The 139750-nt window shown below is 55.5% G+C and overlaps 8 protein-coding genes and 2 long non-coding RNA genes across 10 annotated transcripts; 6 read left to right on the plus strand and 4 right to left on the minus strand.

Annotated features, from left to right (window-relative positions):
- The first annotated feature begins 5844 nt into the window (after positions 1-5844).
- LOC119089879 (scaffold attachment factor B1) lies at positions 5845-14473 on the plus strand. The gene is made up of 10 exons (XM_037212686.1): positions 5845-5986; positions 7342-7414; positions 9300-9637; positions 10274-10348; positions 10675-10705; positions 11912-12428; positions 13062-13105; positions 13653-13897; positions 14214-14400; positions 14457-14473. The coding sequence occupies exons 1-10, from the start codon at positions 5852-5854 to the stop codon at positions 14471-14473; spliced, it is 1662 nt and encodes a 553-aa protein (XP_037068581.1). The 5' UTR covers positions 5845-5851.
- Positions 14474-14574: 101 nt separating this feature from the next.
- LOC119089443 (bcl-2-associated transcription factor 1) lies at positions 14575-17261 on the plus strand. Its single transcript, XM_037212144.1, has 4 exons — positions 14575-14791; positions 15036-15496; positions 15865-16057; positions 16414-17261. Exons 2-4 carry the CDS (start codon positions 15172-15174, stop codon positions 16598-16600), a joined length of 705 nt encoding a protein of 234 aa, XP_037068039.1. The 5' UTR covers positions 14575-14791; positions 15036-15171; the 3' UTR covers positions 16601-17261.
- Positions 17262-19609: 2348 nt separating this feature from the next.
- LOC119089880 (uncharacterized) lies at positions 19610-31780 on the plus strand. The gene is made up of 12 exons (XM_037212687.1): positions 19610-19695; positions 20254-20423; positions 23355-23456; positions 23892-23997; positions 24955-25078; positions 26980-27136; positions 27592-27626; positions 28696-28832; positions 29394-29554; positions 29952-30039; positions 31136-31257; positions 31694-31780. Exons 2-12 carry the CDS (start codon positions 20262-20264, stop codon positions 31778-31780), a joined length of 1281 nt encoding a protein of 426 aa, XP_037068582.1. The 5' UTR covers positions 19610-19695; positions 20254-20261.
- Positions 31781-34280: 2500 nt separating this feature from the next.
- Positions 34281-40469, minus strand: LOC119090628 (protein DEK). The gene is made up of 8 exons (XM_037213469.1): positions 40367-40469; positions 39898-40064; positions 39193-39347; positions 38617-38743; positions 37894-38082; positions 37052-37252; positions 36340-36492; positions 34281-34816 (listed from the first exon to the last, which is right to left on the minus strand). The coding sequence occupies exons 2-8, from the start codon at positions 39910-39912 to the stop codon at positions 34805-34807; spliced, it is 852 nt and encodes a 283-aa protein (XP_037069364.1). The 5' UTR covers positions 39913-40064; positions 40367-40469; the 3' UTR covers positions 34281-34804.
- A 4105-nt stretch (positions 40470-44574) lies between these two features.
- On the plus strand, positions 44575-49387 carry CIAPIN1 (cytokine induced apoptosis inhibitor 1). The gene is made up of 6 exons (XM_037212582.1): positions 44575-44724; positions 45178-45336; positions 46665-46903; positions 47722-47893; positions 48270-48385; positions 48733-49387. Exons 2-6 carry the CDS (start codon positions 45183-45185, stop codon positions 48844-48846), a joined length of 795 nt encoding a protein of 264 aa, XP_037068477.1. The 5' UTR covers positions 44575-44724; positions 45178-45182; the 3' UTR covers positions 48847-49387.
- Positions 49388-50484: 1097 nt separating this feature from the next.
- LOC119089881 (uncharacterized) lies at positions 50485-89883 on the minus strand. Its single transcript, XM_037212688.1, has 8 exons — positions 89668-89883; positions 84347-84490; positions 83145-83221; positions 65296-65425; positions 54080-54196; positions 51891-52067; positions 51080-51361; positions 50485-50525 (listed from the first exon to the last, which is right to left on the minus strand). Exons 1-8 carry the CDS (start codon positions 89744-89746, stop codon positions 50485-50487), a joined length of 1047 nt encoding a protein of 348 aa, XP_037068583.1. The 5' UTR covers positions 89747-89883.
- A 2198-nt stretch (positions 89884-92081) lies between these two features.
- Positions 92082-96982, minus strand: LOC119090499 (ganglioside-induced differentiation-associated protein 1). Its single transcript, XM_037213317.1, has 5 exons — positions 96712-96982; positions 95375-95567; positions 94839-95018; positions 94361-94579; positions 92082-93778 (listed from the first exon to the last, which is right to left on the minus strand). The coding sequence occupies exons 1-5, from the start codon at positions 96775-96777 to the stop codon at positions 93477-93479; spliced, it is 960 nt and encodes a 319-aa protein (XP_037069212.1). The 5' UTR covers positions 96778-96982; the 3' UTR covers positions 92082-93476.
- A 195-nt stretch (positions 96983-97177) lies between these two features.
- Positions 97178-99255, plus strand: LOC119090546 (uncharacterized). The gene is made up of 3 exons (XR_005093256.1): positions 97178-97234; positions 98126-98178; positions 99113-99255. It is a non-coding gene; the product is annotated as an uncharacterized LOC119090546 (long non-coding RNA).
- A 3228-nt stretch (positions 99256-102483) lies between these two features.
- LOC119090547 (uncharacterized) lies at positions 102484-104091 on the plus strand. Its single transcript, XR_005093257.1, has 3 exons — positions 102484-102590; positions 103574-103687; positions 104052-104091. It is a non-coding gene; the product is annotated as an uncharacterized LOC119090547 (long non-coding RNA).
- Positions 104092-125452: 21361 nt separating this feature from the next.
- LOC119089882 (nyctalopin-like) lies at positions 125453-129621 on the minus strand (the record flags this gene model as incomplete). Its single annotated transcript, XM_037212689.1, is given in 9 exon segments — positions 125453-125468; positions 125729-125840; positions 126418-126600; positions 126859-127475; positions 127674-127782; positions 128080-128179; positions 128181-128231; positions 128233-128397; positions 128806-129621. Coding segments are annotated over 8 exon segments (2124 nt in total), but the record flags the coding sequence as incomplete, so codon positions are not given.
- Positions 129622-139750: the final 10129 nt, after the last annotated feature.

Below are 139750 nucleotides of genomic sequence, written 5' to 3' on the forward strand. Positions count from 1 at the left end.
GCCAGCAAGCCGCATGCGTTACAACATGTAGACCAAATACGCTCGTCTGCGCTATTTCGTAATGCGTTGTGATTACGGCATGACAAATTGTTTGCTCTTTTATCAGTATGTGTTCGTTTTGCAACCACTGCCGTCTTGAGGACAATAAGTCGTTGAAATCATGTCATTCAGTTATTGACAGTAAATCATTTAATGACCTACTGTCGATACATTGTACTACTAATACAACGTATTTCATACACGGGTGGTCGAACCCGAATCAATTCCTTGTTAACAGACCCCCAATGTTTTGCATTACAAACGACAAATATACTTTCCCACCACTCCATACAGCGTTCAGGCTGGTCGACTTATGCCGGAAGCCCTCGAGTAGCTATTTACACCAATCACATAGTTTTCAACGATATTCAAAAACGTATTTGTCGCTCTCATTCCAAATCGCGTCCACATACGCGGCCGAAAGTACGCTGAAATGGAAACGAAGCTGCTTTGTGCCAGCTGAGTGGCTCAAGCCTATATCCATCGCATAGAGGTGAAACAACCCTAATGCTACCGAATAGGATACAACTAACCCCACTCTCCACTGCGGCTTCTAAGGGAAGGGGGCTCTACACCCGCCGGTAGATTTTCCATCCCGTTTTTCGTTCGCTTTGAATTAGATGTGCGGATGGGGCGAGTTTACTCCAGGAGGGAATGTCAAAGATGCGTCCTGGAAACGACCATGACCACCACGAACCCTCTTGAGAAGTTGAAGTACTACAAGTGAGTCAGTCCGACTACAAGTGAGTCAGTCCGAGTCAGTCCACTAGGGTGATACATTTAATAGACAGTTTGCCCCTCTGACGTAATAGAAACCTTCCATGACGCAATGAAATGATGACGCATTACGGGGTATGTTAACTAAAAAGGGAAATTTTGGTTGTCTATAGCAGTCTTTTGGACTTGAAAGCATACCAACAGTTACACATCACCTCATTTCATTGTAACTGATGCTTGCCCTAGTATTTTCAAATGTGGAGCATTCTCTTTGGTGAAAGATACGAATGCCACTTCCAGGGAAGGAGTCCAGATGTGCTATTTGTTTCTGGTCATTGCTGCTTGCATTGGGTCCTCCGTCTGGGGGCCATCTGAGAACGCCGCAGTCACCTGAGATAGAGTTGCTGGAAATGGCCGTTCAGGGGCGGCGGCGCGTCACTTACACGCCAGTATCATGCGCGTGAGTGAGAGGAGCACGTGGCGGGCTCACCGGCCGGGCGGCGGTCCGCTGAGCTGCCCCTGCATGGATCCGGACTGGAATGGCAGGCGTGTATCGTTAGGTGAGTGCTCCGCATAACCGGTATCACTGTTAGAAGCATGTCGACATCTGTTAATACTGGCCTGTATTTTCCGGAAATTCTAAAGGTGCATTAACAGCCACGGGCAACTAGTCTTACCTGTGCTGCCAGCTTGTCACTGTCTGCAATACCGCGAATTTAAAGGACGCGTCATTTGGTCATCAGGGGACAACGTTGACACCTGGTGGGTTAAATGACATGAATGCCGCGGTTTACGAAATCACGCAAAGAAGAGATGTCTATGGTAGATGAGTCGGACTTCTAAATATCTTTGCGCATGATGGATTCCGTTACAAAACCGCATGATTCAAGTCAGTTTTGTGGTCAGTGTGGCCTATGTCGTACATAAGTTCATTAGCTTTTTGTGTTCAATTTTAACTTTGCAAACGGTTTGATGATTAAATGAAGTTTCCCACATTTGTATGGGATTTCCTATTGAAATAACCATCTTGAAGATCATTCGGTGCAGTTCACCCCCTGCCCTTCCTAAGACCTAACACCCTCTAGTTTTTTAGTAGCACGCCCGCGAAGATGCGCTGACAATTTCGGGAGAGACTATTTCAAGTTCACCCGGGTGTCCATGACGCCTTAATAACGTCATTCAAATGCTGCCATTTCATTGGCCATGGGGCGATCAATTTCAAGAAAAATGTAATCGTTGAGTCATTCATATATGGCCTTCGCGAGTACGATTTCCAAATATAGCGGTCATCAATTGGCTCGCAATGAGAATTGTGCAAAGGACGACGACGTAATCAAACAATGACTTTATGAGGAGCGTACTTATCAAACAGAAAGTGAAGTTGACTAGAGTAATCTTTTCAACTTAGAAGTAAGCCTATAGTTGTGAGTAAGTTTATTCCATAATATCTGATGCATGCCTCGCTATTTTAAAATCTGGAACATTCCTTTTTATGAGTGAATAAGCTCAGAATGAAAATAAAGAGATTAATATTTCTGCTTTCATTCGGAGCCGTCATTCTAATCTCCGTCAAGTACCATAAAGATGTCACCGGAAATATCTGGTGAGGCCTTCCAAAATGCTGGTGTAAAAGACAAAATAACGCATTGATATCCTCAGACAGGGGCTCACACAACATGGCGGGTAAACTGTTTTAGGATAACGATATATACTGGACTATGGTACTACTTTTAGGGGCGTTATGAATTAAAATTTCGCCATTGAAACCAATAAGCAAAGAGCAAAAAACTGCACAAATTTAGGTAACACTTTACGGCACATGCGAACAAACAAAGCTGCCCCATAATAACCGTTTAGGAAAAGGGAGCTGAGTATTTGTTGTTTTGCGTTGTTGACATGGGCGACTCGTCACGCGCAATTGCCGGCTTTGACGGTGTGAGAGAAACGTCGTGTGTGGTCCTGAGTTTCAGCGAACGCCAGTGAGCAAAGGCTGAAGGTGGGTGGGTCGCGGATTTCATTGTCGGTAATATACGGCTCCTATTCATTGTCTGCGCCTTAGATGGGATAAATGTGAGCAGAGCGGTCCGTTGAAAGGGCCTTTGGCTTTGAACGGGAACGGACAGACGAATTGCGACTCAACCTTGGTTGGAAACTGTGCTAACATTCTTGGAACGTTCGATGCTGCCTGGATTTTAAGAAAAGTGATACATCGAGTGATAAAAGTGCTCAATCTTAAAGACGAATGAATGGTGTAATGCTCACATTTCTATGCGTCACGTTACCGTATGTCCAGTGGTTTGACAGTAGTATGCTGAGATTGGGTTCTGGAGATGCTTAGTACGAATTCCTAGGCGGGCGGGCGTTCTGCCCGACTGACGACGAACGGTCTGCTGGCAACTGACCAAACCGGTTCAGCGAGGTTCGAACGGCCGAGTCGAGGTACCGTCCCACACTTGCACCCCGCGTTCATGTCTGGCAGAAAGGTGGCAGGCAAAATTATTCAGTAAAGTGAACTGGCTTGCCATCAGTGGCCTGCTCAGAAAATGCGTCACACGCTTTGTTGATCAAGTTTTATGAACACAAAAAGCATACCGCTAAGCATTTGAAGCGGCTGCTGAAAAATGGGGTTCTACAGTAGCGTGGATCTCCGAGAAAGCAAGGGTACAGCCATGGGCGTTACTTTTCTGCTCTCGGACGATGGCTTGAGTCCCACGATGCTGACGTGAGTCTCAAAACCAAATAAACCGAACCCAGATAAAAAATCGTTGCATCACATTTTCGGAATCTATGAGACGTCTATGGAGAAACATTACTAAGATACTAAGGCCCAACCGCCGCCCTGTGCTCGTCCTCGAGAAGCCTTAGCGTGGGAACGTTTCGAAGGGAGAGGAGGGGCAGAGATGGCGGTTATTGTCCGCTCGTAATTCACATAGTACATGTTGCAAGTAAATTCCCCAGTTGCCATGCTAGATACATGTCTACATCGTTTTTCCACTGCACAATTTTACCTCCTTACTCAACCATGCCATTCGGCAAATAAGACTGTACAGCTATGTGAAATGATTTTCCCATTAAAACCATGCTTTCCTTGGGGAGGCGAAACGCCATGAGCGGATAGGCATTTCGGATCATTGAGGGGGGAGGGAACAGCATCTACCTCCACATGGTAGATACCAAAATACGAACTGGACACATGCTGTGAATGTGCTGGACACATGCTTCAGAACTGTGAATGCAAATGGATGGCCCATGATGCGCTAGAGGTTCCATGCGCCCAGATTTCGCCGGCTGCTTTTCAAGATATGAGATTTGTTGCAGCATTTTAGGCCGAAACAAATTCGGAAGCTCCAAATATTAACTGCCAAAAACAAGGTGACCAGAAACCATAAAACTGGAGTTTCTACTGCAAAAAATCACAGAAAGCAAAAGCGTCTTTCATGTATTTCTTATCTGGGCCCTGTTTCCGTCCCCCATCGGCGGCCTGTGCCCTGGCGCGGCTGTGCCTGCATGAACGACTGGAAACTGACCGTATGACTGCCTTGCGTGTGTATGAATCAGCATTATTACTTATTATGTGTAAAAATATATTGTACATCCGCAAGAGTGTCTGTTTCCGAATTATCTTTTCTTACACAACACTGCAGCAAAAAGTAGGTTTTCAGGGATCCGCGTGCCTAAAGAATGAATTGGTCTAACGGACATTGATTAGCCACGCATTCAACGTACCTGACTAGCTTTGCTTTTGTATGTAGGCGACGGTGCAACCAGGGCCTTGTCACGAGGATGGCAGAGAGTTGATATAAGCCTCTTGATGATACCCTCCCCCCTCCTCCCAAAAATATAGCTTCTCCACAAGAAATCATAATATTCATTGAGCTGTTAATAAGGGTAATTGTTAAGAAGAGCATGGTTTTCTCTGTTTTATTGTTAATTCTATTTTGTAGCCAGCACAGAAACAGAAGCCACAAACTAACCGAAGATCATCCTGTTTGCATTTTAAAGTCCATACACTGCAGAAATCAAGCGTGGAACGACTGCATGGAATAAATCACCAGCGCTCTCTTCTTTACAGTGGTTCAGCAGACTCTCTCTAGAAACTATAACTCAGAAGCTCTGGCAGATTATCATGTGTTTTTCCGAGATATTGAGAACTCACTGAACGTAGATCGTAATCGAAATGAGTTCCCAAGTTTGCATTGACATAGCTATCCCACGTTCGCATTAAAATATTAAATCGTCAGTCAGAAACGGCTTCTGATAAAAAAAAAATGTGCCTGGCTTTGCGCATGCGCGCTCGCAAATCTTAGCAACAACAGTCTCGACGCCTAGCGTTGCAGTCTCCATCGGGCGCGCTACGCCGGCCTTCCGGCTGACGCTAAGCGATGGTCAATTGGCAGAAGATAAGGATGACGCATCTGCAAGAAGATGGGTGTTGAGCTGGGTAAATTGGCATGCATATATAAGGTAGCATAAAAGTAAGCTAAACGCACCATCAATCTGAAAAGGGGCTGGCAGTTAACATTACCGCCCTCTGACTTTGGAAAGTGGGGGTAAAGCCTCCCTGCCTTTCCTGTTCTTACACCCATGTCAAGAGATGAGCTCTTCGAGATGAGCATAACTCGAAATACTGTCAATACAATCATTGTAAACACCGCATCGCCATTTCATCAGTGCGTCGTTATGAACTGCAGATCGCTAACTCAAAATAATGAAGAAAATAAGAACTTTACCAATTGAACGAAAAAAACAGGAACTGGAAACTTTTTTCTTACATCAAGTCAAAACTAGAACCACAGATTAAAGTGGACTCTGAACTCCTGAACTGAATCGTACTCCTGAACTCCATGCGGAAATGCGTGAGGGAAATAGGATAATTAAGGTTGATGGGTTGTCTCTTGGATGAAAACGCAAAATCCCATAAATGAAATCACTTATGTGATGATTTTTATATTACGAACTGCGTTAGTTGCGTCTAGTGCCGGTACGAAGAATGTTAGCTGTGTTTTACCTTAACCCTTTATATGCAGTGTTTTAGTACGTAACGTACAGCTCAATACTACCGACCCCGAAAAACGGATTGACGTGTACGGCCAAGATGGCGTCGGTGGAGGGCGACGCCGGAGCCAAGAAATTGGACAAATTAAGAGTGGTAGACATCAAATCTGAGCTTAGCAAAAGGGATTTAGATGTGAAAGGTGTCAAATCAGTTCTGGTCGACAGACTTAAGAAGGTAAAAGATGTGGGCCGCGGAACTCGTCAGTAATGCTGTGCGGTTCGTCAGACCGTTTCAATTGATGTTTTTAGGCCGGTATGAAGTATTCTGGCGATGATATAACCTTAGTTTTGTTTATTTAAGACAACTTCACAGCTATCGATAGTCTTTCAACTTGCGTAGGGGTGTAAAATGACTGAATTACATTCCACATCGGTGGTTTTCAGTTCGTTGTAGGCACAAATGGCGCTCATCTTCTGTGTCATGACAATGTAACGTGCTGCGGTGATGTATTTTCGGCTCAATACTGGATGTTCCGCAGTCATGTATTCATCATATTCACTTCATTTGTAGTAATCAACAGTGTGGTAAAAATTTGTGGTGCAGCAGCTTCACTCTGTTAAAGGTCGTCATTACTTATTTGCGCCCATCTCAAGCATCTGCCTATATACTGGTCTGTAAAACGCTTCTTCTTTGTCAGTTGACTGCCAAACCTTGGTGTGCAGAATCTGGTGCACATGGGTTTTAAATACAGTCCAGTTTTAGAGTTACTTGTTATGGTCACCACATGACTAGGGTAGTTAATCTGCCTGAAAGCACAAATCATTAGTTTTTGTTCAGGCCCTGGGATGGTCTCTTTAATTGGGAAAGCTGAGATTCATTGGTTTTCCTTTTAGGCCTGATCCTTTTAAATAGCAAGATTGGATGGTGCATTTGGATGATTGCCACCATATCCATGTGAAAGCACAGAGTCTCAGAAGTTCTTTGGCCATATTGGTTATGGGATATGTATTTAGTTTTACTTATGTGATGATAATATGAAAAATAGGAAAGTCTGTGAGAGCCAGATGGGTGCTTTGCATAAGGATCCTAGCCTTCACTCGCTTGATGTGTTCAGATGTATTGGGGTTAAATGAGGCTGATTGTTAATGAAAGTTGATTTTGCTGACCATTATGTTTAAAGCAGACAGTTTCCAGCTTGTGCAATTTAAATAAAGCAAATATTTGAACTATATTTTATCATTATAATATGATACCCATATTATATGGGTCTGCATGAGAGTTGTTCAGGGTAGTTTTATGAAGTGCTACCAGCATTATGGTTGTAAAACATGTTTTGGCCTTAGCAGGTGCATATCATTTAAAGTTAATATTTTTACTTTATCATTTTTAGATTATGTTTAAAGGTGAATATTGGTATTTGTACTTCCATGCTTAAGGGCATTAAGTAAATAACTCATCCAAGGCATTGCAGAATAGTTGTTTCACTTCAATGTCTGAACATTCTCAGCATCTGCAGGTTTGGTAAATGTTGTGAGGCATATGCGCATTGATGCCTTGCTGTATACGCTTATGGTGTTTTCTGTTTTCAGGCTTTGCAAGATGAAGGAATCAATCCAGATGAATATTCTTTCAACATTGATGAAAAGACATCACGGAAGTCTAGTACGTATATTCGCTTTGTGCCTGCATACCTCCTCTGATTGTGGGGGTCATTTTGTCATTACATGAACTGCTCTCATTTATTATGGTTAGTGGGGTATTTGGGTGTGCAGACTGCAGTTTTCAGATGCACTCATGAGTCCTTTATTCTTCCAAAGCCATCACAGGGTTCGGAAAACTCACATGTGGTGTGATGTCGTGATCTGCATCATTTACTAAGTACTGCCAGTCCTCATTTACAACTCTGTCATATTTTATGTCTGGATATGTAATTCTAAAATATGGTGTAAAGAAGCTCAACATCAACTGATACCTTCCATCTGTTGATGGAACATCAATGGTCTACTGTGTAATCATGCACATTACAGAACCTGCTGGCTGGTGGAGTTAAATAGGATGTTATTACACTGTGCATGAATGATTGTTTTGTGAACTTTGTGGCTCATGATATTTGTTAAATGCCACTTTGTTTTATATAATCATGTCATTGTGTTGGAAGCCAGGCCACCTATTTTGATGGCTTAAGGTATTCATGTGCTTACACTCCTCTGCGAATCTGCTATGCTCTTTTGTTTATGTTCCTTGTTTTAGGAGGATTGTGTTGCCTTTCTGGTTGAAATAATATTTTGCACCTGAAAAGCTTAGACACATCTGATTTAAGCCACATTGCAAGGCTTTTCAAGCTTTTTCAATAGCATAGCTTTCCTGCCCAAAACATTTAGACTGATTCTGTTTCAGGCTATAAGCATTACCACATTACCATTTCAGCCTAAGATGCATGGTGTGGAGCAGCACACTGTGGTAACTTAATAGCCTGGCACATTCATAGCCCATTGTCTTTGTCATAGCTTCTAGAAGTGGTACACCTGTTACATGTAGGATCACATTAAAAAGTTAACAGGTAGCTGTATAATGCATGATGAGGGTCAGTAATCAGTGGATTTTTTTGGAAGTAGCATCATGGCCATCAAAGACAAAAACAAGGTTCTGAGCTGAAAATGCAAGGCTATAGCATACTATGATTTTCACAAATTATCTGCACAAATGCATTACAATTGATCCAAAAACAAAAGTTGAAAGACTGCAGGGTAGTTCCTTAGTAGTAGTAGTTCCAGGGTAGGGCAGGGCTGTAGTTATTGTGGTGCTTTGATGATGCTATCAGATGTTGTATACTTGTGGCCAAGTGGAGAGAAGACAGAGGCACAGGGTTTGATCCCCTGCAGTACCCACCCTTCCTGCCAGGGTGGGATGCAGGCAATACCATATAGCCTCAGCAGCTGAGTGTAGGTAAAGCCCCAATAGCATGCTACACACTAAATGGTTGGCATGCCGTCGGCTGTATGGGTATTGGAATCTGCCCAACATGTAGGCTTAACAGGCACTGTACTTGTGCCCCATTGTTTATAATGTGGCAAGAGATCAATATAAAATGAAACAAGCTAAAAAAAATCAAGCTGAAGCTCTGAAAATAGTGTATTTTTTACTGCATAGATGCATGTTCATGAAGACATTTTGCAAGAACAATCTGGAGAATGTGCAGTCTAGTTTAAGTTTAGTACCCCATACATGTGTCTGGCTGTCAGTAATGATGGATCTTTTGGCCTCATGCAACAAGCTCTGCTTATTGTGGACACTGGTCCCTAGGATTCATCACATCACAAAGGCTTAGGTTAAATATTAAAGGAAGCATTCACGTCAGGTTTACAAAAGTGTAGGCATGTTTACTGTGTGAATAAACTGGCATACCCATTCCAGTGTGACAGTGATGGCTGCCTGATATGTGATCAGTTAAAAACAACCATCTCATGTTCAGGCATTCCCTGTGGGGTGTGGCTGGTCTTAATACCGATTTCTTGCATCAGGCCTAAACAAATCCCTTCTGTTGCAGGGGGCAAATCAGAAGACAATGCTGAAGGAGAAGAAGCAGAAGACAAGTGCATGGATACCAGCCAGGAGATAGGTGATGAGTCCGAGAGTGCGGCGGCCGCCGAGCAGCAGGAGGAGATGGACACCGACGCCGAGCCGCCGGCAGCGCAGCCAGCCGATGTAGCCGCTGCCGATCAGCCGGCAGCTGCGGCTGCCGCCGATCAGCCAGCTGCAGAGCTGGAGAAGCCGGCAGAGGCAGCTGCTGCTGACCGGCCAAATGCAGGAGCAGAGCAGTCGGCAGAGCCGGGGCCGGAGCCGGCCGAAGCCAAGGCTGATGCTGCTAATGCGACCACAAAGGAGGTATGTACCAGGACATTGGCTACGACGCTGCTTTGGTGTCCGGGTTGTATGCTACATGTCTCTGTGGTGTTTGGTCCCAAATGGTATGTTCCTGGCATTTCTCATGTCTCAACCCATGTAGATTATGTGCAAGAGTTTCCACCAGTTGTATTATGGTATGTGTGAAGTTTCCCTTCATTTGATACTGCTGGTCAAGTCAGCTGGTGTGCCATGTGCGCAGGACTGGATGCATGGTGTGGCAGAGCTTCTCTGATAATCAGATGTTCCCGGATAGTCAATGTCACGTTGTTACTGTGTGTTGGTACCCCCACCCATTGCCGTGGTATCTAGGTGAATATACCTCGGAGCTACCGCTCCTGGCTGGCTTCTGTGGAATCCCAGTTCAGTCACTGAACCACACTGTGTGGTATGTAATAATTAATGTGTTTTTGCAAGTTCACTGCATCAGTATAAGCTGACATTTCTGGAAATGAGCTTCCATGCACACAAGCGTCAGGTAAGTTCTATGTTAAATTTGCGGTAGTCGTTTGGGAGGGTTGCATATTTTTCAGTTCTCTTGTTGGCTTGCAGGACATTCTTGGTCTCAAACTACCAGTTGATTGTGATGCCAAATAATATTTGTGTTGTGTGTTTCAGGAGACTGATGAACAAGAGGGAGATTCACTGAATATAACCCTGGATGAAGATGACCAGAATCTTTTCAAAGACCAGGTGATTTCCGTTTCAAGTCGTATCTAAAACAGCGAGGTTATTTGTCGCGATTTATAGGATCTCCCTCCGAGTTTGGAGTTAGCACTTTTCTATCATGAAAGTATGTTGCACTTGCCTGTAACAATGTGTGGGTGGTACCATTTTGTGTTATCCCGATCCCGTTCCATAAATTATTCCTTCAAGCACAGTATTTTGGGGAGTTATAAGGGTGCCAAATTCATTTATCTGTGTGTGTGCGGTCCTCAGGTCTGAGAAGCTGAATGTTCATCTTATTTGCCATGCATTTGCCTTCTTTTTTTGCTGACATTGTGTTCCCTCATTCTCAGGATGACAATGGTGCCGGCTTTGTTGGCAAAGGTACGTTTGCTCCTACACATTGTTTGGGTTGTGTGTTATCTTTGGGCAATGTGCTCCAATTTGGCAGCATTTGGATTTATTGTCTGATATGTGCCAACAGTGGATGCATGTCTGGCAGCAGCCGACCCATGTATGTGACGTCGCGGTCTAACATTCGTGGAATTTGCGGAAATATGGCGAAGAATTTACGCACTAGGCTCTCACTGGTCGTCGTACGGACGTCCTGGCGGACTTCATTTCTCTGAGGCGTTTGTTCGGAATCGAGGATTTTCCTGCGTGGCCGAACTCCACATTTACATCACGAATTTGGATTGCGAGGAAGTAGCGACGCATTCCACGAAATGGATCTCCCCCGCCCGTGATCGTTCATCGAAACCACCTCGAGTACAGTCGTGGCAGTTTTCGCGTATGCGGCCAACCGTATTTCGCTAGCGGCCGCGGAACGGCGGCGAGCCGAGGGAGCAGCGAGCGCGGGAGTGGTACCGCGCCCGCCTCCGATCGGCGCCGCCCCGCGCGTCTGTGGTGTCACCGGCCGCCGCCCAGCCGGCCGCCAGTGCCGTAGCCCCCCGGCCGGACCAGAAGGGTCGCCCCCAGCGAGGCCAGAAGGGCCGCCCCGGCCGCGTCTGGGACCGCCGCAAGCCGGAGCTAGCAGGGCGGCCCGACGTGCGGCTCTTGAGTGAGTCAGAGAGCTGCAGCAGACCGGACCAGTCAGTCGTCTGCGCCAATGCAGGGAAGCTGGCTGAGACAGGCAAAGTGAAACTGAAAAAGAAAAGTCGTCGAATCGAGTTGTTCAGCGTTCGAGTTCGTGCGTCGTCTTCATTCGTAACATGCCATCAGTAGAAAGAATCCATCTCAGAAATGTTGAAGACGAACACAATCTGAAACGTGACAAGATTACTGGCAAAACGACCACCCAACCGTTGCACGTTGCGTCGTCGAATTGCAGCGTGTGTTGCACTGCAAGTGTGCCGATGGGCGCCACCGGCTGGCGGGGTCAGCTCTGTCAGAGAGCGTTGCCTGTGTTGGGAGCGTGGCCAGGGGCCGCCACTGGCGGGGGGCTGGACGGCGCAGGCTGGCGGGGAGCCGCCGCGCTGGGCGGCCGGTCCGCGTGGCGCCACAGGCGGGCGGGCGGCCGGCGCAGCGGCGCAGCGGCGCCGGAGCCGGAGCCGGCGCGGTGCCAGTACGGGCTGTGTCGTGTGTTCACAGTGGCGGGAGACGCCTCGTCGCCGCCGCGACCCGAGTCGGTGCCCGTGCTGCGTCCGTTCACCGTACAGGACACCATACAGATGGCCACCGTCTCGGCCAGGCGGAGGAAGGCTGATGACACCTCTATGATTGTTAATATAGATGCCATGAGCGAGCGAACAGATCCTGACCTGGTGGTCAACGGCACCGGCGACGTCGACGCATCGACCGGCAAGTCGGAAGCCAAGTCGACGGGCGCCGCGGCCACCGCCTCCCCCAACTCCTCCGCCTCGACCGCCGCCGCCTCGACCGCCGCCGCCAGCGCCGCCGACGCCGGCCAGAGCAGCGAGCCCGGCGCCGCCGCTGCCGCCGCACCCGCCTCCGCCGACGCCGCCGGCGCCGCCACGGACGACGGCGCCGACGCCAAGAAGGACGACCAGACGGGCGACGACGCACCCGCCGACGGCGAGAAGGCGTCGGACGAGGCCAAGCCGACGACGGCGGAGGGCGGCGAGGGCAAAACAGAAGACGGAGACAGGTTGGTGGTCCGGCTCTGATCGGCAAGTACCCGTGTCTGGCCGCTGTGTGTCCGATGGCTGTGTCTCGTGTTGTGCAGTGGACGGGGTGCACGGCGCGCTCGCGGAGAGGGACAGGCGGGGCACCTCGGCACGCCCCGGCCTCGCGCACAGCCAATGCTGACCGGTGCTCCTGACTCGTGCGTGTGTGTGTGCGTGCGTGTGTCGCTCTCTCGTCTCGTGGGTGTGCCCTGTATGACAGTCCTAGACCGGCCGTCCGAACGATAGTGTATAGTGCGCCGCCCGACGCGGGCGCTGGCCCCCTCCCTCGTCGCCCAGAAGTCGTCAGAGCCGCGCTCGTGGAGGCGACGCTGTCGACCGCAGCTGCCGCCGCGGAATCTGCGCGCCCGCCGCGACGGGCCGGCCCGGCGCCGTCCAGCCTGAGCTCGAAGACGGCGGTGCTTCAGCCGTCTGAACGCGGCCGTACGCAGCCGGCGCGCGCCTCCATCGTCTGCCGCCGACGCGGCACCGCCCAGCCCGGCGACCTGTCGGGGCGGGCTAGCCATGACTGAGCGGACTGTGACGATGTGCGGCCACCCACGGGGCGAGGGAACCGACGCGCCGGTCGCCGTCTGACGCATTGTCCACTTTTGCAGCAAGCCGGCCGGCGACGCGGAGAAGAAGGCTGCCGACGATAAAGGTGAGCGAGGAACCGACCCGCACAGCCAGCTGTGGCTGTGACAGCTGACTGACAGCCGATCCGTCACAGGTCACTGTGACGGCTGACGGTGGCAGCCGATCCGCACAGCTGGCTGTCAGGGATGACGGTGACAGCCGATCCGTCACAGCTATCTGTGACGGCTGACGGTGACAGCTGATCGTGACAGCTGGCTGTAACGGCTGACGGTGACTGCGGTGACAGCCGATCGTGACAGCTGGGCGTGCCTGGTGATGAGTTTGTGCGGGGTTTGTGCCTGCTAGAAGGTGTATGGCTGAGTAGTCGTTTATGTGAGGGTGTCGGTCGGCGTCTGTAGGCCGCCTTGAAATCCCAAGATTTTTCGCTGGCTGTTGACGTAGTTGTTGCATTGAAAGGACGTAACTGTCGTGCTAGTAACGCCACAGCCCAGCTGTTTGTCGTGAGATAACGTCAGGGATAATCACACATCTGTGGCAAATTCCATTATTTCATTGAAGGCAAACTGCCCAAACAATCTGCGACCCATGACGTTCGGTTTTCTCGTCATCAGAGAAAAACAAGGCGAACCGTAACCTGTGGGTGAGTGGCCTGTCGTCCATGACGCGGGCCACCGACCTGAAGACGGCCTTCTCCAAGTACGGCAAGGTGATCGGCGCCAAGATCGTGACGAACGCGCGCACGCCCGGCGCCCGCTGCTACGGTTACATCACGATGGCCACCACCGAGGACGCCACAAAGTGTATCGGCAACCTGCACAAGACGGAGCTGCACGGCCGGATCATCAGCGTCGAGCGCGTCAGTGTCCCCCACCCCCTCCACCCTCTCCGGCACGCGCGCGGTGCGCGGCGGCGCCAGGCTCTGGGTGTGGGTCCACATGAAACTGCCGGAACTAAGGGAGTGCGGCACGCGGTGCCATTTGATATTGAGCAGCAACGGAGCGGCCGAGACTCGTGTTTCACGGTGTAATACAAACCGAATATGTTCCAATGGACATCGATCTGACCGTGGGGGTTATCCGCGAACTGATCTTCCCGCCCACGTTCTGCCCCACTGACGACCGCCGTCGGCCGAGCGGCCGAGCGGTCTGACCGACCTTTGTCGGTGCCCGCAGGCCAAGAGCGACAGCAGCGTGCCGGACCGGCGGGCCGGGGACGAGCGGGACGACCGGCACCGCGACCACCGGCGTACCGACTACCGGCGCCGCTCGGACGACACACGCCGCCGTGATGAGCGGCCGCGTCGCGAACCGGCGCCGCGTCGCGACGACGCCCGGCCCGCCGCCGAGCCGGCCGCCGACGGCAAGCCGGCCGCTGAGGCGGCCGCGGCGCCGCCGGCCGAGGCGGCCGGCGCCGAGCCGGGCGCGTCCGCTAAGGAGTCGGGCGGCAGCGGCGGCGGCAGCACCGGCGGCCGCGGTCAGGAGCGCTCCGAGCGGCCCGGCAGCCGGCGGCGCGAACCCGAGCCGGCCGGCGAGCGGCGCCGGCCGCCGCCGGACCGGCGTGAGGCCGCCTCGTTCCGCGGCCGCCCGCGTGGCGTGCTCACATTCCAGCAGATCAAGGAGGAGCGCGAGCGGCAGCGGCGCCGCGAGCAGGAGCGCGAGGAGCGCGAGGCCGAGCGGCGTCGGCGTGAGGAGATCGCGCGCGCCCGCGAGCAGGATCGCCGCAACCGAGACGAGGCGTTGAAGCTGGAGAGGTGAGCGCGCCGCGATGCTCGCATAGCGGTCTGGGTCGGCGGCTCGGGTTACTTCGGTCGATGCAGTCATGCTGATGGTAACTGGTTAGTGAACTATTCATGATACTAAAGTATTTTGATGCGCGCGTTCAAACGAGCTGAGGGTGTCTGGGTATGAGCCCAATCTGCTGTCGTTGGGTGATGACGTCACTGGTATCGGCTGGGCGCCACTCAGCACGTCTGACGTTCGGCGCTTCATCGGCAGGGAGCGCGAGCGGTTGCGGCTGGAGCGCGAGCGGATCGAGCGCGACAAGGCCGAACTGCTGCGGCTCGAGCGCGAGCGGCAGCGCGCCGAGCGCGAGAAGCTGGAGCGCGAGCGCGAGGAGCTGCGCCGCGCCGCCATGCGCATCCAGGACGCCAAGCGCAGCATCAAGCGGCCGGCCGAGGAGCCGGCGTACCCGGAGCGCAAGCGCGCGGCGCCGGCCGTGGCGCCGGCCAGCGCCGTGCGCACCAGCAGCTCGCACTACGACGACCGGCGGTACCCGGCGTCGAGCCGCGACTCGGTGCGCAGCGCGGCCAGCAGCAGCGGGCGCGACTACGGCCGCGGCGAGGACCGGCGCGTCAGCGAGCGCTCCGAGCGGTACGAGGCGGCGCCGCGGCGCGATGAATACCGGCGCGAGTACCGCGAGCCCGGCCGCTCCTCCCGCGACGTGTACGACTCAAAAGGTGAGGCCGTGGGGCGCAGGCTCGCTATCCACACCGCCGTCCCGGGTGAGCCCTGAGACACGCTGCGTGCGCTGGCATAATATTGCGTGCTCTTTACGTTGAGATAGCGTTGCGTGGTCTACACGCTGGCAAAACATTGCGTGCTCTTGACGCTGGGATAAGACTGTGAGCTCTATATGCTGTGATGACGCGCACAGGACTAGAATAACTCTGGTCATTGGTGTCGGCAAGGTCAGTGGTTCTCCGCGTCCGTTTTGTATGTAGGGCTGGTCCGGGATGGGTGCTCTGTCGTGTGAGGCGTAGCTCCGCCGTGCTGTAGCGGTCGGCTGGTCCGGGCTCCGACTGACCGGGGCGCGCTGTGTCGGCAGGCGGCGGGTCCGGTCGACAATACACGGACCGCTCAGGCGGCACCTGGCACAGTGGCGGCTCCTCGCGGCCCTTGGGAAACGGACAGGCGGCCCCTCAGAGAGACCATCAGGCTTGGGGGGCCGCTATGGACCGCAAAACGGACTCGAGCCAGCAGTGGGGGCGCGGCGGCGCTTCTAGCGAGTCGTCCTCAAGGTTGGTCGGAGCCGGGGCCGGTGCTGTGTGGCGGTCATGCATGGGTGGTGTGGCAGTTTGGAGGCTAGGCGAGAGGCGTCAGAGTGCGGTTCGGTATTTGACTGTTGCGACGATGTCGACCCCGTGTTGCGTGCCACTCTCGAGTAACTTGGATGTGTAGCTGAATGTAGGCTCTTCCCCGACAATATGAAGAAGTGTTATTTCCAGAAAATATCCAGCATATGTGCAGTGGGGGGGGGGGGGGGGCTCCAAAGCTCTGCACCTCATTCACGTCGAATGTGTTTTGTTTTGTTGAGTTTGTCGTCATGAGTGTCGTTAGCCAGCCGGGGCGGCTGACGACCGTGTGGTGCGCGCAGGTGGGGCAGCAGCGGCGTGATGCGCCAGCCGGCCGTCAGCAGCCTACCGGCGGGCGGCCTCAGCGGCTTCCTCAGTCCCGCCGCGCTCGGCGTCGGCGGCCTCATGAGCCCCGGCGTATTCGGCTCCGTGCCGCCCGAGCGCTTCGACGCCTACAAGATGCACAGCAGTCTGCCTCGCCGCTACTGAGCGCCGCCGCATTAGAGGAGCCCACGCCAGCCGTGGCGACGGCGGCACGGCCGGCGGAGGGCGTCCCTAACGGGCGACCGGCGGCACGTCTGTAACATTTCATTGTCGGCCGCGCGTGCGGCACATCGCCAGGAGCCGTGTAGTACTATCCCGCCGAGCCCTGGCGACCGGCGCCGGGCAGTGTGAGTGGGACGTGCACCGGCCCTGGGACGTCAGTGCAAGGTGTAGTCCGGCTGGCGGCAGCGCGCAAGCTCGGCTCCTCCGTTGGGAGAGTGGTTTAAGCCGTGGACCCTGTCTGTGTGCTCCTGGGATGTCAGTGTGTGTTGTTCGTTACGGCGCGAGATCATAATCGCTTCAATACACGTTTTGGATCCACTCGATGCCAGCACGCAGTATCAGTGAGATGAGCTTCGGCCGGACCCAACCCCGGCACGGCATGTAATGAGGCTCGAATTCGGCGGATATGCGGCATAGGTGAAAGGGTGAATAAACTGCGTCATATATCGAACATTTGGACACACAGATGTCCTGCTCAGAAGCGCGTGTGAACCTGCTATGAGTGTTATCCTCGGTCTCGCTAAGGTATCTTCGCTCTCGTCCAGGTGGGGCGGACATCCCCGGTATCGAAGTTGAATTCGAAATAAAAGGAATAGATTAGTCAGAATTGTGTTTACAGGACCATTGAGTTTTACGAATGGTTCATGAACTGGTTCACATCGCAATGGAACATCCCGTGCTCTGATATGCAAGTGAATGTGACTGGGATCGTTGCAGGGTGAGACTCGGACATTGGTGTAACGTAAAACGGCTCGTTTGATTATTCATCGTATGAATTGGGCTCATCAAAGTCCAACACTAAATAGTCATCTTGGGACACGGAGTGCTCGAAGATGCGCTATGTCGTCCCGGGAGAGAAAGGAGATCATCCGAATGATGCGGGGCGAGAACTAGGACGCGTTGGAGGGGGAGGCAGGTACAAATTCATTCAGTAGGCTGTTACCCTGATGCTTCGCGTTTAGCGGCCGCTTTTGAACGATTAGGCATTTGTTCACTGGTTGCACCGTTAAAAAGCATTTGTCTTGTGGTGAGCTTACTTTGCTACAAAAAAAAAACGCTGCACAGGATCATTCCTGCGCGTTATGCAGAATATGCGGAAGGATGGCACACGGGGGAAAATTTACTGCGTACCTATTTCGTTTAATATTTGTGCAAAATTACCCAATTGGTACTATAACGCTTTTGATACTATTTTACCTCAATTTGAGGTCATTTCACCCAGTGTGTACCGTTGATCGCGGAAGGGGTGTTACAAGATCTGAGAAAATGCTCTGAGTATCTTTGCACTACTTTCGTTTACATCTCATTATTTTCAGTCACTCCGAAGCAGATACGAATAGTCAGTATTCAGTCGGGGTTAATCCAGTCCCCCTCCAGAACCTGGTCTTAAGCCTCAACTTTGAGCGGAGAGAAATACGCTTGTCGACGTACTTTAGGTATTTTTCGTCATAGTTCAAAATTCAGGAATACACAAAATGCATAAGCTATGAAAAATAAATGGGGCCGAGGGCTGCAGACCCCGCACCGGGCGACTCATTTCGGGACACTACACGGCATAAACTAAGTATGCACATATATTACTAACGAGTATGTTATCGTCCCCTCTTACGTGGGCGCATCAGTAGTAAAGGACATTGATCACCGCCAACGCGGTCAGCCGGAGCCGGCCGCCGCAAGTCACCCTCAGCCAAACAAACTTTCCCCAGCGTTCCGCACACATATCGATCATATTTCCTACGGAACCTTATTTATCCGCATCTACCCGGATTGACCAGGCCAGGTCAAGCATACTTAATGGCCACGACCTACCGAACCGACGTCACCGACCCAGCACGACGTAGTGGGCCGGCTCCAGACTCGGCTGCACACCGTCGGCCATCTAGACGCCGCAACACCATCGTCCGAGAGCTGACGGGGCGGCTGTCATAGCGCCGACCGCCGACCGAGAAGTCGTGGTCACGTGGCGCGCGACAGTCGTCGTCACGTCTCTGAGGCCATCCGACTCCTCAGTCAATCTGACCCGACTGACCTGCACCTGACCCCGGCGGATGACGGCGACGGCACAGCGGTCATGGCGCCCACCGCCGGACGGACAGTCAGGGGGTCACGTGCCATATGACGATCGCGTCATCAGCAGCACTTGTAGAACACATGTGAAGACCAGTACCGAGGTCGAATAGGGCGACAATGCGCGTGAGAAGTGTGCGGCGCAGCCGCGCTGTCCTGCGGGGTAGTCACAGATGAGGTTCCCGTCTGCGTAGATCGGGAATATAGTTGCATTTGTCACGCTTAGAGCACCGTAGTTTCCGATTTTGGTCACGTTATGTCTCGATCTAACCAACCAATTGTTGCGTCTCTTGTTTTACTCAATTTTTGCTGCGTTTACCCCTGTCATGTAGCTATATTTCGCAAATCCAATCGCAAGTACTTTATCCGTGTTATCAACAATTATTCTCAGTCGCTCGGACATTCAACCGGGCTGTGAGCTGCCCCGGAAAAAGAAACTTACACGTGGTGAATTAATGACAAAATGATCACGGTTAATGACACCAACCGCACCACCCCAAATATAACGCGCCAAAGACATCTTATAATTGGTGCAAGCACAACGCTTCAGCTTTGCCAGTTGTATCAGATCATAGTATCATGATGCATCAGAGTTAGTACAAAGCCAGCCTAACATGGCACGAAGAAGTCTGCTTCCACCACAATGCAGGTGAAAATAGTAAGATGGCGGTGCGATACACAAAATGTTCAGACAGAACAAAAACTCCACAAATTACCACGGAGGATAAAAATCGCTTTAAAAAAACAATTTAGTGGAAGATAAAACTTATTTAATACACCAGAAATTACTCCTAATTGCGTAAAGATGCTACAGATATGGCGCATCAGTTTCAGTTCGCAGTTAAAGCGAACACAGCAAACGCCAATCAGAGACACGACAGATTTGGCGAGTGGTGTGGATATGGGACGAGCGGGTGTTCCCCTGGGCGGTTTGGGCTGCGGGTCAGGACTGATAGGGCGTCGTTAGACGGGTAGGTTAAAGCGAGCAATATGTGAATGGAAGAACAGGTCAAATTCTGGGACGATCTCTTTAGTTTAACGACTCGGGTGGATAGTGGTCATGGTTAAATGCTGAACTGTATTTCTTTTTGTTTTCATATTTTGGCCATATGCTAGGGCTAGTGAAGGCTGCCCTCATTTTTTAAGTTTAATCTAAGCTCCAAAGTCAACAATATACAAAAATCATAGTAAGAGGTCTGCATTGATTGTGGTGCTGTGCTTAAAATTGGCTATGGATGTGTATGCAAAACTGTTAAACTTGCCTGTTGTGCAAGCCTTTCCACACATGCATGAAAAATGTTATGCTTATCATTCTTAGGCTGATGTTTTCCAAAACTGACTTTGCTCCACCTGAATGTCACACAGGTTCCAAATATTTGATAATATGTCAAGTTTTGACCTTCATTTAGAGTTGACATGACTTTTAATAATGGTATTCAAGGAGTTGTGTTGAGCAGCTGACCCTCACTCTCTGACTCATTTCCAGGCTGAAGCATCTCACAATCACCACAGTGTTGCTGCTTTTTCAGGGTTGGAAATGGCACAGATGCCACTGCCAGTGCAATCACTGAGAGAGTTGTGCCAGATATGCATCTCAGCCATGATCCCAGTGCATACCTGCATTGTGGGGAAAAGTCTGCTGCAATATCTCTCACCATCTGATATGTTAGAAGTTGTTGACAGATTCATGACACTCCATGTAAGTATTGCCTTTCCACAGACAACCAGACAGTGGAGGTGTGAGGCTTCCACAGGCTCTTGTAGGCAAGGTCATTCTACGACATCAACTGGTGTTTGACACCAGCATCTTTTGAATAAACATTATGCCAATTTTGGGAGGCTTGGGGCCTATGTGGTTCCTCAGAGCTGACATTGAATGATAGATAGCTGTTCCTATTCTTCGGGCTGTTTGATTTGTTTTATATGGCTGCATGTTTTAGATAGATCATAACAATGGCATCAGGCATGTAATTTTAAGCACTTTAACAGGTCACATTGCTTGACTGCCTTTCCTTGGACTATATCTTGTGGACTTTTTATTGAGATCTAATCCAAACCTTTTTCAATGCATGGGTTTCTGGGATCAGAGCTCCCTCTAAGCTTTGCTTGTTGAGTAAGCCCTGATTACTTCTACCTGAAAGTGCAATTCCAGGTCAGCAAAAGAATTTGTTGGTGAAAGCTGAAAGTGCCACAAGGCTTGGCATGGTCCATCATGCCCTCTGATATCACCTGACCTTGAGCCCAGCAGCTACCATGGGCCACAGGCCCATGGCAGCTGCTGTATCTATCAATAGCAAAAAGTGAGCACCTAAGATGACCCAAATCCACCCTTCCATGGGTCAGTGGATCACAGGACAGGTTTGACACCATGGATGGGCAGATTGCATGGCAGCTATCCTAACTAACTGAGCTATCAGCACAGGCAAGAACAATGCTTGCACTGGTGTAGTTGCTCACAAATAAGTTGCATTTGTGCATACTTGCCATTACATCACCAATAGACAGCAAAATAGACACTTGGAATGGTGTAGTGACTTGTTGCAGGGAAGGCATTTTCACATATGGTATCCCACAATGGCAAAAGTTATTCTGCAACCCCCCAGTTTGACACCTGTGTCAGAATACTTGTGCTGCTGTGTTGCAGCCTGTCATGGCCAGAGGCAGTGATGGCTCACCTGCCAGTCAGCTCAATGGCATGGCATGGCATGGTATACATGCCATTTGCACTGACTATACTGTCAGGCAAATGAGTCAATGAGCTATGAGCCATTCTTGGCCATGGCAGCCTGAACAGTTCCCCCTGAATGAACAGTATGGCTGTCGGGTGGGGCCATACATACAAGGAAACTGATGCTGTGCATGGAGCATGGGTGTTAGTAGTGTAGTGGTTAACACGTCTGTGTTAACCACTGCACGTCTGGGAAACCAGAGGTACGGCGTTCGATTCCCCGTGGTGCCCGCCCTTCCTGCCAGGGTGAGAGGCAGGCGACGCCATATAGCCTCAGCAGCTGAGTGCATCATAAAGCCCCAATGACAATGACAATGACAGTGTATGGAGCATATCCACTCCTGTTGACAAGCACTGGCTGCTGTATGTGCCCGACCATCGGCGAGCCCTCGCGCTCCACACACCGCACCGGAGCGCACGGCGCATCTACGGGTGCGTTCCTCAATGAGCACGCCTGAGGCCATCGCTAGGGAAATCGTTGAGGCTACGTAGCCGCGGAGGCTGGATGCGAGGTTAAATATCCCGATATGGATATTATGGACGCCGTTCAGGGATGCAGTAGCCAGTATACAGCTCTGAGCTATATGTCGGCGCGTTGTGCGCAAATTTGTACGGTATTTAGTCTTCATACCACATGATTTGTCACGCGGGATGACGACCATGGTGAAGAGGTTTCAGGTCGGTAGCATGATTCCACGCGGATCCTGATTCTTACTGATGCTGTCCGGCAACGTCAGGTTACACACCGACACATTCGGAGTCCGTCGTTACTCTGCCAGGCTGGATTTTGATCCTGCCTAGATCCCGCGGCACACAGACTGGCGGATCCTTCCTCTCGCTGGAGCTGCCATCGTAATTCAGTGTTTGATCCCAATTCACGCCATGGAAGATTTCTTGACAGTCGCCACAGGCTGCTTTCTGGGCCGTTCCGCGTTCAAGAACCAGGAACCAGCTCCCAGGGAGATGTGTGGAACCACATGCCTGAATGCCGCTGCCGTATGCTCTAGTTTGGGCCGGACTTTACATGGACCGACATGTCCGGGAAGCCAGTCCAACGACACCGTCCTGAAACGCAGCAGTGCCAGCGCGTGCACCCACTGGTCCGGTGATTCTCCGTGGCAGCGGTCCAGAGCATGCGTGCGGCGCGCGATCTGACCGGTCCGGTCGCGGCACAGAAAGGCCGATGCAGGACGCTGAGTTGTGGCAGTACACACGCGGTCGCCTGCCGGCATATGCCGGTCTAATGGGAGCACGGCTCCCGGGACCGGCAGACGCGCTGGCGTGGGGGGGTGTTCGAGGCATTGTGTGGTGATCTCCGGGCGCGCTGGCCGGTGTGGAGTCTGATCCGGACAGTGACGCGAGACTGCTGTATGCGTGCACAGATCCGTTACCGTGGCTCACTCAGACAACACGGTAGGCAAGGCGCATGAGCATTTGCGCATAGCACCCTAGTATACAGCTCGGAGCCGTGTATGGCTCCATTACATCCCTGAGCGGCGTCCACAACACACATATCGGGTTATTTAACGCCGCATCCAGCCTCTGCGGCTATGAAGCCTCAGCATTTTCCCTGGCGTGGCCTCAGGCGACGGCGCGCGGCACCCTTCGGACGCGCCGTGTGCTCTGGTGCGGTGCTTGGAGCGTGTGTGCTCGCCTAATTATGCACCAGTTCAGCACGAATTTAAGGACGGATGTTGTCGCTTACGTACGAGTTAAAGACCGACGAAGATCGGCGTGCGACGTCACCTGACAAACATGCTATCAGATAGCATAAGGGCACCCTTATCTCAGAGACGTGTGGTGCGTGCTGGTTTCTATGTTCTGAGTTGTGGTGCAACAAATAAACCCGTACTTAACCGGACATTCGTACAAATAGATTTGTAACCAGCATATGCGCTCCAGGGACGTCAGGTGAATGTGAATCCGTACGAGCTTCTGCTGCCCACGCCGTCCGTTCTGCTGCAGATGCCTCATCTACGGGTCAAGCTGCACAAAATTTGTGGGGTAAGTTTTGCAGAGCTGCGGCCGGTGTGTTCGTTGTCTTTCCAATGCAAGATAGCAATGATCTGTGATTCACGTAAACGTATGGACATGCACGAGGAGAGCTCAAGGGTTGCAGGATTTTTGAGATGACGACAGGCGAGAAGCACCACATCTGATGCTGCGGTGCATTAGGTTCGCAAAAAATTCAAGCTCTATGATGTGTTTGGTTTTATTACCCTGGCTTCGCCGTCATGTGCATGGATCCTATCATAAACTGTAACATTACCACATCATAGTCGCATCAAATCGTATCAAAGTCGTAACATTACCATATCATATGTCGTCATGAGCTGAATGAATGGCCTGCTGAGATCCAGCACGTCATTGTCTCCCCCACGTGGTCACTTCTTCAGAGGACTACATATCCTGAACATGTTGCCTGTTTTGGGCCAACAGCGTGCATCACGAGCCAAGGCCTCCAAGAGCGCCAGGGATCTGGTGCTGAACAGTATCCCTCCAAATGACTCAGCGCAGCTGGGCGTCTCAGGACTTCTCGATCTGGGTGAATGCCATTTTCTTTTTTTAGTCATTTTGTTGATGTTATTTGACGGCTGGTCGGGCGTCGTGATGTGTGACACTGCGCCACGCACGACGGGACATCGTACGGCCTCGTATAGTCGAGGCACAACAGCACGATTCGAATTTCACCGAAGGCTTCTGGGAATGCTGGCCAAATTCAGCAATGAACCCTGATGTTATCTTAGAAGCAAGGAGAGACGACATGCCTCGGGCTGGTAACTGGTAGCAGCATTAAGGTCCCACAGGGCTCTCGGCCCCTCACGTGTCAGACCGTCACCTCGCACTGATACAGCCGGCGCGGGTGTCGGGGCCGGGCTGGAGCAGCCAGCTGTGTCCGGCTCAGACTGAGGTCCCGGCGCTCTGCACTCCACGGCTGCCTGGCTGCACCACCACACCGGCTGCATGTCAGGTCACTGCACTCCACGGCTCCCGGGGTACACCACCGCACTGGCTGCATGTCGGCCACTGCATGTGAGGACTGCACCACCGCACCGGCTGCACGCCAGGTCACTGCACTCCGCGGCTCCCGGGGTACACCACCGCACTGGCCGCATGTCGGCCACTGCATGTGAGGACTGCACCACCGCACCGGCTGCACGCCAGGGCACTGCACTCCACCGCTCCCGGGGTACACCACCGCACTGGCTGCATGTCGGCCACTGCATGTGAGGACTGCACCACCGCACCGGCTGCACGCCAGGTCACTGCACTCCACGGCTCCCGGGGTACACCACCGCACTGGCCGCACATCAAGCCACTGCACGTCAGGTCACTGCGTGTCATGTCACTGCACATCCGAAGCATCTGTCAGCATGCTGACCTTGGAGGCCAGCTGGCTGAGGCATTTTTTCTGCTCTCTGCGAACGTGCTCCACTCTGGCGTCTTCGCCTGCTCCTTAGCTGCCGGAAGCCTGACATTGTGCAATGCATGTCGTTTTCAGGAGCGTTCCTCTGCGAGACGGGCTGGTACGACGATGGGACGGACATTCTGAGAAGCATCAGCAGCATTGTTAGAGCGGACACTTCTCCCCAGCACTCCATCATTGCCCTGGACTGTGCCCAGAGGTATGCCAGCTTACTGCTCACACGTCCCAATCTTGCTTGCCTGCTCCTTTATTTCGCACCCAGCTTTGTACCCTATTCTTTTGGAATCAGTGGCTTTTCACTCTCACAGACTTCGTTTGAAACGTACGCATCGGTGCTTCGCTGGAAACTTTATAAGCCCGGCTGCAGTATTCGTCAGTCGTACTTCTCGCGGCATCGCCGGGCGCTGTGGAACGCTGACATTGTTGGGCGCCAGCGTGTCTTTCGGCATGAGCGGCACAGCTGAACGCGCCGGCCGCCTCAGGGCCGGCCAACTGACGGGGCCGCGGCTGCGCCCACCGTCTGTTGTCAACCGACCAATCTCAGGTCGCCTTGTGTGGCTCCTGTGACTGCTGACCGCTCTCTGTACGGCTCCTGTGACTGCTGGCCGCTCTCTGTACGGCTCCTGTGACGGCTGACCGCTCTCTGTACGGCTCCTGTGACTGCTGACCGCTCTCTGTACGGCTCCTGTGACTGCTGACCGCCCTCTGTACGGCTCCTGTGACGGCTGACCGCTCTCTGCACGGCTCCTGTGACGGCTGACCGCTCTCTGTACGGCTCCTGTGACGGCTGACCGCCCTCTGTACGGCTCCTGTGACTGCTAACCGCTCTCTGTACGGCTCCTGTGACTGCTGACCGCCCTCTGTACGGCTCCTGTGAAGGCTGACCGCTCTCTGCACGGCTCCTGTGACGGCTGACCGCTCTCTGTACGGCTCCTGTGACTGCTAACCGCCCTCTGTACGGCTCCTGTGACTGCTGACCGCTCTCTGTACGGCTCCTGTGAAGGCTGACCGCTCTCTGCACGGCTCCTGTGACGGCTGACCGCCCTCTGTACGGCTCCCGTGACTGCTGACCGCTCTCTGTACGGCTCCTGTGACGGCTGACCGCCCTCTGTACGGCTCCTGTGACTGCTAACCGCTCTCTGTACGGCTCCTTTGACTGCTGACCGCCCTCTGTACGGCTCCTGTGAAGGCTGACCGCTCTCTGCACGGCTTCTGTGACGGCTGACCGCTCTCTGTACGGCTCCTGTGACTGCTAACCGCCCTCTGTACGGCTCCTGTGACTGCTGACCGCTCTCTGTACGGCTCCTGTGAAGGCTGACCGCTCTCTGCACGGCTCCTGTGACGGCTGACCGCCCTCTGTACGGCTCCCGTGACTGCTGACCGCTCTCTGTATGGCTCCTGTGACTGCTGACCGCCCTCTGTACGGCTCCTGTGACGGCTGACCGCCCTCTGTACGGCTCCTGTGACGGCTGACCGCCCTCTGTACGGCTCCTGTGACTGCTAACCGCCCTCTGTACGGCTCCCGTGACGGCTGACCGCCCTCTGTACGGCTCCCGTGACGGCTGACCGCTCTCTGTACGGCTCCTGTGACTGCTGACCGCCCTCTGTACGGCTCCTGTGACGGCTGACCGCCCTCTGTACGGCTCCTGTGACGGCTGACCGCTCTCTGTACGGCTCCTGTGACGGCTGACCGCCCTCTGTACGGCTCCTGTGACTGCTAACCGCTCTCTGTACGGCTCCTTTGACTGCTGACCGCTCTCTGTACGGCTCCCGTGACGGCTGACCGCCCTCTGTACGGCTCCCGTGACGGCTGACCGCTCTCTGTACGGCTCCTGTGACTGCTGACCGCCCTCTGTACGGCTCCTGTGAAGGCTGACCGCTCTCTGTACGGCTCCTGTGACTGCTGACCGCCCTCTGTACGGCTCCCGTGACGGCTGACCGCCCTCTGTACGGCTCCCGTGACGGCTGACCGCCCTCTGTACGGCTCCCGTGACGGCTCCCGTGACGGCTGACCGCCCTCTGTACGGCTCCTGTGACGGCCGACCTCTGACTGGCCGAGCAGTCTTTGACGCCGCGTGCGCGGCCGGGCGGTGACGGCAGGTGTCTGAACGCGGCGCTGGCCTGCGGCCGGGTGGAGACCTCGCGCCGGTTGGCGGACCACGTGCAGCGCCTGATGGTGGGTCAGCACGGCGCGCTCGCCGCCTCCGCCCTGCTGGCCCTGGCGCGCTTCAACATTCTGATCGAGTCTTGGTCGGAGGTACGCGCCGGACACGAGACAGCAATGCTCATTTTTTTATGCAGCTGTTCTGGTATGCTGTCTCACCCGTGGGCTGTGTGACCTTAGCTGGTTTTCTTATTTCTGTTTTCTGTCGGACATGCGTGATCCGTTTGACCTTTATGTGACCTCTGCCGTCTGTCTGATCTATTCCGTTTGTCTGACTTCTGCCGTTCGTTTAAACTCTGCCGGCTGTTTGACCCCCGCCGTCCGCCTGACCTCTGTGATCTGTCTGATCTCCGCCGTCTGTCTGACCTCTGTGGTCTATATGCCGTCTGCGGTCCGTCTGACCTGTGCCGTCCGTCTGACCTCTGCCGTCCGTGCGACCTCTGCCGTCTGTCTGAGCTGTGTGAGCTGTCTGACCTCTGCTGTCTGTCTGACCTCTGCCGTCCGTCTGACCTGTGCCGTCCGTCTGACCTGTTCCGCCGGCCCGGCAGGCGACGCGGCTGCTGTGCGCGGCCGCCGACGTGCTGCTGTCGGGCCGGCCGGCGGCTGACGTGTCGGTCGAGCTGCTGCGGCTCACTGTGGAGCTGCTGCTGGCCCGGCGGCGCACCACCGGGCTGGCCGAGCTGGCGCGCCAGGCGGCCGCGCTGCCCTGCTGGCTGTGGGGCGAGCGGCACCCGCAGACGCTGGCCGCCCTCCAGCTGCTGGCCGAGCTCACCATGACTGTCGGGCTGGGCTCGGCCGCCGTCGAACTGTCCGCGGTAGGTCCGCCAGCCCACCAGCTCCATACCCGCCGCTCGGTCTCGGTCTCGCAATGCCCACTCTGTTGTCTCTCTTAGTCTGTGCTCTCTTAGTCTGTGCTCTCTTAGTCTGTGCTCTCTTAGTCTATGCTCTCTTAGTCTGTGCCTAGTTGGGTCCTCCCGGGAGTGCCCACTAAGGTTTCACCTGGTTTCGTTGCGGTAAAGTGTGACGCCGGAGCACTGTCACGGTTCATCGCACGAGATCGGGCGTCACGTCGGGTCTTCTTTCCGGGGTGCGCCTCTAACGCTCGTGGTGCGCTGGGTCGGCGGCGCAGCTGGTCGCCAAGCTCGCGGAGGAGGTGTTCGGCGCCGGCAGTCTGTGCAGCCAGCGCGCCCTGCTCGACCTGGTGGTGGCCCGCAGCCGGCTGCCGCTGGAGCAGCACAGCCAGCACCACCTGCCGTCAGTGCGCGCCGCCGTCCGTCGCCGCTCGGGCACGCGCCTTCAGCGCCGCGCGGGCCGCCCCTCTGGGAGGCTGTGACGTCAGATGTGCCACGTGCGACTGGCTCTTGCAAGGGCGTTCAGCGTGATGCAAATAAGGGGAGGGGGAGTTATCGGACAAAACTGGGATAAACACTTCGGAATTCCTCGTGGTTCCAAAAAGATTGCTGAGCGCGTTGCTGTGCGCAGCGGCTGTTACCAGCCCCCTGGTAGCGATTGCACCCTAGATGGTGCCAAAGTGGACAGATAAATGTATTGAGTTCTGCTCTGTTATATGTATATTCTCTGTAAAGTAATGATGCTGGAAGATGACGCCTCGGTTTCGCCGCGCCCTTGCCATTACGCGCTGGTCTCTGCAGTCCGTCGGCGGCGGCTCTGGACGACCTGCAGCCGGATCCTGAGAGCAGCTGGTACCTGGACAAGATGATCGTGGAGTGCCTCTGGATGGACGAGAAGATCCCCTCGCTGCTGGAGACGCGGAACGGCCGCGGGCACGGTACGCGGCCAAACGCGCTCGTCGGACCGGGGCTGCGGCACACGGTCGTGGTGCTGACTGAACCCTCAGCGCCTGGGACAAGCTGATGCCTTGTGTAGAGGGGTGGGCGTGGGCTGTCGTTGGGCGGTTTTTAAGGAAAGAGCACTTGAGAAAATGTGACACAATGTGATGATTGGCTGCTCTCCAGGTGCGTGCGTGTGCGGTGAGACCGGCGCTCCCTCTCCGACCAGGCAATCCGTCTGGATGTGCCCATTAACAGCTCGTGCGTGGGTAGCGTTCTTGACGGTGATGATTTAGGCTTAAGGGCGCGCCGCCTGCGCTGCTCATACGGCACCCAAAGACGAGGACCGACTGGAGGTGATGTGGCTGGATGTCATCTCATGTCATGTCATGTGTGTGTATGTGTTTCAGCCCAGGTGACTGGATGTCATCTCATGTAGTGTCATGTGTGTGTACGTGTTCCAGCCCAGGTGTGAGGTCATGTCATGTCATGCCACTATATGTGTGTTCCGGCCCAGGTGTGAGGCTATGTCATGTCACGCCACTATATGCGTGTTCCAGCCCAGGTGCTGAGCCGCCGGATAGTGCATGTGCTGGACTTGGCGGCCGTCCGCTGTGAGGACATGTTCGGCGGTCACAGTCTGCGGCTGTCGCGCATCCTGACCGAGCAGGCCCGGCAGTACTTCAGCTCGGCGCTGGACGGCCTGCTCGACCTCGACGAGGTGGGGGATACGGTTATGAGGCGCCCTCTGCCGGTCACAGGCCGCCCGCTCCGTCAGGGACTAGCTGGCTCCAGTCCCCGACCACGGCGCCGGAGCAGACCGTGGCAGACTTGAGGCTGGGGGAACCACTGAGTCCGTCTAGGTGAGGGCTGTAGGGCGCCTGGGACCGGGCATTGAGCGGGCCTGTTGGAGACCCGGACCGGGAGGGCATCGGGCGAACGTGCCACCTGGCGTTCCCGCAGCTGATCGCCAGCCGCCCGGTCTGTGTGGTGAACTGGCGTCGTCGTCCGCGCAGGACGCGTGCAACGAGGTCTCTGAGCAGAAGCTGCGCCGGGCCGAGGCCATCCAGAGCCGGCACCAGCTGCCGCCGGACCACCGCGACCTGCTGGTCACGCAGATCACGCGCGGCTGCCTGTACGCCTACTCGTCGCTGCGGCTGCTGTTTCAGGCCGAGGCCATCTTCCGAAGCGCGCTCAAGATCTGCTGTGAGTAACACCGCCGCCGCCTCCGCCGCCGCCGCCGCCCGGTCATTGGACACCCGCAGAGATAGAGCCGCTGCCGCCGGACGCCGCGTGTGTTCGGCGATGCGATGGCTCTGTCTAGGCAAGAGTTGATGGGTGATCATGCTCGGACTGTGGTCTGCAAATGACCTTGTGTTTTACCATGGTTTATGGAAAGGTTGTTTTGTGCAGGAAAGGTATGAAGTGGCCTGCCCAGGGACAAGTGACATTTTCGCCGATACAAGCTATAATCTTCTTTGGCATATGTTTAGGACTTGTACCAATTATGCAAAACTGATCGGCGTGTGGTGCAGTTAACACTAATGGCCGCAAAAGAGGCCTACCGGTCAGCTACTTGGTACCGTTTGCGTAAAGCTCTGTGTATATGTGCTGCCATTTTGTTAGATTTTGGCCCGATTAGATGCGTTTTCAGAAGTCAACCACGACGAGCCTGTCCCAGTTTCTGAAGAAAGATCCGTGAACAATCAAACGACGAATTATCTCTCCGTAGGTCTTGAAACAATGCAGTCATATGACGTGAATATCTGGGTCCGCCATTGCGCCAGTCTAAGCCCACGCCGCGTGCTGAAGCTAGCCGGGCCGATTCGGAATATTGCATCACGATCTGGGGAGAAATGCCTGATTATCTGTCCGATTTCGGCCGGTCACATGAATCGGAGCTGGCTGCGGTACTCTTTCTCTCTCGCAGTAATTTGGCTGCAGTAGAGACAAAACTTCTGACAATTTACATCTGTCCTTACGAAAAATTATGAGACAGATGCGTAAGACGGTGTTATTTTACTAAGACAGAGAGCACTACTAAGTAAGACGGGGTGGTGCTTCTTGCCCACGAAGGCAGATAATTACTATACCCGTGGTTATTGTTCGACATGAGTTTGCGGCCGTGGCTGGCGGCCATTTTTGTTGGCCGTCGGGCAGTGAGTGCCGCGTTACTGGCCGGGACGAGCCTGAGTGCGTGGTCAGTGGCGTGGTACTGAGAGTCTGCTACCAACCCTCTAACCTACTACGCTGTCCCGGCCGGCGCGTGTCGCCTGGTGACCGACCGGCCCCCGCCCGGCAGACCACAGCGGTCAGCGCCAGCACCTGGACCTGGTGGAGCACTGTCTGCGCGGCCTCTCCTCCATCTACGCGCAGCACGAGGACGTTGCGCGGTCGCACAGCACGGCCGAGCTGCTGGAAACCGTGACGGCCCAGCGACGCCGCCTGCTGAGCCAGCCGTTGCCCGCCGGCGGGCTGCGCGCGCTGCTGCCGGCGGTGCCGCGCCCTGACCGCCAGCTGGTGGCGCAGGCGGCGGCCGTGCTGCGCGCGCAGCCGGCTGGACCGTCCGGCCCGCCCGCACGCTGAGGCCTGCTGGCGACGGCACCCCCTCCGACCGCACGCGGCCGGCGCCACTTGCGACCGCGCAGACTGCGCCTCACGAGGCCCTGTGGCAGAGGCCCCCCCCGCTACGAGTGGTTGAAATGCGCGAGGCTCTTGCGCCCGTGTGAACTTTGCTGATGGCTGACATGGCCGGGACTGGACCGACCAGTGATCAACTGGGGCCTTCTACAGGCTCTTCCGGCTGGTATTGCCGATCTTGTGATTGGCCGCCGTCCGCCGCCTCCGCGCTGTCCCCCAGGTGATCTCGCGCCTCGGTGTGTGCAGGTCAAGTGCCAGCCTCGTGGCTGTACCTGGGGCTGGGTACGTGATTGTGATGATGCTGTGATTGTGGCGCCGCGTACGGCCCGCCCCCACACTGCCTACCTCGCTCGTACGGTGCCATGCGAGAGACGTCTGACGCCGGTAAGCTTGCGGGCGTGTTTTTCAAGGGTATGTAGAAGTAGTGAAGATGCTGCTTTAACAACGCTCGAGCGTGCCGTTTGGGCAGAGCCGAGGCTGTAGGTCAGGCGCAGGTGTGGGTCGGTGGACCAGCAAATATCAAGTTGTCGCGGCTGGGTGAGGCACAAGCCCGTGGGTTGCCAAAGTGTGGAGCAGTCACCGCACCGCTCACAGAAGAGACGCGGCGTGGCATTGACCTGAACTGAAATGGGATTGGTCCTCATGCTGTATCAGAGCTTCAAGGTCTTAATCATGTGACCAAAGTAACGCTAGCCTCGCGCACAGAGGCGGGCTCGTTTTTCTATTGTGCACATGCGACCATTCGCACTTCAGATGTGTGGTTTCATGGATTCGTACGCATCGTATTAAGTGTGCCATATTGTCAACCGCTGTCAGAGGTGCTTTTCGAAATGCTTAAGTATAAATATTTGAGGAGGGAGCGTCTGTCTGTCCGTCTGTCTGTCTTCTTTTGCTATTTGGTTCACGTGCAGGTCAAACGACTGACCGCTTAGAGGTGTACATTTGACACGGTGCATGCGACGTGCCATAGTGAGTTTGGCGCCGGTACGGTCAACGGGTGGGGCGTGGTATACTGTTTGCGTAGCCCACTGGGTCTGCATGGCCGGTACGAAAAAGCGCCCCGTGTCGTGTCGAAGGCGGCAAGCGGGCGTTCGAAGCCGTGGGCGCATCTCGGCTACCACGGGACGGAGCGACTCGAAATCATGCTGCGAGCCACGTGTCACGTGCCCAGCAGCTATCAGGACGGCCTTGCCCGTTTCTCACGTTTTCTCCGAGGTAATGACCGATGCAGTGCCTTTAATTTGCACTCAGTACGAGTTTGTTCGACGCGAGGATGTGCCAGTGATCGTGCAAACCGGGAATGTCAGCATTTTCAAAACGGTGCCGAATGCAACGCGCTGTCGCCTGAACCCCACCAGGATCGTGTTAAAATTTACATCACCGCATGCACGGATTCATCGGCTGTACTTACCACCCATTCAATGATCATTCCGTGCATTATTGCGCTGAAACATCCAACTTCACGTGCACTGTTACAATTTCGCATTTCCGCTGCGCCAAAAAGCCACCAATCGATTGCCCAGTCGCCGCCACCTCTTGCACTGGCCGCCGCTTAATATTTCCGGTGGGTGGGAAAACGCTAGTACTGTGACCGCCTACACTCACACGTGTATGGAGCCAGCGGCAGCTTGGTATTAATAATCAGCGCGGTGTCGATTCAGCAGTAATCGGCGACCTGCTCCAATGTTCACGAAACTTACGCCGAAGAAAGCTAAAATGTGATGAAGACACACGGAAAGACTCTTTGTAAGGCATCAAGCTGTCTGACCTCCAGGGTTCATAAGGGGCCAACCGGTACGTGGCGACAAACATGACGCGTGTTATTCCCCATACGATAGGGAATGTTTCGCAGATTCAAGAAGGGCTCACAAAAAAGTCCTAAGCCTAATAGATCGAGATATTCCAGAAGATATATAAGATACACGTGTAGAGATAGCCTCGCGTGATACCAGATGAAGCAGGGTAACCCAATGTGCTGAAAACAGCATTAACCTGTTGTATTTCAATGTGCACAAGATTTGAATAAGTTTCAAGGTGGAAAAAGTTGAGTGCCCGAACTGTAGTGCGTGTCATGTCAGGTCACGTCATGACCTCCCGCAACCAGCTAAGACATATTTCCAGAATGGAAATATGATGCTGAACTAAATGGACCCATTTGTCTGATCGGGTGAGGCCTAGTTCATGAGATAAGCAAATAGGTGCCTAGAAATAATAATTTTCTGTAGTAATGCACTACTTTCCGTCGGCTTTAACCTGGGATGAAACGACTTGAAAAATTCCGGTCGCCTTGGCTTTCTTTGTAACAACAAAAAACGCTACAAATGTAGATCAACTCAGGTAAAGGAGTCATTGCTCGGCTGTTCACGGGATATCAAAACCTTCGACCTCTAGACGCCACCGCGCGCCAGAGCGATTTTCGCTGCGCACAGATAAACCGCGTGACGGATACTAAGCAGGGCAACGTAATGCGCTGAAACCGATATGCTTCTGAAACCGAAATGCCGATGTCGTATGTTTTAATTGAATGTGTTAACAAACTGAATGAAGTCGCCGAAAGTTAGAAAGAAATGAACATTTGGGTTGCTGCGTAATAGAACTGGTCCCCGCAATGCTGAGTTGGAAGTCATGCAGACACGGCATTGCTCTGTGTTCGTCCGACTCACGCCTGCTAAATGACTGATCACAGGGAGCAGTTTGATAAATGGAGGTCGACGGATTGACAACTGCGTTCAGCTGCGTACCAGCGGTTGGCAATTGCTCCACTGCTGCACAGAAAACTACAGCGACGTCATCAGGAAAAAAACGTGTGAACGATGGATTTATCCATGCTTTATTTTCCGCCCCGACAATTAACGCGTGACGGCTGTGGGTGCCTCTGTTGTGCTGGTGGTCGCGAGGCCGCCACAAGACACGCCCGGCTCGGCACGTGGCTAGTGCGCCACCCCGCCTCCATGGGACACGGTCAGATTGTACTGAGATCCGAACACGTCACCAGCACCCCGCCGCCAACCAGCGCACGGCACTCAGCGTCACCAGTGACGTCACAAGGGTGACGCGCGCCGGCGCCCGGCAAACGCTACAAGCGAAAAAAGCCATTGCTCGCGACGCGAGACAAAACACGGTTAACTCAGGTCATTGAAATGCATGTAAAAGCAGACAGCGAGTTAATACGCGATGGACAAAACGTCGATATTCACAAATGGTGGGTGGCGGAGGGGCGTGTCAGCGCGCCGGCCGTGCGACGTCCGCGCGCGCGGCGGCGGCCCTCCGTGCGATGGCGGGTGATGATGACAGGGGGCGCGCGGACCGTCCGCTGGCGCCGGCGCGCCCATCACGATATCAGCTGGAACAGAGTGCGCCGCGGTCTCAGGCGAGGGCCACCACCGGGCGCGCCGGCCGCGACGGAGCGGCGCCGCCCCGAGGGGCCGACGCCACACGTCCACACAGCCGGACCCGGAGACGGATTCAGCTGGAGAATCACACCCCCGGCGCGACTAACTTTCCGCTCCCGCCTCACTCTCCCTTCTTCAATCTCTCGCTATGAAATGTTGAATAGGTATACACAATCTAAGCGCCACATATTTCAGCTCTTTACATCTCGCTCAAAGCTGTGAAGAGGCCTATCAGAAAAAAAGATAATATCAACTGAACAGCATACGTTGAGTGCACTCCCCGTATTTTTTTTTTTTCAAGTGCTGAAGTGCGTCATCACTTCACATAAACAGCCTGAAGTGCGTCATCACTTTACCCGGCGCATGGCACCGGCGCACCGAGTCGCATCCAGCCAATCAGCGCGCGGCCAGCGGTCTTCGGCAGCCGACCGCTGGCGGCGTCCACACTCCTGCACAGGTCACGTGATACGCCAACGTATGAGACCAATACAATCAGGTACTGTCGCTCGCTTGCAACCCATCTGCACAGTGCGTCCCGTCCGCCCGTATGCCGTGTTCATGCTCAATAACGGTAAGGCGGTGACGCGTGTTTGGGAGCACAATCTAGTTATCTCACTGTTCTGTACCCCACATAAATTTGACGCAATCCTTTCCATGCATTGATACATAACTCTCATGCTATTTTTTGGCCGTAGTGTTACTTACGGCAGAACATTATTAGGTCTGGATTCGGCGGCCAGCTTCCTGCCGCCAGCAGTCGGCCGACATCGTGCTTATCAGAAGTCTTCGGCGATTGCGATGGCAGTTTAATTTGAGCACGCAGCTGTAATGACTTTCTGCGCGATCTTGTTTCGTTATAAAATTATTCTAATATATAATCAGCTTCAGAAAAGTGAGGTATGTTCCCAGACTAAGCAGTGCAGATAATTGAAAGCAGTCATGAACTTAAAATAATCACACAATTCTTTCCAATTCGTTTTATCCCAGCTGCCACCCTGGAATCCGTGCACAACATGAATTTGAGAACCCTCTCCCTCGCGCACCCTAAACGGACGCTCATTTCCTGCGCTTCCCTCTATTCAGTTTCATTGAGCGGATAACGCGGAGCGTGTTGTGCCGGCGTGCCGCCCCGCTATGACCCCCGCAGAGGGCGTTCCGGCCCGTTATGAGCCCCGCAGAGGCCGTGCCGCCCAGTTATGAGCCTTGCAGAGGGTGTGCCAGCCCGTAATAAGCCTTGCAAAGGGCATGCCAGCCCGTTATGAGCCCTGCAGAGGGCGTGCCGACCCTTTGTGACTCTTGCAGAAGGCGTGCCGGCCCGTTATAACCCCTGCACAGGGCGTTCCGGCCATTATGAGCTCTGCAGAGGGCGTTCCGGCCCGTCATGAGCCATGCAGAGGGCGTGCCAGTCCGTTATGACCCCTGCAGAGGGCATTCCAGCCGTTAATAGCCCTGTGCGGAACGTGACAGCGCTCACCGATTTGACCGTGGCCTTGATGAAGTCCTTGCGAGCAGTGAGGTCGTGCTGCGGGTACTTGGCGTACACCTTCGTCAGGATGTTCTTCATGGTGACCTCCTCCAGGTTGGCGCCATGCAGCAGTTTGCTCACCAGCGTCCTGATCTCGCCGTTCTATCCACGGCGGACATGACAAACCGTCAGCGACCATTCTGTGCGAGTTCTCACCACGGGACAGCCGGGTGAACTAGTGCCTGCTAGCCGCCGTTTTGGTACCATATCCCATAATGGAACAACCACACTGTGTTGGAAAGATGGACACCTATTTACGCAAGCTGTTAGATGACACTATCTTGAAACATGTTTGACCTTGACCAGACCTTACGAACATAGCTCACACGTTTCCAAAATCGGCATAATTCTATTGAATGCGTTAGCTCGGGCAGGACAGCAAAACCCGAGCATGCTCTGCGGCAACACACGACGCAGGACACCAAGCAGATCAACATCGTCCATCCCGCTGGGAACACGCCCGCCCCAGTGGGACCCGAGCGCGCGCGGCGGTGAGCCCCCAAACTCGCGGCGCGTGGCAGCAGACAGCACGCGGAGGCCGGCGGCCCCGATAATCCGCGCGCCTGCTCGGAGGGCCGGCACGCGGCGCGCTGGCCACGGCACTCCTCGCCTCCCTCTTCCCCCTCCCCCCCCCCCCCCCCCCCCTCCCCCGGCGACTGACCGTGGGCGGCTTGCCGGCCTTGGGCTTCTTCTGGAGCGGCTCGTCGTCTTCGCTGGAGGAGCCGGCCGGCTCGGCCCCGGCTTCCTGAGCCTTCCGCTTCTTGGGCGTCTTCTTCACGCCCGCCTTGACCGCAGCCTTCTTAGCCGGCGTGCTCTTCGCCGGGGCCTTCTTCGGCGACGGTTCCTTCTTCTTCTTTATAACCTACAGTGCACCAATGATGGGACAAATGTCATTAAAGTTCGCACCAAACGCCTTTCATGCGCTTGGCACCCGGCGATTCCCAAGCCCAAACATAACAACCAGGAACGGCCGACTGAACCATGAGCGGCGTTTTGCAATCAACTCACACTTACAATGGCCATCACAATCGATCGTCAAGCCCAACATACATGACGTTCATTTGCTACGTAGGGGAATCGTGCAGCCTGTCCAGTGCACCATGTTGGCCACACAACCGCAACCCTGAGCAGGAGGCTAAACATGCATTTGCAAAACGGCGCCATATTAAAGTCATGTATTTTGCTTAACCTACTTGTAAATTTTACAATTATGTTTTGATTGTACTTACCTTGTTTAACTTGTGGCCTAAGCCTGAGGATAATTGATATGGATGGAGCTATTTCTAGACATTCTTGCTGCTTTTAATGCTAACGACCAGAGACATCATCGATGAATGTAGGCCCAAATTAAGAACCTGCTTGAAAGCATCGATTCAGAGCGGGCTGTGTGGTGTTTGATCAACGGAGCCCATAATATCGCCTGTTCCGAGACACACCAGTCCCTGCGCGACGCGTCACTAGCTGACGGAGCCTCTCCCCCGGCCCCCACTCTCAGCAGCCTACCTTCTTCGGCTCCTCAGCATCGCCAGCACCGCCGACGTCGTCGTCGTCGTCGTCGTCATCCGAACCGCTCTCGCTGCCGCTGCCCACGTCATCGCCGGCCTCGTCACCCTCCGCGGCCTTCTTCTTGCGCGGCTTTTTGACGCCGGGGCCGGCCTTGCCCTTGGACTTCCGCTTCCGCTTCTTCTTGACCTGGGGATGACGCCCGGCGGGACGGTCAGCGGCCGGCGCCAGACGGCCTGCCAGTCCGCAGCCTGCTGCCCGGCGAGTGACCCGCCATCGACCGCACGTGTCGCGTAGGGAGCCACGCAACTGACCGACGCGCGTCAGAGCCATGTGGCTCAATGCCATCTGTTAGACGCCTGCACTGCAGCGTGGCGACAGGTCGTCGGCCGGGGGGAGACGGCCGCAGGCTGCCGAGGTTCAGCGGGGACGGCCCCCGTCGCCGCCTGTCCACGCGTCAGCCAACCGCCGCTCCGACACCAACACAATGCTGGACACGACGCATCCCCTTCAGAACGGACATAACACCATTCCGGCCGATGCCACGTGTTGCCTTCAGTTGGCAGTCCTTTGACAGATGTCCTGCCCGGTCGGAATCTGCTGCCAGCCGTCGGCAGTCCCGTGACAGACGCCCTGCTCGGCTGGGGTCTGCCAGCAGCCTGCCAGCCGTCGGCAGTCCTGTGACAGACGCCCCACCCGGCCCGGCCGTTGCTCGGTCCCTACCTCGCGTCCGGACGGCTTGGGGTCACAGAGGAAGCGCAAGATGGCCAGCGCCAGCTCCTCGCGCGTGCCACTCTTGCGGTCCAGGTCGAGGATGCGGCTGAGGGAGCGCAGCACGTCCAGCCGGTACCTGCGGCCGCGGCAGCGGTGTCAGCGCGAGCTCCTGCTCCCACTGCTGCTGGCCAGTGGACAGCACTGCCGCTCACCGTCCGGCGACGAACACACTCCAGTGGCGTTATGGGCACAGTCACACTCGTGACGTTACGGCCACCCTCTTATGACGTCACGGACACAGCCACACTCGTGACGTCACGGACGCAGCCAAGATCTTGTGACATCAAGGACACAACCACACTCCACTGAGGTCAGGCTCGACATTATCATGGTCAATGAGAATGATTCACACAATACACATGCGATTCCTCACGGTGCGCACTCGGAACATACAGAAAACTGCCGAAACAGACAAGCGGCCGCCATGTCGCAGAGCACACGCAGCGCGAGCCCATCGGAGCGCCGCCTCCGCGGCGCCACGGGTCGGCCCGGGCCAGGCCGGCGCCCGCCGGCGGTCGTGCTCACTTCTCCAGGTTCTCCCGCTTCTTAACGAAGCTGGGCGAGTCGGCGGCGAACGCGAAGCCGCGGAACAGACGCAGGTTGCGGCGGAACTCGTAAGGCCGTCCGGGCCGCGAGAAGATGATCTGGTGCAGCACGCGCACGTCGTCCGGTCGGCCCGTCTGCCGGCGGCGGAGGGGAGCGGTCAGCCGCAGTGTGCCGCAGAGCAGCGCCGGCGGCGACGGGCGGTGTGAGGCGGCCGGCGCCACGTGCGGAGAGCAGGGCATTGGCACATCATCAGCCCGCATCGCCGCGGGCGACGCTTCCGTATAGGATGCTCGGTTAGGGCACTGCAACAGCAACGTGTGTCTATGGTCGTCATTCTGACCCAACCCAACGCGATCTAGTCCCATCCATCCGATTAAATATAATCCAATACAATCTAATCTTATCTGATCCGACCCAACCCGATCCGATCCGATCCGATCCGATCCGACCCGACTCGACTCGACTCGACTCGACCCGACCCGACCCGACCCGACTCGACTCGACTCGACTCGACTCGACTCGACTCGACTCGACTCGACTCGACCCCACTCGACTCGACTCGACCTGACCTGACCTGACCTGACCTGACCTGACCTAACCTGACCCGATCCGACCCGATCGCCCTGACCTCAGTCGGTGTCTAGCGGGATACAACCTGCCTACACCCACCCGACCTCTACCCACCGCAATGTTGTGCATGATGACGGGGCAGTCGCTGAGCGGCGTGCCGCGCCCCTCCTCCAGCACGTGCGCGCCGCGCTTGGACTCCTCGCGGCTCTGCTGCACGAACCGCTGCACCGCCTTGCGCTCCCGGCGGCCGCTGGTCTGGGCGGGCCGCTCCAGCAGCGGCACTGTGGCCGCCCACACACAGCTCAGCATATACAAAGGCACATACACGCTGGCATACTGACATGGGCAAAACACTACATCACCATAAAATTAGTACCAACAAGTGGGCAATCGCTTCAATAACACAAAAAATGACGCAACGCTTCAAAAAACAACACTTTTCCCTTAGACGTTAGGGAAATAGTTGTTAAGCTGTCAACACCAAAACAGAAACCAGTTATAGAGCCTGTGCTAGGACATGAAGTACAAAGCTGTCAGTCGTGCACACGTCCCGCAGCTCCACGCGATGCGCAAAGCCACCCACCAGTCTCCTTCCCGCCGTCCTCGTCCCCAGCCTCATCCTCAGAGGGCTCAGAGGCGTCCTCCTCCAGCTGCTGCTGCTGCGGCTGCGGCTGCGGTGGCGGCGGCGGCGGCGACGCCGGCGGCTCTGGCCTGGGCTCGGCCCGGACGGCGGCGGCGCCGGCCGGACCATCATCACCGGGGCTGAGCGGCGCCGACTCGGCCGACTCGGCCGGCTCGGCGGCCGCCGGCGCCTCCTGCGGACAGGCGGCACACATCATCAGCACGGCTGCAGCCATACAAAGCACATAAGTACACATCTTCCTACACTGTGGCAAGAATATCCTCACATGGCAAAGCATGGTGCACTGGTTTACAGCAAAAATATTGTAGAACTGTCACACCGGGGTGAAGGCCATCAGAAATGTGCGTGGAAGGAGAGCCTGGCATAAACTTTCACATGTTTTTGGCATGGATGAACAATGAGTTTGTGGCTATAAAGGAGGAACTCCACTTTTCCAAGAAAAAGAATGAGCAGTCCACTGACCCTTGATTTGCATCATTATGTCCATAATCAGTCTACCAGTCTCAGCCCCTCCTTTCCCTGGACTGCTTGCCGCATAAATGGATGGCATAATCACAAACTTTAATGTGAGCTCACAACTTAGTTCTACCATAAGTTTGATCAGGTACATATAAGCATGAATGATATGAAGTGCAGTTCTTAAAATAACTAAAAATTGAACTATTGGATATCTACTAAGCTCTTATGAGAAGGGATGCACCCTGACACCAATTCTTGACATCTACGAAAATGATAATGGATAGCAATTACTTGTGATACTATATAAACATGTACTGGCATTCTGTAGAAAGTAAGATACTAACCAAAACTCTATCTGTTTCTCTCATGAAGCACTAGCAATCATGGAAGTAGTCTGTAGTCGTGCTAATCATTTTTGCTTAAAATGGCTAGCAATTTTTAGGCACTGCCTGCCACAGCCAGATGTTACTGAAAATGGTGCTTAAGTGCAAATTGCAGCTGCAATGACTGGTCACACTTTCTGGGCAGGGGGTGGGGGCATTTTCTTTCTGGGCTCTGAGCAGAGGGGCACTCAAAAATCACTCAGACATGAAAAGTGACATTCAATGCCTCCAATTGCACAGCCATGCAAAAGGAGTTACATGACCTACAGCAGCCCTAACTCCTAAGTGGGGAAAATTTTGAAGAGGTGGGCTGAAAGAAGAATATTGGCAATGTCATAAATAACAGTGGCAGCTGTTTTAGTTTCCGAGCTGCTGATGGTTGCGAGGAGCTCCTTTGCCAGCATGAACAAAACCACTCTTCCACCTGCACTCTTCCACTCCTCTTTCCTTCACTCCACTACAGATGCTGATGGGGCAATATGCTCACTATGTTCCAAATGCTTCATGCTCATATTTTCTAATAATTTGGCCAGAACCATGCTGTGGAAATAGCACAACCACAGCAACAGAGCTTCACATGTAGATACCCATTTGGCTACCAGGTTGTGAGTGATTGAAATAAGTTGCCAATTGAGGACAGTCTACAAAACATTGCAAAATTCAACAAGATCTTGCTGGGATGGGGCTGGGTCAAGAAACAACATTTGGGGCAGCTTTTAAAAGGCTGAGGCAGGAATTTCAACTCGGGTAGCTTGAAACATTTTGCGGCAGCTCATAGTACTTGGCACTCAATACAGGACTGAGGTGTGGGTCAAGCAGAAACACAAAACACACTATAGTGCATCAAATGCATGATGCAGAGTGAGCTCAATGACCAAATGAATCATATTGGTCTCAACTGTATCACAGCATTTGAACTGCTTCCATATCAACACCTGGTGTAGCATGCAGCTGCTCATACAACTCTTCTAGTTGTGACCTACTAGTTAAATGCAATGCAAGACATAATCAGTGCAATGCAAAATAGTATAATGTAAGTTCGGTGTGCTTGTGAACCATTGCAGAAAAAGCAGCTAATTATCAAAATGACCAAGAAAACCTCAGAAACCATTACAAATCAATGGAACAGCCCTTGCACCAGGCAGAGAAGCTGGCTGCTGTATTTGGGGCAGGATCAGACCCGACCTATATAACTTGCAGTTGTCAGTCTTGTCATGTCATACTTGTCAGATCTGAGGTAGTCTCTGAATCCATATATGCTCAATTCAAGGGCAGGCTAAAGATGTCCACTGTGCATTTTTGATATATGAATGAGATCCTATTAAGTGTTTCCATAACAGGCCATGCAACCTCAAAACTGATAACTCTGAGGTGAGTATGTAGAAAACAGTAAAAATGTACCTCAGCCAATTTGCATGAGGGATTGATGGAGGAACCCTTTACAAAAAAAGCTAAGCTTAAACAAACTTTTTAAATAGAAAAATCAATTTCCCTACTAGCTCATCTTGCCCCATCAGCCTGGGTTTGCCCTTTTAAACATCACTTGCTTCAGCCTATGTATTACTGCAGCAAGCAGGAAAAATGTAGCATTTACTTGTGAAAATAGCACTATGCAGCCAGTCCACAAAACATGAGTACAGAAAAATCTGGCATGCACTGGTGTAAATGCTACTTAGCTGCCCATCCACAAAAATCACTACATCAGGTGCTTACATAATGGCAGTGTCCAGAGCCTGGTGCATGTTCACTCTGATTTCACACCAGGTCAAAATTTGCTGAATTGTCAAGTTTTTTTAAAAAATGCATCAGGGTATCTTTGCTTGAACTTACCTTATCAAAATTATAACTCCTTGGGACAATGGCTAACTACATACTCAAATTTGTGTGAAAGTAGCCAAACTTGGTGAGCTTTGATACAGTATGCATGCACACTGAAATTGTTGCTACAATGAAGGTGGCTGGTATGAATATTTTAGTGGCCTGGTTCAGCAATTTTGCACTTCAGTGTTGTGCAAAGAGGAAATGTATTCAATTGCACAGCAGCATCACAGTTTTCAATGCACATCTAAGTTCATAGCAAGTCTTCTTTACAACTTTCATTAAAAGTGTCCAACTTGGAGCATCCTGACCTGCCATACTAAAGTTAAGACAGCTATTTGGTGTTGACTTTGCTAGGAACTGACAGTACAACTCCTCCCCATTTCCATGAACAAGTTTCAATACTGTTTTGACCAAGCTTGGGCAGTGCAATCAAATACAGCATTTGCCACAAATTTACCACCCCAATGGCAACAAGCAGAACTCAATAAGTCATGTTTGGGCATTCAGACTATGTTTTGGCCACCTAGAATAAATTTTACATGCTCCACAAAAAACGGAAACTTATTATGGTAACAGTACCGGTTGGAGTTCTCTGCCGCACCAACTGCCAAGGACGTTTCAAGCCAGGATGCCTTTAATAGATATCCCGCGGAATGGGACAACAGCATGGCAGGGACTCGTATGCAGGACCGATAGATCCAGAGCCGAACCCTTACCACTGCATCGCCCCCACTATAACGCTTTGTTGGTAGTACCGAACTGTTAACTAAATTTACCGCCGATCCTCCAAATGGCCATCGCCATTCGCAAAACGTGGTCTCACCGGAGCCGGTACGTCTTTGTCTGCGTTCATTTTAACTTCACGGATTCAACTGATCCCTAACACAGCGCATCAGTAAACAGCCATGTCTATAGCCACAGCATGTAAATATAACCAGTATTATAAAACGGGAAACCGTATCACTTCTCCCGCTCCCGAGAATCGTTCGTTGGGCGCGAAAACTGCCCAAGGTCGATGCGAATACATTGTGTGTGAAGCGTATGATGGAGGCACGAGAGCAAGAAATTCATTGATAAATAACTATAAGGCAATGAAACAAAAATGCATATAAATATATACAAAACCCTTCTTTGAAACTTAACCATACACATTCCTACTGAATATTAAGGTACGAGGTCAGCACCAACGCGTCAACTTCTCCGTGGCTTTTGGAGACGTTCCCCATGACGACCGTTTTCCAGACATTTCTTTTAGGTAATGCAATGCGTGCTTGAGGATGAAGTAGCTATTAAAGCTCTTAAAGTGGAAATGGAGATTATCTAAAGTTTTCTGATATTTTTCCATACGAATGACCTAATGTAAGCTTTAAGTCTGTTTCCTTCTCTCCACTGCTCGCACTACCTTAAACCCAACGTATTCAGCTGACTAGAGCGTCACCGGTTTCAGTTACTCGCGCCGTATTCGTCTTGTCCTGATCGTGCGTACGTTTTCTATCGGGGCCTTACAAGAGCAAGGTGTGAGTGGCACAGGTGTTTTGATCACTCTTTTAACGCTGAGAGGCACTGTGTACGGTTAGTGTGGAGGCTAGAGATCAAGACAGAGTATAAGGACACATCAAGGCCCGAAGTACACAGGTGAGATGTATTGGCGTTGGTTACTAGCTCATTACCAGTTCAGATCGCCCGGAACAAGTAAAGACGCCACATCATCCTTTTTTCATACCCATCTGCGCAAAGGTTGAGGTGCACGTACATCGTGACGTAACTTTCAAAATCGATCGGAAAACTTTCATAATTGAGTTCTCTCATGTCGTGAAAGGAGCTCCTGTAAATGACACACTGATTCTGAAAACATAGTTGTGTAATTAAATAAGCCATCATCATCTAACTTGGTGATGGTTAGGGTTTGAGGGGCTCTCAGACAACTAAGGTAATTCTGCTCTTACTCTTTGAATGATGCCCATCACTTCATTAGTGAATGATGGAAAAGTTCCTTTGTGCCAATCAGTCACTTAATGTCCACAGCTTGCATAACGGTATTTCAGATTCACATATATCAGGCCTAACACTTTTATGACCTTGTTACAGGCAGCATGGAGTCATTGGTGGAATCTGGCAACAGAGTGCTCCTTGTGTGGTCTGGCCAGATTGACCCAGAAGAAATGAAACAGCTGGCTGAGAAGCTACAAGGAGCAGTTGGGCCATCTGGGAAGGTTGTTGTTGAGAATGCTGAAAGGCTTGCAATGGGTGAGTAGACCTGATGGCTTACATTGACTAAATGAAATAAATCAAATGTATTAAGATATAGAGGTACTGGTCATGATTTGACTTAACAAGGTAACTTTGCTCCTACTGTTTGAATGATGAGCATCACTTGACTACCCACAAGCTTGATATGTGAGGGTGATTGCTTACATTGTCTTTACCATCTGTACCTGGTCTTTCTCAGGATGTGATATCTTATTTTCCAAAGATATTTCATAATTAAGACAAAACAACATGTGCATATGCCACACATTGACTACCTTGGCATAAAAGCATTATGCATGGGCACAGTGATGTCATGCATAATGCTTTTAACCAGGCTGATACGAATGAGCTGAGTGTTTAATGCATGTAAGACCACCTTCACTTGGGAGAAATTCCAACAACAAATGGCATCATTCACATAATTGGGCCAGCCTGACCATAGGGTTGTACATTTTTCTGGGGTTTAACATATATGTAATGTAACATTTTACCCCAGCCACCCACAGCATGTTTACCACAGAATTCGGTGATGTTGGTTTTCTTGGGAATATATGAGATGGGAGGGGATTTGTCTCATGCTGAGCTGGCAGACCAGGCCCATCAATGATCATAGGCATCTTTTGCAGCTCTCATATACTGTGAGCTTAGTTGGGGGTAAGATTGTTATTATTTCATTTTGAAAGATAAGATGACTCAACATCACTGTTTTCTTGTTACCATTGGGACAAGTGTGTTATGCCTGAAAGACGTTTTCCATAGACCGCTAATCCAACAGGTGGCCTAGATTCCAAAAAATGCTGAGGTACATTTCAGGGCTCTGGAATGTACTATCAGACATGTTTTTGATTTAGTTATTTGGATGAATTAAAGCATGCATGCCAAATCAGCACACAGATTACAGTGGTGTTTATGATCATGACACCTGTCATGCTATGAGCAATATAGAAAATGAGGGTGCCAATTTCATTGGGTAGGGGATATGTGGTTGTCTACTCCATGAAACTTTGTTAAGTTTTGGCACCATCTAAATGTGAAAATTTTTAGTTGTTAGCATTTTGTTGTCTCTACACCAAGCAAGGTGTCTCCCAGGCTCAAAATGTTGTTGTGGAATACATTTACATTTCTGCATTTGTAAAGCAGGAGTAGATAATGTCAAGGTTTTCAGTTGTTATTTATCAGTGGCATTTTCATATGAACTTATGGTATTCTAGAATACAGTGTCAGCAGTTTCTTCAATGTTTTCTGCAGTGTCATGCATTTCTTTGTTTGATGATGTGGATACAGGCCAGAATGGTGGTTCGACTGCTAACGATTGACGCCTCCAGCCGGCCACGCACACTCGAGCTTCGACGCGGCTCTGTCGGGCGTGGTGGGCGAGCCGACGCTGCACGGCGCCGTGCTGCTGGGCCAGCTGCTGGAGCTGCTGCGGCCCGGCGGGCGGCTGCACGCGCGCGACTCGCGCCGGGAGCAGGCCGCCAGGCAACTGACGCTGGCCGGCTTCACGGCCAGCGCCAGCTGTGCCGAGCTCGGCGGATACGTCACCGCCCGCAAGCCCGACTTTGAGGTGAGCAGAGCCTGGCGGCTGGAGCGCGCCGAGCAGGACTCGCTGCTCCGTAGGGACTAAGGACGTGGCAGGCCGCGGTGAACTTGCTTGGCGTACTCTGGATGAGCACCAGCAGTGGTCAAAGGTTAAAGGATTTCCTGTTTATTTGGTTTGTTTATTGTTTTATGCTTGCTTTATAGTTTTATCTTTTTCAAAGCTGGTAAGAGGAAAATTTTCGGCCTTGGGTGTGCTGGCTCTGCTTCTTTTCACGTTTGTTCCAGTTTGCTAACTAACGTGCGCATCTATTGTTAAAACCAGGGCTTCCAATCTGCGTCCTCATAAAGGCTGTGTCTCCTTGTGTAGGTGTGTTTAAAATGTACCTTTCCTTTTGGCAGCAAACACCCTGATAGCTGTGCGTTGCTCTTCTACGAACATTGGGGCCAGTATCTGGTCTCGCTGGTTTCGGTTCCGTTCGTTCTGCCCCTCGATGGTGTCTTGCCGTTCCGTGTTTCCTCCCAAATGGACCCATGTTCTCACCCTCGCCGGTCCGTGTTGCCTCCCACTGGCCAGTGTTCCGTCTCTCGGGATACCGAGGTTCGTCCCCAACGGTCCGTGTTGCCTCCCACTGATCAGTGTTCCGTCTTTCATGAGCCTGGGGTCCGTCTCTCACCGGTCGGTGTTGCCTCCCACCGGCCAATGTGCCGTCTCTCACAAGCCCGGGTCTCGTCCCTCACTGGCCCGGGTCTCGTCCCTCATTGGTCCGGGTCCCGTCGCTCACCGGTCTGGGTCCCGTCTCGTCGGGCCCAGCCCCGTTTCTCACCGGGCCCCGTCCTTTCCAGGTGGGCTCGTCGGCACCGCTGAAGCTGCCGGTGGCCGCACCGTCTGCCGCCGCGGCCGCCGTCTGGACCCTGTCTGGCCAGGACGCGCTGGACGACGACCTGGACCTAGTAGACGAGGACGAGCTGCTGGACGAGGAGGACCGGCAGCGGCCCGACCCCGCCTCGCTGCGTGGTACGCCCCCCTCCCCTCCCCCTCTCCGACTTCGCACCTGCCGTGTTCCTCACAGTTCCGTCGTCTATCCTTCCTCGACCCTTGCAATCTTTTTTTACATTCTGCTGGCGCCTATCATCTAATGCCAACTGATAAATTCTGTAAATTTTTCCAAATCTGCCTTTGTCTCTTAAGTTAATGCTCTGAAATTAGCCATGCGTTTTCAGCGTAATGGGACCAACCGTGCCGATCCTTCGACTTGAGGACACAATGTATGCATCGCTATTTTGTAAAAGACCCGTACTGTAGACGCCTACCGTTTGGAGGGACTCTTGCTACACGTGCATGCCGATGTCTTCGACCGTGACCGTAACACGCGCGACGCCGCCACTGCCAGTGTGCGGCACTACCGGCAAGAGGAAGGCCTGCAAGGACTGCTCGTGCGGCCTGGCCGAGGAGCTGAGCGCGGGGAAACAGCCGGCCACCAAGTCGGTCACGTCCTCCTGCGGCAGCGTGAGTGTGCGGGCTCGGCCGGCCAGCGCGTCCCGACCCGTCCCCGTCCTGTTCATGATTGAAGGGTGCGGCGTTGCAGTGTTTGCGCGCGTATGTTTTGCAAAAGTTCGTCCCCAGATTTGTACCTCAGGATGTGTATCGTATGAGAGCCCCTCTGTACATGACGCCCTGCCCTCAGTGCACTGCCCTGCACTGCCGCTTGGTGGACAACTGTGGGAGCTGCGTGGTGAGTGGCTGTTCCGAACCTGGGCCTTGGCGGTCAGCTGTGTGCTGCGTGGTAGGTGGCTGCGTCGAACCCGGTCGTCGGAGATCACTGGCTGACACCTGTTCCGTCTCCTCTCCGCCAGTGTTACCTGGGCGACGCTTTCCGCTGCGCTAGCTGTCCGTATCTGGGAATGCCGGCGTTCAAGCCGGGTGAGAAGATCCAGCTGTCGCAGCGGCAGCTGAATGCCGACGCCTGACGGATAGCGACTGCCTCCTTGTCTGAAGTGATAAACACCTCCCTTCTGTAGCGAACGCGACGTCGACGCACCTCCCTGTGGGCGGAACGCGCAGTGGAGGTGTGGGCCTCTGGTCTAATGTCTCTGACCGAACAGCCTTGGCACGCCACGGTCTATTTGGGTTTCTCTGATGTACTGGGTCCGGGATATTGGGTCGGTAGCGATGTCGGTGCTGTTGCGTGCGACGTAAAGGTCAGGCGGCCGCACTCAATCGATGTTGACGGACTGTCCTTGTGTGGTCGGGCGGGGTGATCTCACCAGGAGAGGCCAGCGCGCTGGCGCTACACGGGCGATTGCTGCCTGTCTGTGACGGTTTTCAGCTCTCTGTGCCCAAAATTATTATTTCCTTTTGTCCTAAGTGAATCAGTGCAGTGAGGACGGAGTGCAGATGGAAATGGTCGTACGATTTTCGTCTGCTATCGTGTTGAACCCATATTAGTCACGCGTACACATATATGTATTTGTTGTAGCGTACGATCGTAATAAATAACAAATGACTCGATCTACTAAGCGTTTTAACGCAAACATTCGACTACAGATGAGCGTCTACGCGGCGACGCCGAGGGCTCTACGGGCTTCAGCCGGTCGTGCGACCGACCACAGGCTGCCCTCGCAGACACGGACCCAACAGCAACACCTCGGCACGGACGCCCACTCACCCACGAACCTACACTCGTACACGTACCGCTCGCCGTCGAAACAGAGCGCATGGGTGCAGGGGGGGGGGGGGGGGGGGGGGGCGCAGACTGCGGTGCAGTCCGCAGTGTCCTCAGCCGGGGGAAAGCTGCGGAGGGACAGACTGGTGCAGTTCGCAGTCTTCCCAGCCGAGAGAAGGCTGCAGGGGGGGGGGGGGGATTAGACTGCGGTATTGTCTACAGTCTCCCCATCCAAGAGAAGGCTACAGAGGGACAGACTGGTGCGGTCTGCAGCCTCCCCAGCCGAGAGAAGGCTGCAGAGGGACAGACTGGTGCGGTCCGCAGTCTTCCCAGAGGAGAGAGGACAGTAGAGGGACAGGCTGGTGCGGTATGCAGTCCCCGCAGCCGAGAGAAGACTGCAGAGGGACAGGCTGTGGTGCAGTCCGCAGTCTTTCCAGCCGAGAGAAGGCTGCGAGAGGGGGGGGGGGTAGACTGGCACTGTCTGCAGTCTCCCCAGCCGAGAGAAGGCTGCAGAGGGACAGGCTGTGGTGCTGTCCACAATCTCCCCAGCCGAGAGAAGGCGGACCGCTTGAGGTCTGTCGAGCTCACGACAGCGCTTCCTTTGATTTCGCTTCATCACGTAGACATTCCCTAATACAAATCTCGGAACCACACGTTATGACAACAACAAAGATGCTGAAACACGTGATCCCCGACAACACAGTATGACGTACCGAGCATGTGTGACGCCTGCCTTGTCAGCCCCAACGGCACGACGACTGGGAAAAACACTCACAGATGTGCAGAACCCGGAGTCTAAGCTGTCGGATCCGACGCGTCTCGTGCAAGCAAAATCCTCCACATTCACGCAGCGCGCGCTGGTCGCGGGGTTGCGACTGTCCGCATGACGCCCGGTGATGGAGTTCTTGGTCGATGTGTTGGTTTCCGCCTGCAGTGAAGCCTGTCAGGCGCCACAGTGGTCCTCCACTGGCGGCCGGCGTGCCGCTGGAGGCAGCGGGCGCCCCAGCTGACACCGCCGCCGCCGTGGCTCAAACGGTCGTCACCGTCACAAAACCTGGCGCACTGCGGCCGGGACACTGGCTCTGCCGGTGCTCGAGTTCGTGCCGCGAAGACGCCGTCGCAGCCCTCCTGCGCCGCCCTCATCTCTGCTGCTCAGTAGTCGCACATGAACCATCACACCCGTCTCGCGAGGCGACGCACTGGTGCGTGCGGGTCGCTCGTGCCCTCTCCACTGAGCGCCGCGCGACTCCGATACGGCGATCCGCGACCGACCGGCGCGCGGCGGAGGCGTTGTCAGAGCGGCGGCGCCACACGCCGGCTGACGGGCGCCGCGGCCGCCGCCTGAGAGAGGCGGCCGGGCAGCCGGCGGCGCTAACCGGGGTCTGTCACCACCTCGGCGAGCAGCACGCTGTGGCGCAGCGCTGGTCGCTCGCTGTAAGGCGGCGGCTGCTCAGGCGCCGCGGCCGGCTCCACGCAAATGCGAGTGAGGGCGGCGCCGTCGCCGCCGGCGCCGCACACGGCGCGCCGCTGCCGCTCGCCGGAGCCGGGCGGTCGTGGCGCCTCCTCGCCAGCGCGCTCGCGTTTCTTCTCGAGGAGGCCGGCCGGCGGGCCGTGCGGGTACAGCGCTTCGTATGGGGGCGGCTCGGGCGCGCCGGGCCGCGGCGGCGCCGGCTCGCGCGCCGGCCGGGCCCGGCCGCCCGGCTCGGCCGCCTCGCGGCCCGTCGTCCAGCGCACGGAGCGGATGAAGTAGCTGACGGCCACCACCAGCAGCAGCACGATCACGGCGAATCCCGCCCATGTGGCGAAGAAGTGGTCCGATTCTGGCGACGGAGGGCGTCAGGATTCAGGTCAAGCCGGCGCACGAACGGCGTACGATTCAGACCTGCGCCTTTGTGTACATCGCCGTGACATCGACGCTCGCTACCGTGGCGGGTTAGCCCTGCCGATTCCCCTGCATTATAACACAAACATTTTATGTGTGATTTCAGCTGCCAACATCCGTAATTGGAAGTAGTCCTGCTGTTTCTCCAAGGGCAGTCAACAATAAACATCAAACAACCACGCACGTCTGGCTTTAATTTGACCACAGAGTCACTGGATTGCCACACCAGCGTCGGCCTGCGCAGCGTCGTTCCGACCTGAGTAGGTTCTCGTTCAGCTCAGCTCGGTCGACCCAGGCCGGACTTTTGCAAAGGTCGTAGCTCCGCCCACTTGTCGATTTGGCAACGGAGAGGTGACGTGAGGTCAGGGAACTGAGCTGGAACTGGCTCGAACCAGGAGACCTGCGTCACGGTGTCTACCGAAGCGCGACCGTGGCGCCGGCGACGCCGGTCGGTTGCGTGCCGTCACCTGAGATGGGCCCCGGCCGCACGCCGCACGTGGTGCTGTACTCGTCCTCGTTGTTGATGAAGCCGCAGTTGGGGTGGCCGTCGCAGACCAGGCTCTGGCTGATGCAGCGCTCACGCTGACCCACCGGCTCGCCGTTCACGCAGAGGAAGCGGCCGGAGCCGCAGCCGCCGAACAGCTCTGAGCACAACACCGCGGCTGTCACGAAATGGCTGGTGGTTTACAGCAGATATCAGTAGTATGGGTAGTGAAAAATCGGGTGAATAGTGAAGTTGCTGGGCGAAATATCATAACACAGTTACATCAAGCCCTTTTTTGTGGGTACATTAGTGCATTTCTTATTAATTGTACTAGCTCCGACTCTTTTCGATAGTAACAATTTGGATTAAACGTAATTACGGGATGGGTGATCTCAGAAAGCAGGACACTAGCAGCCGAGTGTGTGCGGCATCCCCTGATGACCGTTTTTAAACATTATTATATCGGAAACCGCCAAATTTAAGTGCATTGACGATGTAAAAGGCCACTTTGACGTAGGTCAAAGGTGACAGTCATCAGACTCCCACCAGACGGCTTATCACTTGTTTATTTATTTCACCGCTATAGAGCATCCAAACTAAATGTGACAATTGATAGCCCAGTATTATAGGATAGCAAACAATAGGTATATACATCGGCTTAGCAGTGTTACGGATTACTTTCATCAGGTATGCGCACTGAACAAAGTGGTGGTGCGTTATAACCTACCAAAATTGCGCATGGAAAAAAATAAAAAAAACAATGCAACATATTAATGACAAAAGTAGACAGCTACAACAAAGACAGAAAATGCGGAGCATCAGTCGTTTACGTACCGAACCTGACACCCGACGGATCAGAAGACAGCCTGGGAGTGACGCGGATACAGCACGGGTGCCAGGCCGGCTGCCATAAACCATACACTCTTTAACCTAGCTACAATGTAACAAATCTAGCTCAAAAGTGTGTGTTGCTTCTCCTTGCTATTGCCTGACATGGTTGGAACGAAGTTCTTTTGTACATCCGTTTTTTTCCAGTTAAGCCTCTGCCAGGTGGTAAACACTTGATGCGCACAACCAGTTAGCGAGGCAAATCCAGGCAACAATATTAGATGTGCGGAGTACAACCCTCACAACCAATGCCAACCGATTGTCCCTGAAGTTAACCCGCTGGTGTTTCGTGCGAGCGCGTTTAACCGATTTGTCGACCACAGCAGCCGGGAAACTGCAAATGGAGCATGCATTGTCCTCCGGCTCAATCGATGAGGCTGCGAGCAGATGATTGAAAATCCTTACGCAAACTGCACAGAGCAGCTTGGTTATAAATAATAAAGCTGCACAAATTACTCTCTTCTCGACCCTGCCTCTGATGTCAAGAGTCCCTCCACCAAAGGCCCCCGCAACGGCAGGCGGCTGTGCTCGGGCAGGGACGGCGTGATGTTTATTGGAGTGGTCATATGGTCATATCATATGGGCAGAGGCGCACTGACTGAACCACGAAACTGCGTTAAACCTCGGACCTGCTGGAGGTAAAAGCCGACAGCAGCGTAGGCGACCCGCAGCAGATGTCTTAGAAGAGTATGGTGTCGAACACAAGTGTGGTGTAGGTGCTGTATTCTCGTTCTTGAAAGGAAGTTATAGCAGCGCTTGATCGTTTGCAGCAAAATGTTAATATTCCGACCCGTTTCTGTTCTATTCTTTTTTAACCCATACGGGCACAGGTCTGTGGATGCTACGTACAATCTATAATCTTTATAGATAAGATCATGGGTACTGGTGCAGTATAGTGCGGCAGAAAAGACCCAAAGCTTTCAAAATGTCAAACATGACATTTCCATTGCGTAAAATAAATTCTAAAAAACCAAGGAGAGGTCATAGTGAAGGAGCGCACTGCCTACTACATAACCACAGCGAACTGTGGCGCGTTTGGTGACGCTACACTACTTTCTGCCCCCTCCCTTCCCCTTAAAAGTCCTTAAAATGCATGTTCTGAACTGCCGCCCCAACTTGTAAAGCGATTCTTTACCACTGCTTACGGAAGCGGACCACTGCCCTTCCGGTTTTGGCTTTCGAGCAAAAAATACCCAGCCATGCAAAAAGCGTAGCCTGACATTGTGGACCTCGAACACGTGTCATTTTCAGATTACACGTCATGTGCGAAGGCATGCAGCTCACGTTCATTGAAGTAGGCCGTCACGACAACGGTGAAGGCCGGGGGCCACGCCACCAGGTCGATGCCTCCTCCTGGCACGTGCGCAAGTAGGTCAATCCGGCGCGCTGCGCAGTCATGCCCTGCGGCAGAGGACATTGAGAACGTCACTCGCGGCGCGGCATGCGACGCCGGCAAGGTCACGGCTAGGTCACAGGCAGCGTGTCGAAGGACAGGATACGGTCAAGGTCACTTGTAGGTCGCGATCGGAGAAAATGTTCAAGGCCACCAGCAGCAAGATGCAATGCAAATGTCAGATCGTCAGATCTGATATCTGACCTGATCGAATGTCAGATCGGATGTTAACGTCAGTAGCACGGCGCCGAGGGGCTTTTGAGGCCATTAACAACGGAACAGGGGCAGGACGCTCCAAGAGCATCGTTGGCGAGACAGGGAGACACAAGGTCGCCGACAGCGGGAGCGGCCGGAGAATATCGTCAATGTCACCAGTAATATATATCGGATATATGTCGGATATAGTGGATGCTACTATCAGTCAGCCATATTGAGCATATGACACTAGTATCAGGGTCGCCTGGAGCAAGCTGATAACACCGCCAAGGCCCTAAAAGAGGGCAAATGATGCTTCCCAGGCCGCTAAGTTTGGAAAGATGGCATAGACAAGGTCACCAGCAGTGCGCCAAGGTCATCGATCCGTCCGTTTGTGTGTCCCGATAACTGGATAGAGCGCCCGTCTTCCGGTCCACCTACACGTGGCGGGTGGGCTTGAGTCACTTTGAGCGTTCGCTGATTTGCCTTTGACAGGCACGGCCTGCGGCCGGCGGCAGCGGCCATGTTAAAGGTCAGGTGATGTCAGCGGCAGGACGGACCGTGCTGAGCCTTGGGGAACGTCAAACTTTCGCCGCCAAAGTCTGCCTTTTACCTCGAATTGCACAATCGGATGGTAGGGGTCAGGGCTCACACGTTAAAAACTGCTTAGCATAAGCTCTGATCCAAGAAACCGATCCATTCAAATGGTTTGGATTATTTTTGCTCACAAAATCGGCGGAAAGCAGAGATTACAACATTCCAGGTCAACAGCTGCGGGCCCAAGGAGAGGGCAAAGGTCACCAGCAATCGGCTGGCTTATTCGGAGTATGACGTCTCGAGAAGAGTTGAGAAGCCTTTTTATAATTGTTAGGTAAACACGAGCCTTAAATGTTTGAACAATCAGGTGGTAAAGCGTGATCCTGCAAAGTGAGCGCGCGTTGAAATGGGTTTGAAATGTTGTCTGTATGATGATTGTAGCAATTAATTTTGTGGATATTTTCACATGCACAGTTTTAGCATCTAGTTCATACAACGCAATATTTCCCACAAACTTCTGGTGAAGCCTCGAAAATCCCGGAGCCATGAACTGTCTCCCTAACCGATATGAGTGAATAACATGCGAGATCGCGTAGACAACTCTTGGCTTCTTGCAGGGCGTTCAAAGTCGTGACCTCTGGAGGTCGCAGAGGACAACACTGATGTCCGTGACGGCCAGTTATAACACATCATCCTGGATAAATAGGAGGGATTAACATGTAACCGATATAAACCTGTCTGAATTTAATCTGCGTACCAACTGCGTCAAAGGCTTTGGTAAAAGCAGTAGCGCGGCCGACTCAGGGGTCTTGCCAGGTTCTGTGACGACCTTGCGCGAACATATATACACGACACATTTTCAGACAGCGTATGAAACGACGAGTCGACTGCTGGCAATTGTATCATCGGCATCGGATGGCATTTATTCCAAAGATCAACCCTTAAATGTCTCGAAATAAACAGTGCTTTGTCCAAAACCTCATTTGCTATTGGTTTTACCACTGGGGTCTGTGACCTGTAGAATCCTGACCATTTTCTTTTCTTCAAAATTCGCTGCGATTGCAGGGCATCCGAGATAACGTGCATAACTCCCGGCTTTTTGTGAGGCATCAAAGGCTGCGGTCGCTTAAGGTCACCAAATGTCAAATCGATGTTCGGCGCTGACATTTAACACGCGATGCCGGAAAAGCAGGGTGAAGCGATGCGTTGAAACCGATCTAAGCCTATCTTAATTGAACCTGCGTCCCAAATGAGACAAAATTGCGCGGTGATGGAAGCAAGGTGATCGACCGTGGGGTTAGGTCATGTCATGTCAAGAGATGACCTCGTGTGAGCAAGTATGAATAACACGTTTCCAGATGGCGCATGAAACGACAAGTTAAATTATTCCAATAAGATTACCGAAATCCGCTCGTTCCATAACATGCATGTCTCAGAATACCACGCGAAAAAGAAACAAGTAATCTGGTAACCATTTGAATATCCACGCATATCAAGCACACAACACCTTCTTAAGGCGCTCTATCGCTAACACCTCGAGGCAAAACCATACACGAGAAGAAGAAAATCAAAGTCAAGTGTGAGCAGCAACATGTCCCAGAGCGGAAGACCTCTGCTTCACCTGGCACGAGACTGACTGATACACCGCGGCTGTTATCAGAACGCGGTCGAGGAGTCGTAAGCCTTCCACAAAGAAGGCGTAATACCACTGTGGACCCGACTCAGCCCCATATGGTCCGGACACCTAATCCGCATGTGCTGCGGGGAGGACGGCATAAACACCAGCTGGGTGGCAAGCACGGCTGCGAAAAGGAACACACGTTGGCGGGCCAACTGGGTAGTGAAGCCAACGCTGAGAGCACGCGAGGGAGCCGGCCGGGCAGTATATGTCTTCTTGTGCCCTTTAATGGCTGCTGCCATTTTCCAACGTTAAACTCAGGAGAGGCTCCGACTGGGAAGGGACGCCTGGGTCTTCTCTAAAAGTCGAACTGCATCACGTGAACAAAATGGTCATCAGATGACCTGACATGACCTCGCCTCTGCACCAGCCACCATACAGGCTGCATTTTTATAGTACGGGGTAATCGACACGCGCATTTGATTGCGCCAAGTTTAGATTAATTTCCATTCATAATTTAATCATGCCTCCCACCATAAGGTGATGGAACTGGAAGTGTCATACATAGATCTGGTCTTCGGTGACCTTCAGAGGTCACAGGTTTTGATGCCCCACAAAATGCCGAGAGCTGCTTATATCACCTCATGTGTTCTGCGCCTGTAAATGATTTGACAGAAATCAAAGAGGTCGGGATTTTCCGGTATTTAGGATCACTCGTTTAAAACGAGAACGAACTTGCGCTAATCTCCCAGGATTTTCAGTCTCACACAAATATGAAATTATCTACAAAGCATGCACCATGTTATATACTTTTATATAAATATATATTATAAATGCTATTGACATCAATCGACGCCCATTTCAAAAACTGTGTGGAAATATGTCGTATATTTCTGCTCGCGCAAAGATCACCACGTGACCTAACATTATCTCACCTCTGGGTTGGTCATCGTACTTTTTCACTTTAAATATGCGATGCAATATGTACGCAGATTCATTAAAACAGGATCAGATTAATTTCAATAGTTCACGATGGTTATCCTGTATTATGCATTATAGTTGTCAGCATCCAATATCGATGTGGTCTTTGGTAAGCTCCAGAGGTCACGGCTTCCAATGCGCCGCGAAAGCCAGAGTTGTCCTCGTGATAGTATAAGTTCTTTACTCACGGATATTTTTTTAAATCAAAAGGGTTGGAATTTTCCAGGTTATATTTTCCTGTCAAGTTAACGGAACATAGAGCATTGAGACAGGAACTTCTTGTTTCGAAACATGTATTAATCTATATCATAAGTATATGCCTCGATCCGCTCATTCGATGACTATTCACAGGGCCTTCTGGCTGTACATGACCATCCAGATCGGATGGCTTATAACGTATATCCTGTTGGTTAAAGCGGCTCGCCTGTTTACCGCTGTACCTTAAACCGCTTGATGCCCCACGAAGAACCTCTGCCCGACGAATCAGAGGTCCCCGGACTATCGTTGGCGCAAGGTTCGAATTTCTCTTAAATCAGACTCCCTTCTTCGAATCTCTCTTAAATCAAATGTCTGATGAATGTTAAATGTTATGAGGATGTTATGATCAATGTTAAATCAAATGTCGTCGATTTCTGGTCGGCTATACTCGATATCGAAAATCGAACTGCTGCCGACTTCACAGACACTGTTGCTCCTTGAATCTGACGTTCACTATGTTGACCTCATGTATAATCTATCTATAATAAAGAATGACAAAACAGTATCAGCAAAATCGAAGCCGTCATCTGAGAGCTGTCGTTGATCTTTGGGTGACGTTTGCACGGTCGAACATTCTCTTATAAACCACTTCATTGAGACTGTGCAGCGTCAGCACGAACCTTCAACTTGGCCTACTCAGAACTTCTGCCAGCAAGCATCTTTCCGCAACGATGCGCGGTCCGTTGCCAGCATCACAAAGAGTTCTCAAGAACCTGCAGAGCTGAGCCAGGCCAAGGCAGGGCCGTCTAAAACGAATTACCCGGAATCGCTTCGATAGGGAACGAGCTTAACAACGCAAACGTGGCTGGCGTGGCATCATGGCCGGCCTTTGAAGTGAAGTTTAACACAAGAACTATTGCGATATTACCGGGCTGGCATCAGCGTTCGGGGCGTTCCAGCGCAGCCTTGTTGAGGTTTGGGCTGCTGTGGTCGGGCCGTCACGTGTGCCCCTAAACAGTCTGGATGGAGGGTGATAAACGAAGAAGCCTTGTGCTCACAGTGAGGAGGAATAAGTTCCAGACGGTTGTATTCAATATCAACATCTCGTCTTCGCCCGCAGCTGGTTTATACAGAACGCGCGCTCCTTTCTTGCCGCACGGTTATAGACAGGTCACTGTTACAAATCAGTAAAGAGGACTTGAGGGTGAAACACAGGCTATATAACACACGTTCGGCAATTGTCATAGACCACGCATGGAAGGCTACGTTAATGACCATTTTTTCTCATGCAAACAGTTTTCACCATCACGCCACCTGGTATCGAACACCACAAAAAGTATGGACAGCCTATCTTCAGATCCTCCATAAGAAATCAAAGCTCAAGGGTGGAATTATGCGGAGAGAGGGGCAGCCAGGATTTGACCCACAGCCCTGAGCAGGGGCACGGCCGTGGCCTTGATAACGGTGGGCCACAAGCTTCCCAAAGGACCCTTTCACGAAGAACCTTCCCCCAAGTCACCAGATGTGGTTCACTTGATTATGAGAGAGCACAATCTTTTCCGTGCCATTTTTATATTTGCGTTGTTGGTTTTTCAGTTTTCATTTTACTGAGACAGAACCCTGAAGCTACCGGAAGATAATATCATGCATTTATTTCAAGGCCAATAAGCTGAAGGAAGCAGGTGTTGAGTGACTGCCTGGAATAAACCGCTGGCGCTATCCATTTCACAATGGTTCAGTGGACTGCTTCTTTATCGAGAGCAATCAGAGGCTTTGCAAGTCACGTCTTAGAGCCTGCGCTCGTCAGTCTGAGAAATGGAAACCAGACGCCCAACGTTGCAGTTTCCCCAGGACGCGTGGCGTGCGTTCAGAAGGCAGTTCGAGCAAATATCTTACCTGCGCGACGACTATACCGAAAATATGAACAGATTAGCGTTTACAGCACCGCGAGAAGATGCTGGCAATTGGTGGTGGAGCTGGGAGAGTAAAGATAGCATCTCTTTCTCCTCTGTTGCTGTTGTAGCTGTTATGCACAGGGCTTTGCCATTGTCTCATCGTGAGCTCAAAACAGTTTCTTTTATTGTCAGAGAGCTCAAACCAACTCCGGCATTCAATGTTCCGTCCTTGTCCCTGTTCGGTAAATGTACCCCTGGCTGATTTGGGGCCTTTTACCTACACAGGACACCCTGCTAGACAATGTGGGCCCCTGATTGACACGGAGGTCCCGACCAATGCAAATCGAGGACCCCAGCCTCGTTCTTGCTTTGGGAAATGGCCGCCCGCTACACAGAACGATACAGAGCCGACTGTTCAGTGTTGGTCTCTACCAAAAAAGAAAAAAAACAGAGGCCCGCATGGTCCCACGGGGTTCCCAGTCAAAGCAGGATACCCACTGACCAGCATCTGAGGTCCCAGCCCTACGGGCCGGGGTCCTTGATATGACTCACAGCCAGCTCGTTGAGCCCTTATCCTCTCCAATCGAGTCCTTGATCATGGGCCCCGAGGGGCCTTTCGGGCCTCTCTTCCCCTCGAACACTGTCCCTGGTCGGCCCGGGCCCCCTGCCAACACACGACTTTCTCTCCAGCACTGTGGACTCCTGGCTGACACATGCCCCTCATTAGCTCAGGGGCCCTGAACAATGTAAACCTCGGGCCCCGGTATTGTCTCTAGTTGGAAATGGGCACTCCAGCCCGGATGGAGTGGCAATGGTGGCGCTTGACCGACAGACAGGCCTTCATCGACTCAGGAGGCCTAGTCCCCGCAAAGGGCCTTTTGAATGTCATCTGAGAGTCTGGTTCTGCGGTACGGGCCCCTTAATGCGATCCCGGTAGCTCTTCGGGCTCTTCAGATCGTCAAATCTCGCGCTTAATTGTTGGTCTTGGGGGGGCCTTAAGAGAGTTGGGGGTGGGCACATGCTCTTGTACCCTCCCCCTCACCATTGGCCCCAAGATGGCCAGGGCGGGCAAAAACGACACATTTCGTAACTTTGAGGAAATGTTAAGTTATTTGTACTGAGATAAGTTTTTTTTTAGAGCAAAGTGTTTATAGCCTCCGATATGAGGAAGCGACATCAGATCAGTTATGGAAAATCAGGGATCCTTACAGAATTCGGCCCCCAAGCCGGCGTTCCCCCTTCCTTCCCACAGGCGACGCTCCCAATACGCGCATGGCAAAGCACAGCTGTCTTTATCGCGCCCCTTGATCGCTCCCATCTTGCTTTAACCACCACTGTGGGCGCGTTTACAAAAAAAGCAAAGCGCATCAAGCGACGCGTCCCGGCAGCTGGCTGTTCACGAGACAAGGACGAAACAGACCCGCCCGGCAGGCAAGCCCGGTCTACCTACCGATACCCTGACCAGACAGAATGGCAAGCCGCCGCGGCGGAGCGTGCGCAACGCTGGAGATATTTGCCGCAGCGCACTGCGGTTCCTACCGATAGCCCCGCCGCCATTTGTAATTGCTCATTCAACCCATGGTAAAATCTGCCGGTTGGCTTTGAGGCGTCTTGCAGCATCGCGTCTCTTTCAAAGTTGGACGCGTGGCGCAACCACGCATGTTGAATGAGACAAAATGGTATCAATAATCGTTCCGCACGAGAGGAAAATTGGAAGACAATGCCTCTTGCACATGTTATAAGCTGGCGCCGAATTACATTTGGGTTGTTGTAGTTAACAATCCAACAATAGGAGAAAGTTGGTTACCTTTGTGTCACACCTTAGCGCGACACAAAACATGATAACAGATTTGAGGGTAGGTGGATCGTTTCATAGCAATGTGTCATTTCAGCTACAATTCGCTCCCGAAGCCTGGAGTTGCTTTTCCTAACTAGTGGCACCGCCATGTCTCGTCACATTTTATGGTCACTTAATGCCAAGGACGAAGAGTCATCGATTTACCGCAGCGCTTCCAACAAGGATTTTCTATTTCGGTGTAAAAGTCCCGCAATCGCCAAACAGTCAACGCTTTTAAGGTGAGTAATTTCTTACTTTACCACGATCACGCGATTGACTCGGTGTCTGGAAGGCCGCGTGCGTATATTATTTTCCATCCTTGGCAGGGAGTAGCAGCTCTGGTCTCTGGGAAGCACAGTCGGGCACTTAGCCCGCTGGCAACGCGCGTTACATGGAAGACCATGCGTAATCCTGTGACCACACCATGTGCGCTGTCGCCGGCGGCGCCGCGCCATAACATTCGAACCGTCCCGTGACGCGTCACGTCCGGCGCCGCGCTGCGTCACGCTGTGACGCGACATTTCGGCGCGGCGGTTTGTCCGGAGCCGGTGCGTGCCGCTGTCGGGTCTGCAGTGTCGGGCCGCCGGCGGCTAGGGCCGGGACCGGCTGTACGCGCCACATGACACGAATTTATCAATCAGGACAAAAGCCACGCACTGGTGCCGTGCCACGTGACACAATAGTCGTGGAATACAGCCGGCGCCGAACTTCATGTGAACTACGTGCTCCACTTGATGAGTCATTTCAATCTGTTTTACAGAAAAGGCAACGCTGCATAGCTGAGGCTACACCGCTCAGTGGATACCATTGTTCTCATTATACTGGCACACCGCCAAGTTTGTTTCGTTATCTTTTCGCACTATCAGCCGGTCCGGATATTAATTCCTCTGCAGAGTAGGTAGTAACAAATCCGGCCGGAATGTTCCGTCCCCAGCCCATATGGCCACATGGTGCAACTTTGAAGCCGCGTGAGTTGCGGTTCCATTGCATGAAACGCTTCAAGTCATGACTCAAACTGCCAATTGAAATTACATCTACCTTAGAGCAGCCTTTTCCCTGCCCGAGCCGTGGATGGCTGTCAGCGTGCCAAAGCAGTTATATCTCTGGGAAGAACGGAGCTGCGCCTCGCAGTGTTCTGCCGGCTCTCCGATAAAGACCCGCAGAAAATATACAGAACATATGGGTTTACTTGACGTTTTCTAAACATCGGGGCAGACGCGGTACGACAGCGTATATGTGTATTAAGGTATTGACGTTTGAGACACTCCCCGAAATAAAATGGCTGCTCCGAGTGTCGAGTCAATAGGGTCGATAAGGTCAATAAGGCAATAAGGAGGGACTTGTAAAAGGACACGCGCAGCAACAATCACACAGGAATGCATCAAAGGTAAACATACGGAACACACCTCAAATACTTCAAAGGGGACATACAAAACACATCTCAGGTGCATACATGCACACACGCACGCACGCACGCACGCACGCACGCACGCACGCACGCACGCATGCACACACACACACACACACACACACACACACACACACACACACACACACACACACACACATATATATATATATATATATATATATATATATATATATATATATATATATATATATATATATATATGCGTTCAGATTCCAACTAAATGATTGCATAGCTCACACCTGAAAGACGCGTGTGACAAAGTGCGGAGTTCCGCAAGTAAAGCGTTATCGAGTTGTGCGATACTGCACAGGGGGCGCCGCCTCGCCGTTCTCGCGCGCGGAGAGCTGGATCAGTGTCCTGAGGGGGTAGAGCGTGAGCGAAGAGAGGAGCTGTCCTGTATCTGAGAGACAAAAACTTGCGGTTCGCCAGTTACACGTGTTTTGTGAAGCAAGTTTATGGAGGTCTCTTGGTAGAGCTGGCTGAGAGCAGGTCAGCTCAGTTCTTTGTGCACCCTCAAGATATGATCAAATTTGGGACGGCCGGAGACAATGCAGCGCAAAGTTCAAGATCTTTTAGAGGTGTTGTGCGTTTTTCTCCGGCTCGTTGCCATTGACGGCAGGACAAAAGCAAACGTGTGAAAGGGCCCAGGCATTGACCGGGGTAGGTAAAAGGTCAGGGGATATCTAATGGCATACGTGGGACAGCCCGGTGAGGACACTGCTGCACTTTTTGACGAGGGCAGATACGTGAAAGTTTCAAGTGAGGTGCTTGTCGAGCCGTACGACAAGGTTCCTCACGGTGTGGCCCTGACACACAGCGTCCGCGCGGAACTAACAGTAATGGGAGCCACGGCTCAACAATTTTGACGCAAACCACAGACTGTAAGTTCCGTTTGACCAGTCTTCGGAAAGATCCAGAAGACAGAGAAGAGTAGGTTGCCGGCGGTCGGTGCCGGCAAGTATATGGTCGGATGCGGTAAGGCCATGTAGGAGTGAAACTGCCGCTACACCACCCTCCCGACAAGCTTTGGAAAGGTAGGAAAGATGGGAATATGTTTTAAAGCTGAAGGCATTTGATGGGCTCTCTGACTGGTGAAAAGGATGCACTACGAAATGCTTCCGGGGGTCGGGAAATTCACAGAATTTGTGACAACTGTCGGGAATATGAAGGATGACGTGGACAATAATTTCGAGGGAAATCGTAATTACTTTAATGCAAATATCGTCAGCCCCGTGAGCTCCTGAATTTTGCATAGACAAGAGAACAGGGTGCGGAGAGTCAAAAGTCATGGGCTTTAGAGAAAAGGCGCAGGCGCCAACCCTGGGTAGACGGCATGGAAGCTCAACGAGCACCCCAGGTATAACCCCACCAGCGAACCCCCCCCCCCCCCCCCGACGAAATACCCGTCTAACTCGTCGGAGGCGGCCTCGGGCTCAATTCTCTGTGTGGACTTCTCGCCATCAACGTTTTGGTTCAAGCTTCTAAACTTGGTGGCAGGACTTTGCCACCTGCCAGTACCGCTGGAACCACACCGCGCAGTCAACATCAGACCGGATTCAGCGCCGTACGACAGCAGCAGCCGCCGGCACGCAGTTGGCCGCGTGCCAAGCAGGGCTCGGGCGTCCGTGTCCGCGACATACAGACGCAAACATGGTCACGGCGTTCCTCCAGGCTGGTCCAATGTAGCTGTCATCTGCAGGGATTTCAGGCACGACGCAAGCCAATTTTTGAGCATGATCGACGCTCTCCATCGAGTTTCCTTACTAGGAAAGTTTTTTCACCAATGACGGCACAAGTAGAACACAAAGTGCTTCCACAAAAGACCACAGCGTATGTGTTTCGTAGGGACGGCTGATCAGCAAGATATTGACCATCGAGTTGATGTTATAGATAGCTGAAGGCCGACAGCAGGCACCCGAACAAGAACGGCGTAGCTCGAGATTCGATGTTAGCCACTATGACCGTAGAGAGCATAACGGAATAATGAGAGGGACAAGGGCGATGGAGACGTTGGTACGAAGGTGCATTAGTGGGCTTTATCGTCCGATGGCTGCCCCTCACCTCCCGTACACTATACGGGGGCAAACACTCTGTCCGTACACTCTACACTCCCCACCACTCTGCGAGGTATCGACCAGTGATCGGTTTCTCAAGCAATCCTAGATCGAAAAAGATCGATAATACCCAATCTTTTGATGTACACGTTCTTGCGTAATACGACGAGTTAGTGCAACAAAGTGGCTTAGGGTCTGTGCAATCATGCAGCACGAATTTAGCTGCAGTTTAAATTGCTGCGCTTGGTTTAGTGTCTACGAGATGAAGCGACAATATTGCTTACGATACGAAGATAGTTTCGATATTGTCTACGAGATGCAGCACGTCCCGGGCTTGTCCGGGCTTAAGACGCCACCCACCGTGCTTGCTGGCGAGCGAGGGGTCGCAGGCGCCGAACAGGCTCCTGCGCACCTCCAGGTGGTGCACGGAGGGGTGCCACTCGCCGCACAGCCGCTCCCTGTACCGGTGCGAGCGGTCGAAGGTGGACACCTGCCGGCCAGGAGCGGGGCGTCAGCACGGCTGCGCTGGCGAGGCCGGCGCCCGCTGACAGCGACACCGCCGCCTTGGCCCGTGGGCGTCAGGTCATCTGAACGCACTGACACGCTCCACTGCAGAACAGGCCGCTTCGAGTGGCGCATCAAGTCAAAGGAGCCAAGACAGGCAAACACGGCATTCGGTGCTCAAACACATATCACATACTTACTTACCGGTGGCGAAAACAAGTTAAGCTGATGATGCCATGCGACTGCTTCTGCGTCTTACTTCAACACGGCTTTAAGGATGTGCTGGTTGGACCCAGAGTGATCAGCCTTCTTGCGCACCAGTTCCACCGAGAAAGCCTCACCCGACTGGTGGTTGCCATGATCTCGCTGTGTGTGCCTGTTCATTGATGGCACCAAACTGGTTCGTGTTAGGACCAGGATAGAACAGAAGGGCGTGTTAATTGTGAGGCTCTTCATGAACTTTGCGGCAGATAAGCACACTGACGAATAATGCTTACTGATAGTGTCATATAACTTCCTTCAAAAGCAGCGGAACGACAAGAACGCGCCCACCTTGCGCCCTGAGTCTTGGTTGCTGTTTATTTGGGCAACCATAAAACTTCGGGACGTCGGAGCCTGCCATACCACAGCGTCGAGCACATTCTTGTGGATGCCGACTTGACAAAAAGATATCCGAAAAAACACGTTGCTGCTATATGTTCGCACTGATGCACAATAACCCTCGCACGCATGGCTTCCTCGGTGAATATGCGCCAAATTTCGTTGGTCTTCCACGAAAGGCTGCGGGCTTCCTGATCCAGTTAGCAGAGGGTCGGACACCAGTGCGGGCCGGAAACGGCCTTTGGACAGTCACCGGTCCGCTGTCTCCGACACCGGTCCCGGCGTCTCCCCGCTGGACAGCGTGCGTCTAGCGCCTCCCTGGAGCCAGCAGGCGGTGAGCGCGGCTGCTCAGGAGCGGCGAGCGAGATGCCGGCGCCCCCACGCGGCCCGCACCTCGGCGCCGGCGGTGCGGCCCGCCTCCTGCTGGCCGCGGCGCTGCTGGCACGCGCGGGCGCGCCGCCGGCCGCCTGCCAGCCGCAGCCGTGCCCGGCTCCGGAGCCGCTGGCCAACGTCACGGCCACGCTGCGTCGCCTTCAGGCCGAGCTCGGCCAGCTGCAGAAACACGTGCGCAACCTGGAACAGTCGGCGTGGCCCATCGACGCCAGCAGCACGGCGTGGCGCCGGTGCCGCGAGGGCAGCTGCCACTGCAGCCAGGAAAGCCGCTCGGTCAGCTGCCGACGGCTGCGAGGCGCCACCAGCGTGCCACGCCGCCAGGTCATCCCGGCCGGCGTCGAGGTGCTCCACCTGGCTGACACGCGTATTGACGCCATCCACGAGAACGCCTTCCGCGGCCTGTTCCAGCTGCGCGAGCTGTACGTCAGCGGTAACCTACTCGAGGTGCTGCCCGAGAAGCTCTTCTACGACCTGGAGAACCTCGACGTGTTGAACCTCAGGGGCAACAGCATCACCGAGCTGGACGAGGACCTGCTGGCCAACAACCGTCTGCTGAAGGTGCTGGACCTGTCTTTCAACAAACTGACCAAGGTGGCTGAGGATGAGTTTTCATCGCTCGGCGCCTTGCATTTCCTGACGCTGAGTGACAATGCGATCAGCTCGCTCGAGCCCAACACATTCCAGTACCTGCGCAGCCTGGAGCATCTCGACCTCTCCGGCAACTTGCTATCGTCCGCTCCGGAGACGCTATTTCGAAACCTGAAGCTCCTGCAGATCCTGAACCTCAGCAGCAATCGGATCAAGACACTGTCTGACAGGGCTTTCGGTGTCAACACTCGTCTGGTAACCCTCGACCTGCACCGGAACCTGATCGGAAACATGTCAACGAAACTGCTCCATAACGCGACGTCTCTCACCTACTTGGACCTGTCGGAAAACAAGCTCAAGGATCTCAGTGCCAAACACCTTTCCCAGCAGATATTTTTGCGCCACCTCTTTCTTGGCTTCAACAAGATTCAGCAGTTGGAGAGCGGCACATTCAGCGCTCTCACCAGCCTGGAGCACCTCTTCCTCTTCGGCAACAAGATGACATCGGTCGGCGGCGGCGCCTTCCGCGGCTTGCATCAGCTCCGCTGGCTGCTGCTCAACGACAACGACATAAGCGTGCTGCCGACGGAGGTGTTTCAGGACCTGACGAACCTGGAACGCCTGCAGCTCAACAGCAACCAGTTTCCACAGCCTGCCGGCCGGCCTGATGGACGAGCTGCCGCGGCTCCGCCAGGTGCAGCTCGGCAAGAACCCGTGGCACTGCGACTGCTACATCCTCTACCTCACCAGCTGGCTCCAGGCCAACCGGGACAAGCTGTGGGACCGCCAGCCCAAGTGCCGCGGACCAGGCGGCCTCGGCGGCAGCTTCGTCATCAACATGACGTTCAACGACGTGTGTGACGGACAGTGGCGCTCGATGGTCGGCATCAAGGGGCGGGTATAGACAATACAGTGGCACGGCGAGTGAACCAAACACGCGACGCCGTCATAGTGCGGAATATTCAAAAGCCCCACAAACGCCTATTGATTTTTAGCCTCAAAATATGATACGAGTGAGCAAAAAACTTTCGGCCGATAGCGAGCGGTTTGAAAGACATGTTTACAATTCAAGCCGCCCAAAGGTATCGCGGCAAACACAGACACTAACCATAGTGGAAAAACCAGGCACCGAACAAACTCGCCTGGCAGCGAACAAGCTCGCCTGGCACCGAACAAGCTCGCCTGGCACCGAACAAGCTCGCCTGGCACCGAACAAGTTTGTCTGCCGCAGAGCAAGCGCATCTAGAGCGGGCTAGTCTGGAATGATGTGAAGTGTTTTCGCCGACACGCGATGCCCCCAGTCGTCCTGCAGAACCCAGCGTGGAGTTTTCCGACAGCTAAGGGCAGTACTCCACAGCACATGGCACACTGCTCAGCACGTGGATACCATGGCCGCTACCCGACGCCATGTACAACAGCCGATTTTTACTTCCTCACACCATCTCGTGTCACAACTAAGGCTGCTACGTCCGTGTCAGACTAATTTAACGCTATCGCCGGCGCGATGGCCGCGCTATAGCCACATCAAGCACGCATGGCGGCACCCAAGCTCGTCCGGCGAACCGGCCATAACGCCCTCCTGGAGGATGTGAAAGAGCGCCCTCGATCGTTTCGCGTCAAATGGAGCGAAACGCTTGCCGCTTCAGATGACCCATGGAACGCCAGAGAGATGGCTCAGATGCCCAGCAAGCTATCTAGCTATCCAGCACCTTGGGATACTCTCTAGACGCATTGGCATTGCAAGTGAGTAGTGAGTAAAGAGGCGAAGAGCACAAAAATGTGTGCGTTCTATGACTGTCATTGCTCAAAAAGCCACGCTTGGAATTGCACTCCCAAACTTGTCCGCCTTATCGCTAATGCGCCAATGTCCATTAAAAAAAAAACGCATGGCACCAAACAATTTGGCCCAATCGCATCTCGGCTGTCCCGACCGTTTACCAACGTTCCGGACGTGGAATGTTTTGGATCAGCTCATAAAATGAAGCACGTCAGCAGGGATTCCCAAATTCTTTCGCGCCGTTCCCCAATTTTTCGCCAGCAGGGTGGCTGGGGCGTTCCTCGAGCTGCCTATGGCGATAACATGCTGACACGAATAACTTCTAGAAGGAAATCTCGAATCAGACGGAGGGAAAGACCCGGGGAAATTGCAGGTTTTTCAAGCGATGGTCGATGACAGGGGCTTCGTCCGGAAAGCTTGGGAAACACCGAGCATTTCCGGAGCTGGATGGGAAACTTGGGTTCACCAAGATTTTCCCAATCTTTCGCGACCTTTCCCACCACAAATTGCTGGCTGGACAAAAGTTACACCAGATTCTTAGCAAGAGGTTCAGATATTGGGTCTCTTAGATCCAGATCACCTGCGGCCAGGGAATCGGGAGACGCTCGGCTACGCGGATCGGACCGGGTTGGCAGAGCGAAGACAGAACTAGCGGTGACGTCCCAGCCGGCAGCGTCCCAGCGCGAGCCCGGCGGCAGCGGCTACGGCCAGCCCGGTCCCTAGACTTCCAGCGGCCTCCACCAGTCCGGTCTGACGTCATACCTGTCAGTGCCAGCCCGGTGTGACATTATGCCTGTCAGCGCCAGCCCGGTGTGACATCATACCTGTCAGCGCCAGCCCGGTGTGACATCATACCTGTCAGCGCCAGCCCGGTGTGACATCATGCCTGTCAGCGCCACGATCGTGGCAGGTCACGGCCATCCAAACCGTCAGCCGCCGGCGAATGCGAGGAAGTCGGCGACACCAACCGATGACGTCATACCTTTCCGATGACGTCGGTTATCCGTAAAAGGACCAAATGGTCATCGCTGAAAATAAATAGTTACCAGAACCCGCAGGCTTCTGTTTGTGACTTGGTATCACCAGGTGAAGCTGACATAAGGAAAAATGTATTAAATCACATAAGTAGCGTCCAGAGTCGATATAAGATAGACTCAGGATAGGCTTACGTAAGCTTCCGAAGGTGGCGTGTTAGAACCCAGGTGGAACTGTCACACAATCCAGGTCAGTCAGCCTCCCCTCCCCCATCGTGGCCTGTCGTCACCAGCAGGACCCCATGACGTTTCCAGACATTGTTCAGCAAATACGCTCCTTCCCGTGACCTGTTCAGCTAACGTGCCCCTTCCTGTGACCTGTCCAGAAACCGTGCCTCTTCTTGTGACCTGTTCAGCAAACGGGGCCCTTCCTGTGACCTGTTCGGCAAACGTGCCGCTCCCTGTGTGCTGGTGCCAAGCGATCGGGGCTCGCCTCCGTGTCACGTCCGGTTAACTCGGCTCGACAACACGTGACCTCTGGCGTCAGCGGCGGCGCGGTGCTCGGTGCGCCCGGTGCCGACTGTACTCGTACGCTTCGATCGGCGCTGGCGCGTGCCCCGCCGCAGCCCGCCGTGTTTTGTCGTGCGGGTGACGTCAGAGGTGGGGCTTGGCTCCGAGCCATCGGCTCCGGGCCGTTGGTAAAAGCAGCGTCCGTAGCAGCGGCGGCAGGGCGGCTTACCCCGCCCGGACGTCCGCACCACCGACGTGATCTGCCACGAGCTGACGAGAGCCGAACCCTGCCGTGAACTGGCGAGAGCCGAACCCGGCCGCGAGCTGACGAAAGCCGAACCCTGCCGCGAACTGACGAAAGCCGAACCCGGTCGCGAGCTGACGAGAGCAGGGCGGTCTACAGCCGCGAGCTGACGAGAGCCGGGCGGTCTCCAGTCGCGAGCTGACGAGAGCCGGACGGGCTCCGGCCGCGAGCTGACGAGAGCAGGACGGGCTCCAGTCGCGAGCTGACGAGAGCAGGACGGGCTCCAGTCGCGAGCTGACGAGAGCAGGACGGGCTCCAGCCGCGAGCTGACGAGAGCCGGACGGGCTCCGGCCGCGAGCTGACGAGAGCCGGACGGGCTCCAGCCGCGAACTGACGAGAGCCAGACGGGCTCCGGCCGCGAGCTGACGAGAGCCGGACGGGCTCCGGCCGCGAAGTGACGAGAGCCGGACGGTCTCCGGCCGCGAGCTGACCAGAGCCGGACGGGCTCCGGCCGCGAGCTGACGAGAGCCGTACGGGCTCCGGCCGCGAGCTGACCAGAGCCTGACCAGTTTGGCAGGCCGTCCGGCGCCATACAAACGTTCCTGGACGCAATCAAACGATTTCATGTTGAGGATCATATTTACTAGATAGTGAAATTGTGTTGTCTAGAGCAGTCTCTTGCGCTTAAAGGTATACCAAAAATTGCAAGTGAGATTATTTCATCACATCTAATGCTTGCTCACATGTCTTCGAATGTGAAGCACTCCTTCCACCTGCCGCATTACTCTCGGTTGCCCAGAGCCTTTTTCATTGGTCTCGGACTCTTTCCACTTACTCGGAGAGCCCTACGCTGTTGCTGGGTCCCGACAAGTTAAAGAGAATGTTTTAGTTGTGAAGATATTGAGGCAAGCATCAGATATGATGAAACAAGCTCACTTATAACAATTGGTATACTTTTAAGCAGAAAGACTGTTCTAGACACCATTAGCAGATATGCTCCTCGATACGTCAGTGTCTGATTACGTCACTGCACCCTGTACAACATTGATTCGGACCCAATTGACGGCCGTTTTGTTTGGAAATTGTGCCCACGAACGACAAATATGAACCAATCGACTCTTATATTTGCTTGGCCTTGATCGCCGCACTGCTTACGGAATGCTAAGGTTTGAACGATGCCATTATGACGTTATAAATGCCACAGTGATCTTGAAATACTTCCCCGAAATAGTCCTTCCATCTTTGCGGGTGTGTAGCTGAAAAATTGAAGCGGTCTAGATCTTAAGAACGGCAGGGCTGTGAACTACACCGAATGATCGTCAAAATAGCTAGTTCAGTTCAAAACACCATATCATTGTGGAACACTACCTTTAACGTACTAGGACCCTCGATGCTCAGAGGCGCTTCACATGGCTCCAGGACACTTGCCCTTTGATCACAACTGCGGAGGACCCTTCACTCGTGTCCGAGGCCCTATACATTCATCTGCCAAGGCATTCTCGATCGCTCAACGGCATTAATTCATGAACACTGGTCTTGGCTGTTGGATTATTCCCGTTCGCTCGCTGAGCCCCGCGCTCTGGACGAAGCCCTGTATGTTGACCGCTGGGGCGTTCCCGCTCGTTCAGGAGCCCACCACATTGGTCTTAGGATCTTTTTCTGCTTTGAGGGCTCTACATTGTTGACGGGAGCCTCTTTGCTTGCCTGCCGCGGCACCCTCCATCGCTCAAGTGCCATTCCCACTGATCTTGGGTTTTCCCATTTTATCTGGGGGCCGACACCGTCGACTGAAACCGCAATTGATCGGCCAGAGTACTCTTGACCACCTCAGGGCCCTTTCCATCGGTCGTGGGGTGTTTCAATGCAGTAAGACGCATTACTTGCTGCCGAAAAGCCCCGCATGTGTTTGCGAGCGCCAGGGCGCTCTGCCTGTTCGCGTGTAAGGGCGGGGCCAAATTGCTTCGCGTACATGTCCAAGATCCGCACGATGACAAATTTCATTGGTGCTTTAACCATAGAACAGTAGTCGGATATGCGCCGACGATTTTTTACACGCAATTACCGAATATAGTTTTACCACCAAGGACATAACATATGCTATTTCAGGTGGTTATTGAACTTGTGACATTTGTTATATTTGCGTATCACGTTCGTAACACCTTTTGAATGTCAGGTTGTTCAGTATTCATTTGTAACGGTCAAGGCAAAACCAACGCATTAGTCATCAGCCATCAGCTGACCACATCAACAATCCGGTTAGTCGTGAATTTTCTGTGTCATACCCGCTTTTGGTGGCCCTTACCAGCCAACTTAAATTCATTTTGCCATATATTCTTCGAGCTACTTGACCTCAAAATGACAGGATCGATCATGATCTGGAGGAGATGGACGTGCTCCATGTATGTGCATACGCACCACGTATACTGTACTTACTAGGGCTGCACACAGGAGGATGGGTTCCCGTGTACCAAATAGCATACGAAGAATCTGAGGATTCAATGACCGGTCGTAATGTGACGATTTTGGGGGGAGCTGACCCCAAACTCCAGGGAGCTTCATAATTTTGCGTGCCCCCCCCCCCTTAGGCGAAGCCCTAGAACCGCCACTGATTCAATACGTTTGTTGTTTTAACTACCGCTTACGGCATGTATGATAAGTACAGAATCAAAGCATATATGGCTCAATGATGCCCCAATCTAAGACCTTCAGGACTGTCGAGTGGGCTGCTCGTACTGGTGAGTCACTAGCGACGAAGCAAATGGCTACACCAGTTCAAGTGCAAGGACAATAACATCTTTGAAGGATGGGTTTTACAACCGTACAAACGGATATGCAGGGCAGCGACCATTGGTATGCGGTCGGACTGTACAGGAATGCAGGTACGAGACGGAACAACCAGAAGGCTCTCATAAACCGCGTAACGTTGGGGCGGAGTGGGTCATCAGAATGTTACGGAGAGCGACGGCCAATTTACCACGCTGGCAACCTGCCTCAGACCGAGTCGATCCAGACACCCCTCCCCCTCCCCCAGCCCAGTGGTGGCCAGCTTGCCTCGGACCCAGCCAACCCCGCTCTCCGTGGATAGTGGTGGCCAGGTGGTGGGGGGCGCGGCTCGGCCGGCCATCTTCTGAGAAGCTGGCCGTCCTTGGAGCGCCTCTCCACCGGTGATCGATGGCCAACGGCTGACCAATACCGCACGACGCAGCAGAGCTCCGGCCGCAGCGCCCACAGCTGACCCGGCGGCTGCCTCCTCGTCCACAGCTGACCCGACGGCCGCTTCCCCGCCCACAGCTGACCCGAGGGTCGGCTCCTCGCTCGCAGCTGACCCGAGCGCCGCCTCCCCGCCCACAGCTGACCCGAGGGTCGGCTCCTCGCTCGCAGCAGACCCGAGCGCCGCCTCCCCGCCCACAGCTGACCCGACGGCCGCCTCCCCCCCCCCCCCCCGGCCCACAGAGCATTGCATGTCCGCTGAGCGCAGCTGGTGCAGTTGGCGGCGCCTCGGGCTCGGGCTTTCAAAAACTTATTCCCAGCGTTACTTCCACTGCGGAAACTTATACAACATCCATTTTTCACGACATTTCTTCTAATGCGAACTGACATGCGACGTTAGTGTTACACGGCAAAACGCTTGCTTTAAAAGTGCATAGCTGCCTGCACTTTTGTTGCAAAAACTCACATAAGCCTTACACACATGCAACATTACTTCTACTGCCAATGTTGCCGTGGATGGAAAAAAGCGTGGACGCCTGACAAGGGGGTAGGGACAATTCACATCTTACGAGGAAATCCCAGCTGAGCATTACTACAATTCAATGTTCGTGTTGCTGACACAGATATTTATTCATTATAGTCATAGGGTACCATTTGAAAAATTAATGACGACCGGGCGGGCGCACGGGAGCTATCACTCTAGTTGGAAAAAGAGTATTGCTCGAGGATATTCAGCATTTGAATACGAACCACCAAGCACATGATAAATGTAGGGGTGTCGCGAGACGGTCTGCACGTTTTGCCGCTGGATGGACGCGGTAAAGTCTCTTTACCTGAAAAGGCGCCTCTGCACTTTTTGAAAAAATCAAGCCTTTGCGGCCAAAATGTACTGATGCGCCGATTGTAAGCCTCCGGTTATCATCAAATATAAGGCCGCATTCTGAAGAGCTGGCAGCCGCTTGCAAGAATGTCATGCTTAGAATCGGAAACTCGATGCATCTGGACTGGACCTGTAAAGCGTGGAAAGAATGCTGCCAAAATGTCTCCGCATTTTTTCATTGAAGAATAGTTGTGCTCAAGCTGTGGAAATCGCAACTGGTGGTAACTATCAAACAGTCATCGGTACCTGCACAGACTTCGTCCGGTCCAAAAACGTCATTCTCATTTCTTAAGCCGACCTCAGACCTTTCCTAAGCCGTCTTCAGACCTTGCGACCTCAGCCAACCTTGAGAACGTATCCAAACGTGCTTTAAGAAACATCAAAGGCGTCATTTATCTCCGAGAAAAATGTTCCACCTCACTTCCTGGTGCATTAGACGCTCCGGATAATAACAACACGGCTGAGTATCGCGAGGCAGACCGCCATTGCTTTTCAGATCCCCGCTCTACCAGCTGCGGACTAAAATGGTTAACAGTCCCTCAGTGCTCACCAAAAGCTTGCCTGTGTGGAAGCACGTTGTGTGCATGCGAGGTGTGAAATCTCGTCGGGACCGACGCTCAAAAAGCGCGCCCGCCATACGTCACACAATTTGTTGACCGTAGCTAGATCAAAAGCGACGGCACTACACATTTTTCTGGTGGCCCGTATCAACAGTATGAGTTTGCGATTGATGTGGTTGATATTTGACCTTTGACCCGTCATAAGGAATGCAAAAATTGAATTAGTTAACTATATATATATATATATATATATATATATATATATATATAAGCACGGAGTCTGGTTAGGGACAATCAACTGGTATTTTCAGCGAGCATCTGTTGTTCTTAATTCGGAAACGACAGGCGGATCGCATCGACCCCCGCCCTCATCAGTCCGCAGTATAGAAAAGGTTATTCAGTGTGAGGCTTGATAACATTTTACCTAAACGTATCAGGAAACAGTCGATCAAAGGCACGGAACCAATGCAAACTTTTCCCTTATGCAAACATACCAAGTTTATTTTTATAGGGGCTATTATAAAAACAATCACGGGCTGTTTTTTATAAGATGGCTGGTGACAAGTCTGGTAAAATTGAGACGACAACGTAGTGATAACATGAAACACTTAAGATGATACACTGCTTGTGAGATGCCAGGCATAGCAAGTTATTAGTTGAATTAAAATGACTTAATTCACTTTAGTGTAACGCTTACTTCCAACGTTGTCTGAAAAGCGCTTCACATCAGGGTGCGCATTGAAAGAATTGGGAACTTTCCCTGTGTTTTTTAAAGCTCAGCCCATCACTGATTCGCCTCCGCATCATTCGCCTTCTTCAATACGGAAACAGGCAGTGTCTTTGGTAAGTATTGCAAGCGCCGACCGTGCGTCATTATCTAACGTATCGTACTGTATTGCACAAATGGCGCTTATCGGTAATGGCCGAAAAAGTAAAATTGCTGGTAAGCGAATACTATACGCATTTTTACAGAGGACATAACAATGGACATAGTTCTTTAAACATAGATTTTCATTGCTTTTCAAGCATTTTGTGCGGCACTTATGATTACTGTAGCACTAATGATACACGTAACTCATTGCAGCAGAAATAATGTCACCTCTAAGCAAAAACTGTAGTCTGCTCCAGAACCAATGTCTGGCATGTGTTTTTGGAGCATAACTCTGTCGTGTAGCACTCGTGTCGTGTATGAGTTTTTACAGTAGAAGTAATTCGTGTATTAGTAAATATTGCATAAGTATTTGCTAAGTAATGACGGGCAAACGTTTTGCAGCATGCGTTTTGTCACGCAGCACTCATGACGTGGGTCGGTTTTTGCAGTAAAAGTATTGCCGCGCATATTTTATGTCGTAGAAGTCCTGTTCGTAGGAGTTTTTTGTCGTAGCACTAATGTCGTGACACTCTCCGCACACAGCTGACCCGACGGCCGCCTCCCCGCCACAGTTAACCTGACGGCCGCCTCTCCGTCCACAGCTGGCCCGATGGCCGCCCCCCGCCCACAGAGCATCGCATGTCCGCCGAGCGCAGCTGGTGCGGCCGGCAGCGCTTCGGGCTCCTGAGATCGGGCCCCAATTCGATCTCAGTGTAGTGTAAATATTTGATGGCTGCAGAGCATCAACCAGCGCTGGAGAACGCCGTGCTGCGGAGCGCTCAGGTGCGTGTTAAGAACGATCTCACGATGGTAATGTCAGCGGGCACCCGATAATTGCACGCGTGCGATGTTCTTGATCTCCACGCACCACCGCACACAAAAGGGCCGCGTCAGGCAGAGACGCGGCCTCTGGACGAGAAATAAGTATATCCAGGGCCGTAGCCTTTTAACAGCGTGATGACATGCCTTTCCAATGAAATGTCCTCCAAACTTTTGACGCCTCTTGCGATCTCCGTTTACTATTGTACTTCCAAGCCAGCTTGAAATGGACATCATGGTGAAATGCATGCTACCAAACAATTCCCAAAGTTGGACAGATATGCTGCATATCACCATAACTTTACACGACTTCAAGTGGAGGGGGAGGGGGGCGGGGTCAAGCCCAGTGCTCAACCTACAAAAGATCGCTTGTTTGGTAATGTCAAGGATCCAGATCCGGGCCCTGGTCTGCAGGTCCAGGCGTATAATGCCCACACTTGCATGAGTGACCGAAGTTAAAATCTCCTCTTATGACCTTTTATGGCCATTCTATGCCAAGGCCAGCTCTATGAGTTTTTGACATCCGCCCATTTGGGATTTCGGCGACCTTTTGGACGCGGGATTTGTTCCACCTTTGGACTTGATTCTGATAAAAGGAGAGCGCTCAGAGTTGCCATTTTGGAGGGATTAAAGTTCACTCATTAAACTTTTTCCAAAAAAGGTAGGTCCTAAACGACTGTATCCATGAAGCTGTCAGAGAATCTAAATTCACAAACATGGCGATATCGTTTATAAGCACGGCGGCATCTGAGGTATCGATATGTTCCCAAAAGGGAACAAAAATTATTATGCGCAGAGGAGTGGGTATCGTTGTATTGTACCCTAGCATCGTGGTTCCATGTCAATGGCCCCAAGCTCAACGCACCCAAAACCGAACTTCGTCTCCTTGGCACCAGACAGAACACCCGCGGACCTTCTTTCCGCTGTCAGCGCATGGGTCGGTGGGGAGACCGTGAGCGAGAGCCCGACTGTAAATAACTTAGGCGTGCTATTAGACCGCCACAGGAGCTGGGATACATACGTCAGTGATGTAAAAAAGCGCATCGGTGTCCTGATCGGTCTTCACCCTTCAGACATTTCCTCCCACAACGAGTGCTGCTGACCATCGCGCAGGGTCCAGTCATCTTGCGGATGAGACACCACATTTCAGTTTATGGCCAGGGGTCAGCTGTTAACGGCGCCAAACTACTGAAAGTAGTTAACTTCGCCACCAGAGCAGTTACTGACCTCCGAAAGTAGGACGATGTGCCTCGCGCGCAGGATGGCCTGCACTTTAACACGGCGCGCCAAAGGTGTGAAGTGCAAACTGTTATCTCTGCGCACAAAGCTCGTGAGCGAGGTGAGCCTGCACATTTGGCCTGCTTGCTTCAAAAACACGCTGCCGCGTGGACCAGCGACGGATCTACTCGCATGAACCATGACCTGCGCCCTCCGACGGTGCGCACGGCGGTAGGACAGAGGTCCTTCGCATACCAGGTGGTTTGCCTCAAGAACGAGTTGCCGGTGGATGTCAGACAACTGGATTCAATACGTTTTAAGCGCGTTGCCAAACATTTTTTGTGCAACACAGGTGTATTATGCTGTTAATGCAGGCATGCCCTTAAATGTTTGCATCCCTTATCCCACTTTCCGTCGTTTTTGACATGCTTTGACATCTCAGACTAATGACACATAACAGCCTCGTATGCACGTGCCGTATCAGCTGATGTCAAATAATAAGACCAATAAAACGCAAAAACACGAATAGCAGCTTGGTGTGTGGTTTAAAACCACTGCTTTGATATTAAAATAAGGATGTTTCTTGTGTTTCCACGTCAACTTGCAGTGCTTTCAATAAAAGACGTAGTGGGCCCAATAGCAGCTATTTATCTCCACACCGCCTCATCCAGCACGCATTGAGTCGCTCCTCCAGCGCGCACTGAGTCGCCCCTCCCGCGCGCACCGAGTCGTCCCTCCCGCGCGCACTGAGTCGCCCCTCCCGCGCGCACCGAGTCGTCCCTCCCGCGCACACTGAGTCGCTACTCCTGCGCGCATCGTTCGGCCGCCGCTTCCGCAAGCGCCCCCTTCCCAAGCGTCGGACGGCTCAAGCGGTCTGAAGCGGCGCAGAAGGAGGAGGGGAGGAGCAGCTGCTGATGACAGGCGTGTCAGGGATGGTAAATCACGCTTGGGTGCACTGTTTATTCAGTCGCACAGAAAGCCCACGGCCATTGAAGTCGAGCGTGTGTCGCAACGATAATAGCACGGTGCTTTGCTGGACGCTCCATTCTAATCACCGATCTGAACAGCACAGGCGAGTCTGCCAATAATAATATGGCGAGTCAGAGAGCAATAGGGGCGTAGCAAATATGAGCTACTCAGTTATTCGGCCACAGTGCCTTCTGGATAAAATTCTCCCTAAAGCGCAAAACTTAAAGTAAGATGCACACCACGCTGGGGCCGCGTTGGAGAAAGGAGGCAGCTCTCCATCCTTCCGCAGGACAAACTCACTAACAGCCCCCCAATTTTGACCACAGAGCAGAAAAGGCGAATCCAGCAAAGGTTCCAGCAAGCTGACCCGTGCGGTAGGTCAAGAGAGGCTAGAGTCTTCAAAAGATATCGGTGCAAGCGATGTAAAGAGCGAAACAGGCTGCTGAGCTTTTTCAGCAAAGCAGACCAAACCTCATTCTGTATTTTCGGGACACGCAGAACCCAAAAGAGCTGTGCTGGATGCTCGTCGTGACAGGTCCTACAGCTGCATTAAGGCAAATGCCTGCCAGATCCCAGCGCTCATGTCCGCTACGATCGACACAGCTTGTGCACTGCCAAAGGACAAGTCGGCGCCACGGTGATACTGCCACAGGAAAGCCTTCTCCTGTGCCGGAAGGCGACACTCTTTACGCTCTGGTACACAGCACACCGGCTGGTGCCAGAGTGTGAAGGAAGCCACGCGCCCGGTGCAGACACGTGTCCACGTCGTGACCCCAGCGCAGCTCCTGATCGAGCACGGCGCCCAGACGCTCGGTATGGGCACTTACGACCAATTTTTGCCAGCACAGTCGCCATTCCGTGACATATGTGACAAGAGACCGCCTCCGAAAAGAAGACAATGACTTTTGATGTGTACTGGATCGAGGTTCACAAACTTCAAACGCCACCGAGCGGAGATCCCTTCAACAATCATGAACGTATGACTCAGATGGTGCGCGTTGCTGTGGAGGATGCGTAAGGCCGTCGGCATAGCACTCTTCTGGGACATGAGAAGCGTGGAGCCGCGTTCCAAAACTTTTGAGGCTCACCTGTCTAACGAGCGGAAACGGAGAAGCATTATCAATCCATGGGGTGACAAAATCGTTCCCTGATGAACGCTCCTATGAAGCGAGAAAGCTGGCGAAAGCTGACCGCCAGGCATCACGCAGGCTGACAGAGACCTCAGGCTGGCAGCAGACCCCAGCTCCGCGCGCACAGGTGCTCAGCAGCACGCAGCAGAAGGCCGGCGTACCAGAGCCTGTCGAAGCACTTCCGAGCACCAAGATTAGGGACAGAGACTGGCGAACCCCGGCTAACATATCCACCATCCTTGTGCGCAGTCTCTCGCACAAAGATGGTGACTTCAGACGTCCTTCGTCTCTCGGCGAAACCAAACTGCAACTCGTTGGGTACAAGTGACGACTTAATCTCAACAAGGTGCAGCATCCCTTCAAGCTTGGAGATGCTGAAACAGGCAAAATCGGCAGATAATTATCTAAGATGTCGGTACCGGACCTACGCTTTTTACCGAGCGGCACAATAGCACCACAAGCAAAACTGGACAGTACCTGCAGTTTATTATCACAGGCGGTCAGGAACTGTGTCAAGGGTTGTGAAAGGACGGAGAAGCTACATATAAGAGGTGACTGACAGAAATTCCATCCAGGTCAGCACGCTGCTCCCCGTCTCAGACACGCAATAAGACGAGCAACTTCTTGAGGACTGACAATGCCAGAAGAACCAAGATTATTCTCAGCAGCGGCTATGAGAATGGTAAAATGTTTCACCTCAAAATGCGCGGTCGTGAATACTTCCCGCTGCAATGGATGGAGCTAAAGTGAGACTGGGAGTCATCGGCTGTGAGCGATGACCGCGAGCGCTGCGGGCCGCGTTACAACTGCCCCACGCGCGCCAAAAGGCACGGAGGCGACCGCCACGGCGATATGCGGCTACAAGTCACACCTCTCGGGCCAGACGGGCACAAGCAAACTCCTTAAGTGCGCGTGCTACTCTGAAGCAACGGCACAGCACAGACCCACGAGGCTGGCTAGCTTGCGTCCAGGGGTAAAACCAGAACTGCACTCTGCCACGAGCAGTTGCTCAAGACCCAGTCCACCAAGGGTTCGACGATCGTCGAGGCCTGGAACAGCCGGCCTCTGAGGATGCCACATGGCCTGCCGATGGTAGTGGATTATTACTCTGATCAGCGCTGATGCCAGAGGACAGAAGTCCACTGCGAAACGCATCGCCGCGGGTGATGCATGACCAACCTAACACGACGTGCCTCAAAACAGCTGCGCCGCACACCCCTTTCCCGACTCCCACATGCCGCTCCACGAAAAGGAGAGGATGCGGGCTCAGATTATCCACTGATGGAAGATAACTTACGCAAGCTTTCACCTTTTTACAAAGAAGATTAGCTGACACAGCTCCAAGGTCGTAATGCCACCTCGCTCACATATGTACTGCAACGGTTGGCCAAACACAGATTCTGCCACCGCCTATCGATGTCAGTCAAGCACTCGTTACACCCCAGCGCTGAGCGCATTAAAACCACGCAGTACCTTCGAGTCCCGGGGTCGCTGATCCAAAGGAAGTCTGGAATTCAAGGCAAACTTGATGTCTTGCTGTTTAATAACATGACATTGCTATGCATAAATGTAAAACAAAGTCATGTAATATATATATATATATATATATATATATATATATATATATATATATATATATTGCATGACTTATATAATATAGCGCGCACACGATAAAGATTTAACGCATACGACACAAGCATACCCAAAGGCCATACAACTGTATTCAGGTTCGAAATCAGCCTCAGCAATTCTAAATGTACTGGTGTCATATTCGGATTAGATTACATCAGACCGATTCGGATTCCATCGCTTTGAACGGGATTCCATAAAGATTCAACCCAAGTGGAATCAAGTGCAAGTCTGCTTAGTAGCTAGTCTAGTAAGTTAGTCTAGTTTGGTGGGTTTTACCGGCCTAAACAGGACGGTGTCCTGTATTCAACTTACGCTACACCGGGAAGCTGGTTTCGTTAGGAACTCTGGTTTGGTGTCCTTCAACCACAAGCTCAAACTCCTGCTGATGGCCGTCGATCGACGTGCCTCACAATCAGTCTTAATTAAGACGGCCATCTCCCCGACGCTGGGAGTTACCCGCTCCTGTCCTCTCCGCCGGTAGTCGCTATCCGACAATGACAGTTCATTACCGCCCTACACAGTAAGTGACGGCGGCAGCCGGTGTTCCCGCTACCGCCGCCTCGCTGTGAGAGGCCGCGACGCCAAGCGAATGGCTGCGACATTCAACCCGGCGCAAATAAGCCATAAGCCAGAGCAGCTGTGAAAGACAGCCAATGCCAGGCCGAGCGGTTGGCCGCTGCCGTCCCGACAGGGCCGCGGCCGCCGTCGGCGACCGCCTCCACTTCTTGTCAGGGCCCGGGCGCCACATTGATCCCGCATCATCGCTAGCCGCAGCACGCGCGACCACCCGCCAATCTGGCGGGTCGCCGGCGGCGGCGCCGGCGCCGCTGGCCTGGGCCCGCGCCGGCCGACCTGGCCCGGTCTGGGGCGAGGTCGCCACCACAGCCAGGGGCGACGCCCCCGCCAGTGTGCAGCAGCACCGCACTGGCGGAGTCATCGCGGCACGCTGTCACCCGATGGAAGCACGACAGTCCCGAGCACGGTCCGGATTCACTCATACCCAGGCCAGCGAAGCCCGCCGGCGTTATCATGAGAGTGGAGCGTCCCAGTACATGTTCTGCCTTTAGCCGTGCGAAAACCGTGGTAGCCCACTGAAGTGTGCATTTGAATTGACCACCCCAGTGGTCAATATTATTATAATTATATATACTTACATATATTAATGCATGGAGGCTATGACAGCACGCTTCAAAGGGCATACGGGAGAAACATCTCAGTGATGAGTTCCCCGTAGTCAGGCACCTTCCAAAGAAAAAGTTGGCACGAGGCGGCTGGGTGACGGCAGGATTTTGGACGCCGCGCGGTCCCGGCCGGCCGCCGGGTGTCTGACCTGCAGGTAGCTGGTGCAGTTGCTGGTGTCGTCAAACTTTCCGATGCTCAGCTCCTGGATGGCCGCCGTCAATCCCGCTGCGGGGTGGGAGACGCGGCTCAGTTGAGGCGCGGCGCCGCGGCGGCTCATCGCGCGCGGGGCACGCGCCAGAGCGCGCCGACGATATATTGTGAGAGCTTCTCCCAAATAAACAACGTTTGATAACTGAGAAAATTATGGAGGGTAAACACATGGGGATGTTTCTTTTGGCTGAGTACTGTACAGCGGGTTTTTAAAACAGTTTTATAGTTTTTCATGTAATGAATGGACGATGAAATCGAGCAGAAAATGTTTGGTTTGCTACCTCTCGAACCCCCACGAGCGTCATTATATCCCGCTGCGGCTGGTACACATAGTCTTTAAGCGATACGTAAGACGTGCATTGCCGATCTTTGGATGGCGTCGTTGGATGGCGTCAACAGGGCCGCGCGTGATTGGCACAGAAGCCTCAAGGAAGCACTTTTGGAGCTTCAGCTCCGTCGCGGGCTGGCTCAAACAGCTCTGCAATCACTGATCAATAGGGTTCGTGCTGTCAGCGTGGCCCACAGAGACGAACGCTTTACCACTCGGCGAGGGGCTGGTGGAGCCTTCCAAGGCTTCTCAGCGGGCTGAGGAGTGCATAATGCCGAGCAAACTGAGCACACGTACGTCAGAGGACACAGCCTCGACGATCGGGCTAGGCAAACACTACCTCGTTGTGAGACGGAAATTAAAAAGTGCCAAGGCACTGCCGGGAGAATGGTGTTCACGCCATCATGTGTCACATGTATGCCACAGGAGGTCTTCTGTCGCATGTGTCAAAAGACCTCTCGTGTCTGGTGACAGTGGCCGGTGCTGACCGGCGTCACCGGCCGTCTGAGCCCGTGACCTCCCGTGTCTGGTGACAGCGGCTGCTGCTGACCAGCGTCACCGGCTGTCTGTGCCCGTGACCTCCCGTGTCAGGTGCGGACCAGCGCCACCGGTCATCTGAGCCCGTGACCTCCGGTGTCAGGTGACACTGGCCGGTGCTGACCAGTGTCACCACCGTCTGTGCCCGTAATCTACGAAATCAGAAGACATTGGCCGGTGCTGATCAGTGTCGCCGACCGTCTGAGCCCGTTACATCCCGTGTCAGGTGACAGCGACTGGTGCTGACCAGCGTCGCCGGCCGTCTGTGCCCGTACCGATGCCGGCGTCGCCGACCTCGATGCGCACGTAGCAGGTGAGTGGCCGGAACAGCTGTGTGGGCGACAGGCGCACCAGCGCGGCCGACATGCCGGCCTGCAGCCGAATCGTCCTGTTGCAGCTGCTCGGGTCGTCCAGGTACACTGCAACAGGCGGCACTGTCGTCACATGGGACCAGCGGTGAATGGCAACGGGCAGCTGCGAGGCTGTGACGCCGGGGAAATCAGAGAAGGGTTTCTTGGCACTTTTTTAGAGGGTCATTGATCCTATACGGGACGCAACGGAGCAGGTTTTCATTAAACCCTGTGGTTTTGTGATGACGACCTATTATGAAAGACATATCCTCCACAGACAGAGTCTCACACTGGACAACACAGCTTCTGACATGATATGAAAGGCGAGGTTCCTCAATGGATAACACGGCGACAGACATGCTGCAACAGAGTCCTGCACTGGACAATACAGCAGCATTCATGCTTAAACAAAATCCAGCGCTTGATGTGTAGGGGAAGACATGGACGTTCAAACTGACGACTGGTACTGTCGTGATGTGGCTCGAAAGAGACGGACGCCACGTGGTCCTCCGACAATACGGCAGCCCGCCCCACAACAGGGCGAAACCGGAGGGACGTGGATGTCGTGGCCAGGGGCTTCGTACACCCTCGTGAGACGATCTCCCTGGGGTGTCTGCACGAAAATTGTTGTCGGAATGGGTCAAGGGAGGAGGTGCGTGGCCGGCGACCGCAGTATCGGTGGGTCGAGCGCTACCTAAGTGGAGGACGACCTTTAGGATGTAGAAAGTCTCATTGTCCACAGACAAATTGGGAAAGTGTGTGCCAACGAGCCCAGAGTAGTCTGGCTGGATCCGGCCTTCTCGTTTCAAAGATCACTTCAGCTGGTTTCACCCGAAATATACTGTTTACACGACCCCTACCAAAAGGTATCATTACCACACTTCGATGCCTGTTTTCCTTTTTAACGAAAAAACATTCTAATGTTAAAAATCTGCTGTTCAATCATAGCGAACAACAGATCACCGGCGTATCGCGACCCTAAAGTCGACCGCTTTGGTAGGAAATGCAGGCAAGCTGGTCATATAATATTAAAAATAGTAATAATAATAATAGTATCGTAATATATACATGCATTCGTAAACACACACACACACACACACACACACACACACACACACACACACACACACACATATATATATATATATATATATATATATATATATATATATATATATATATATGCAGTGGCGGGTAGTGCTCACATCCAGCAATATCCGGGCAGGACGCGGCAGGCCGGATCTCAACTGGGATCATGCCACTGGACCGACCCCCCCCCCCCCACGACACAGGTGGCTGTTCCCACTGCCGCCGGTCCGTCTTTACAATGCCACAGGTCCGTGATAGCCTCACGCCACGCCGAGCCAGTCGGCACCGCGTCAGATTTCGACTGAGCCGCGCAGTCTGGCATCCCAGAGACGGCGCATCCAGGATAAGTTCCAATGTTAGTATGTCTTTCACTCTTGCATCCGTGATAACGACGAAACCGCGGCGCTTCGAGAGACTACAAGAACTCAACTCTTGGTGATGCGTTCTGTACAGCGCGCTTCAGGACCACTTCATTTTATTTATTCAAGACCATTCTATTGGGCGTGCGGATTTCGGCCGAGTGGCTTCATTCGCAGCGACCGAGTGAAACGGATCGGTCTCCGTCAGATACCAACATCGTGATGAAGCGCACGCACCCACGCACGCACGCACACATGCACCCCAGCCCACACGTGCAGTGCGCATCCGCGCGCACACACATACACGCACGCAAAACCCGGAAAACTGCAAATTCCCTGGATGGCTAGAAAATTTGCAGCTCATTATGGATTTTGCAAACGCCCTAGCAAGTTTGTAAGCTGCCTCGGTAGCTTACGAAATATTGAGGGCAAGAGAACCATCTTCCCATGGTACTTGAATGGCTATAACCATTAAGACATTCAAGGGACGGCACAATGGAGATGTGGCCAGCTGATAATTCTGAATTACATTGATATCTATGCATGTGAATAAATGCGGAAGATTACAAATTTGAGCAAACTAGTGAAAATAATGCACAGGAGAACATACTGTGATGCAATGATGCATGCCAAATTTATTTTGCCCGCTGCGCAGTAACTTTTCTCAGGATTTTAAATCGAGTCCAATGAACATTGAACTGACACCAGGTAACGGCTTGAACCAGCATTGGAGAGCCTTCATTCCAGCCCTAGCTCGACATAACGATCCCACTGCGCGTTTTGTAAGGACATAACAGAACGAACTCATGCATAGTAAATGCAACCAAAAATAGCTGCATCAATCGCAAACATTTGCCTCCACTCAGGCTATCTGCCAGGTACTAGAATAAAGACGTTACGGATATTTCATTCATATCAACGAACAGAACAAAGTGCTATAGTGCTCTATAGCACCTCGCTATAGAGCACTATAGCGAGGTGCCAGTGATGTTCCATAACTTTGCAGCGACGGGAATGGTCAGCCAAGTTTCCCTCAGACCAGTTGGATCAGGATATACAGCCCGTACTATGGCTCTCAAACGAAAATAGCCGCGAGTGAGACGCGTTGGGTTTCTCAATAGCCGCAGCTCCTCATGGGCTATTGTACTTACAAGCTTGCTTCAAAACTCATAAACTGGTTTCCATTGTGACTCACATCGGCAAGGAGAGAATTCACGCAAAATATTACAGTTCCTTCAGCGTTTGTAACTGTCCCATTGGTAACTGCACGTCATAACTGTGGCCCAAGTGCAATATTGATGTTTTCTGCGGCTGTGCAATATTGACGTTTTCTGCGGCTGTGCAATACTGGTGTTTTCTGCGGCTGTGCAATATTGGTGTTTTTTGTGGCTGTGCAATATGTGATTATTAGACGGACTACACCCTTGATCTTCACGTAAGCCCCCAAATGGTAATAAAGGGTGCGCACCATGCAAGCCTCGATGCAGTAAACCAATCTTATGTCCCGACCTTTTGGTTTGTGTCGGTGTTGGCCAAAGTGAGTATTTTCAAAGGTGCAGAAGGATTCTTGTGGGTTCAAATGTGATTCAATTCGATGGCGCCATTCAAAGATACCACCGTTTTTTTATCAGATGAAGATGCGACATATTATAACATAAAACCTAGGTAGTTTTATGCGTCGCATAAACCCGCATCAAATTGCATCGGGGATGGTCACACGTTAATCATCTAGATATTTCGCAAATTCCAAATGAGTTTACAAACTCCCAAGTGAGTTTGTAGATCTCTAGCCACCCAGGGAGTTTGAAAACTCCCTAGGCACAAACTACCGGATAAGCGAGGTAGTTTACAAATTCACTCTGTAGATTACAAACCCCCGTTTTTCATTCTGCCTGTAACGGAACTCGATTTGTTGCAGTTTTGAGTCTCGGTCCAACACTCCGCATTCTGCATCATGTGGATTGTATTCTGCATCATTAGGGTACGCTACAGATGGATGATCTTGGGCACCGTGGCCGTCTTAAAATAGCCGCTCGGCGCTTCGCTGAACTATGACGATACCATCCGAGAGCACGCCATAGCCACGAATACCGAAATGACTAATGCCCAGACTGTTGAGCCGATCAATCAAAGTGAACATTACTCGCCCAAATATACGTGTGTTCCTGTAAAAATCAGAGACGCTTATGAATTTTAATCGATCATGCCAGATAATCCACAGGCATACTAACTAGACCCTGAAAAAATCCGTGGAGTGCTGTCCTCAGCCCTATCATAGCACACAACGATATTTTATACGCAAAGACACGCAATGTTTTAAGCAAGCATTGCCACCTTGGGCGATGGATATACCGGGGGATCCTGAACACGGAGAGTTCATTCGGTTACAGGATCTGGGGCTTGCTAGTGGGATCCATTTCCGGAATCCATGCGCGTCCGATTCTCACCTGGCCCATGCACGATTCAAAATAAGCCTCTGTCCACGCTTCGATTCCTTGTCCTAAAAGGTTCATTGGTGTGGAAAGCAAAACATATGACACTGAAAGACCTTGGCAAGCACTCATGACAAAAGTAGAGCGGCCACACTAGCTTAACCGGGGCCGTAAAAGTGGTTGGGCCCATCAAAAACTTATCCAACTTCACAGGTCCTAGAAGAGGAAAAAGCAGTGACCTCAAAGGCCAATTTCAAGTCCTAAGGAATATAAAACGAATGCACCAACAATTTTGCACTTTCGCTCTCTGCCGTAGCGCTACCATGTATGAGCCGGACAAAATGGTAGGAAGCAACGGGCTCTCACCACCCATAGGGCTCATGCCACAGCCAATACTTCGCAGACAGATTGCAGCGTACAAAACAAACGACTGGCAACAACGATGCGAGAAGTGTACAGCATCATCCAGACTTCATTCAATCATATTTTCAGTTGGTCTAATGCCCTCAAGCCACCTGAACCACCATCCCCGCCCGTCCCCGCGTCGGCACATGCTCTCCGTCGCATAAACAAATCCTCAAGTGACGAGTGGTCGGAGCCAAGGGACACACGCTGCAAGCCGCCTGTCACACGAACGTCAGACAAATAAACATCGCCGGACGTGGGCAGTGGATGTGCAAATGTGCTGGTCAGCCGCTCTGTGAGCAGCGGACGCCACATCATCGTCCCGCTCTCACCGCCAAGAGTCACCTCGCCCGCCTCGCTGTTTGCTGTCACTTACTCCAGACCCCGCTGTCGGCACTGGCGTGTTGACCCTCCGGAATCCAAGCCCACACGGGTGCGGAAGCCATGCCTTGAACCCGGCCCATCATCACGTGCACGTGGGGACATGACGCGTACGGTGTTCTGACCCACTCCCGAACCTTTCGATGCGATTTCACAGCAATTTCTTTGTGTAGGTGACCGAAAACATCGCCGAATGTGAAAATGTGAAATGAAACGACTGAATGTGAAAGAACTGCTTTCGGCTCTGTCCCACGTTTGAGGCGTTCCTCCGTTCCTGTCCGAGCGCATCGGGTGGGGAGGGGGGGGGGGGGGCGGGGGAGGGACGGGCGCCTTATCCGGCGGCCTGGCGGCTCCAGGGGCCGGGCCGACAGCTCGCCGGCCGGATCGGCCAGGCCCGCTCACTAACGGCGGACGGATCAACGCTCGCGGCCTGGAGCGTGCCAAATCGATACGCAGCGACCGTCATCCGCCTTCCTCAACGAAAAAAGAGCGGACCCTCGAGCCATCACAGCTCGCTCTCGGCCGACGGCTGCGGCCCCCGCTGCCGCTCGGGCCGACCCAGCGCCTGTCCATCGCCTACCTTTCCTGTAGGCGTCGCTGGCGGCCGGCGCCGTCAACACCGCCAGCGTGGCGGCCAGAAGCAGCGGGCCCGCCGCCATGGTCGCACCGCGTCCTTCACGACGGCACGCCTGGCCTGTCGCCGGCCACCCACTCTAGATGACACTGCCGCGCCTGGACGGTAGTCTGTGCCGCAGCACCATGCCAGCCCGGCGCGTCCGCCACTGGCCTATCGATTTCGGCGCGGCCGACTGCGGGCGGCGGAGGCGGCGAGGCGCGCGCCGCCCCCCGGCCGGCCGCCAACTGCCCCGCCCCACTCGGCAGCGACGGCAGTCAGCTGAGCGGGGGACTCGGCGGCCGGAGGCGCTCGCCGCGGAGAGCGGGGCAGAGTATCACACAGCGATCAGCCGGGGGTAGAGAGTGGTCGGTGGCTCGGGTTGTCGCTAGATGAAAACGGTATGCTATTGATGAAATCGGTATCGCTATGCTTTTGCTTCACTGGGTGTCTCGGTGCCCCCGATTGCAGCCCTGAATTATTGCAGCAGCCTTGCGGTAACGCATCGCAAAAGTCGACTTGAAAATTATTGCACGCACCGCCATTTCCTCTTGAGAGGCGTACGTCATTGTGAATCATGCTGGGAGTAGGTAGAGAGAGGACAGAATTGCCAACCATGCTGGCACTAGGAAGAGAGACGAACGCCATCGTGAATCGTGCTGGGAACAGGTTGAGAGACAGCTATCACTGTGATTTAGGCTGGAACTAGGTAGAGAGACAGGCATCATCGTGAATCATGCTGAGACTAGGTAGGCGGGCAGACATTATTGTAAGTCATGTTGGGTTTACATAGATGGACAGACGCGATCGTGAATCATGCTGAGACCAGATGAAGAAACGGACGTCCTTGTGAACCATGCTGGGACTGGGCAGAGAGACGGACGTCACTGCGGTTCAGGCCGGGATTGGGTGGAGAGACGAACATTATCGTGAATCGTGCTGAGACCATGTGCAGAGACGGACGTCATTGGGACTCAGACGGGGACTAGGCAAAGGCAACAAAGTTGTCTTTAGCTAATCCCAGTAGGCAAACAAAGTCGACGAAGTTAGCAAATGATTCATATTCATATTCGGATCTATTTCCTCCAGACAGCGGACTCGTTTTATTGACCTGAGTGCCTGCTCACAGATCATGATCTGATGGTGATGACCAAGCAAAGCAACACCGGCACACGCGCAGGCGGACGTCGCTGAGAGAGCACCACTTCCATTATCTGGATTTTTTGCCGCTACTGAACTGAACCTCCTGTTGCCGTGCGCACCAAATCCACGCCCAACAAACGCTATCAACAGAGGTACAGCAGGCCACCGGCCTCTCACGTCAGGCGTAATGTAAACAGCCAACACCAGTGCTGCCTTGTAAGCTTGCAGCGCTGCTCGTCGCAAAGGTATTATCACTGCAAGGCCCGTAACGTCGTCAGCGCTGCTTCCCAGTTTCGTGTTTTACTTGTATAATGTTCCAAGGATTATATTCTTGCCATGCACGTGTTAGTAAGCATGCAACTGAGCCATGTTCATGTCTGTCTCTATTTTTGCCTGATAGTGGACTTTTAATAGACCTGAATGAACACACGATCACGATCACAATCCTGTCACGGTCGCCCTGTGCGCAAACCAATCAACAGTCAGCTGCTGGGAGCATGTCGATCTGAATGTGAACATAAATCTGTCGCCGATTTCGCGAAAGCTGCTGTGCACCCCTTTTGACGTTTTCCACGTTTGCAACTGCTTCGTGCAGCGTTTGAAGTCCGTGCAAGACAAGTAGGCACGCGCTAGCGTTTGGCGAACACTCGTATTGGACATATATACGGAGTGCTCGATAATAATATAATCTTGTCTGATATCTGGACCTACTGTTTGCAATAAACGAACTGCTTAATCATATCATTAGCGTAGTTAACCATAAGGAATCCCTTAAGTTTATAGACGCCACGTGCTTATGGACAGACATCCACAACTGTCTTCCACTCCCCAGACTGTTGTGGGTACGTTGAATGTGCTCGCCCGTTACTGGGATCATTCACAAACAACATGTATGAAACTGGACGAACAAAACGAAACCGCGCTCGTAAAGATGTGAAAAAACAGGCAAGTTTGACGCATACTGACACCTCAACATAGCCAACATAATAATCGTTAATGTTTTATTCAGCCGCGTAAGTCCCCGTACTGTTTGTTCCATTTGGTTGAATATCAGGCCCCGTACATCCCCGAACGTTCCCTAGCAGTGACACCCCTCTGGACAAAGCCCCCCGCCATGATTTCTTTGAGTTCCAGACAGCCGCGGGATCAACCTAAAGAAATGTGACCGAAGCGGATGAAGCTCTTGAAGCCCGTATATTTGTATCGGTCGAAATAAAACCACCAGCATCATACAAAAATCAGTTACGAACCGAATATATTTCCCCGGTTTGCTGCAACAGTTTGGCACAGGCTCGCCTGCCGCACTCTAACCAACTTCACCGGAAGCCACTGATTGCCGCGCGCTGAACTAACAGAGGCACATTCATCAAAGGCACCAGGACAAACAATAGGCACGAGCCGCACAACCGGGAATGTACCCTATTCTGGTCTCACCCGCGCGACACAACAGCTCAGACCGCATCACACGCACCGACATAGCCGCCGGCGGCGCCCGCGCGCGCCTTCTGGCATCGTCATCCCTACGCGCACTATCCCACCACCGAAACAAGCTCCTGTTTGTCACCACGTGGTCAAAGACCCAGGACCGTATCGTGGTAACGTCTACATGCGTGGGCCATTTCATTAACAAGTCATTGAGCGGCAAACTGGGTTATATAAGCGGTTTTTATGATGAGCCTAGCGATACGCTATCACATGACTGGCGGCAGGCAACGGAAATTGAACATGGTTTAACAGAAACAACCCACTCTGGAAGTCCACAGGAAAGCACAACACCTACTGTCTGGCGGACAAAAAGACGCGCCTGTCTGCTGACTGACTGGCAGCCCCTGTCGAACGTGACAACAGAGTCACTGAGACACCGTCTACATCGGTTCCAAGACTCCGTAGACGCGCCCGCGCGTCGCTGCGACTCGACGCCCAGGAATCAACCGAAAGCCTGGGCGGCGCAACACACTGCTGCCCGGGGAGAAAAAACCGAAGACGAATAGGGGAGGAGCGAACTGCTGAAGCCACAGACCCGTTAGCGCCGTACAGAGGGCCATGCAGCTCATGCCGCCAGACGGGCCGGTGACGTCCCTGCCGCCCAGCCGTCAACAGTCGCCGACGGCTGGCCTCTCGGCCTCTGGACGCTTGTACGACAATGACGTCACAAAAACGTGACTTATTGTCGCTCAAGATCATTGCTCAGTGTGAAGGTGTGCTGACCGATCACTAATATCCAAGTGTCAGCAGAACAAGAGTATAAGTGTATGCACGCTATCACGATTACCGCAAGGCCCACGCGTGTCAGAATAACGTATAATTAAGTGCGCAATAACTGAGTGCGCGAGGCGTACCTAACCCAGTCACAAATCGACTGGCAGGGTCCCGCCATAAACGGTGTGAGGAAGCACAAACGTTGTATATATCACATTGAGCAGCCTGTACGCACCCCAGCATGCTGACTAAGAAAATGAACGTGATTTAACAGCTCTAGAAATCAGAGGTTGACCTTTTTTAATCACATTCCCACAAATGGCAGCATAGGCCGTAACGCATCACTTGTCAGAAGCATGCCAAAGGGCGTCATGAGGCGTGATTTACTTTCTCTATGGCGGAGCCTAGGCATGATGCTCCGACGCCATCTACGTTCAACGGCGCGCAGCGTATATTCCATACGCGGCCGCCAGGATGGCGCCCAGGCCGAGCACCAGCGGCAGGTAGGAGCCGACCCTTTCAGCCAGTAGAAGGGCACGAATCTTGAAGGGCATGGCCGTGGTCTTCTGGAAGGCAGTCCTCTGACGGGCGCGCCGGAAATAGGTGGCCAGGTGGGGCCGCGTGCGCGTGAACAGGCGCTCCTCCAGGCCGAGCATCCAGATGCGGTTGAGCAGCACGCACAGGTCGACGTCGGCCAGGCTGAAGGAGGCGCCGCACAGCCACCAGCTGGCCCGCTCTGGAGCACGGCGAGGAGCAGGGTCAGGTGACGCCGGTGCCACGTCAGCGCCCACATACCGTGGCTGGTCAGTACAGCAGACACGGCGGGCACCGGGCATACTCTCGCTGGTCGACACAGCAGACACGGCAGGAATCGGACATACCGCGGCTGGTGAACACAGCAGACACGGCAGGCTTCGGACATACCGCGGCTGGTCAACACAGCAGACACGGCAGGCATCGGGCATATCGCGGCTGGTCAGCACAGCAGACAGACAAGACAACAGTGTCAGCAGAAGCGGAGCTCCCACCTCCTGTGTACGTGACCAGAGGGAGCAGCGGGGGGGGGGGGGGGGGCAGGGGAGGGAGGAGGAGGGAGGGGCGTCTCCGGAAACAGTATGAGTAGCGGCGTACTTCCCACCTCCGGTGTGTATGTGTGACCAGAGCGGGAGAAAGGGAGGGAGGAGAGGGACGTCTCCATGCAGTGTGAGCAGCAGCAGAGCTCCGAACTCCGGTGTGTGTGTGTGTGACTAAGGGGCGGCGGGGAGCGAGGGGGGAGGGACGTCTCCGTAGACAGTGTGAGCAGCAGCGGAGCTCCCACCTCCGGTGTGTGTGACCAGCTCATCCTCGGCGCGCTGCAGAAAGGCGTCCACGCCTCGCATGGCCTGCCGGTGCTTCTCCGGGTCCAGCATGCCGTCAGCAAGTTTCTTCATGGAGTCCACCTTGTTCTGCAGCACCTCGCGTGCCTCGGGCACCTCTTCCATGGCATGCAGTACGCGAGCGAGCACCAACGGGTTCTTGCCCTCCGCCGGACGGGTCTCTGGCGGCGACAAGCAGCCCGTCAGAGACGGCGGCCGGCGCCACAGGCCCAGCTGCTTCCGTCTGTCTGAGCTGGTCGTGTTTGCCGGATGTCATACAGGATACCAGATACAATTCGTTCATGTACACGGCGCGCTCGAGAAGATGGCATTGGATTGCTGAGGGAACAAGTACGGTATTTGGATAACAGTCGGCAGGCAACTGAACTGACTTCTAACTGACAACGCCCACATACTGGAACTGTCATAGAACGAACTTACTGTTCACAATAGAGCGCAGCATCATCCGAGGAAGTCGAACTTTCTGGCGTAGCTCTTCATTGTGGAACGTGCCATAAGTGAAGACAGGAATGTCCAGCTTGAGAAATTCCTCGGTGAAGTTGGTCACTTTTCGGTATTCCTCAGAACTTTTGTCCAGGGGAAGCAAACGCGGAAATTTCCCTGAAATTTGCCACAACAGTCACCTAGATATGACTTCCTAAATAGGCTCCTAGCAGAGCCCTGGGTAGGAGCCTAATGAACTATTATTCAGCATCTTGGACAGTGCTATGACAACAATATCTGGCATAATAATTACAAACTTTACAACAATCTAATGAAATATCCCAGTTGACCATAACTTTTTGCAAGCAGACTGGTACCTCTAATGGTTTCACTGTATTGAAAATTAAATCTCCATCATCCTATCTACACAAGACGATACACAATCTGTCCTATTCTCTTACGGCCGTGAATGTCTTCCCCCTGCACCCGCAGCCTGCCCCCCCCCCCTCCCCCGCCCTCGTCGCCAGACCCACCGTCGCTGAAGTTATCCTCCAGGTACTCCATGATGAGCGTCGAGTCCGGGATGACCTTGACACCATCCTGCAGCGCGGGCACGGTACCCTTGGGGTTGATATGCAGGTACTCGGGTCGGTGCTGTTCGTTCGCCTGGATGTTCACCAGCTCTTCCTCAAACGCCAGTCCCTTCTCATGCAGCGTGAGGACCGCCTGTTGGCCATCAGCTAGTCATTACGCCAGCAGACTGCGGGTCTCGTCAGCACGCAAGAAGACAAAGGCTCTCGTCAGCACGTCAGCTGACGACGGCTCTAGTCAGTACGCCCGCAGATGGCGGCTCTCATTGGCACGTCAGAAGATGGTGGCTCTCGTCAACACGTCTGCTGATGGCGGTTTTCGTCAGCATGTCAGCAGACAACGGCTCTAGTCTGCTCTCATCAGCAGATGGCGGCTCTTGTCAGCACATCTGCAGGCAACTGCTCCCATCAGCACGTCAACTGACAGCGGCTCTTGTCAGCTGACAACAGCTCTAGTTAGCTGACAGCTGCTCTCATCTGCAGATCAGCTGATGACTACTCCCATCAGCATGTCAGCCAGTGGTGGCTCTCATCAGCACATCAGGACACTGCAGCTCTTCTCAGCATGTTAGCTGGCAGGGACTCTAATAATTTATTTTGATGTACTCATTTGATTTAAAGTCAATTTGTTACTTCCTTATAACATCAAACACTATTACATTGTATGACATGCATATCATATGTTATCAGGTTATCATCAACTTATTTTGACTTAAAAGGAACATCATAGCTTGCACAAATAGGTTCATTACCATCACCAGGTGACAAGTATGTATGTAATACACTGCACAATACAGTTGATCAGCAGGTTAATAATCTGCAATTTTAAGCCTGTCATGCTCTTGGAAACACCATCATGCACATGTGTATTTAATTTACAGAGATCTTAGGATACAGTTGATAAAAATATAACTTACAGAACTAGAAATCTGAGAACACAATTTCTGGTTAACACAATACAAATGAAATCAGCTAAGCAAACAAAACAACGAAGCATGTTGCAAGAAGTTCATATACTATGGCATAAATCCACTTTAGGAAATAAATTCCTTTCCAGCACCTCAAACTGCAGAAGTTTGGGTGGACTTTGTCACCTACAAACAATACTGAACTCTCAATGTTGGGTCAATCATAATTTATCGCACACATAGATAAGTTGAACCTTTCTCTGATCTGATTGCAGGATGATGTCGCACTAAATACCACCTGTTTGAGCTTATTCAAGTGCCCAAGCAATAGGAAATGTCAAGGCAGTGGAAATATACCTACTACACACCTACCCTTTGAGAGTAAAATGACATAGGGAAATGGTACAGCTTGAGGACACCATTTCCATTCCGATTCATTCTTGCCTCTCGAATCACAACCTATCCTGTGGAATACGCCCCAGCTCCTGCCAGATCACCCGGAGCGGAGATCCCGCCGACTATGACCGCGGTCGGGAATCGGAAGAATTGAAATTGGAGGGAAGTGAATGGAAATGGATTGCAGAATTGCAGTGAAAGTTTTGATCAAGAATGTCGCCACAGCATAAAATTATGTACCTGCTCAAAGCAGACATTTGTTCAGCATCATGGCACTTTTCAGATAGATTAACCAATTAAAACACTTATATGAGGGTAGGATAGGCGTTTAACGCGATCATGCAGCAAAAAAGCTTAGATCGAACAGGAGTATTTTGCTATTACGCTTTTTGACAACATTGGCGCAGCAAAGACAAACAAGCATTTTTGACATTCGAGGTGTTGCATGATGATCAAAACAAACACGGGAACAGCGTTGGAACGAGTGGTTCGGACGTGTGTGGGTAGTGTTTTGCAAGGCTAATTTATCCGTGTGTGTGTTTGTTTCTGCTTACTTCTTTGTGAGGTTCAGCCTTGGGTAATGCCTCTTTAGGCTGTTACGCTGTGTACCAGCATAGACAGTGGTGCTGAACCCAGCTGGATGTGCAGTTGGTACATTAAGATGCATGCACTGGAATGAAGACAATGACACCAAAATGGCATAATATACGAATAATTGGGAACAGAAAACCTCAGATAATGTTACATTCATTCAGGTTGTTGATAAAATGCCTTAAACCACGATTTGGTGCCAGGCACTTGAAAGATTACCTTGCTTAGTGATGTTAAAAAGTATGTTGTTGAACAATTACTTCTAACTCAAGTTACACTGTGCTCCAGTGCTCTTTCAAGCACATAACTTTTAATTGAACTAAGGGTTCAGTTTTGCCAGTATGCAACTGATAGCTTAAGATTTGAGCTGCCTTTATTTGGAACAAATTGCAATAGAAGATATAACCTGACACCTTGATTCTGCTGTGAATTGATGTTCTGCATGCTTCTCTTCCCATTGTGCATGATATAATATTAGTTTGTGGCATGATGCATACTCAACAATGTTGTCAATGGTGCATCATTAGGTGAACAACATGAGTGCATACAGTGTGTGCATGTGGTATATATTTTTGCCTGATGGTACAGCTGTTGTTACCTGTAAAATATACTGTGAACCAATATAAGATACATAAATTGATGATCATATGTTGATATGAGTCACAGCTAATGGAGTAAACTATGTATATATACCTCAGATATGTGTGCAATATGTATATACAATGTATGTTTATTTCTGTTATGGTATGTTACACCTTCTTGAAATCTGTGGGCATTATGTCATGTTTTCTACCCACAGGTAAAGTTTTGTCAAGTTCTTCAAACTCCATACAGAAGATGACTGATATGGAGGTAAGTTTGTCCATCTTTACATTAATTTGACCATTGCTGAAATCAGATGTTTATTTGCTCTGTCACAGGGATGATCTGATATGAGTTTGCATATGTTATTCTGACCTATGTTAATTCAACCATATTATTCCTGAATATAGACTGACAACATGAAGGTGGTTATCTCAGATACATCACCAAGTTAAAAGTCAGGAAGCCTAATGAGAGAACATCATAAAACATTGAGTCAAAATGCACAAAGTGCAAAAAGCAAACACATGATATATGTAAGGACAGGGCGGTGCATATTTGGCTTGACATTACACTGTGATTACACACATTACACACACAAGTGACACTAATGAATTAAAGAAAACTGTTTGCAGGAAGGCTGGAGTGCAATATTGAGATAATCAACCAGGAGGCTCAGAATTTGTGTGAGGGATACCTCAGAGTCACATTTATCAGAAAAAGCTGGCAGTAATGGAGTGAGCCAGTGTGTGAGAATCCCTGCCAACAGGCTGGTCGAAGATTAGACAATCATTATAGTCACCAGAAACCTATACCATAAAGCATTGATAAAGCATAGTGGAAATATAGGGTGGGTGGCAGGACCATGCTGGCAGAACTTGGCACTGATTGGCATTGTGCGAGAGGTATTGGTTTGAAGGTACCTCTGTAAATTCTTAAGACATAGGATGGTGGAAGTCCGTGAGTGAGGAGAGGACAGCCTCCATACTGCTCAGGAGTGCAGATCAGCATTGTGTTGCATGTGAGGTAATGCGTCAGTATCTTCGCCATATCTCACTGCAAGTGTGTAGGAATGCCTGCATTTGCATTGCCTATGTGTGCCTATGAGAGCGGTGTATCTGTCTGGGTGACTGTGGACGCAACCAGGAGCATGGCGTGGTGCCAGCGTGTCGCTGACCAGCCGGACTGACCGGCCACCCGACAGGAAGGCGATGGCGAGGTATTCGACATCACCGACTTCACGTCGGCCTCCGACTGGGAACGCTTCACTGGCGCGCTTGCCGAGCTGCTGCACGAGTGGAAGGCGCTGCGCCAGCCGCCGGCCGTCAGCCAGGCTCAGCTCCAGTTTGCCGGTACGTCCCGGGCACTCACGCCCGCCAGCCGCCGGCCGTCAGCCAGGCTCAGCTCCAGTTTGCCGGTACGTCCCGGGCACTCACGCCCGCCAGCCGCCGGCCGTCAGCCAGGCTCAGCTCCAGTTTGCCGGTACGTCCCGGGCACTCACGCCCGCCAGCCGCTGGCCGTCAGCCAGGCTCAGCTCCAGTCTGCCGGTACGTCCCGGGCACTCACGCCCGCCAGCCGCCGGCCGTCAGCCAGGCTCAGCTTCGTACCAGTCTGCCGGTACGTACCGGGCACTCACGCTCGCCTGCCGCCGGCCGTCAGCCAGGCTCAGCTCCAGTTTGCCGGTGCGTACTGGGCACTCACGCTCGCCTGCCGCCGGCCGTCAGCCAGGCTCAGCTCCAGTTTGCCGGCACGTCCCGGGCACTCACGCCCGCCAGCCTCTGGACGTCAGCCAGGCTCAGCTCCAGTTTGACGGTACGTCCCGGGCACTCACGCCCGCCAGCCGCCGGCCGTCAGCCAGACTCAGCTCCAGTTTGCCGGTACGTCCCGGACACTCACGCCCGCCTGTCGTCGGCCGTTAACCAGGCTCAGCTCCAGTTTGCCGGTACGTCCCGGGCACTCGCGCCCGCCTGCTGGCCCGTCACGGATGATGCATCCCCACGTCATGCCAGAGACCGTATAACTCACCCGTCAGGCCATGTGAAGGGCGCATTTTAGAATGTGATGGTGAAGAAGCAGCACGCCGGCTGGGCTCAGTGGCTGGATGTGTTGCCATATTTCTGTTACACAGGGTGTGAAGTTGCCAGAGGCAACATCTGCGCCCCAGTGCTCTGAATATGATGACCATTCTCGCGCATGCGCGTTCCGCCGCTGCTCTGCCGTCGTGTGGACGCTCGCCGTGCCCGGCAGCCGGTGCTACAGAAGTGTGCGTTGTGAGGCATGACCCGGCACTCTCCCGTCGCCAGGCTGCCCTTTCACGGTGACGTACGTGGAGCCTGCGGGCGGGGCCGGCCAGCGGGAGCGTCCCGCCCCGCCCGACCAGGAGGAGCAGGAGCAGGAGCGTCCCCCGGCCGAGGAGCAGGAGCAGGAGCGGCTGCCGGCGGCGCTGGCCGAGCTGCTCTCGCCGGTGGCCGACTTCCAGGCGGTGCACCCGGTGACCGAGGCATTCGGCGTGCGCCGCTTCGTCGCTCTGCAGCCGGCCTCGGAGCCGGGCGTCGACAGCGAGAGCAAGGCGCGCATCATGCTCAGCTCGCTGCACGTGGCGCTTCGGGACGCCGGCTGGTGGGTGGCGACGCGCCAGTGACGCCGCCGGCACTGTAGACCCCGGCCCCGAGCGGCCGGCACTGTAGACCCCGGCCCGGAGCGGCCGGTACTGTGGACCCCGGTCGCGCCGCCGCCACTGTAGACCCCGGCCCCAAGCGGCCGGCACCGTAGACCCCGGCCCCGAGCGACCGGCACTGTAGACCCCGGCCCGGAGCGACCGGCGCTGTAAACCCCGGCCCGGAGCGGCCGGCACTGTAGACCCCGGCCCCGAGCGGCCGGCCGACCTCTGGAATGTCCGGAGCGTGGTTATCTGCACGTCTTCACTATCGTGGAAACATCAGCTCGAGCTCCAGCATCAGTCGGTATTGAATGTCCGACCAAGAGTTTAACTATTTCGCATGGGTTGGTCTGTAATCGCCGTTGTTAGTCTCGGAGGAAGAGCGGATTTTCATTTACGTTTTGGGACAACCGTAGGTCCGCCCTTTGCACACATTATCATAGTCTTATGCCAAATATTGATTCATTGGGAGAACGAGCGCTAGCCACCAGTTGTACATCAAGTGACAATTAACGTTGAAATGTGAGTGAGACGTGACTCCTGTTGACTAGGCGCTCTAGGATCTCTCCGGGCATTCTCTACTGACTTCACCCCTGAGCAATCTGACGTGCTGTGTTCTAATGGGTCTTGTGAGCATCGAAACTTTTGAAAGGAGAACACCTCTCGCTTCTTTCAGGGACATTCCCATGTTCGTTCAAGTGCATCGCCTGTCAAAGCTGTACTTTTTGGGCGCGTGCGTCGGTGAGGGGACCCTGATTGAGTTCCAAACCATTCTGCTGAAACGAGCTCCGTCTCATCTCTATTGCCTCTCAGGTGAGTCAGTTTGGCATGTTCTGTACATACCTTGTCTCAGGTAGGTTAATTTGACAATCCTGCATCCACCTTCTTCCCGTAAAACCACTGAACATAACCTTGTGCTACGTGATGAACCAGTAATACTCTGAGCGCATTCGCATGTCCAAAAACACAAAATGTTTGCGCTACAACAGAAAGGACGCCAATGGGCTTTGGGAAGCCGGCCGGCCGCTGAGTCCCCGCCGGTCGGCCGCAGGCCTGCTCGAGATGTTCAAGCAGAAGCTGGCCAGCCGCTCGCTGCCGCCCGTGTCGGTGACGCTGCGGTTGCAGTACTCGACGAACGACTTCGGTCGACTGGCGTACGGTGGCGGCGCGTGCGACCCGGCCCGGCTGGAGTCCGTGCTGCCCGAGCCGGCCACTCTGCGCCGGCTGCCGCTGGATGCCGCCGACGGCCTGGATCCGCTGGCGTGAGTACCTGTCTAACGGCCTGGATCCGCTGGCGTGAGTGCCTGTCTGACGGCCTGGATCCGCTGGCGTGAGTGCCTGTCTGACAGCCTGGATCCGCTGGCGTGAGTGCCTGTCTGACAGCTTGGATCCGCTGGCGTGAGTACCTGTCTGACGGCCTGGATCCGCTGGCGTGAGTGCCTGTTTGATGGCCTGGATCGCGTGACATAAGTCCTTCTGACGGCCTAGATCTGCTGGCGTGAGTGCCTGTCTGATGACCGGGGGCGCCGTGTATGCTAGTGTACCGGCATATTTCAGTTAGTGCTTTTCATGTCAAACGTAAACATAGAGATGACCCGAAATGGTGGAAATGACGCCGCCCAGGCGCCTGTGCTGCCATTGCGCTGCGGTCAACTGGAGCTGTGTGACCCGTGTCCGCGTGTGGTCTAACCCATATCGGCTTGTCGTCTGAACCGTGCCCGCCTGTCGTCTGACCCGTGCCCGCCTGTGGCCTGACCCATGTCGGCCTGTCGTCTGAACCGTGCCCGCCTGTCGTCTGACCCGTGTCCGCGTGTGGTCTAACCCGTGTCCACCTGTCGTCTGACCCGTGCCCGCCTGTCGTCTGACCCGTGCCCGCCTGTGGCCTGACCCGTGTCGGCCGGCAGCGCGCTGGAGCTGACTGTCAGCTGGCACCAAGTCTCGGAGAGTCTGCTGGTGGAGGACGCCGTCAGCCAACTGAACCCGCGCGCGGCACCCCGCTGGGCAGTGCGTGTCCAGCCAGCAGGTGCGGTGCCGCAGAACACTGTCGGGCTTCACTTCTACCTCTGAGCCATTCTGGCCCGTCGGGCGTATCTTCCAAAGTCGTTATCTTATACAATAGCCGCGTCGCACACGTTGAGTTTCCTGACGATACACACGGTCAGACAGTCAGCCACTGCAGTGAGGGCTCTCTCGGTTGAATGATGACGTCGATATCCGCACTCAGAGAACGAAAGCAAGTGATACTGGTTTGGATAAACGCTGATCCGGTAATGCACGAGTTGCATAACTACTTAAGTCGCAGCGGGCAGTGTGGAAATGGTTCGCCTGCACCAGTGCAACGCACTTGATATACGCGCTCTTTTCGGTATTTTGTGTCGGCATTTTGGGTATTTCGGTTTCGGACGTTACAAGCGCGTGCTTCCAGCTCGCTAGCACCGCGCCTGTAATTAGGTTTGCAGGGATAGCGTCCAACGACACGGAGAAAAGCCCCACGAAAAGTCGCTGTAGCGTAAATGCACTCCATTGGTTCCAGTTGACTTGAGTGGCGTTATAAATCCTAATGTTCTGTGCAAATCATAGTAAGTTACAAGGTCTATTGGCGTGTTGCATGCAGGCAAACGAGGGAACCTAAGATACAAATCCGCGGCGGCGGCGGCGGAACGTTAGCAGCTGTGTTACGTGCATTACCACGTTCCTGCATTACGGCGACTACATTACCCGCTGTGGTCGACTGAGGCCGGCCTCGTTGAGGTCATGCTGTGTTGCCATTTGGGAGACATGATTCTTGTGTGAAACCTTGCGTGTGTGGTCGGACCTTGGGCTGCGTCGCTCCAGGGCTCAGTCGGAGTCGACGTCGGGTCACAGCGGATCAGTGCCGGGTCACAGCGCCAGGGCCGCTGTGACCCGGCACTGACCCCACTGTGACTCGGCACTGATCCGCTGTGACCTGACGTTGACCCCGATATGACCCAGTATTGACCCCACTGTGACCCCGTGGCCCGGCAGCGCGCGCGGTCGGCCTGCTGGGCCTCTGCCTGCACGATGTCTGGAAGTTTTGTCACCGGCGCGACTCGTTCGAGTCGCTGCTTGGCCGGCGGCTTACGGATGCGCCTGTTGTTGGTAAGTGCTCAGGGACAATTGCTCACCTACCACTCCAACACACGCCGCTGGGGTCCGCGTGCTGTTGAGTGCTGTTGTTTGAGTCAGTTATTGTTTTGCATTTTTAGGTATTAATCCGTAGCTGCCATTGAATCCACACGCATGTATGCAATGCCTGAAGATAACCGCTGATAAGATCACGCACGCACGGATCATGGATGCGGATCATGGATACGGATCATGAATACGGATGACGCTATGGAGAATGCGGTGCGTGTGATGTGCGAAGGGTTAGGGACGTGGTCGGCCGAAGTACTGCACGTCGGCTGTGTCGACGGCCATTGGCGGCGTTACGCAGCTGGTGTGACTGTGACCGTGACCCCAGGTCAGGCGCCGGACGTGATGGCGGCGCTCTCCCGCCTGACGGAGGGCGGCCGGCCGGCGGCGGCGCGCACCTCGCCTTCTGCCAGCCAGGCCCGGCCCCGGCCCCGGCCCGGCGACGAGACGACCGAATACGTGGAGCGGCTGTGCGCCGAGCTCTTCAGCTTCGCGGTGAGCCCCGCTGCGACCCACGCCAGACTCGCTTCAGCCCGGCTCGGCACGCTTCGGCACGCTTCGGCCCACTCCAGACCCACTCCGGCCGTTCCGGTCCACTCCGGCACGGCTCGGCCCGCTTCGGCCCACTCCGACCCATTCCGGCCCACTGCAGCCTGCCAGCCCGCCGGCTGGCGTCTGGTAGCGATTCTGTCGGAAATCAGATCACTTGGCTTCGTTTCACGACATCTACAGTTCACGACAGGCGTCTGGCATGTGGTACCTCTCGCATTCGTCGGGTCAAGATCGTATTGTCTGGCACATGGCTCAAGCCTGTCTCTTGTGAAGCATGTCATTCGCAGCCAAGTCGGTACGTCATGACACATACGATTGAGCATCCATGACGTGCCCTGCAATAGCGGTCTGTGGTCGCCCCGTCACCGCGCCGGGCATGGCGCCGGCCGCTGCCCGGGCGCCGACCGTCGCGTCATGGCTGTCACGCGGCGCCACTGTCCTGTCTGGAGCCGCCGTCTGACGCGCCGCCGCCCGCAGGAGCCGGTGCCGCCGCCGCCCGCCGTGCCGGCCGCCCTGCCACGCTCAGTCAAGGTACGCGCCGCCACCTTCGCCGGGCTGAGGCCGACCCGGCCGGCGCAGTGGCGCCATCTGTACCGGCCCTGCGGCTGGGAGCGTGTGGGGGCCGGGCACCCAGCCAGCTCGCCGATCGGCGCTCGTTGACGGCGATGACGCGACGTTTGGAGGAAACTGGGGCAAAGGCGGCCGGCGCCTCTCACACACTCACTGTGAAGCCTAGGACGACGGGGGAACCGGGCGGACGCCGGGGGGGGGGGGGGGGGGGGCAGGGGAGGAGGGGGAAGGCCAGGTGGATGACGAGCATCCACGGCGCAGATACGGTATCGTGGATCGGCAGCATACATGCGCCGGAGACTGACTGCCGGAGATAAATACAGGTGGCAGCATCTCCATCAGACAACTCGGCCGCTTGGTCCGATAGGCAGCTGCCAGGCTGCCAGCTGAAGGCCACGCAAACATTCGATGTAACGGGTCGAAAGTGCTCTGAGCGATTGCTGTTGTGTTAGCACGATCCTCTGATAGGTATGACCAAGCAGTGTCCCCTCCAATGCGGAATAAGAGGCCACGCCTAGTTGCGTTGGTATTGCGCGGTGCGGTGATTCTGTATGCTACACCCGCCACGCAGGCAGTGTGGGCTCATCTTAACAAATAATATTGTAACAACTTTTTAAGACAGAATTTCACTTGGACATTGCGACGGATACCAACTTGCTGCCAAATGATCGTCCACATATTACGTCGCTGTTTTTTTTTTTGACAATTCCCTCCCCCCCTCCTGATTTTGCACTGGTAACGCTGCCCAAAAACTACCCCTCCCTTTCTTGTTACGCTTCCGTCACGCTTCATCAATAGCCACCTCCCCCGCTACGTAAAACGCAAGTTATAGCCGGCCCCTGATGGCTATCGTGTCTGCCTATTTTCCGTTTCTGAAACTGTGCTTAGGACCGTGATAAATCACGCGATGGACACCGTGATACGGTGCCTTTCGACCACCCCAGGTCGCCAAATGACCTCGGCCGCCTCTCGTTTCAGAACCACATCGCCAGCGTGAAGTCGTCCCGGCCTGGCGACCTTCTGTGGCGCCTGGGCCAGGTCATGTGCATGCTGGTCAGGTCGGGCTCCTCGTCGCTGGTGTGCCGCGTATGGGAGAGGTTCCTTCAGCTGCTGAGGACTCACTGGGAGACTGTCGTCGCTGTGCCAGGGTAAGTAGCGTGAGGACGCACTGGGAGGCCGTCGCCGCTGTGCCAGGGTAAGTCGCGTGAGGACGCACTGGGAGACCGTCGCCGCTGTGCCAGGGTAAGTTGCGTGAGGACGCACTGGGAGACCGTCGTCGCTGTGCCAGGGTAAGTTGCGTGAGGACGCACTGGGAGACCGTCGTCGCTGTGCCAGGGTAAGTTGCGTGAGGACGCACTGGGAGACCGTCGCCGCTCTGCCAGGGTAAGTTGCGTGAGGACGCACTGGGAGACCGTCGCCGCTGTGCCAGGGTTAGTCGCGGCCTTCACGCCTCGATCTGTATCTGAGTTGACAGTCGGGCCACCGAAATCTGCGAAGGTCACGAATGGTCTTGGTGCCACGCCCACACTTGGTGGAAGGGATTCTCTCCCTCTCTGTCGTATTTTGAGGTTTCTCCACCGCATCACCCCCTCTCTCGCGCGCACGCTCGCTCTCTCTTTCTCGCGATTTCCCGCCCTTCGGTCGCGTTATCTGTGTGGGCCTTACACTCAGCTTCCGTCACTGTTATCATTTCCCGCTGTTTCTTCCCCCGTCTCAGCTCTTTGTTTCATCTCAGAGGTAACCTGCGCCAGTCTGCGCAAACAGTTATTTCTGCTTGCTTCGGTAAAAAATAATCGATGTCATCTGCACCTTGGGTATGGGGCAGCCCGCGCTTAAAACAATTTTTCACTACAAATTTTGCACACTGTATTTTGGTTTTAACTTCAAAGGACTTGACACGCTAACACGTAGCGGTACGAGGTTTCATTTTTTCAGTTTAGGCCCTCATACGCCGGCATATCTTGTGTACAGCCATCTGCACACATTTCTTTCAGCTCTTTTCTCTGCCTCACCCCTGATCGTTCATCATTTTTTGTTTTGTTTTGTGTGCTCCAGGTAACTTTTTAGGCTAGCTCTCTGGCGGTAAGGTGTCAGAGGCTGGCTTTGGAATACGGCTTTTGCGTGACTTGCCTGGTGTATGCCTCCAAAACGTGCCGTATTTTTTAGTATTCGTGTTATGTTCGGCAGAAAACCAGAGCAGGCTTTATTAGGCGGTGCTTTGGTTAACGATTCAGGGTTCGTACTCGCTTTATTTTAGTCTAAGAGCTGGCCGCGTGCAATAGCGTCGGACTTTTTGAAGCTATCGTCAATTAGTCTGTCTGCTTGTCCTGGTTTTTTAAGATTAGCTTTCAAATTTTGTCGGTGGTGAATACAGTTGTCCCTGACACTACAGATCGTTTTCAAAGGCATTGCCATTTGTAAAGGCAATAGTCCTTATCCTAGAGGCATGACAGTTTTGGTGTGGTAGTGAAGGTTTATGAAAAATGGAGGTGACTTTCGCTACCGAATGGTCTTTATGTTTTTTCGTCGACCATCCCACTACATTAATAATGCCGTGCATCTTGGATTGGCAGTGCCTTTTATATGGGCATTTAGTCACGAAAACGACTGTATTCGTCAACGCCAAATTCTGAGAGCTAAAGCTTTAAAAACGGAGTGTGCATACGAATAGTTTATAGTAGCTTTAAGAGGCTAACAGAGTTGTACGCGGACAGTTCTGGACAACAGCAAGCACTGCAGGGATACTTAAACGTTGACCAGAGTCCCGCTTCCTATAGCCTACTCTTGACTATCTGCCCAACATTAGAGGAGTACTAAAAATACACAATATCTTGCACCACTCCAGCCACATAAAATACATTTCTGAAAGCCAGCCCCTGGCATGTAAAAGCGGGAACCCAGCGCCCCTTTTTGCGTGTGCCAACCTGGATGAGCTGGTATACGCAAAAAAAGGACAGCTGTACAATCAGAGGAGGGGCAGACAAGGGTGCTGGAAAACGTGTGTGTTGATGGATGTATCAAGAACATCCCGGGCTATGAGGGCCTTAAATGTGAACGTATGATCGGACGAACGGGGTAAAATCACCAGCGTAATGTATGGTGTTCATTGTAGTATTCGCGAATGAGTATGTATGTCATGGAGACAGTGGGAGCTTCATATTATCATTTCGCAAACCACTTGTCAACCGTCAGAACAGAAAAGGCATCGGTACATATGTCATGTCCATTGACTCTAACTGACAGGGCCACTCGATGAACGATGTGAGATGCGTTGGCTCAAAGAGTGTGAAGCAGAGATGTGACGTATAAAAGACTGAGAGGGAACGGGGATTGATGTGCTGGGAGCGTCGCGCCTTCAGTTGTGTCTTTAGTGGGCAGAATTTATTAAAGTATTTTCTCAGCGTGAGCTGCTCCACACCTAATACGCATGTCACAGCAAACAGACTGGACAACGCTGAATAGCAACTTAAGATATATATATATATATATATATATATATATATATATATGTATATTGCTATTTATCTTGATATTGTATTGTGTTATCACACCTGTCTATCCTTCTGTTGCCCTCATTCCTGAAAAAGATGGCCTCAAAGGTATCAGAGCTGTCAGGTTCATTGACATACTGGCCGACTGCTGGCATGGCGTGCTAGGAGACATATCAGCGTTGTTTGTAGACATTCCGTAATCAACTGCAACTTTTTGGTGGCACCAGCGGCTGACAAAAACTGGCCTTATCCAGTGGGCGCGCCCGGTGACCTATCTAGGGAGGTCGCGAGGTCATGCTTGTGCCGCCAAAGGGGGTTAAGTCAGTCCGCCGGCGGGCCAGGCGCCGCTACAGAGACCTGCGCAGGGCTTTCTGAACGGTTCCAAATAAGTCAACAAACCCAACGCTGCTGGACGCATGACGAGCTGTTCCTCTGGTAATGGAAGCACAAAGTGGCGAGCAGGCTGTTTGATGGGCGTGTTGGTGTACGCCGCTCAGTCTCCCCAAGTTGCTGGGGTATTGGTGCACGCCACTCAGTTTCCCCAAGTTGCTGGGCGTATTGATGTAGGCCGCTCAGTTTCCCCAACTTGCTTGGCGTATTGGTGTGCGCCGCTCAGTTTCCCCAAGGTCTTGTCCAGTTCCGTGGACGAATGCGAGTCCCAGCATGTAGTACGTCGGGCTGTGTTTGCTGTCTGCAGCGGCTCGCGTGGCTCGCGTGGCTGCGTGGAGTCAGTGTGCAGGGCTGACTGGCTGCTCTCGTGGGCCGGCCGTCGGGGTGCCGGGCGTGTGCGCCATGCGGGTGCAGACTTCAGCGGCTGTAGAAACAGTGCCGTGCATTCCAGGGAAACACAACTTCCTCCTACGTCATGGTTGGCACGACGCGAGTCAGCCCGTAGCAGCCCCCGCCGGTTGAGAAGTGGGTGGGTGAGGATCAACGCACAAACGTTCAGTGGAGGCATTGGAGCCTCGGGATAGGTCCGAAGTTCAGACCTATTCAGACACATTCAGACCCTGAATGGATGTGTTGCGATGTCGGAGGGACAGATTTGTGTCGAGATCAGTTTCCAACGCACGCCCATGATGATGTAATTTGTGGCCGTTTGCCGTAAGTTATGTTGTGGGGGCTCAGGAGTAGCTTTGAGTAGCTTTTGTTTCTTTTTGCTGTCAGTTTGCATGTGTTAGGTACATGAGAATATCAATTCTGGATAAGCACATGACAGGTAATGCGATGAACTGGGCCGTTTGCAGGCGCTTGAATTTTTTAACTGCGATGTGATGAGCAAAATCAATCACTTCCAAGCTTAAATAAGAGCGAAAATCTGTGATGAAGCGTGTAATGCCCTCAACATAAACTCAGCTACAAAGGTCCGTGTTTCTACGGAAAGTACGATTATCGGATTTCCTGTGAGAAAACCCGACATTGCATTGAAGAGCTTGAGTTTACTCCAGGAAATGAAAATGAGTGTTCCTAACTGTTGGGCACGGATTCTACCGATAGCTTGGTATTTTGCCTGCTCACTTTTTATATTTTGAAGGTGATTTCTATGCTGTTTGTCCTATGCGCGTGGAGCAGCAAAATAAGCATAGGGTACTGCCCGTTCCCGCACCTCACGTGCCGTGTATGAAATTTCCTCCTGTTCGGGTGTGGTCCAGAGGGTTGCGTGTACCTGTGGCCGTATGCCTGGCCTTGTCGTGCTCGGGCGGAACATTCCGAGCGCCCCGCGTCCGCTGATCTTGCCCCGGTCCGCTTACACCAAACACCGCGCTGGTGCATGGGGAGGCCCGAGGCTGTGCCGATCTTTCCGCGGTTCGCTTACACCAAACACCGCGCTGGTGCATGGGGAGGCCCGAGGCCGTGCAGACCAGCTGTGGCGTGGTGTGACGCTGCGGTGCTGTCTCACAACGCCTCGGATCTGTGGCTGGGCGCCGCGCGCCAGCTGCAGTGACGCCGCACAGCCGCAGACCGAGGTGGAGGGGTGTGCGTGCTGCGCAGACTGACCTGCCGTTCCTATACGGGCTCAGCGACAACCAAGCAAACAGGCGTGCGTGCGAGTATGAACACACTGAAGAACTGCAGCGTGTGCCCGGTAGTTATAAAGGGTGAGGTGCATTGGCTGCTCGCTAAAAAACACGAGGCGCACCGCTCCGCTCGTGCCTGCCTGCACCAACAGGTGCTTGGCGCTGCCCGCCGGCCGGCGGCCCGTTCTCGCCGGCCGCCTGGGCGGTGCCGGCCGGCCGGAGCGGGGCCGTTGACCGGACAGGGGGCTCCCCCGCCGCCTGCGGAGGGGGGGGGGGGGCGGCCGGTCAGCGGCGCACGCGTCCACCGCCCGTCCGTCCGCCCGCCCACCGCCTAACGGGACGGCGGTAATTACATACGGGCCAGGAGACGGCGCGGCCGTGAATTCCTGGTGGCCAGTGTCACGGCTCAGCGGCTCGCACGCTGTCGGAGGCTGTACCGGCCCGTCACGGCTGACCGCACGTGGCGTGACCTCTGTTGGAGGGTGGACGTCCTCTCCCGGCTGCTTCAGCGGCGTGCGCCGGCGCCAGGGAGCGGGAGTCCGTCTGTGGCGGGTGACCGGCGGGCGGTCCTGACCTCCGGGGTCCGTCGGGGAGAGGGAGTCCGTCTGTGACGGCAGGCGGTCCTGACCCTCGGGGTCCGTCAGGGAGAGGGAGTCCGTCTGTGACGGATGGTCGGCGGGCGGTCCTGACCTCTGGGGTCCGTCGGGGAGATGGAGTCCGTCTGTGACGGCGGGCGGTCCTGACCCTCGGGGTCCGTCGGGGAGAGGGAGTCCGTCTGTGACGGATGATTGGCGGGCGGTCCTGACTGTGACGGGTGACCGGCGAACGGTCCGGACCCTCGGAGATGGGGGCCGCCACGTGGCCATCACACCACGTCGGAGCGTCACACTGTGACTGGGGCGGGGCCTGCGAGTGACCGCTGTCACAGCTGGCGCTCACGCTGTCTGGTGGGACGCGGGTCGCGGCCGGGGCGGCCCCAGTCCACCTGTGGTGGTGGGGCGGACCCTACGGCTGTGCAGGAAGGGACGTCTCAACTCTGGGCATATGCTCCTTAGCTGATGGTGTAAGACAACACCGCTCATCCCTTTGGCTTCAGCTGGCCGGCCGGCGGGCGCTCCTCCCGCACTGTCGCCATTGAGCAGTCAGGCGACGTAGAAGTGGCCCAATTGGTTCCGGTGACGACTTCACGGTGGGACGGGTTTTACGAGTCACGCTCATTAACTGCCGGGTGGCCTTTGAAGACGGGCCACTGTGCTCAGCTGATCGTGACAAGGCTCGGGCCGCGTGTGGACCGGGCTGATGTTGGAGGGTGGGCACCCGCAGGCCGGCGTGATGCTGTTCCGCTGCTGCTGCTGCTGCGGCCCCCCCCCCCCCCCCTCCCGGGCGCTCTGTGTACCAACGGCAGCCCAGCGTGACAGAAGCCGAGCTGAGCGTAACCGCCGGCGCTCACTCAGCGACGCAGCAGGGCTCAGAGCGTGGCGCATCGGCCTGAACAGCGGTGGTTGGCGTCCGCACCGCCGGAGCATTCCGGGCCTGTCCCGAATGGGAGGGGATCTGTTCCCAGGTGGTGTTCGATAGCCTTAGGCGGTGGTCGGCGCCTCCACTGCCCTAACGTCCCGGAATGGTCCCATGGGAGGAAATCCGTCCCCAGGTGGGGCCGGATAGCCATGAGCAATGGTCGGCGTCCTCACCGCCCTAGCGTCCTGGCCTGTCCTGAATGGGAGGAGATCTGTTCCCAGGTGGCGTTCGATAACCCTGAGCGGTGGTTGGCGTCCTCACCGCCCTAGCGTCCCGGCCTGTCCCGAATGGGAGAAGATCTGTCTTCAGGTGATGTGCGATAGCCCTGAGCAGCAATCAGCGTCCCCACTGCCCTAGCGTCCCGGACCTGTCCCGAATGGGAGCAGATCCGTGCTCAGGTGGGGCCGGATAACTGAGCGGTGGCCGGGGTCCCCACCGCTCTAGTGTCCCGGACTGATCCTGGTCCCGGTGGGAGATCTGTCCTCAGGTGGCGTTCGATAGCCAGATGAGAGTGGTGTGACACTGGTCTGTCTTGGCTCGCTGCTAACCGCTGCAAGCTCTGCACTCTGTGACATTATGATTAGTCCATAGAACAAACCAGACATGACACTATCGTATTTAGCCATGTAGTGAGTGAATGAGCTGTACATGTTTTACTTACAAATACTTTTAAAGTCCATCAGGCCGGCATTAATTAGCGACAACATATAGCGGTATGCAGCTCTGTCTGCCGGATCTCAATCGTTTTCGTTGCGGAATACGTCGTTAATGAATGACAATTTTACAGCGGCGCTGCTCATTAAAGCCGACCTGCTTATGACCCACACGCTTTCGTGACGGGAATGTATGACAGTCGCATGCTTACCGTGCGGCTCTTGAGTTGGATCGTGGTTGTGTAGATAGCATCTGGGTGAAATCTGATGCGCCGGAGCTGTTCTGGTGAGACCTGAGGTGCGTGACCATCGCTGATGAGACCAGAGGGGCCGCAGCTCGGCCGGTACCGGAGCCTCCTGGACGGCATCTGAGGTACCGAAGGCTGGTAAGGGTCTGAGGGGCGTGTACCTGACTGATTGGACCGGAGGTGCCGGACCGATAGATCGGGTGGCTTGAGGTGGCCTGGGATGGCTACACACCTGGTGACCGGGCCGGCCTGAGGTGACCAGGGGTGGCCGCCCACCTGGTGACCGGGCCAGCCTGAGGTGACCAGGGATGGCTGCCCACCTGGTGACCGGGCCAGCCTGAGGTGACCAGGGGTGGCTTCCCACCTGGTGACCGGACCAGCCTGGGGTGACCAGTGGTGGCTGCCCACTTGGTGACCGGACCAGCCTGAGGTGGCCTGGGGTGGCTGTCTACCTGTTGACTGGTTCGGCCTGAGATGGCCGGGGGTGGCTGCATACCTGGTGACCGGGCCGGCCTGAGGTGACCTGGGGTGACTGCCCACCTGGTGACCGGGCCGGCCTGAGGTGACCAGGGGTGGCTGCCCACCTGGTGACCGGACCAGCCTGGGGTGACCAGGAGTGGCTGCCCACCTGGTGACCGGACTAGCCTGAGATGACCAGGGGTGGCTGCCCACCTGGTGACCGGACCAGCCTGAGGTGACCAGGGGTGGCTGCCCACCTGGTGACCGGACCAGCCTGAGGTGGCCTGGGGCGGCTGTCTACCTGTTGACTGGTTCGGCCTGAGATGACTGGGGGTGGCTGCCTACCTGGTGACCGGGCCGGCCTGAGGTGACCTGGGGTGACTGCCCACCTGGTGGCCGGGCCGGCCTGAGGTGACCAGGGGTGGCTGCCCACCTGGTGACCGGACCAGCCTGAGGTGACCTGGGGTGACTGCCCACCTGGTGACCGGGCCGGCCTGAGGTGACCTGGGGTGACTGCCCACCGGGTGACCGGACCAGCCTGGGGTGGCCAGGAGTGGCTGCCCACCTGGTGACCGGACCAGCCTGAGGTGGCCTGGGGCGGCTGTCTACCTGTTGACTGGTTCGGCCTGAGATGACTGGGGGTGGCTGCCTACCTGGTGACCGGGCCGGCCTGAGGCGACCTGGGGTGACTGCCCACCTGGTGACCGGGCCGGCCTGAGGTGACCAGGAGTGGCTGCCCACCTGGTGACCGGACCGGCCTGAGGTGACCTGGGGTGACTGCCCACCGGGTGACCGGACTGGCCTAAGGTGGCCAGGGGTGGCTGCCCACCTGGTAACCGGGCCAGCCTGAGATGACCTGGGGTGGCTGCCCGCCTGGTGACCGGGCCAGCCTGAGGTGACCTGGAGTGACCGCCCACCGGGTGACCGGGCCGGCCTGAGATGACCTGGAGTGGCTGCCCACGGGGTGACTGGGCCGGCCTGAGATGACCTGGAGTGGCTGCCCACCGGGTGACCGGGCGAGTCGGCCCATCTGGCGACGGTGGCCGGTCCTTGACCTCGGCGGCTGCGGCTGCTCGGCCGCCGCCCGGGCCCTCCGCGGCCGGGCCCCGTCACGGCTCGCCGGTTTTGCCTGCATGAATGTCAACAGGGAGCACGCGTGCAGGGGTCACTAACCGGCTGCCGATCGCCGGGGTCACTAGCCGGCGCCCGATAGCTCGGGGGCGGACAGCTGGCATCGGCTCGGCGGAGGCCAGCGCTACTCCGTCCGGGGTTAGAGTCGGTACTGGACGTAGCGGCCAGGTGAACGCCCGGCCTGGGGTCGTAGGCGTCAGTCTGCAGGACTCGATTGTCGGGATCAGTGTGCAGGACTCGGTTGTCGGGATCAGTCTGCAGGACTCGATTGTCGGGATCAGTGTGCAGGACTCGGTTGTCGGGATCAGTCTGCAGGACACGATTGTCGGGATCAGTGTGCAGGACTCGATTGTCGGGATCAGTCTGCAGGACTCGATTGTCGGATCAGTGTGCAGGACTCGGTTGTCGGGATCAGTGTGCAGGACTCGGTTGTCGGGATCAGTCTGCAGGACTCGATTGTCGGGATCAGTGTGCAGGACTGTTGTCGGGATCAGTCTGCAGGACTCGATTGTCGGGATCAGTCTGCAGGACTCGATCGTCGGGATCAGTCTGCAGGACTCGATTGTCGGGATCAGTGTGCAGGACTCGGTTGTCGGGATCAGTGTGCAGGACTCGATCGTCGGGATCAGTCTGCAGGACTCGATTGTCGGGATCAGTGTGCAGGACTCGGTTGTCGGGATCAGTCTGCAGGACTCGATCGTCGGGATCAGTGATGCAGTCTGAGACTCGATCGTCGGGATCAGCTCTGCAGGACTCGGTTGTCGGGATCAGTCTGCAGGACTTGATCGTCGGGATCAGTCTGCAGGACTCGATCGTCGGGATCAGTCTGCAGGACTCGATTGTCGGGATCAGTGTGCAGGACGCGGTTGTCGGGATCAGTCTGCAGGACTCGGTTTTGTCGGGATCAGTCTGCAGGACTCGATTGTCGGGATCAGTCTGCAAGACTCGATCTTCGGGAATCAGTGCTGCAGGACTCGGTTGTCGGGATCAGTCTGCAGGACTCGATTGTCGGGATCAGTCTGCAGGACTCGATTGTCGGGATCAGTCTGCAGGACTCGGTTGTCGGGATCAGTCTGCAGGACTCGGTTGTCGGGATCAGTCTGCAGGACTCGGTTGTCGGGATCTTACGTCCTATGTGACGAGCTGTGGATGCTCCTGCGCCTGTGAAAGGGAATGGCTTCCTTCGATCTTCATCCGATGGCGTTTTCGCTAACGGTCGCACAGGAATGCAAGTGTGCAATGTTCTGCCGACACGCGAGATAAGCATGACGACAAATGTATGACTGCGAGGAAATTCGTCCAACTTCCCTGGTCGAAGATGTCTTCGCATTCGCATACTCTGCAGTCAAGTGCGATCACATTCAATGTAGCAATTGTGCTCAAGTTTGCGGACACCAGATATCATTACTTCTCACCGTCAAGCTATTGTTCTAGGACAAAATTACTGGGAATACACGTGCTTAACGACATTTCTATAGGCCCTCAGGAATTTAAGGCTCTCGGCTCAGGTGAACAACGTGTGGAAGAGAGCTGATCGGTCAACTGGTCAAAATGTTAATTAGTAAAAATGTGGTGGGTGGGAAACAAGGAAGAAGGAAATATGCGGAATCAGGCGTGCCAGGGACGACAATATCCCGCTTCATCGTGATCAGGATCACGTCATCGGGCCTCGGATGGTTTGGGTGCACGGCACCCTCGGTGGCCTGGCTTTGAGCCGTCCCGCCGGCTGAACGTGTCACCGGAGTTGCGCCCTGCGCTGCGGGTCACCACGTGCGGGGCCGCAGCCGTGCGAGTCTCACTTCAACAAGTACGCCAGCCACCTATCTGATTGGCCGGGTCGGGTCCGGACGCCACGCTACTTACGGGCGTGCGGAGTAGTCACTCAACTGTTGTCCTGGTCAGTGGTGTTGTCTGTACGGCGTTGGGGCCGGTTACACCTCCAGCCGTCGTTCGGCCCTGCTAAGTTGGTCCTGATGGGGGGCAGAGGAGGTGTGGGATATGTATGCGTCACATCCTCAAAAGGGCCCGGCAGCTGCAGGCTACAGCACATGATCTTACGACTCATAGACCAATACTCTGACCGCTACACTATCGCCGCGTGGGTTTGTGCTCGTTATTTGCCTGCCGCTGGCTTTTACTTGCCTCTATAATTGTGTAATTTATTCGTTAGGAGTAGCTGTACTAGCCTGAGATCTGAGTCAGGCCTGCTGATCAGCATGGAGCTGTGTAGCATACGTGCTGTCCATTCATCGCTTGTACTCAGCGCGTCACGTACCAATGCGGCACAGTGGCGCTGAGGATGGCTTCGTCCCAAGCTGGCCGATGTTCTCAATCCGACCACACGCGCACTGCGAAATGGGTGAAAGCAGCTCTGCTAGCGAGGATAGTAGGCTCCAAAATGTCCCGTCCGTGTTAACATCTCATCCCGAACATTCCGCAGAACTGGTCTTGGGACAGCTTCACCATCACTGAAGGCAGCCTTCGTATTTTTGCCCCAAAAGCGAAATTCCTCAAGCTGTGACGTATAGATTTTAAGACGCTTTGACCAGGTGCGGTTTTCCGGGAACATTCCGCTGTGAACGCGGCGTAAACTTCCGTATTCGATCAACCTGGGAAACAGATAACTTGCTAATCGCGAAAGGGCTGCGCAACACTGACCGAAACCTGGTCCAGAGTTGGGGAGCAGGCACGAGACGGCCACCATTCGACGGAGACGCGAAGCGGCGGTCATACTGACCAGGCGTCACTCGATGTGCGCGGGTCGTCACGTGTTCTCAGCTGGCCGTCCTGCTGTTAGAGTTTAAGGGCGCGCCGACGGCCGCGGCCGTCCTCGAAGGACTGATGTGCGATCCTGGCAACCAAAGCAGACTGTGATGTGAAGCCAACCACTCGGCGGCTACTTCCGTCTGCATGTCACTTGACGTTCTTTGAACTATATAGCGTGGAGAATCGTCAGTAATCTTTCGGGACCGGTGTTGAACACAACACGCTGTGACCTGAAGCGAGATGAGTAGTGCCACGCAAACTACACTGGTGTTTAGTCCGGTTGACTGACCGATACACACCAGAAGGATGCGCGTATTTTTATCTGTTTTACTTTGGTCTCAGCCACCGAAAACTAGAAGTCTTTTCTTCCCACCCGCGGTGTCGTCTGAAATGGTCTGGTCTACCATGCCCATAGCTATCCAATCTTCAAACATTGTCATTGCCGTTGGTGAATTAGGTCGCGAAAGCGACAGTACAGTTCCGCCCGCTACACTCTCGTGAAACACGGACATCACAGAGCATTGATTGGTCCACTTTGTTACGGATTCCCGAAGCGTCGTGGGCTTTGTTTGCGTGAAGCCAAGGCTCACGTGAGTGACTTCCCCGCTCGTCCTCCGCCGTGATGAGCTTTTACCGGCTGTGTCGCCCAGAAGCGGATATTATCTACGCTAGAGTGGAGTCTTTGTGAGGATTCTATGGCATTGGTATGACATGACATTAGCTTGGGCTGGGTAGCGCTTACGAGACGGTGTCGCCGCCCAGTGTGCTGCAGATATGTGCTAAAGACCATTGCACCACGAGCTGAGATGTACTTCGGAAGAACCGTCTTGGCCGCCCACTGCGGGAAGTCGTGCTCGTGTACTTGCGAAGCGATTGGTGAAGCTGATATGGGGTTAATCATCCCCATGCCGTAATCAATCGGCGAACTTTCCGGGACATTCGTGGAAGCTCGGCGCTGACTGTCGTGCAGCCAGTTTGAGGCAGGTTGTGGGTGATCATGTTCGGAATGCGGGCGTGGGCTCGCTGCCTGTTCCATAACTTTTAGCGGTGACTCCCGAGATCAGGTGGTGACTCCCGAAGAATGAGTCATGGTCATGAGCTGTAACGTTGTGAGTTAGAATGACTGAGTATGTTATCGTCGGTGCAGTCGTCGAAGTCCTCACCAGGCCCGCGGAAACGATTCCAAAGGGTGTTTAGGGGAAGGGCAAACAAATACGACTTGTCATCGCTGCCCCGTCATCCACCCATTTTCTATCCCCTGATTTCGGCCGCCCTATTTGCGAATTTTGTGAACAAGGTGTTTAATGTTGTGGAAATAGATATTATCCACGTCAACGCGTGCCCGGTGTGGTGCCAGGTGTGAACAATACAACCGGTAGCATTGCTGCTTAGATGTAACACCTTCGCGTAAATTGTGTGATGTCTACATGAATACCATGATCACATTTTGGCCGCTTGTTTTACATGATGAAGGAAATCACGCATGAACGTACTGTATCATACTTGCCCACAGACCCGTGTCCCTGCCATTTCCACAAGCACGAGACCTGACAACAAAAATTTCGTGCCGAAATGTCGAAAGGCGGGCGTCTACATTAAGTTCATATCAAAGTTTATCGTGAGCTGGCAGTCATGAAATGCTTGACAGATTGTCAGCCGGAGGAGGTATCAGCCAGTACTAATCTGTCTCTGATCATCCTAAGGAAGAGTTGCAGTACTGACCCCCCTCATCCACTCTGGGCATGATGTACTTGTTAGTGCTGAGCCACCTCTGACCCTCTCTGGGAGATCGGCGCAGGATCTGACTGATCTGAGTAGGACGCGCCGATCAATCGAACCGCTTTCTGATTGCCAGAGGAATGATCATTTGACACCGAACCGCCTTTGATGATTGGACGCGCCTGCCAGCACATAGTAGTCGTCTTGTCGGCACTTAACAGCCATCGTTGTCCTGGGGAGGACGCGCCGCTTGGTGCCGCATCGGAGCGTCGCCGTCCGCTCTGACGGAACGCGGAAGTGACCAGCTCGCTCCCGTGACGGTTTTCAGTCGTTTTCAGGCGATGTCCGTCGTTAACTGTGGGTAAATGCAGATACCGTTGAAGGACGCCGCCCCACGACGTCGCCTATGGTAATGGCGCTTGATGGCGCGGCGTTTTTGCTCGCTTGAGCGTAAACACGTCCTCACTTGGACACACACGAGGTTGCAAACCGCCGGAACGACACGATTCAGCTCCTAATAGCTATGCCTCGTGGAGTTGCGCCGCTGTAGCAGTCATGGTACGGAGGTTGGCTTTTAGCCAGCTTTGGCGTGAACGTCACATGAATTAAGACGGGGGAGTAGGGAGGATATATGAATGGTTTTGAATATCAGAAGTCTGTGATCAATTAAAGGAAATGAGATGTTAAAGCATGGGGACAATAGAGCATGGGCAACGTCCCTTTTCGAGTCAGTCACCGAAAGCATCAGTGATATGATTGGTTTTGTCAGAAAACTGTAATCACTGACCATTCGATGTCATCGATGACTTGGATGAATCATTACGCCGGGGGCGTTATCCGCCTTAAAGCCGAGTTATGCAGGTTACCGGCATGTTTTCCCGTGCCTCCTGTGCTAGACCGGCGTGTTCGCCAGCCGGCGGTGCGCTGCGGCGCCGGCTGGGTCTGGCGGCCGGTCGGTGGGTCTCCTCTCCCAGCGGCGGCCGCGGCCCGTTCCAGATGGCTGGGCACCGCCCGCAGCTGGGGTCGTTGAAACGACCGCCGATCACGTGCGGCCGGCGGTGCTCCGGCCGCCGCCGTGCACCCGAGTCGGAGGTACAGACCGCCACCGCACGCCCGAGTCGGGAGGCACGCCGCGTCGGGGGTACAGGCCGCCGCACCGTACGCCCGCGTCGAGAGGTACAGGCCGTCATCGGACGTCCCGAGTCGGAAGGCACAGGCCGCCGCCGTACGTCTGGTTCAGGAGGCGCAGGAGCAGGCGCCCCACCCGCCGCCCGCATCTATGCAGCAGGCTCAGCAGCCCACTGTTCGGCAGTGTGTGGGCTGACTCAGCGCTGGCTGACATCGGGTTGACGGACTGTTCGTCCGCCCAAACTCCCAGCACCGGCCTCAGGTAGCTGAATATTGCACGTAGACGGGTGTGTTGCTGTATTTCAGACGCTGCGGAATATCTGATCTGAATGAAAATTCGCGAGCAGACAAGAAAGGTACGATTATGCGCATCTCCTTTATAGCAGGCGGTGTGGTGCTGTGTTACCAAAGATACGTTTTTGTTTTAATACAAACTCAGGTGAGTTTCTTAGCAGAGATGCAAAGCGAGGCGCGTTTCTGCAGGTATGTATCAATGCGACAGATGCGTTTTAAACTGGAAGTTTTATGTTCCAGAGGTTTACTCATGACGTTCTGAGATCGCACTGAGCTCTTATAGCATATAGAATAACATCAGTTCAGTTCAGTTCAGTTCATACAGTTCAGTTTATACAGTACAGTTCAGTACAGTTCATATATATACATATATATATATATATATATATATATATATATATATATAACATCACATAAACGACTCATGACGAACCTAAGGCGTATTACTGTATGCCCTATAGCTTCGTTCAAAGTGATGTAAATGACATCATCGACCAATCGATTATTTTACCAATGGACAGATACAAGTTCAGTGCTGTTTCTGAGCTGGCTCAAGGTTGCTCGTGAAGCCTTCATAGCGACTAAAAAGACGAAATTAGAGATATGTGTAGCAATGCATCCGTATCAGTACGACAATACTTGCTTTCCCTCCGAAGTTCTATTTAGAACTCAAACTTGAGTGCCAGTATTTAAACGACATCGTACAGGCAGGAAGATGGATCCTGCATCAGGAGTACCCACTCGTCGCCACTTCTTTCCAATTGAGTGGTTCATTGTGAATGGCAGGACGTGGATCGCTGCCGACCGAGATCCTCCGTTGAAGCGATGCTCCGCAGCGTCAGAAACAGACGGGTTGCGGGCCGCTCTACGTACGGCGTACGGGACCGTCACGTGGCCCGCGCGCCGTAACGGGCCGGCACGTGCCACGAACAGTGACGCAGGGACATTTGTCGTTGACTGTCGTGTACGCTAAGCTGGGCCGCCCGCCCGCTGAGCCGTGCTAAAAGTTCTCCCCCGCTGTGGCTGTCCGCGACACGTGTCCTGCAGGGACAGATGCGAGCACGTGGGTGACCGAGCGATGTCGGCGACGCCCTGGCGTCTGGCTCGTGCTCACAAGCGGCCTGGCACGCCGGCTCTGGCCCGCATACCGCCAGGTATTCGGCCCGTATAGTCGGATGGCCTGGCTACCTACGCGCCGGAGACCGGCCGGCTGGAAGTGCATTTAGTCGTGTGGCCACTGATGGGCGCTGAGCAGGTGCCTGACTGGGTCCCACAGGACGGAAAATCGCTTCCGATAGCAATGTGTGATGATGACGATGGCCGTGTGAATCATTCGCCGTCGTTTCCGGTAACTTTTTGCCGTTAGATAGGTCAACGTTTACTGCGATCTTTCACACTAACGACCTACCGTTTTTTAAACACTAAGAGAGTAGAAAAGGCATGTGTCACGCGGCATCCAAGTGTGAACGAAACTGCTCTCAGTATTTTATCTGTCGGCAGTTCGTTTCGGTTCGGGTGGTCGAACGTGCTCTGTTTTTTTGTGTCCTCTCACTCGAAAGCTAGTGCGTAAGCAGTCCAGTTCCGTTTCACACGCTTCTATAAAAGTCACTTGCCATGCGACGTCACGCACAGTTCACATGACACCACAGCGGCAGAGCGGTGGCGACCACGAGCCGAGCTGGGTCACGAGACGAGAGCCGGCCATCGCTGTGACCTGGGGCCGACCAAGCGACCGGCCGGCCCGGCAGCCGCAGCGGTCACGAGACGAGAGCCGGCCATCGCTGTGACCTGGGCCGACCGAGCGACCGGCCGGCCCGGCGGCCCAACGCGCGGTCACGAGCCGGGGGCCGGCCGGTGCGGTGACCTGGGCCGACCGAGCGACCGGCCGGCCCGCCGAAGACGGCGCGCGGCCGGCCATCGCCGGCAGGATCTTGACCTTTTGAAACACTCGCTGGGTTGCAGTTTACACGCATTTGTCAACATCATACTGCGATTCAGAAGTCTTGAAAGGTTGATAGCGCGCGCCCACAGTTGCTTCACAAGCAGAGAATGCGGTAGCATTTCACATCCGCCTCCTACGCTCAGGAGGTGTCTGGAGCCGAAATGGACGGAACCCAGGCCAACTTGTACAATGTATGGAGTATGGGGAGCATTCGTTGGATTTCGAATAAACGTGTTGTCTGTCGTGGGTGTACCCCACTTAAAGTAGCTGTTGTAGCTGTCTATGCTTCCCCTGCGGTTAGATACATCTGTGTTCGTCCGGCGGGCAGAAGCGGCCGGCACCGCTCTGTGGTCACAGTCGCCTGCTGTTGTCCGACGCTCAGTGCCCAGGTCAGGCGGGAGACGGTCCTCTCGAGGCGACAGCGGTGACTGGACTGGACTCCGATTGCCGGCTCGCTGCTGAGCTTCAGTGCTGGTGTCTCTGTCGATGCGGCGCACAGGGCGATCCGGCGCGAAACGCTAGACGTTGTTGGCGGTCGTGGTGCCTGTCGGAAGACGTGCGCGACGCGAGCTCAGTGGGGTCGTCCCTGCGGTCGTGACTCGCCGAGGACCTCCGCCCCGGAGAGAGCCCGTGTCCACTCAGGCTGGACGTACGACGCTTGGGGGCGCGCTGTAGCCCGTTCTTGTCATTTCAGTGTCCGTCTCGGAGCAGGTCGATCCCGTTAAACGATTGTGAGAAGTGATGGCCCCGTGGTGTCACAGCCGTGCCATGGCCAATGAGGGGGCTGTTAGACACGCACATTGTGAACTCCGTCACTGAAGGGCAGCAGGCGTGGCAGGTTGGCGAGCGCCGTCCCCCGGATGGGCCCGGCGGCCTGTCCCGGAGCCGGGCGGGCGGCGGGGCGGCGGGGCCCGGAGGACAGACGGCGGGACGGTGGAGCCGGGCGGGCGGCGGGGGCGGCGGGGCCTGGCGGACAGACGGCGGGACGGTGGGGCCGGGCGGGCGGACGGGCGAAGCGGCGGGCGGTGGGCGGCGGGGTGGCCCAGTCGCGCAGGGTCGCGCCGTGTACCGGGGCGGTCCGGGCCGGTTGCGCCCCGTCGGCACGCTCTCACCGTCCCACAAGCGCGCCGTCAGCCCGGGCCTCTCCATCTCCCCTGGCCGGCAGCGAGCATTAGTCAACACGACCGCTCTGGTCACGCCACGTGTGACCAGCCAAACCAAACGTTGTGCGGCATATGGTAGGCGTGTTATAAAAATGGTGGTTTACCAATATGGTGGAGAGCTTCAGCTCCTTCCTGGTTCGCTACACTTAGTCACAGAGCCTTATGTCGTTCTGCTGCGTTACGGGATTTCAGCTGCCCATTGACTCCACGATGCATGGCATGCGCTGTGTCACGGCCATGTGCATTGTGCAGCGTGTGCTGAGCGGGCTGTGTCGGCGCCGCGGTGAATCGCCGTCCGCAGTGGCCGGAGCGGCGCGCCGGCCGGCCGGGAGCGTCTGGCGGCGGCGCCAGTCGGGTCCCACCTGCGCCGTCCGGTGGCCACAAAAACGGCGCGCGCGCCGCGGTCCGGTGCCGGCCGGCGGCCCCCTTCCGGCCCAGTGGTCAGCGCTAGCCGCCGCCTCTCAGTAGCTGTCCATAACCGGGCGGCGGCCGCAGCGGGCGCCGCCCCCGCAGCGGCCGGTCACCACCGCACGGCCGTCTGTCTGGCTCTGCAGACAGGCGACACGGGCCAAGGTGCGAGCCGACCAGACCGGACCGGACCGGCGGCCATTCCGGCCACGCATCCGGCGCGGGGCTTCCTGGACCCTCGCTGGACCTTGTCCGTCCCCGGGGGGAGGGGGGGGGGGGGGGGGGGCGGTGAGGGTGTTGATTGAGGGTGAGCGCCAACGTGTTGATTGGAATGCATTGCAAATACAAAATTTCAGGCTTCTTTCGTTTCAAAGATTGACTATTTTCAGCCTGATGTCACAACGGAACTTGATAGGCGCCTCTTGGTAGCATCCATTAAGTGAACTATGGGATCCTTTACAAATAGTGGCACCGCGTACCGTTGTATCCATTCGTGTTTGGTACCGCGGCTTATCGGTGTCTGGGGTCGGGCATGCGGTCGGCGCACGGCTCCCTTCCGTTCTAGCAGGCAGTCGCCTACCGTTCGCTGACACCCTCGGACATGTATGACCGTGTGCCATATCGCCGCCTCGCATCGCTCATTTCGCCGCGGCGCGCCCCGCTCCACCGCCGTGTGTCCGGCTCTGTTCGCCACCCGACGGCTTGCCAGATTTCCAGCCAAATACGAACGACACATTCTCGAGCATATATTGAGACATGGTATGAGCGCTGGGGTCGTCCGTTGACGAGCTGGGCGGCACGGTCCGTGAGGAGGGCCGGCGGTGTGAGCCGGACGGCTCCCCGCCGACAGCAGTACAGACACGCACACACACACGCACACACACGGATCACATCACAGGGGTGGGCGGCAGGCACGTGCCCAGCTGCCCCCGGCGCGCGCACCTGGAGGTGGCGGACCCGCCCTCCGCGGGCGCTCAGTTCGCGGCGGCAGTTTCACTTGCGACAGACGCCCTGTCACACGCTCAGCAGCAGCACTCATTGTACGCGCGCTATCAACAACCGTCCACCCACCGAGCGAAAGTACGCCGCTCGCGCGCCGTTTACTGACGCCTGACGCGGTGCGGGCTCTTCCCGCCCGGCCGCCCTCTGCGTAGCTACTGTCCTGGTGCAGGTATGGCTGCTCGTTGTATACTGATGAATCGCGGGGCTCGCTGCCCTCTGTTTGTGGATCACCGGGGCGAGATGCATATTGGTGGAGTTAGGGGTGAGTCCGTGACGTCACCGTCGGGCGCGCCGGCCGTCATCCTATTGGCTCGGGCCGGCCGACGGTGGCGCTCGCGACCCCCGCCGTGTCATGAGCTTCCGAGCGCCCCACCGGTCGGCGCCGGCGGCTGCTGACGTCAGCGGATGACGTCATCCGCTGATGTCACCGGCGACTAGTGCTGGGGCCCGAACCGGCGCCCGCGGCCGACGCCGTTCACAGCTGCACCAGGCTGCTGCCGCGCGCCGGTCGCGTTGGCCGCCATGTAGATGTCCATGTCGTGGTCGGTCCAGCCGTCCGTGTCGTCGGTGAAGTGGCTGGAGAGCCGCGAGGCGGAGCGGTCGCGCGACGCCGACGGCCGCCGACTGCGGCGCCGCTCGCCGCCGAAGCCGGAGGCCAGCGAGGGTGCGGGAGGTGCGCAGCTCTGCGGACGGCGCGGCAGGGTTCAGGGCAGGGAACACCGCCGGCGGCCAGGCCAGACAAGCCAGTACAGCACCAGACGAGGAGACGAGAGCGAAATAAGACGAGCGAGGCGGCGGTGCCTCACGACAGTGGGCGAGGCGTCCGTCAGCAGCGACCAGCGTAAACACCCCGCTCTGCCCAGCAGTGACGGCGGACGCAGCAAGAGGAGTCGGCATGCGGACAGGGCGGGCGACAGCGGAGATCGCGACGAGGCATACCTACCACCAGGGGGCGAGAGCGGCGCGCGCGCTCTACAGGGGTATGTCATGCTGCGGCCCGCACAGGTCACTAAGTAAGGCATCCTGCCACAAACTCCGCGACGAGCTGGCCGAACCTACCAGAGTGACAGAGACACGCGAGTGGTCAGTTGTCAGCTGGCGCGCCGGCCGGCCGGCAGGGGGCGCGGCGGGGGCGGCAGAGCCGGGACATACGGACTACGGGCTAACCATTACCAGAGGAGTTGCCTGAGCGAATTTCGTGCATGACTCAGCGGAGTAAACACGGCTACCGGTGAAATCGGAGCACACTGTTGGTGACATTGTCTTCACCTGTCCGGGAACGCTCCAATGCTATTTCTGCTCATGTCCTCGAAAGTATAGGAATCAAATATATGAGAAGTTGAAAAATGGGAAGAGTAAATAACATTATGAAAAATAGTAATATTTCCACATTTGATCAGCTTTCATTGGTCCCAGCATAGATAGTTCATTTTCTTAGATGACTATTTCTCTAATAAGGCTTCCGATGGAGCTTATTTGATGACCCTAGAATATCCCAAGAATCCCAGCGTCCCAGAGCACACTTCATCATGGCCGTCGGACGTTCCAGGGTGGGGGTTAGCGGGCTGTGATGTTGGCGCCATGACCGGCGCACGTGAGGCCGGTCGGTGGGCCGGTGCGCGCGCCACTGACCTGGTCGGGGCAGCGCCAGGCCCGGGCCGCCGGCGCCGCCGCCGCTGTGCGCCGGGAAGTGACCCGACATGGCCGAGTAGCTGCGCAGCGATTGGCCGTCGGCCAGACTGCGGCGTCGCCAGGAGGCGCGCGACGCCTGCGAGCGCACCTCGTCGGCCAAGAAGGCGTCCCTGCCGGCGCCGCCTGCCGACACGGGGCGCGAGGCCGCTCAGCACGGCCAGCGGGCGACATGCCACGTGCCACCCATGCCACGGTCCGGTATACAGGCCAGCTCAGGCATTGACAGTGCGTTCCGTTCTTACGTTGCGTGATCGACTGATGCATCGCATTCCATGAGGCATTCATTCCGATCCGCGAATGGGTGCGACGACAAGTCATGCAGTACGGTGTCGTCGGCGGGCTCGCTGCCGCTGTGCGCGTGCCACACGCCCGCCAACTCACCCTTGCTGTCCATGTGGTACATGCGGGCGCGTGGGATGCTGCGGTGGCTGTACATGGAGAGCTGGTCCCAGTCCTTGGCTCCGCGCAGCGTGCCCATGCTGGCCAGCGGCGGCGCCGGCGTGGCCGGCAGCACGCTCGGCAGCGGCTGCTTGCGGTCGGCGGCGCGCCGTCGGTTGCAGCAGACGAACACGACCACGGCTATGATGATGGTGCCGCAGATGGCGGCGCTGGCCGCGATCACGAACGTGTCCATGTGCGTGGGCGCGGCGGCGTCGGTGCGGATCTCGCGGCACTGGCGCGGCGGCACCGTCTCCGGCGAGATGTCGATGTCCTCCAGCGACACCACGCACACCACGATGCACTCCTGGCTGGGCACGTTCTTGATTTTGAACTCCTTCTCGGAGGGCGCCAGCGGCGGACCCTGCTTGAACATGTCGTCGCCGAACAGGCGGTACACCACGCGGAAGCCGAGGATGTTGGGCACGTCCGACTCCCACTGGATGACGACGGCGCTGCCGCGACGGTACGCGTCCTGCACGCGCACCTCCTCGCCGAACGGGCTGCTGCGCGACGCGGCGCCGCCGGCGCCGGCGAACGTCTCTGGTTTGAAGATGAGGCTGGGTCGGGCCGAGGGGTCGGCGGCGGCCGGCGCCGGCGGCTCAGAGGCGGGCGGTGCGCGCCGGTACGGCGGCTGCGTGTACACGGGCCGGAAGGTGGTGGCCGCCGGCCGGCGCGTGATCTGCACCTCGGCCGTCGGCCGACGCGTCGTCGCCGCCGTCGTCGTCGTCGGCGGCGGCGGCCGCGTCGTCGTCCGCCGACGCGCCGTCGTTCGTCGACGCTCCGTCGTCCGCCGACGCTCCGTTGTCGTCTCTACAGACGAGGACGGCGGCCGACCCTGGGTAGTCGCGTCCGCGCACACGAACTCTGCAATAGCGGAGCACTGTCAGCGATGTGGCACACGGCCTATTTTGTTCGGTTCGGTTATGTTGATGTGAAGAGCCCTAAACGGATGTTTGTTGCGGGCGACGTGCAACCACCAACGACCCACAAAACACGCCTTGGTCTCAGTACATAAAACATACGCCGCAGTTCCAAACCCACAACGCGCACATTCGTCGTTTAGGGCCCACCGCTGTGTGCCGGCCGACGCACCGGCGCGCTGCCGCCGCCGGCGGAGGAGCCGGCCGGAGCGGGCGGCGCGCGCTGACGGCCGCTGCTCACCCTCGGCGTTCAGCTGGTAGAAGGTGCGGTCGCGGAACTCGGGCGGACTGCCGCAGAACTGCGGGTTGCGCTCCCTGCTGGTGACCTGCAGGTCGGTGTCCGCGGATCCAGCGGGCGATCCAGCGGATGCGACAGTCGCAGGTCAGGAAGCGGGCCGCCCAGGCTGAGGCCGCGCAGTGTGGCGCGTAGGTGATCGAACGCCGCCTCGGGCAGCGTAGACAGCGGGTTGCCGTCCAGTGCCAGCAGCGTCAGCGACCGCATCGCCAGCAGGCAGTCTTTCGGCAGCTGCGTCAGCAGGTTGAAGCCGATGTCGAGCACCTGCGATGGCGGCAGATGGCGGTCAGACGCTGGCGGTGCGGCGCTGCGGGAGATGGTCCATGCTGTGCATACACAAGCCACAGGCTGGCGAGTGCATGTCCACAACGGACCGATTCCAGTCCTACGTCACCGCATCGCATCACCACGTACAGCGCGCGATGAAGGTCGTCAATGAGTGGAACAGAAGTTATGAAATACAGGAGTTGACAAAGTGCAGCAAAGTGTGTGTGTGTGTGCTTGCTTGCTTGCTTGCTTGCGTGCGTGCGTGCGTGCGTGCGTGCGTGCGTGCGTGCGTGCGTGCGTGCGTGCGTGCGTGCGTGCGTGCGTGCGTACTTGCATGCGTGCGGGCGTGCGTGCGACTGCCGGAAAAGCGGGCGAAGAGCGGCGCGGCGGCCGGTGGCCACTCACCCGCAGCCGGCCCATAATGGCCATGGCCTCGGTCGGGAAGTCGGCGATCAGGTTGTTGAGCAAACTGAGAGAGCTGAGCGTGTTGTTGACGCCCTCGAACACGGTGCCGTCCAGCACCTGGATGAGGTTGCGCTCCAGGTTGAGCGCCGTCAGCGACTCGAGGCCGGCGAAGGCGCGCGGCGGCAGCTGCGTGATGCTGTTCTGTGCCAGGTCGAGGAAGGCCAGGCTGGAGAGGCGCTCGATGCCGTCCGGCAGCGTCCGCAGGCCCGTGCCCTTCAGATTGAGGTTTTTGAGCGTCTTCTCGAGGCCGCTGAAGGCGTCGGCGCTCACCGTCAGGTTGTTGTCGGCCAGCTTGAGTGTCTGCAACGACAGCGTCTTGAACGCGTCGTCGGGCACCAGCGTGATGCGGTTCTTGGAGAGGTCGACCAACTGCAGTCGCTTCAGCTTCTGCAGCGCGCCGGTCGGCACCTCCGTCAGGCTGTTGCCGGCCAGGTTGATGTTGCGCAGCCGCGACTCGAGCCCCGAGAACGCTCCGTCGGCGATCGCCTCCAGGTCGCAGTCGGAGAACTGGATGTTCTGCACGGGGATGTTGGCGAACACGTTGTTGGGCAGACTGGCGATGGTGCTATTGGTCACGTACAGCAGGTCCAGCTCCTGGTTGGGGACGGCCGCCCGCAGCGCGCCCAACAGCCGGCTGAAGTCGACGAACTGGCACTGCACGGAGAGCTGGGTGGCGGCGTTGTAAGCGCAGACGCAGGAGCCGTGCAGGTCTGCCATGTCTCGCGGCCAGGGGCACTCGGCGCGCGCGGCCACCGCCCAGGCGGCCGCCAGCAGCGCCGCGCGTCGCCACAGCATGGCGCCGCCGCCGCCTCTGCAACAGAGCCCGCGGTCAGACTAGCACCGGCGACTGCAGCGCCGCAGAGGGTCGTCCGCCGCCGCCGACTCACGCACACGGCTGTGGCGAGACGCCGATCGTGCCGGGCGCCGCTGGGCGAGCGGCCGCTCCGCCGAGGCGCCGGCCGCGACCCGTCTTCACCCCGACCACCGCCGGCTCTGGGTGAGGGCAGCGTCCCGTGGCGCTGCCTGGACGCTGCCCAGTCTGCCTGACCCTAACTGTCCGCGTTTGTGAGCCGGACACGCGGCCGGCCGGCCGGTCCCGTGGGCCGCGCTAATGAGCGCCTGTCGGGGGCCCACCGGCCATTCGTGTAGCAGTCGGCCCATGCCGAGGTGAGCGCCCGCCCAAACGCTGACTGACCCACCCAGACCCAGACCTTGCCTTGCGTAATGCAGTCGCGGTCTGTTTGCAGATTGTCAGCCCACATGCCCCGTGAGGCTTTGTGTACTTTAGCTCGGCCCGTACGCAATCCCATATGCATATTCATCCTTGTCAGCCAAACAGTGGCTCCATACAGTTCGTGGGCTGTCCGTTCGCCACCGTTGTGTTGGTTCACGCCTGTCTGTCTATTCCCCGCCGCGGTCGTTTGCCGCACCAGGGGCCGCTTGTAGCACATGCCCGGTATGTGACCCCGGCACCTCGTCTGTGCGCCTGTCTGCCCTAGCTGTGGTGCTCCACGGTTCATGGGTCTGTGCTGGCTGGCCGTTTTTGTCGGTCTGTGCCGGCCTCCCTAGCCGGCCGCGCGTGCTCGCCGGGCCGGCTGGGCCGCGGGTGCCGGTTGTCCCCACGCGGCCCTCCTCTGAGCGTCCCACTGCTCCCCATCGGCCCCGTCCCACTGGCCCCCACCGGCCCCGCCCCACTGGTCCCCAGCGTCTGGCGGTCAGGATCCCTGCCGGTCCCGGCCCCGGCCTCCGTTCTCCGTCCCAGTCCTGCTCCCGGCTCCAGCCCCGCTGTCAGTGGTAGAGGCGGTGGGATGCTGGCGGCTACCAGCGCCGGCTGCTGCGCCGGCACCATCCGCCGGCGCCGGCCGGCCGTCAGCTGCGGTCGGCGCCGCTGCTGGGAGGACCGTTCCGGCCGGCCGGCGCCCGGGACGCCGCGGCTGGTCATTGACCGCCGGCGCCGGCACGGCACGGGACGACGCCGGCCCCATCCCGGCCGGCTCCCGGCCGCCGTTTAGTCACCCGTGACGTCACACGGCGTGCGTGACGTCACACGGCGTGCGGCGGACTGGCGTGGTAACTGGCGGCTCGCCGTCGGCCTGACCGCTGACCCGTCGCACGCAGCCGCCACGGGGGTCCTGGCGACGGTCTGTAATGTGCGGCCGTTATGTTCCTTCTCTCACCCACCTCTCACTAACAGACACACCGTTGCTGTCTGCGCCGGCCTCTGCCGCCGTCTGCCGGTGTGTCCGTCTCTGTCTGTTCTCCGCGTGTTTTACCCGCTCCATCAGCATGCGTGTCCTGGCCTGAGACGAACTGTCTCACGATGCGCACCGCTGTGGGGCTGCGTAAGACAGGCAAGGGTGAACAGCTTGAGCGATCATTGGTGACTAGCGAGTCCACGTCCCTTGCCAGTGCTCGCGTGTGTCTGATCTCCGAAGGTACTACAGACGCGTCGTGTGAGCCAGCTCCGGGCCAACGGCAGCCAGAGGCCAGCACGCATCACTCCAATCGCAGCACGCATCACGGCGCTCCGAACATCGCCACTCTTTGTGTTTTAGTCGAGCGGACAAGGTCGAAATCAAATGTCGCGTGGTGTGGTGTGCCCCGTTGGAACTGCACAGTGTGGCTGGCGGTTGATTATCTGCGGAGGGTCCGGGTCGGAGCATCGAGTCCCACCCCCTGCCAGTCAGCATCTGGCATCTGACACGTGCACCGGTCTGTCGGGCTAAGCAGCGCAGACACAAGGACGGGAGTAGAAAGTGCTTTCGACACAACGCTGCCGATTAGCAGGCTCTAGATGTCTCACTCGGCTCTGGGTCCGAGAATCGAGACGGCAAGCGGGCTCGTCCGGTGGACCGGAATGGGGCGGAAGGTGAGCGCGTCGCGCGTGGGCTGACCGGTCTGCGCACCAGTGTCGCCACACCTGTGTCGGGAGCGACGGAGCCGAGCGGCGCCGGTCCCTCGCCCGGTCCTCGGAGCTGGCCCCGGTCAGCCTGACAGACCGCTGCAGCTGGGGATCTCGCCTGGTCGCCGGCGCGGCGTCCGCCGGCCGCCTGCGGTCCTGCGATCCGCGTCATCCCCCGCGCCCGGTCGCAGCCACCTCCCGGTCAGTCAGCGGAGCAGGCCCGTGACGGGCCACCGCTAGCTCTGCGCGCTCAGGCGCCGCCGCGCTGGGAAGTGGTGCCGCCCGATGGCTGGCGTCGGTCCTGCTCGGCCAGTCTCCGCCGCGTGGCGAAGTGCGCCGGCGCCGGCCCCCTCCCGGCGCATACATTAGCTGGCCGCCCATCCGGCCGTGACGCGCTCCTCGGACGCGCAGTAACGGTGCCACCGGCGGGGAGGCGCGCCTCGCCCGGAATCGCGCGCGCGCATTTGATTATTACATCCGGCGCGACCGCAAACGACGCCGACTGACTGGCGTGTTTGTGACGCCGCAGGAGCGGGCCGACCGGTCGGGTGGTGATGGTCCGGCACCCAGGAGGGCCGGTCGAACGGTCCGTTGGGGAGGACCCAGAGACCGCGGAACCGACGGTCCGGTGGGAGAGGGGTCGGAGACGGCTGACGGTCCACTGGCAAGGATTTGGCGTTGACTCGCCGACCGCCGGCGATGGGTAGCGCCTGTCCCCGACACCAGTCCCATCTACAGGAGCTCCCGGGCACCGATGACATGCCCTGACCTGCCATGGCCTGGGACGGGGCTGCGCTTCGCCCCGGCCGTGACAGCGGGGCGAGGCAGTCCGGAGCAGGCGTCCTCCAGCAGTCTGGCCGGTGCTGGAGGACGCGCCGGCTCCGGCGGTGTGAACGACCAGCGCCGACGCCAGCTGGCAGCCACCTGGCGCCGGCGACTCTCGGTTTCTGCGCCGCCGCGTCCGAGGCCTTCCGCCTCTGAGGCCGGCGGCTGCTCCCGCCCGACGCCGCAGCACGGCCGCTGTCGGCGTGTGTGCCGGCTGGTGGCGATCCTGCCCGTATGTGCGGACCGGTGAGGATGGTGGAAGCACCTACCATACGGGCTAATGAGGATAGTCCGTGTACATACGGACTAGTGAGGATGGTACATGTCCAGGTTGCTGGAATCGTGCGTGTTCGCGTCGGCAGCGGTGCGCGTCGGCGGAGACGAGAATGGCATTGATACCGGCTGCACCGAGAATGGCGCCAGCGGCGTCTGGGCGTGACGCGCCACCTCGTCCTGCTCCAGATACGCAATGTTGCGTCACGCGCCCTGCGACCCAGCAGCGAATTCCTGTTTTCTGGAAGAGTCCACACGCGATTGATACGTGCCGCGTCTTTGGGCGTGGAATGGAGACGAAGTGCCGCCGCCGCCGCCCGCCCGCTGGCGCTGCCATGAGTATGCATGAGGTGCATGGACGGGCTCCTCGTGGCGAAACAGAGGCCGCGGCTCGCGAACAGGCCGCGTCTAACCCAGTTCGGCTGAAATGGGTGTCGAAAACGGCGCTGTTTTCCTCACACGCCACAGTCGGGCTCGCTGCCGGCTCCGAACGCCGCCGGCTCGGCACCGAGCGGCGGCGGGCCGCGAGAGGCCGTCGGGGGCGGCCCGCACCCCGCAGACTGGAGCGTCCTGTGGCGGCGGCCGCGAGTGACGCCCCCCCCCCCCCGCGGAGGGCCGGGTGTCACAATCTCGTCACACGTCTCTGCTGAGAGCTGGCAGTGACCGTCATCGGTGCCCAACAAACCGACGTGACTCAGTGACGCCCTCCGACGAACGGGACAGACCGCTGCGCTGGCGTTCTGGCGCCAGGGTCACTCTCACGCCACGGTGACCGCAGCTGAACGGCCGGTCAAGGCGGCGACCGCGGCTGGGCGGCCGGTCAAGGCGGTGACGGCCGCCGCTGCGGACCACCGGGCGGGGGAGGGGGAACCCGAGGCCCGCAGACAGACCTCCGTCTCGGCAGGGCCGCGAATCGGTCCGAGCCGGCCGGGAGTCCGTGTCAGGTCGGGAGTCCGTGTGAGGTCGGAAGTCCGTGTCAGGTCGGAAGTCCGGGCCGGGCCGGGAGTCCGGGACGGCCCGGGAGTCAAAGCCGGGAGTCCAAGCTGAGCCGGGAGTCCGGGCCGAGTCGTGAGTCCGAGCCCGACCGCGAGTCCGAGCCATGTCGGGAGTCCAGGCCGGGAGTCCGGTCCGTATTTGTCCCACCTGCCTGCTGACCGTGCCGGCGGTCGGCAGGTACGCGCCCGCCTCAGTCGTGCGTCCTCGCCTCCCGGGAACGGCGCTGGGACTTACCGACCGACCCGGCAGGCCAGGCAAGGTCGATTGCATGGCGTTGACGCATGCCTTCGTGACACAGATAACCATTAACGGAAGGTCACGGGGCAACTCAATTTGGGGTCAAGGTAAACGTGTCGGATAGTGCGAAATATATTGCTCGGAGACGGTCGTAATTCCGAGTGTTTAAGGCTCAGTAACCTGCTTAGCCTTAGGTCGATTTCTGAGGCGATGTTTGCATTCAGCACTGCTCGGCACCAGCCCTCGTCGGGCGAGAGGGCCCTTGCTGCAGGTCGTCGCTCCCTGACGACCTTGCGCCGGCGGTCGCCGATCCCCGTCCCCACCCGGTCCCTCCGAGGCACGCGAGCGGTCCGTGCAGTTGGCCGGCTGCTCCTCGAGGAGGGGGCTGACTCACGCGTCGGTCGGCCGGAAGCGGGACTGCAGCACGTCACCGGCGCCACCCTGACCGGGGCGTCCCGGCGGCGACGGCGGGACCGGCTACCGCCGCCGCCGCCGCCGCCGGCACGGCGCCGCTCAGGTTTTTGGGCCGTCTCCGGGTGCGGCGGCGGCGGCGGTTTTTGCGCCCGGCTGTGGAGGCGGGACTCGTCGACCCTGCTGCTGTTTGGCCGCCGGCGGTAAGCGCCGCTAGTCTTTCAGGGTGAGCGCACATTCGTGTGAAAAGCGCACAGACATGCGCTGTTCCTTGTCCATGAAGTTCAGCTCACGTGGTAGCGGGGGATTGGCATGCGCTGCCTGGTGAAGAAGGCCGTGGCTGCTGCCCTTGTGGAGCAGTCCCGCCCCGTCAAATCACTCCGGGTTTGACGTGTGGGAGTCGTGAGCAGTGTGAGACTGAGATGTGCCGTAATGATGCTGCAACGTGGCTGGCGCCGCCGCTGCACGTCACGTGGGTATCGCCAGTTTGAGGCAGCACCGAGTGGCGATGTCCCGTTTTCTCGCGGTTGACAGGCTGCGTGCTTGACCACTTCGGGAAAGCGTGCGATTCTTATGCAATGTCGACGCGGGCGGCGCGCGCTGGCCGGCAGAGACACGTCCCGTTCCGTTTGCCGTCCGAAGTTCTGAGCCGATGTGACGTGCCCTGTGCGTCGATCGGCTCGACTGCGCCCATTGTGTTTCCATCACGCGCGCCGGCCGGCGCCCGGGCCGGACCAGCCCGGCCCGGTGGGCGACGCAGGGTGTGTTGAAACACCGGCGCGGCGGGATGACCGGTTCGGTCGAGTCCTGTGTGTGTCTGCCGGAGGGCGGCAGATATACGCCGCTTTCCATGATTTCTCAGTGGTGACGTCACCGCTGGGAGAAATTTAGGGGACTAATGGAGGCACTGGTCAGACCCCCGAGCCCCGGTCGTGTTCTTGACCAGTGGAGACCACGACTATTCGCGTGATAGGGCTGAGCTGGGGCGCCGCGTGCTCTCCGAGAACCAAGCGCGGCCCCGTCGCCGCCGTCTCTCGAGCTCTCGCCTCGCCGCCGTCTCAGGGAAAGGACGGGACGCTATCCTCATGTCTGCCTGCGGTCTGTAGCCCCGCTCCTGGCCGGACTGGGCACGGGAGCGGGGTTGGCGACGGGTGTGTGCCGCGCCTTGTGGCCGACTCTCAGCGGCGTCAGTCAGCCAGCAGCGGCACCGCGCAGGACCGGCGGCGCTGAGGCACCCACGCCTCAGCCGGACGCCAGGCGGGACAGAGAACACCCCGCTCGACTCCGTGCGTTACGGTGGCAAGGGAGTGGAACAAAGGCGGCGGAGGGTCGTCCAGCAAACCACCCGGACTGTCACAAATATTGCCACCCTCTCAAGTTCCGTGCTTTTTGTGTGACGGGCGATCTGACAGGACAGGCCCGCTGAGTCAGAGCGCTCAACCCCAACACCGCAGAGCAGTGTTTCCCACTGGTGATAATTACACGGTGACTGCTGAATTATCGGGTGGGAGCAACTTGCAGAAAGTTTTCCACTCCGACAAAAGTAGCATGGAGCACGATACTGATTGGCATTTCCTCGAAATGCCATGACTGCGGAAGCACTGGGGGTTTGTATGAAGCGAACTGGAGGTGTCGGGTAGTCCTGGTGCCCTGGGCGTGGTAAAGGGAGCGGGGCGGATCCAGTGCCGAACACCAGTCGCGCGGCGCTGTCGTTCGGTCGTGGAGCGTGAACAGAGACAAACGGACCTACCGTCCCAGCCAAACTGCTCGGTGTCGCCTCGAAACAGAAGGGCGGCCATGAATAATGTATCTTTGTGGCACACTCAGGCTGTCCATTGCCAAACTGGGGGGCTGGCGGAGCTGGCCTGGGGGTGGTGTGGGATCGCGCCACTGCATGTAGGCTGTCTAGGCCTTCACATTTCTTTCCCCCCTCTCTGTTTCTCTCTCTCCCACCCTTCCCCTCTCTTACTGTTCCCCTCTCTCCCTCTCCCTCGCTGCACCCATTGCGCCCAGTATTGATTGGCTAGTACCCGAGTGTTTAAGTTACTGCTAACATACTACAATGACTGTCAAAGTATTTGGCTGTAGGTGTAGTATTCAGAGCTACAGGAGGCGGGTCAGACAGACGGAGCGGAGTCGACAGGCTGCACCCGGCTGCCGGCTGGAGACGCTTTATGGGAGCTTGGCACGTGACGTCGGATCCCTTCAGAGGGCGCCAGCGAATGCAGCGGCACATGTGCCCAGGCGCCACGGCAGGACCGGGATTCGAACCCGGGTCCCCGCGTGAGATCCGAAATCCCGAGCCGCTTGACCATTACGCTCCCAGAATGGCATTATGGACCATGCACGCTCGCACATCGTACCCAGGCTATGACGTAACACACAATTTAAATGCATGACAATGTGTATATGCACCATTATAGGCATATGTGACGTACCTGTGTACGGGTTGTTCAGCAGTCTTGCCGTACCGGCCGACTCGGTATCGGTGTGCGCGGGTCAAAGGCCAAGTCACGTATGGCTCATGACCTGCGCCGTCGCCGGGGTCACGGTTCGCTCCGGTGTCCGCCGCGCTGACGCGGCTCACGCAGACTGCCGTCGCCGCCGCCGCCGGCCCGCCACCGCCGCCGCCGCCGCCTGACGTCACCGGTGACGTCACCTGTGACGCCACCGGCCGCGGTGCCGGAGCCCGGACGTGCCCGCCCCGGGTCGCCCCCGGTGGGAGGTAGGCGCACCTCGTGCGCGCCGCGAGATGTCGGCTCTCGTCACGTGTAGGGCCGGCGTGAGGTCGTTAGAAAGATTCGTTCTGTACCCCAGGTAGCCATGATTATGAAGCTCAGCCCTCCTAACCTCGCCGCTGCGTTTTTTTTTTGTTTTGTTTTTTTGCTGATGCTTGTTGAACATTCAGTGTGCACAGAATAGCTGAGTCTCCAGGGACAGCTCACGCACGCCCATTACTGCACGGCCGTTCCAGTGACTTGTTGAGAACGCCGGACCTAGTGTACAGCGAGAGCTCGTTTCCCAGGCAGGATTTCGTATGGTCTTGGCGAAGAACGGACAACTTCAACGTCCTTGCACCGTTTGGTGGCAGACCTGGGCAGAGTTATCTCATTATGCGGATCACTTGGCTGGTGGGATCATTACCCACGCGACCATTTGGTTGGGTGGTGGCTCAGTGTCCATGCGAGGCATCAGACCTTGCTTTTCGAGGACGCTGATCCTGGCCCCGCGCTGTCAACAGGCCATTCCATTAAACTTTCAAAAAAGAATGTATATCGCCCAGCGCCATCACCACATACATTAACTATTTGGCAATTCCCACCTTTATCTCATGGAGTCCGGTGAAATGGGCAGCGCCCGGAACAGCAGGGACTGCCCTGCTCGGTGATGGGTTTTCACTGCCGCGGATTTCTCGGTGCGTGCGGGTTTATATCGGTGGGCGGTTTAGCGGATTTTTATATACACCACCACACCGCACTGGCCACGGTTGGCGCGCCGTGGTTCGATGCTGCCTGTGGGGACCGCTGGCCGTCCCAGCCCGGCTCACTGGTGGAGCTCGCACCGACTGGCCACGGCTGATGCGCCGCGGCTCGGTGCAGCCTGTGGGGACCGCTGGCCGTCCCGGGCCGGCGCGCTGGTGGAGCCCGCACCGACTGGCCACGGTTGGTGCGCCTCGGCTCGGTGCAGCCTGTGGGGACCGCTGGTCGTCCCAGGCCGGCGCGTGGTGGAGCTCGCACTGACTGGCCACTGTCCGGACGGTGAGCCGAGCGTGTGGCAGTCTGCGGGGCTTTTGTGACGAGGCGTGCCGTGTCCGGTCACCCATCCAAGCCCGACCTGACTCGGCGGCCGGCACGCGCCCGGCCACCCTTCCAAACCTGGCCTGACTCGGCGGCCGGCACGGGCCCGGCCACCCACCCAGACCCAGCCTGACTCGGTGGCTGGCACGGGTCCGGCCACCCATCCAGACCCAGCCTGACTCGGTGGCTGGCACGCGCCCGGCCACCCATCCAAACCTGGCCTGACTCGGCGGCCGGCACGGGCCCGGCCACCCACCCGGACCCAGCCTGACTCGGTGCCTGACACGCGTCTGGCCACCCATCCAGACCGGGCTCGACTCAGCCGCTCATCCAAACCAGGTCTGACTCGGTGGCTGGCATGGGCCCTGCCACCCATCCAGACCGGGCCTGACTCGGCGGCTCCGATTAGGGACAGCCGCAGATGAGCAACGCCGGGTCGGGCGGGGCGGGCAGGACGAACAGGGCGGACGAACGGACGGACGACCGGAGTGACTGCTGCCGGAGCGATCGGAGAACACCGCCCGCGGCGAGACCGAACGGCGCCGAGCATGCCACGCAGACTGTTTGGGCAAGCCGAGCAGTCGAGGCAGGAGGGGGAGGATCGGACGGGCGGAGCACGTCCGTCAGATCCGTTGGGCGGTCGGCTCCAGCGCCGCCGACACGCTCGACTGCCTCGGAATGCGCCGCGTCTGTGGCGGGGCGGAGCGGGCGCCGGCCGAGGCAGCCGGTGCCGTCCGGTGCCGTCCGGTGCCGTCCGGTGCCGTCCGGTGCCGGCCGGTGCCGTCCGGTGCCGTCCGGTGCCGTCCGGTGCCGGCCGGTGCCGTCCGGTGCCGTCCGGTGCCGGCCGGTGCCGGCCGGTGCCGGCCGGTGCCGTCCGGTGCCGGCCGGTGCCGTCCGGTGCCGTCCGGTGCCGTCCGGTGCCGTCCGGTCGGGGTCGCCCTCAGAGAGCGGGGAGCACGCCGGCGGCGACTGCGACGCCGCCCGCGCCCGAGCCGAGACCCGAGCGGCGCGGGGTGGCTAGCACCAGACGGCACGGCGTTGGGGTCGCCCGTGTGGACGTGGCGTTTGCGCGCAGCGATTTGATCGTATCCAGCTGCAATGTTTGCAGCTGGATTGCTGGGGATCCAGTGGCCGTTTTGGCAGCTGGATTTGCCAGCTCCACTTCTCCGCAATTCAGTCGCTGGATCGTGTAGTCTGCCACCCGCCAACTAAATGTGGCGGATTGCGTAAGGACTTGCTGTGTCAAAAGTCGCCACAAAATGAGCTTGCGCCATCTTTGACGCCTTATCGACAGTCACGCTTCTTCATTGCTCATTAAGCTAATCGCCTCATCCATAACCTAATGGACTCGCAGCATGATGTGCTCTGGCTTGAACTCATGCGGCCTGAGCATGAAGGAAATAAGGCCGGTATACGTTGGCACAACACCTTGCTCTCGATCTCT

This window comes from Pollicipes pollicipes, unplaced genomic scaffold, assembly GCF_011947565.3.
Source record: "Pollicipes pollicipes isolate AB1234 unplaced genomic scaffold, Ppol_2.1 Scaffold_3087;HRSCAF=3621_pilon_pilon_pilon, whole genome shotgun sequence".
Classification (NCBI taxonomy): Eukaryota; Metazoa; Arthropoda; class Thecostraca; order Pollicipedomorpha; family Pollicipedidae; genus Pollicipes; species Pollicipes pollicipes.

What these genes read in the sequence shown, in the direction of transcription:
- CIAPIN1 (XM_037212582.1), top strand. Translation starts at nt 45,183, where the DNA reads ATGGAGTCATTGGTGGAATCTGGCAACAGAGTGCTCCTTGTGTGGTCT. An exon ending in CCCGCAAGCCCGACTTTGAG is followed by an intron (nt 46,904 to 47,721) that starts GTGAGCAGAGCC and finishes CGTCCTTTCCAG; the next exon opens with GTGGGCTCGTCGGCACCGCT. An exon ending in TCACGTCCTCCTGCGGCAGC is followed by an intron (nt 48,386 to 48,732) that starts GTGAGTGTGCGG and finishes CCTCTCCGCCAG; the next exon opens with TGTTACCTGGGCGACGCTTT.
- LOC119090499 (XM_037213317.1), bottom strand. Translation starts at nt 96,777, where the DNA reads ATGAATCGGAATGGAAATGGTGTCCTCAAGCTGTACCATTTCCCTATG. An exon ending in TGTCATTTTACTCTCAAAGG is followed by an intron (nt 95,568 to 96,711) that starts GTAGGTGTGTAG and finishes GATGGCCAACAG; the next exon opens with GCGGTCCTCACGCTGCATGA. An exon ending in GCTGGTCACACACACCGGAG is followed by an intron (nt 93,779 to 94,360) that starts GTGGGAGCTCCG and finishes GCCGTGCTCCAG; the next exon opens with AGCGGGCCAGCTGGTGGCTG.
- LOC119089443 (XM_037212144.1), top strand. Translation starts at nt 15,172, where the DNA reads ATGCGCATCCAGGACGCCAAGCGCAGCATCAAGCGGCCGGCCGAGGAG. An exon ending in CGACGTGTACGACTCAAAAG is followed by an intron (nt 15,497 to 15,864) that starts GTGAGGCCGTGG and finishes CTGTGTCGGCAG; the next exon opens with GCGGCGGGTCCGGTCGACAA. An exon ending in TCTAGCGAGTCGTCCTCAAG is followed by an intron (nt 16,058 to 16,413) that starts GTTGGTCGGAGC and finishes TGGTGCGCGCAG; the next exon opens with GTGGGGCAGCAGCGGCGTGA.
- LOC119090628 (XM_037213469.1), bottom strand. An exon ending in AAGCGGGAGAACCTGGAGAA is followed by an intron (nt 38,744 to 39,192) that starts GTGAGCACGACC and finishes CCGCGGCCGCAG; the next exon opens with GTACCGGCTGGACGTGCTGC. An exon ending in ATGCTGAGGAGCCGAAGAAG is followed by an intron (nt 37,253 to 37,893) that starts GTAGGCTGCTGA and finishes GGTGCACTGTAG; the next exon opens with GTTATAAAGAAGAAGAAGGA.
- LOC119089879 (XM_037212686.1), top strand. Translation starts at nt 5,852, where the DNA reads ATGGCGTCGGTGGAGGGCGACGCCGGAGCCAAGAAATTGGACAAATTA. An exon ending in CTAATGCGACCACAAAGGAG is followed by an intron (nt 9,638 to 10,273) that starts GTATGTACCAGG and finishes TGTGTGTTTCAG; the next exon opens with GAGACTGATGAACAAGAGGG. An exon ending in GAAGGCTGCCGACGATAAAG is followed by an intron (nt 13,106 to 13,652) that starts GTGAGCGAGGAA and finishes TCTCGTCATCAG; the next exon opens with AGAAAAACAAGGCGAACCGT.
- LOC119089881 (XM_037212688.1), bottom strand. Translation starts at nt 89,746, where the DNA reads ATGGCGGCGGGCCCGCTGCTTCTGGCCGCCACGCTGGCGGTGTTGACG. An exon ending in ACTGCACCAGCTACCTGCAG is followed by an intron (nt 65,426 to 83,144) that starts GTCAGACACCCG and finishes CCTGGCCGGCAG; the next exon opens with GTGTCCACCTTCGACCGCTC. An exon ending in GCCACGACCGCCCGGCTCCG is followed by an intron (nt 50,526 to 51,079) that starts GCGAGCGGCAGC and finishes CGCTGCCTCCAG; the next exon opens with CGGCACGCCGGCCGCCAGTG.
- LOC119089880 (XM_037212687.1), top strand. Translation starts at nt 20,262, where the DNA reads ATGGCACAGATGCCACTGCCAGTGCAATCACTGAGAGAGTTGTGCCAG. An exon ending in AGCTGCACAAAATTTGTGGG is followed by an intron (nt 23,457 to 23,891) that starts GTAAGTTTTGCA and finishes TTGGGCCAACAG; the next exon opens with CGTGCATCACGAGCCAAGGC. An exon ending in TGATCGAGTCTTGGTCGGAG is followed by an intron (nt 27,137 to 27,591) that starts GTACGCGCCGGA and finishes CCGGCCCGGCAG; the next exon opens with GCGACGCGGCTGCTGTGCGC.